This window comes from Leucoraja erinacea, chromosome 32, assembly GCF_028641065.1.
Source record: "Leucoraja erinacea ecotype New England chromosome 32, Leri_hhj_1, whole genome shotgun sequence".
Taxonomy (NCBI): Eukaryota; Metazoa; Chordata; class Chondrichthyes; order Rajiformes; family Rajidae; genus Leucoraja; species Leucoraja erinaceus.
In genome coordinates this window covers 19,687,373-19,831,551 of record NC_073408.1, presented here as the reverse complement: position 1 = coordinate 19,831,551, position 144,179 = coordinate 19,687,373, and the positions used below count along the sequence as shown (strand labels likewise).

The 144,179-nt window shown below is 45.1% G+C and overlaps 1 protein-coding gene across 2 annotated transcripts; it reads right to left on the bottom strand.

The window, feature by feature from the left end:
* Positions 1-77,717: 77,717 nt before the first annotated feature.
* On the bottom strand, positions 77,718-132,804 carry fez1 (fasciculation and elongation protein zeta 1 (zygin I)). 2 transcript variants are annotated; one of them, XM_055660847.1, is made up of 9 exons: positions 132,382-132,803; positions 113,820-113,919; positions 99,428-99,529; positions 98,092-98,242; positions 95,476-95,747; positions 87,089-87,169; positions 84,799-84,874; positions 84,105-84,170; positions 77,718-79,429 (listed from the first exon to the last, which is right to left on the bottom strand). In XM_055660847.1, the coding sequence occupies exons 1-9, from the start codon at positions 132,723-132,725 to the stop codon at positions 79,413-79,415; spliced, it is 1,209 nt and encodes a 402-aa protein (XP_055516822.1). In that variant the 5' UTR covers positions 132,726-132,803; the 3' UTR covers positions 77,718-79,412. The 2 variants fall into 2 exon arrangements, with proteins under 2 accessions (XP_055516822.1, XP_055516823.1); XM_055660848.1 differs by lacking the exon at positions 87,089-87,169 and having other exon boundaries at positions 132,382-132,804.
* Positions 132,805-144,179: the final 11,375 nt, after the last annotated feature.

Here is a 144,179-nt window from a genome sequence, read left to right as displayed (position 1 = left end):
CAGTACGCCAATCCTCGGGGACTATTCCCATTTCTAATGACATTTGAAATATTTCTGTCATAGCCCCGGCTATTTCTACACTAACTTCCCTCAATGTCCTAGGGAATATCCTGTCAGGACCTGGAGACTTATCCACTTTTATATTTTTCAAAAGTGTCAGTACTTCTTTTACTTTGAACCTCATAGTATCCATAGCTACTCTACTAGTTTCCCTTACCTCACATAATTCAATATCCTTCTCCTTGGTGAATACCGAAGAAAATAAATTGTTCAATATCTTCCCCATCTCTTTTGGCTCTGCAGATAGCTGTCCACTCTGTCTCTCCAATGGACCAATTTTATCCCTCGTTATCCTTTTGCTATTAATATAGCTGTAGAAACCCTTTGGATTTACAAAACCCTTTGGATTTACTTTCACCTTACTTGCCAAAGCAACCTCATATCTTCTTTTAGCTTTTCTAATTTCTTTCTTAAGATTCTTTTTACATTCCTTATACTCCTCAAGCACCTCATTTACTTCATGCTGCCTATAATTATTGTAGATCTCCCTCTTTTTCTGAACAAGATGTCCAATTTCCCTTGAAAACCAGGGCTCTTTCCAATTTTTACTGTTTCCTTTCAACCGAACAGGAACATAAAGATTCTGTACTCTTAAAATTTCCCCTTTAAATGTCCTCCATTTCTCTTCTACATCTTTCCCATAAAACAAAATGTCCCAGTTCACTCCTTTTAAATCATCTCGCATCTCATCAAAGTTAGCCTTTCTCCAATCAAAAATCTCAACCCTAGGTCCAGTTCTGACCCTCTCCATAATTATATTGAAACTAATGGTATTGTGATCACTGGACCCGAAGTGCTCCCCAACGCATACCTCCGCCACCTGTCCCATCTCATTTCCTAACAGGAGGTCCAGCACCGCCCCTCCTCTAGTAGGCACCTCTATGTATTGCTGCAAAAAACTATCCTGCACACATTTTACAAACTCCAACCCATCCAGCCCATTTACAGAATGTGTTTCCCAGTCTATGTGTGGAAAGTTGAAATCTCCCACAATCACTACCTTGTGCTTACTACTAATATCTGCTATCTCCTTACATATTTGCTCTTCCAATTCTCGTTCCCCGTTTGGCGGTCTATAATACACCCCTATAAGTGTTGCTACACCTTTCCCACTTCTCAATTCCACCCAAATAGCCTCCCTAGATGAGCCCTCCAATCTATCCTGCCAAAGCACTGCTGTAATATCTTCCCTGACTAGCAATGTAACACCTCCACCTCTTGCCCCTCCAATTCTATCACACCTGAAGCAACGAAATTCTGGAATATTTAGTTTCCAATCACAGCCCTCCTGCAACCACATTTCATTGATCGCCACAACATCATACTTCCAGGTGTCTATCCAGACTATAAGCTCATCCACTTTTCTTACAATGCTCCTAGCATTAAAATATGCACATTTAAGAAACCCCCCGTCTCTTATTCTCTGTTTATTTCCTTTTTTTTCTTTCTCCTCTTGTGTCCGAGTGCTTCCCTTTTCTGCTTCCTGCCTCCCATTCTGTCTACTAGCTTTCGCTATTTGAGTCCCTCGCCCCAACCATTCTAGTTTAAAGTCTCCCCAGCAGCCTTTGCAAATTTCCCCGCTAGGATATTGGTCCCCCTCGGGTTCAAGTGCAACCCATCCTTTCTGTACAGGTCCCACCTTCCCCAAAAGAAGTCCCAATGATCCAGGAACTTGAATCCCTGCCCTCTGCACCAGTCTTTCAGCCACGCATTTATCCTCCACCTCGCTCCATTCCTACTCTCACTGTCGCGTGGCACAGGCAGTAATCCTGAGATTGTTACCTTTTTGGTCCTTTTTCTTAACTCTCCTCCCAACTCCCTAAATCCTCCCTTCAGGACCTCTTCCCTTTTTTTTACCTATGTCATTGGTACCTATATGTACCACGACCTCAGGCTCCTCTCCCTCTGATTTAAGGATATCTTGGATGCGTTAAGACACGTCCGAGACCTTGGCACCAGGGAGGCAGACCACCATCCTGGTCTCCCGACTGCGTCCACAGAATCGCCTATCCGACCCCCTAACAATAGAGTCCCCAATTACTATTGCCCTCTTTTTTTCCCTACCTTTTGGAGCAACAGGGCCGGTCTCTGTGCTGGAGGCCCGTCCACTGTCACTACCCCCGGGTAGGCTGTCACCCCCATCCGTACTCAAACAGGAGTACTTATTTGCGAGGTGTACCGACATTGGAGTACTCACTCGTTCCTGCCTCTGCCCCTTGCCCTTCCTTAACGTGACCCACATGTCTCTCTCCCGTGGTTTTGGAGTGACCACCTCCCTATAACTCCCCTCTATGACCTCCTCACTCTCCCTGATCAGAGGTCATCGAGCTGCTGCTCCAGGATCCTAATACGGTCCCTTAGGAGCCCCATCTCACTGCACCTGGTGCAGATGTGGATGTCTGGAGGGCCATCCGACACCATGGCCTCCCACATCTGACATCCAGAACAGTACACTGCTCTGGCTGTCATTCTCCCACCTTACCCTGGATCTGATACCAGTATAATACAATAGAAACTGCTGGGAGAAATCAGCAGGTATCTGACTCACAACAGCTGCTCCCTCGTGACCTTTAAACTGCACCTTTATTATATAAACAAAAAGCACTGTACCTTTAGCCCACTGTACCCTTAGCTCACTGTACCTTTACTAAAGCATTGTACCTTTAACCAGAAAGCACAAATGCTAACCTGAGGTTGCACCCATTCAGCTGCTTCCTTTAGCTGCTTCCACCAATCAGCGGCTTCCACCAGAACCCTCCCTATGGAGTGTGGAACGTTACGGATTTTGGTAAAAGCCCTGACCCTCCTCCACACTCTCCAACGGTCCCGGGCCTCTGTGAAAACAAGCCCCGCGCCCGATTTAAGTACTCACCGCCCTGACCCTCCTCCACTGCTCTCCAACGGTCCCGGCTGCGACTTTTTCGGTGACGTGATACATCAGTCAATGATGCCGGCAGTCGCCAAAAAAATCGTCGTGGGACAGGCCCTTATGTCCACCATTTTCTGATTTTATTATCATTTATTATTGAATATATTTTATTATATATTATGGTATATGGACACACTGATCTGTTTTGTAATAAATGCCTGCTATGTTCTGTGTGCTGAAGCAAAGCAAGAATTTCATTGTCCTATCAGGGACACATGACAATAAACTCACTTGAACTTGAAGTCCAAGGTATGGTGCTGACATGGATAGAAAATTGGTTGGCAGACAGGAAACAAAGAGTAGGCAAACAAAATGGGTCCCTTTCAGAATGGCAGGCAGTGACTAGTGGGGTACCGCAAGGCTCGGTGCTGAGACCGCAGCTAGTTACAATATACAGGTATACGACCAACCACTTCCCCCACAATGCCGCCGCTTCATCTATGCTGATGACCTCTGCATCACCACCCAACAGGAGAACTTCCAGAAGATCGAGTCTGTCCTGGAAAGCGCCCGCCCTCCAAGAGATGACAACCTACTACAATAACAACCACCTGAAACCCAACCCAACTATGCAGCTTCCATCTTAAAAATCCAGATGCAGGAAAATAACTGAGCGTCTCATGGGATGGCCACAAACTCTCCAACCACCTCCATCCCGTGTACCTCGGAGTCACACTCGACAGGACACTCCCTTTCAAAACCCACCTTCAGAACACCAAAGCCAAGGTCAACACTCGCAACAACATCCTGCGCAAACTGGTAAACTCAAAGTGGGGCGCTGATCCACCAACCATCCGTGCAACTGCCCTAGCCCTGTGCTTCTCCACAGCTGAATACGCGTGCTCAAGCTGGAGCCGCTCCCACCACACCAAACTGGTTGACACAGCTCTCAACGACACCTGCCGCATTATCACGGGATGCATAGAGACAACGCCAGTCTCGTGCCGCTACGCCCTAGCTGGTATTGCCCCCCCCCATATCAGACGATCCATCGTCGCCCAAGACGAGCGGAGAGCACAGGAGACTGATACCAGGCACCCCCTGCACGGACACACAGCACCTCCACCCCGACTGAAATCTAGAGCCAGTTTCTTGCAGACAGTCCCACCTCTCCAGACAACCAAAGAAACAGCAAGGACCAACATCTGGAAAGATGAATGGAACCAGCTCAACACACGAGCCCACGACTGGATGGAGAGAGGAATCACTCCGACTAAATGCCTCGCCAGCGGGCACGACCTCCCATGGCCAACCTGGAAGACCCTCAACAGATTACGAGTGGAGCAGGGGAGGTGCAAAGCACTTATGAAAGCATGGAACTACCAGGCAGAAGACACATGCAGCTGTGGAGCAGTACAGACAATGTTCCACCTACTGGAGTGTGACGACGTCCCCCAGTGCAGCCCCCAGGACCTGGCTGAACCGACCCGACCCGACCAGCTGTGACCTGCGCCAGATACTGGCAGAACGACATCTGAGATTGCAACGGACTCAAAGAAGAAGAAGACTTACAATTCATAATGATGGTCATTGTTATATTATTTGACACATTATGAGCATAAAACACCCATGTAATGGATATCTCAGTGTGATGAGAAAATGTCTATCACCCACATTACCCACCAAGGGGAATTGAGTTTCACTGTACCTTGACAGTAAACGACCCTTGAAACCTTTCAAACTATTAAACCAATTCCCCGTGACTTTTTTATAACAAGAAATATGTTTCAGTTCCCTTTTATCCTCCATAATTCAAGCTTCTGGTCTTTTATTACAACTTGTAAAGAATAACCACATCCTGTTGTTGTTGAGTTGATCTGTGTCTGTGCATTTTCCTGCAACATATTGCGAGCAATTTTGGGCACCATCTCTGGGAAAGGATGTGCTGGCTCTGGAGAGGGTCCAGAGGAAGTCTACAAGAATGATCCCAGGAATGAGTGGGTTAACATATGATGAGTATTTGGCGGCACTGGACCTGCACACGCTTGAGTTTGGAAGAACGAGGGGGGACCTCATTGAAATGTACAGAATAGTGAAAGGCTTGGATAGAGTGCATGTGGGGAGGAGAGACCAGTGGGAGAGTCTAGGACTAGAGGTCATAGCCTCAGAATTAAAGGAATGTTCTATTAGGAATTAATTTTGTCAGAGGGTGGAGAATCTGTCGAATTATTTGCCACAGAAGGCTGTGGAGGCCAAGTCAGTGGATATTTTTAAGGCAGAGATAGACAGATTCTTGATTAGTATGGATGTCAGAGGTTATGGGAGAAGACAGGCGAATGGGGTTAGGAGGGAGAGATAGATCAGTCAAGATTGAATGGCAGAGTAGACTTGATGGACTGAATGGCCTAATTCTACTCCTATCACTTATGACCTTATGACCTTTTGGCTTGCTTACCAAAGGAAAATATCAACTTGTCATCATAGTTTTATTATCTCCACATTCAAAATATCCTAAATTGGAGCAGCACTAAGCCACTTAGCCCATTGAGCTTTCTCCTGCTACTCAGAACAATCATGGTTGATTCTCCATATCAATACCATATTCCTGTGTTCACCCATTTCCCTTGATGCCTCTTGTGTCACAAAATTAACCAGACTCCTTCTTGCATGTTACTGTCATGGCCTCCAGTGGCTTCTGTGTGGAGGGTCCCACAGGTTCACCATCCTTGGAGTGAAGATTCATTCTACATCTCCCACCAGGAGAAAGACTCTCCTTGCCTCGAGCCTGTCTATCCTTGTGCTTTCAGTAAGATCCCCTCTCATTCTCCTAAACGCAAATGATTCCAGGCCTAGTTGACCCAATGGCCTCTCACACCACATTCCTGTCATCCCAGAAATTAATCTCGGGAACCTCCGTTACATTCCCGCCGTGCCAAAAATATCTTCCTCATGTAAACATCTCAAGGCTGCACACAAGAGACAAGAGAGACAAGAGACATTTATTTGTCACATGTACCAATTGGCACAGTGAAATGTGTGGTCGCCATACAGCCATACGAATAGAAAAGAGACAGAACACGATAGTCTTTAACATAGACATCCCCACGCAGCGGAATCAAAGTTTCCCACTGTGAAGGAAGGCACCAAAGTTCAGTCATCCTCCTCTGTTGTTCAGCCGTGGTTGGGGGGTCAGGGGGGGGCTCCCGAACCCCTCGCTATCTACACTACGTGCGGCTCGATGTTCAGGCCCGCTCGCCGGGTGATGGAACTCCGACGTAGGAACGAGAGAACATTCTCAGCGGCTTGGAGTTCTGAATCGGCCACTTCCTACCGGAGACCGCGGCTCCCGAAGTCCACAGGCCGAGCTGGGCGGAGATTCACACTGGCGGCCCACGGCAAAGGGATCCCAGGACTCCGCAATGTTGAAGTCAGTGCCGCCTGCGCTGGAAGCTCTGCAAACCACAGCTTCGCGATGTTGAAGCAGAAGGCCCAACACTCCGGAGCTTCAAACGGTGATACAGGTTGCCCGCTCCGTGGTGAATCCAGTGCTGCACTGGAAGGAAAGGCTGCACCAATCCAGTTGGTAGGCCGCAAGATGCGACTTGGAGAATAGTCGCATCCTCGCCAGGAAGTGACTGAGAAACGGTTTCCCCCTTACAATTGGGGCAGCACAGTGTTGCAGTTGGTAAAGCTGCTGCCTCACAGTGCCAGAGACCTACGTTCGATCCTCACCTCAGCTACTGTCTGTGTGGAGTTTCCATGTTCTCCATGGGTTTCCTCTGGGTGCTCTGGTTTCCTCCCACATGAGCAGGTTTGTAGGCTAATTGGCTTTGGTAAAGTTGTAAATTGTCCCTAGTGTGTAGGACAGTGCTAGTGCATGGGGTGATCGCTGGTCAGCGTGGACTCGGTGGACTGAAAGGCCTGTTTCTGCGCTGTATCTCTTAGTCTAAATAATCTTTATAGACTTTAGTCTAAATAATCCCATATCCATCGGTTTCCCTAATATCCAGTTGTGGCAACTATACATTCTAATGTGCAGGATGCAAAAACGGAATAACCTAGAACTAATGTATACATTATCGATGGTGGGCATGGACTCAATGGTTTGAAGGGCCAGTTTTCATGCTGCAACTCTGAACTCTATAAACAACACCGAGGTCATCAGGTCATTTGGTGGACGAATATTACACAACTGATCACCATTGATATCATATACCGCTTTCCTGTTTTTCCTACTGAAGTGCATAACTTCACATTTATCCATGCTATACTGCTTCTGACCTATTTGCTGCTCACTTAACTTATCCTTAAGCCATTGACACCTCTGTATCCTCTCATGCATAAAGAGGTTTTATGTTACTAACAAGCGTATAATTGTTAAATGTGGTCTCCTCATCCGGTAAATATAACTAGCGGAGGCTCAACCACAGACTCCTATGGTACTGCACCTGCCACTGATCTCAGCATATCACACCCACCACCACACACCAAGAACATCCTATTTATAGACACACATCGAGTCATCCAGCATGGTAAAAGGTCCTTTGGCCCAACTTGCCCATGCCGACCATGATTCCCCATGATGCCCACACTAGCCCCAACTGCCCATTTTGGATCAAATATCTCTAAATCTTTCCTATCCATTTACTTGTCCTAATATCATTTAAGTGTTGTTTCAAGTACCTCCTCTGGCAAATGGTTCCATATTTCCTCCACCCTCTGTGTGAAAAAAATGTCCCCTCAGGTTGCAATTACATCTCTCCCCTCTTACTTTAAACTTATGTCCTCTGGTTCTTGATGTCCCCAGTCCGGGTAAAAGACTGTACATTCACACCATATCTTCCTGAGGATTGGAGGGTAGCTAATGTAACCCCACTTTTTTAAAAAGGGAGAGAGAGAGAAAACGGGCTATTACAGACCAGTTAGTCTAACATCGGTAGTGGGGAAAATGCTGCTAGTCAGTTATTAAAGATGGGATAGCAGCACATTTGGAAAGTGGTGAATTCATTGGACAAAGTCAGCATGGATTTATGAAAGGTAAATCATGTCTGACGAACCTTATAGAATTTTTCGAGGATGTAACTAGTAGAGTGGATAAAGGAGAACCAGTGGATGTGTTATATCTGGACTTCCAGAAGGCTTTCGACAAGGTCCCACATAAGAGATTAGTATGCAAACTTAAAGCACACGGTATTGGGGGTTCAGTATTGATGTGGATAGAGAACTGGCTGGCAGACAGGAAGCAAAGAGTAGGAGTAAACGGGTCCTTTTCAGAATGGCAGGCAGTGACTAGTGGGGTACCGCAAGGCTCAGTGCTGGGACCCCAGCTATTTATAATATATTAGAATTAGAATTAGAATTAGATCCTTTATTTGTCATTCAGACCTTACGGTCTGAACAAAATGTCGTTACCTGCAGCCATACATACAATAATAAACAACAGAACAGACAGTAAACACAAATTAACATCCACTACAGTGAGTCCACCAAGTACCTCCTCACTGTGGTGGAGGCAAAAATCTTAGGGCTGCTGTCTCTTCCCTCCTCTTCTCCCTCTGCGCTGAGGCGATACCCCACCGGGCGATGGTAAGTCAGTCCCGCGACTCACCGAGCTCTGCGAACGGGTCGGTTCGAACTTTGCGGCCCAGGGGTGGTCGAAGCAGCCGCCCTCCAGTCCAGCGGACGCAGCTGTTGACGATGTCGTCCACTGGCCCGCGGCCAAACCCCGGACTCAAGCCGCCGCTGCCAGAACGCCGTCAGCCACCGGAGCACCGTTCCAGCCCCGAGCCGGGTTGCCCTCACGTGAGCGCCATTACCCTCAAGCCAGGCTGCCCTCACGGGAGCGCCGTTACCCTTGAGCTGGGCCACCCTCACGGGAGCGTCTCAGCCCCTCACGGGTGCGCCGTTCCAGCCCCGAGCTGGACCGCCCTCACAGGAGCGAGCCCAGGGCGAGTCCTGACAGGCTCTGCCTCCGGAGCCTCGAGGTCGCCAACTCCGCCATTAGGCCTCAGCGCAGACAGAGGCAGAGAAGGGGGATACGACAAGAAAGTCGCATTCCCCCGAAGAGAGAGCCAGAAAGCCCTGTTTCAAACCCCCCACACCCCCCACCCACACGTAATACAAACCTAAAAACCAAAAACTTAATTAAACAAAACGAAAAAAACAACACAAAAAAGTAAAAACAAACGGACTGCAGGCGAGCCGCAGCCGTTCACCAGCGCCGCCACTTCCATATATATTAATGATCTGGATGAGGGAATTGAATGCAACATCTCCAGGTTTGCGGATGACACAAAGCTGGGGGGCAGTGTAGCTGTGAGGAGGATGTTAGGAGGCTGCAAGGTGACTTGGATAGGCTGGGTGAGTGGGCAAATGCATGGCAGATGCAGTATAATGTGGATACATATGAGGTTATCCACTTTTGTGGCAAAAACAGGAAAGTAGACTATTATCTGAACGGTGGCCAATTAGGAAAAGGGTGATGCAACGAGACATGGGTGTCATGGTACACCAGTCATTGAAAGTAGGCATGCAGGTGCAGCAGGCAATGAAGAAAGCAAATGGTTTGTTAGCATTCATAGCAAAAGGATTTGAGAATGGAAACATAGAAACATAGAAAATAGGTGCAGGAGTAGGCCATTCGGCCCTTTGAGCCTGCACCGCCATTTGATATGATCATGGCGGATCATCCAACTCAGTATCCCATCCCTGCCTTCTCTCCATACTCCCTGATTCCTTTAGCCACAAGGGCCACATCTAACTCCCTCTTAAATATAGCCAATGAACTGGCCTCAACTACCTTCTGTGGCAGAGAATTCCACAGATACCTTCTGTGGCAGAGAATTCCAGAGATTCACCACTCTCTGTGTGAAAAATGTTTTTTTTTCATCTCGGTCCTAAAAGATTTCCCCCTTATCCTTAAACTGTGACCCCTTGTTCTGGACTTCCCCAACATTGGGAATAATCGAGAGTATAAGAGCAGGGAGGTTCTACTGCAGTTGAGACCACACCTGGAGTATTGCGTACAGTTTTGGTCTCCTAATCTGAGGAAAGACATTCTTGCCATAGAGAGAGTACAGAGAAGGTTCACCAGACTGATTCCTGGGATGGCAGGACTTTCATATGAAGAAAGACTGGATAGACTCGGCTTGTACTCGCTAGAATTTAGAAGATTGAGGGGGTATCTTATAGAAACTTACAAAATTCTTAAGGAGTTGGACAGGCTAGATGCAGGAAGATTATTCCCAATGTTGGGGAAGTCCAAAACAAGGGGTCACAGTTTAAGGATAAGGGGGAAGTCTTTTCGGACCGAGATGAGAAAATCATTTTTTACACGGAGAGTGGTGAATCTGTGGAATTCTCTGCCACAGAAGGTAGTTGATGCCAGTTCATTGGCTATATTTAAGAGTGAGTTAGATGTGGCCCTGTGGGTAAAGGGATCGGGGGTATGGAGAGAAGGCAGGCACGGGATACTGAGTTGGATGATCAGCCACGATCACATTGAATGGTGGTGCAGGCTCGGAGAGCCGAATGGCCTACACCTGCACCTATTTTCTATGTTTCTATGTTCCCCTCACGATCTTATACACCTTTATAAGATCACCCCTTAGCCTCCTGTGCTCCAAGGAATAACGTCCTAGCCTGACCAACCACTCGCAATAGCTCAGGCCCTCAGGTTCTGGCAACATCTTCATAAATCCTTGAGAGGCAACACAGTGGCGCCGTGGTAGAGTTGCTGACTTATAGCGCGAGTGATCCAGGTTCGATCCTGACAATGGTATGAAGTTTGTATGTTCTCCTGTGACCACATGGATTTTCTCCAGGTGCTCCGGTTTCCTCCCACACTCCAAGGACATACAATTGACTTTGGTGAAAAATATGTAAAAATGTCCCTCTTGTGTAGGATAGTATTAGTGCACGGGGTGGTCGGCGCAGACTCGGTGGGCCAAAGCACTTTTTTTCTGTGCTGTTTTACCGATTCAATTGCACAATCAGTTCTGCTGTAACGTATGCCTTCATTATGCAAATTGGATATAATATTATTGTTGAACTAGGGATCTCTCTTTGTAATACATGGGCGGAATCGATTGTATCAAGATTTTGAACTAATGAACCACTTAAAAGTTACTTTGAATGTCGACAAGCAGAGCTAAAGCTGTTTTGGAAAGGAAACAATCTTAGGTATTTTGCTGCAACCTCATTGTATTAAAGGGACACTATTGTTGTTTAAAACCAGTCTGCCAAGTTTACTGCTGTTACCCGTTGGAATTGACAAGAATTACTTCTATAGACACTTACTGTAAACCATGTAACATAAGAGCTTGTAGACAAAAATGCTGGATAAACTCAACTGAAACAGTCAAAACAGGGTGGTCCACGTGAAGGTTGCTAACTCCCACCCCGCCAACTGCCTATACTCGCGACATTTACAGCAGCTTGTCAGGTGACCATCCGGATATGGGGTGAAACTGGAGCATTTTGGAGAAACCCATGCACTGCGAACCTACTCCAATCAACTTGAATAAGTTCCTGACTAATACCATCAAAGTTGGCCTTAACCCAATTCAGAATATTAACTTGTGGTCACACACTGTCCTTATCCATAACTATTTTAAAGCTAATTGAACTGTTGCTGGTCCCAGAAGACTCACCCATGAACACTTCAGTCACTTGCCCCACTTAATTTCCTGAGACTAGATCAAGGTTTGCCCTTCCCATTGTAGGGCCCTCAACATATATTGCCTGAGGACCACATTTGACAAATTCCACCTGGCCTAAATCCTCGACACTATGGCAGTCCCAGTCTATATTGGGAATGATAAATTTCCCTAACCTTCTCCCTTTCTCCATAGAACCGGGAATCATTCCCCCGTGATTGTTCTTCCAATCCACTTCTCCTATTACTGACTCCTGAATATCCATTCTTCAGTTCACAATGCTAGCGGTGTTTCTGGTTTCGTTTAGTGTAGAGGTACAGCATGGAAACAGGCCCTCGGACCCACCCACACCACAACGACCATCGATCATCTTGTTTCAAGGTTCAAGATCGGTTTAGTGTTGTTCACGCTAGTTCTATGTTAATTCTCTTTCTCAGTCACTCCCTACACATTAGGGGCAACTTTCCAGAAGCCAATTAACTTACAAACTCGCACGTCTTTGGGGATATGGGAGGAAACTGGAGCATCCGGATGAAACACGCACGGTCTCAGGGAGAACATGCAAACTCTTCACTGACTGCACAAGGTAAGGATCGAGCCTGGGTCTCTGGCACTGTTAGGCAGCATCTCCACCAGCTGCACCACCGTGCCACATCTTCCTTTCTATACTTGACTGCACAGCTTGATAGACACAAAATGCTGGACTAACTCAGCGGGGCAGGAAGACTGTTCCCGATTGTTCCCGATGTTGGGGAAGTCCAGAACAAGGGGTCACAGGATAAGGGGGAAATCTTTTAGGACCGAGATGAGAAAAACATTTTTCACACAGAAAGTGGTGCATCTCTGGAATTCTCTTCTCTGCCACAGAAGGTAGTTGAGGCCAGTTCATTGGCTATATTTAAGAGGGAGTTAGATGTGGCCCTTGTGGCTAAAGGGACCAGGGGATATGGAGAGAAGGCAGGGATGGGATACTGAGTTGGATGATCAGCCATGATCATATTGAATGGCGGTGCAGGCTCGAAGGGCCGAATGGCCTACTCCTGCACCTATTTTCTATGTTTCTATGACAGGCAGCATCTGGAGAGAAGGAATGGGTGACTTTTCGGGTCGCGACCCTTCTTCAGACTGATTTGTTCTTTTTCTATTCCTCTTTACACAGCAATTCTAATTCCTCCCATTTCTGTCTTTGCCTCGTGCTCTTTCTTCCTCCAGTAATCCTCTGATGCAAGATCTGCTTGGTCTACCGCCAAAACAAAAGTGACTCATACGAAAGTCTTTTCCTGCAACATCTCAATCCTCCTCAATCAATGATCCTCTGCCACCATGACTTACACCTTCGTCTGTTCCAAATGTGCTCTGATTTAACCCCTTCATGGCCTTGCCCTGAGTGAGCACCCTAGCTGTTTTAATTCTCCAGCCTAACACCTCCAGTCTTCCTCACCTTCTTCCTCTTTTTCTTACATGAGGTGTTGGGCTGGAGAATAAAAACAGCAAGGGTGCTCACTCAGGGCAAGGCCATGAAGGGGTTAAAAAGCATATTTGGAACAGAATACGGTGTAAGTCATGGTGGCAGAGGAACATTGAGTATTGGATTGAGATGTTGCAGGAAGAGTTTCGTATGAGTCACTTTTGTTTTGACGGAAGACCAGGCAGATCTTGCGTCAGAGAGTTAGTTACCTTGGGAATTCAAGGAACGCACCAGGGTTTCCAATTACATCAAAAAGAACTGTCGATGCTGGAGTATACCAGTTAGGCACAAAATGCTGAAGTACCTCAGCGGGTCAGGCAGCAGTTCAGATAAAACATGGTTTCAAATTACTTCCCCAGTCAATTGTTTCAAGATGACTGGCCATATATTTGGCTAGATTAGGCCAAACCTGGGTTTTTTCACGACATATAAGTAGAGTCCTCACTTTACTGAGATGGCGGTGGAGACTAAATAATCGGGTATTTTTTAAATGGAGGTTGATTAGTAAGGGTGTGAAAAGTTACGGGAGAAGGCAGGAGCATGGGACTGAGAGAAAAAAAAGAGATCAGCCATGATTGAACAGACTTGATGGGCCAAATGGCCTACTTCTGCTCCTATGTCTTCTGGTCTTATGGGTTTCTCCTGGGAACTCCCGTTTGCTTAACAATAGTGCTGGAACAATTCAGCAGGTCAGGCAGCATCCGTGGATCCTTCTTCAGATTGGCCCATCCCGAAAGATCGTCCCATTCCCTCCACAGATGCTGCCTGACCTGCTCAGTCTCTCATGCCTCTTGATTAGTAGTTAATTGGCCATTATAACTTGCCCCTAGTGTGTGGGTGATGGTTACACTTGAATAATTTTACATTTCTTTTAAATGCTGTTTAAATGCTCTATTAAATGAGTACCTTCCTCAACTACGTCTGGCAGTGCTCCCTATACCCACCACCACAAATGAGTGAAGAAAGTGCTCCTCAGTCCTGTTAAATCTTTCCCCTCTCACCTTAAAACGATGTCCTTAGGTTCTTGATTCCCCTACTCTGGGTAAAGGTCTCTGTCCATCTACACTATCTATTCCCCTCATGATCTTTTGCACCTCTATAACATCACCCTTCATCATCCTGCACTCCGAGGAACAATGTCCTAGCCTGCTCAACCTCTCCATATAGCGCAGGCCCTGAAATCCAGGCAACATCTTTGTAAATATATTTTCTATTTTATTCTGCATGTTCTCTGTAGCTGTAACATTATGCCCTGCACTCTGTTTCCTTTTGCATTTTGTATTCATATGTGTTTTGATTGTTCTCATGTACAGTGTGATTAGCCTGGATAACACTGAAGACAAAGTTTCACACTGTATACACATGATGATACTACACATGATGATACCATACCAATACCAATGAGATCACAAGCCTCAGCATTGCACCCTTGTGTTATACTGCAGTCCCTTCAAAACAAATTCCAGCACTGTGTTTGCCCTCCTTACCACCCACTCAACTGCAAATGAACCTTTTGGGGATTTCGGAATCCTCTCACCATTTGGAAAGTAATCCATGCCCAAACTTGCAAACCACGAGGGGAAGGATAGTAATCTAGACTAAAGTTGAATATTTCAATGTCAGACACCCGTGAATAGAACAAATACGTAGCATCTAAAACGTGCGGATAAGGTATGGCACGGGATAAATACTGAGAGAGGTCCAGGGTCAGTGAGAAAGAAATCAAAGGTGTTGACATATTCAAAGGATAATGCTACTGAAGTTGTAGACATTTGTAGCAGAAAGCACAGCAACTATAGAGGGTTCATTTCAAGGAGTAACTCAGTCTGGGGAAAAAGCAGACAAAGGTGATGAGGAATAGCTCTATCTCTCAAAGTATCATTGAAACCATAAGGAGTTGGTTTAAAGTTGGTGCAGGGAGCAAGGATTTCGTTTTCTGGACCATTGGGATCTTTTCTGGAGCAGGGGTGACCTGTACTAAAGGGACGGGTTGCACCTTAACTGGAGGGGGACCAACGTTCTGGCAGGCAGGTTTGCTGGTGCTACACAGGTGGGTTTAAATGATATACAGGTGCACAACCTTTTATCCTAAAACCTTGGGACCAGACTTGTAATTCCGAATTTTTCGGCTTTCGGAATGGAAGATTTTTAGCGTAGATTTTAACGGCTGGCTCAGTGGTAGAGTGCTCGGCTCATATCCGCAAGGTCGCGAGTTTGCGCCTCGATCCCAGCAGTTACTCGATCGCGAGTTTGAGTCTTCAATGTAGTTTTTTCTTGCAGAATAGGAGAGAATAGGGAGGGTTAGACTGGGATCATTCTCTGCGAGATGATCTTAGTGCGGGAGACAAGTGTAGGAGAGGTGTACTGACTGTGTGGGCAGAACTTTGGAAGTCCTTGCAGGTGAGCAGGAGAGTGGGGTTGTTTGCAGTTGCAGAGGGAGGGGGCAAGGGCGGTACAGTTCCCAGTCTCAGCTCCTGTTCAGGGGGGTGGCCGGAGATGTCAGGACCAACAGGAACCCGCTCCCCGATGGGCCGCTACAGCGACAAGTCGCACACAGCCCGAGATGCGCCCCCTCATCCGCAACCCGGGTTCCTCTGGAGTTGGAACGGGGCTGGACTACAGTTGCTGCTGGCTGTGAGTCTCTGGGGTCTCCGTGCTTGCAGTCGGTGTCCCGTTGGTCCTGACGTCTCCGGTGACTGGCACTGACCTGCTGGCATCGCCAACGAGAAGACAGTGCAAAGCCCCCGCGCCGGTGCAATGGGCGGGGAGCTGGAGAGGGGAGGGAAGGGGTCACACACATGTCCGGGAAGCAGAGGGGTGTAGGTGGGGTAAACTTGAAGGGAGCGACAATCTGCTGCTGCCTGCACGCTGAGTTAAAACGTTCTCATGCAAGACTCACGATACACTGTGTATCGTGAGCCTACGTGGGAACTTTTTAACTCAGCGGGCAGGCAGCAGCAGATTGTCAATTATTAACCCTCCCGCGCAATATACCCTCACCTTCTCTTTTATGAATGGGGATTTAGTTCCTCTTTCTTCGAGGGCCGACCGGAGGTTCCGCTGTCACCTCTGCGGGCCGCCCTCGGTGAACGTCTTCAAGGACCTTTCTTCAAGGACCGAAAAAATGTCCGCTATTCGGAGCTTTTTGTTATTTGGAATTTCGGATAAAAGGTTGTGCACCGTGGGGGAGTGGAGTCCACATGGAAGCGTATGCATGGTGTTAACGGGAAAGAGAGTGCAGGAAAGGTCACGGACGTCTCCAGAAATAACAGGACAGAAAGTTTATAAAGGGAGGAGGTCGGGTAAAATCGGGATGGTTGTGAGAGGAGGGGTGGTCAACACTGAATTGAAGGTATTATATTGGAATGCACATATAGTAACATAAGGAACAAAGTGGATGGGCTTGTAGCAAAGTTGGAAATTGGCAGGTATGATGTAGGCATTACGGAGACGTGGCTGGAAGAGGATCGGAGCTGGGAGCTGAATATTCTGAGTTATACGTCCTATTGGAAAGACAGAAAGGTGGGCAGAGGGGGTGGGTAGCTCTGTTGGTTAGGATATACATTCCGTCCTCAGTAAGGGGTGGCAGAATCACAACCTGTAGAGTCATTGTGGATAGAGCTGAGATATTACCTATGAAGGTAAAAATACTCTAATGGGAGTTATTTACAGGCCCCCAAGCAGTAGCCAGGTTATAGGGTACAAGTTACATCAGGAGATAACATTGGCATGCTACACAAAAAAGGCACTGCTACGGTGGTTATGGGAGATTTCAATATTCAGGTAGACTGGGAAAATCAGGTTGGTACTGGACCCCAAGAAAGGGAACTTGTAGAGTGCCTCCGAGATGGATTCTTAGAGCAGCTTGTACTGGAGCCTACCAGGGAAAAGGCAATTTTGGATTTAGTGTTAAGTAATGAACCGGATTTGATAAGGGAACTCAAGGTAATGGAACCATTAGGAGGTAGCGTCCATAACATGATAAGTTTTAATCAGCAAATTGAGTGGGAGAAGGTGAAATCGGATGTGTCGGTATTGCAACTGAGCAAAGGGGACTATGATGGAGGAGATGGTCAAAGTTGACTGGAAAGGGACCCTTAGCAGGGGTGACGGTGGAACAGCAATGACAGGACTTACTGTGAATGATCCAGAAGATGCAGGAATATTTCATCCCAAAGAGGAAGAAAGATTCTAGAGGAAGAAAGAGGCGACCATGGTTGACAAGGGAAGTCAAGTATAAAGCTAAAGGACAACGTGTATAGATTGCATAGATTGACGGGAAGCCAGAGGATTGAGAAGCTTTTAAAGACCAAACAGAATGTACCTAAAAAGGCAATACGGGGAGAAAAGATGAACTACGAAGGTAAGCTAGCCAATGTGCCCACACACATATATACACATGCATGGACACACACACAGGCACACACACGCAGACACACACGCGGACACACACAAGCGCAGACACACACACGCAGACACACACACGCGGACACACACGCGGACACACAAGCGCAGACACACACATGAACAAACACGCGGACACACACGTGGACACACACATGAACAAACACACGCGCAGACACGCACACACACACACACGTGAACACACATGTGGATACACAAGCGGATACACACACGCACACACACAAACACACACGTGGACATACGCGCGGACACGCACATGTGGACACACACACACACACACACTCAGGTGCAGACACACATGATACACGCACGGACACACACATGCAGACACTCATACACACGCGTGGCCACAGTCCACCCATGCACGCGTCCTCCAGCACTACAGGACACTGTAGCAGCACTACAGGACACTGCTCCCAAACCTGGGTGTGATGCATCCTGATAAAGTTCTTTCTGTGGGACATGTGTAGAAGTTGGTGAGGGTTGTTGGGGACATGCCGTCTAAAGAAGCAGCGTGTTCAGTTAAAGTTCCACCATCGGCTTGAGAAATGGGACACAATAACCCCGGTGCATGAAGGTGGAGGGGCGGCTGCTGGAGGTGACGGACGGTGCATTTGTGGTGGGTGGTGGTGGATGGTGGTGGGTGGTGGTGGGTGGTGGTGGATGGTGGTAGGTGGTGGTGGGTGGTGTTGGTAGAGGTGGCCGCGGGAGGCCCCATGGCAGCCGGGCGGGCAAATGCAGTCTGCGGCAGCTGCACAGAGTGGTGGTGGAAGGAGCCGACGGCATCACACTGGCCAGGCCTGCCCCAACTTCACCGATCCAATGCCGCCAGGTCACCGGGCCTTAGCTTGGGACATACTGTACAAGAAGTTGCACATCTCTTTAGGCCAAGATCAGAGCTTTCAGAGAATTTGCAAGATGGTGCCCGAAGATGGCGACTCTCTGCATGCTGTTCCGGAAGAGGATCTATTGAATTCACATATAGCACGATTTGACTGGAATGGCATGCCGATCAAACATTTCACTATATCTTTGTACACATAACAATAAACAGCCATTGAACCATTGCATTAAAATTACGCTCCTGGTTTATGCCAATCTTGCTAAGTGAAACACCTTCTTCATATTTACTCTGTCTAACCCCCAGTTCATTCTATTATATGTAGTTTTGCTATGTGTGCGGTTGCAGCTCTCGTCTGCCGTCTGTCAGCCTCTTTCCCTTCTTTGTCTATTCGCTAATGTTAGATTATGTAATAGTGTATTTTTAGTTGTTACTATGTGTAGGCGGGGAAACTTTTTTAATTTTAACTTTCAACGGAAATGCCACTTTCTTTCCGTGCCGTATCTCATAAAAACATAGAAACATAGAAATTAGGTGCAGGAGTAGGCCATTCGGCCCTTCGAGCCTGCACCGCCATTCAATATGATCATGGCTGATCATCCCACTCAGTATCCCGTACCTGCCTTCTCTCCATACCCTCTGATCCCCTTAGCCACAAGGGCCACATCTAACTCCCTCTTAAATATAGCCAATGAACTGGCCTCAACTACCCTCTGTGGCAGAGAGTTCCAGAGATTCACTACTCTCTGTGTGAAAAAAGTTCTTCTCATCTCGGTTTTAAAGGATTTCCCCCTTATCCTTAAGCTGTGACCCCTTGTCCTGGACTTCCCCAACATCGGGAACAATCTTCTTGCATCTAGCCTGTCCAACCCCTTAAGAATTTTGTAAGTTTCTATAAGATCCCCTCTCAATCTCCTAAATTCTAGAGAGTATAAACCAAGTCTTTCCAGTCTTTCTTCATAAGACAGTCCTGACATCCCAGGAATCAGTCTGGTGAACCTTCTCTGCACTCCCTCTATGGCAATAATGTCCTTCCTCAGATTTGGAGACCAAAACTGTACGCAATACTCCAGGTGTGGTCTCACCAAGACCCTGTACAACTGCAGTAGAACTTCCCTGCTCCTATACTCAAATCCTTTTGCTATGAAAGCCAACATACCATTCGCTTTCTTTACTGCCTGCTGCACCTGCATGCCTACCTTCAATGACTGGTGTACCATGACACCCAGGTCTCGCTGCATCTCCCCCTCTCCCAATCGGCCACCATTTAGATAATAGTCTGCTTTCCCGTTTTTGCCACCAAAATGGATAACCTCACATTTATCCACATTATACTGCATCTGCCAAACATTTGCCCACTCACCCAGCCTATCCAAGTCACCTTGCAGTCTCCTAGCATCCTCCTCACAGCTAACACTTCCCCCCAGCTTAGTGTCATCCGCAAACTTGGAGATATTGCCTTCAATTCCCTCATCCAGATCATTAATATATATTGTAAATAGCTGGGGTCCCAGCACTGAGCCTTACGGTACCCCACTAGTCACTGCCTGCCATTGTGAAAAGGACCCATTTACTCCTACTCTTTGCTTCCTGTTTGCCAGCCAGTTCTCTATCCACAACAATACTGAACCCCCAATGCCGTGAGCTTTAAGTTTGTATACTAATCTCTTATGTGGGACCTTGTCGAAAGCCTTCTGGAAGTCCAGATACACCACATCCACTGGTTCTACCCTATCCACGCTACTAGTTACATCCTCGAAAAATTCTATAAGATTCGTCAGACATGATTTACCTTTCGTAAATCCATGCTGACTTTGTCCAATGATTTCACCACTTTCCAAATGTGCTGCTATCCCATTTTTAATAACTGACTCTAGCAGTTTCCCACTACCGATGTTAGACTAACTGGTCTGTAATTCCCCGTTTTCTCTCTCCCTCCCTTCTTAAAAAGTGGGGTTACGTTTGCTACCCGCCAATCCTCTGGAACTTCTCCAGAATCTAAAGAGTTTTGAAAGATTATTACTAATGCATCCACTATTTCTGGAGCTACTTCCTTAAGTACTCTGGGATGCAGCCTATCTGGCCCTGGGGATTTATTGGCCTTTAATCCATTCAATTTACCCAACACCACTTCCCGACTAACCTGAATTTCACTCAATTCCTCCAACTCCTTTGACCCGCGGTCCCCTGCTATTTCCGGCAGATTATTTATGTCTTCCTTTGTGAAGACGGAACCAAAGTAGTTATTCAATTGGTCCGCCATATCCTTGTTCCCCATGATCAACTCACCCGTTTCTGACTGCAAGGGACCTACATTTGTTTTAACTAATCTCTTTTTTTCACATATCTATAAAAACGTTTGCAGTCAGTTTTTATGTTCCCTGCCAGTTTTCTTTCATAATCCATTTTTCCTTTCCTAATTAAGCCCTTCGTCCTCCTCTGCTGGTCTCTGAATTTCTCCCAGTCCTCCGGTATGCTGCTTTTTCTGGTTAAAAAAATATACGCACCATTCTTCGCTTTGATACTATCCCTGATTAACATGTTATCCACGGATGCACTACCTTCCCTGATTTATTCTTTTGCCAGACTGGGATGAACAATTTTTGTAGTTCATCCATGCAGTCTTTAAATGCCTCCATTCACACTGTGGCCTAACATCGAGGAGCTGTGTGGCCTCTGGCTGGGGTCGACCTTGAGGGCTCCGGTCGCAGAGTCCACAGGCTCCACCGCGGAGATTGCGGCTGCGACTCTACTTTCGGCGGCTTCGGGCGCGGGCCCTGTGGTCTGCAACATCGGGAGCTCGCAGGTCCATGGTTGGCGGCCAACTTTTCAGGAGCTCCAGCCTCATCAGCTTCGTCCTCCCCGAATCGCAATGCTTGAATCGGCCCGTTCACAGGACCTTTCATCGCCTGGCGAGGCTCGGCCCGGCCGCGGGATCTTCCATCACCCGGCGGGGGCTTCAATATCGGGAGCCACGATCGCCTTGACGCTACAGTTTTGACTGCCTGGCCGCGGGAGAAGTAGCAAGGAAGAGATAAGACATTATACCTTCCATCACAGTGAGGAGGCATCTGGAGGAGAGTCACTGTAATGAATGTTTCTGTTAAATTTATGTAATTCTGTGTTTTGTTTGCTTTTCATTGTTATGACTGTATGGTAACAACATTTTGTTCAAATTTTCTTTATTAAAAGACAAATGAATAAAATTCAATATTATGTTTCTGCTCAGCATTCACTTTATTTCAAAGGAACCGTAAATTATCCAATATTTCCAGAGTGTTGTCATCTACCTGACCCTCGGTATCATCGCAAATTGTCCTCCTCCCTCTCTCCCAATCCAGTCACTTCTTTCCTGCAACGCGTTTGCTCCAACTGTAAACAGAAAACTGCTTTAACCAGCGTTAGAAACTAGAAAATCAAGAACCGCAGATATTGGTTTACACAAAAGGAATCAGAGAGCAGGATTATCTCAGCAAGTTATAGCCATAGAATCACAGTCATACAGTGTGGAAATACAGTGTGGAAATAGGCCCAACTTGCACACACTGACCAACATGTCTCATTGTAGGTACACAAAAAAGCTGGAGAAACTCAGCGGGTGCAGCAGCATCTATGGAGCGAAGGAAATAGGCAACGTTTCGGGCCAAAACCCTTCTTCAGACTGATCATTGTAGGGCTAAAGATGGCCTGCTAGGGTTGCTCCTGGGCCTGGCCAAGCTGGCCATCCTTGAGTCACGGCGCCAGGCTGAAGGGGGCTCTGCCCGAGCCGGCTGCCTGCCCCTTTTCCGGGGGTGCGTCCGCTCCCGGGTGGGGTTAGAAAGGGACTACGTACTGTCCACGGGCATCCTGGGGGATTTCCGGGACCGCAGGGGGTTGAATGCATCCACAATAAGGATTGTAACTTAGTTATATAGTAGTTTATTTAGGATATTTGTTCGTATTCTATTATGGTGGTGGGTTCAGGTTTGTTTTATTGTAGTGTAACTTATTTTTTAATAATTGAATACATTTTTTGATAAATTAAAAAAAAAACATGTTTCATCTACACTAGCTCCACTTGCCCGAGTTAGGCCCATATCTCTCTAAACCTGTCCTATCCATGTACCTGTCTAATTGTTTCTTATACATTAGGATGGTCCCTGCCTCAACTACCCCCTCCAGCAGCTTGTTCCATACGCCCACCACCTTTTGCGTGGAACATTCCCCTCAGATTCCCATAAAACCTTTCCCCCTTCACCTTAAACCTCTGCCTTCTGGTTCTCGATTCCCCCATTCAGGGCAAGAGACTCTGTGCATCCACCCAATCTATTCCTCTCATGATTTTATACACACGGGTCAGGCAGCATTTTTTGAGAAAGTGGACCCTACTTCTGACCTGTGTTAGATGCGTTCTATAAACGTCACCTGGTCTGACATTTCAATCCTCAGCTAATAAAGAGACAAGTGTAGGAAGGAACTGCAGATGCTGGTTTACACCGAAGATAGCCACAAAATGCTGGAGTAACTCAGCGGGTCAGGCAGCATCTCTGGAGAAAAGGAATAGGTGATGTTTCGGTTCGAAACCCTTCTTCAGACAATAAAGAAACATGTCCCATATACCTTTTTCAGCCACAGTGAAGCTACCTTTAAGGGTCTATGGAAAGAAGAGTGGAAAGGTCGGTTTGTTCCTTCACATTACTCAATAATCTGTTAGTTGCTGTGTATTTGCTTGCTTTGCAGAACCACATAGTCTATATGAGTGTATTGAGAGTAATGATCTGATGGTGATTATGTCACTTGAGGTGTATCATGCCATGAACAAGCTGTCCAATAACAAAGCAAGTGGCTTGGATCATATTTCTGCTGAACATTTTGAGTATGCAAGTATGAGGATAGCTCCTATCCTTGCTATTTGTTTTACTGGCTTTATGAATCATGGCTTGTTACCAGACTCAATGTTGTCTGTTCTGTTAGTGCCAGTCATTAAGGACAAAGTTGGTAAAGTAGGCAGCCTAAATAATTACAGGCCCATAGCTTTAGCCAGCATATTGACTAACGTTTTAGAAAGAGTTCTGCTGGATAGATTAAATGAGTTTGTTAACTCCACAGATAACCAGTTTGGCTTTAAAGCTAAACATGGCACTGACTTAAGCATATATGCCCTAAAGGAGATTGTAAACGAATATAGAGGCAAAAACTCTTCAATCCTTATGTGCTTTATTGATGCTTCCAAAGCCTTTGACCGTGTTAATCACAGAAAGCTGTTGGGTAAAATGAGTCAAAGAGGGGTGCCTAAATACGTTGTGAGAATTCTGGCCTACTGGTATGCCCACCAGACGATGCAAATAAAATGGGGCAATAGGGTCTCAGTCCCATTTGGGGTTAGCAATGGTGTTAGACAAGGGGGAGTTTTGTCCCCAGTCCTTTTTAATCTATATATTGATGATCTGTCCAAGCAATTGAAAGCCTGTAATACTGGGTGCGTGATTGGTAATATTTTAGTGAACCATATTATGTATGCAGTGATCTTGTGGTCTTTAGTCCATACAGTGCTGGTCTACAACAGCTCCTTACTATATGTTCCGTGTATGGTGTGGAACATGATATTAAATATAATGCTAGTAAGAGTGCTGTTATGGTCTGTAGAACCAAAGAGGATAAATGTCTAAAATTTCCTGATTTTAAATTGTCCGACAATAATCTTAGTGTCTGTAATAAGGTAAAATATCTAGGGCATATTATTACAGAACAAATGACAGATGATGAGGATATTTATAGGCAACGACGCATGCTGTATGTACAGGCGAATATTCTCTTGCGTAAATTTGGTGCGTGTGCAGATGTGGTGAAGATGTTGCTATTTAAAGCATACTGCACACCACCCTACACTGCGCACCTGTGGTCGAACTATGGAAAGACAAGTTTGCAGAGACTAAAGGTGGCATATAACGATGCCATGAGAACACTGCTAAGGAAACCTAGATGGTGTAGTGCTAGTAATATGTTTGTGGCTGCAGGAGTCAGTACTTTAGAAGTTATCCTAAGAAATCACATGTATAAATTCATTTGCAGGATAAATGACTCTAAAAATGTAATTATTGTGGCCTTGTCAAACATAAGGGTTAGCACTACACGCTACGAATCCCAGCTGTGGATAAAATATAATTTATGATGCTTTTATAAGTGATATACTAAGATTTTAAGAAGGAACTGCAGATGCTGGAAAATCGAAGGTACACAAACAAAAGCTGGAGAAACTCAGCGGGTGCAGCAGCATCTATTGAGCGAAGGAAATAGGCAACGTTTCGGGCCGAAACCCTTCTTCAAACTGAAGAAACCCGCTGTTTTTTGTGTACTAAGATTTTATATGTACTTTATGATATTTTTTAATATGCAATGCATTTTTATGTAACGTTGCCCCTTGTCTGGACCTTGAATCCATAATAAAGTTTATTATTTTTATTATTATTATGCACAACCAACTAGATTAAATTCCATTTGACACCAGTCATTTGGCAGTCTAAAGATTCCTGTGTTAACCACTTCTGTTTCCTGCACCCTGGTTCTCATAAACTCATGAAAAAAACTGAGAGACACGAAAGGCACGAAATTTCACACAGACTGAAAGGTCTGAGACAATAAAGGATACTTTGACTTTGAAACATTGCCAGTCACACAGAAATCCAGCAACTCTTCAGTTTCTACTGCTGAACTTATTTTAGATGTATTTGGTCAATCTCCTTAAAGAAACTTGTGGCATTATTGACTACAATTCTGGATGAATGACCTGAGATTGCTGCCTCTACTTCCTTAGAAGGCTTAGGGAGTTTGCCATGTCCCCTACAACTCTCACCAGCTTCTACAGATGCGTTATGGAAAACATTTTATCAGCATGCGTCACAGCTTGGTTTGAGAACAGCTCCGTCCAAGACCACAAGAAATTGCAGTGAATTGCAAAGGAAGCAGCCCAGACCATCACACAAACCGATCTCCCTTCCATTGACACCTCACGCTGCCTCGGCAAGGCCAGCAGTCATAATCAAGGACAAGTCGCACCCTGACCACTCCCTCTTCCCCCCTTCTCCCATCAGGCAAAAAGTATTGAAGAAGTGGGACAACGCACACCTCCAGATTCAGGGACAGTTTCTTTGCGGCTGTTATCAACAAATGAATCATCTTACCACAACGAGAGAGCAGTCCTGAACTTCTACCGACTTCATTGGTGACACTCGAACTATCTTTGATAGGACTTTACTGACTTTGCACTAAACGTTATTCCCCTATCATGTATCTATACACTGTGTTGATCCTATAACCTCGATATGGAGTCAACTGACTTGTTGAACAAAAGACTCTAAACCGAGGTTTAGTTTAGTTTATTATATTTAGTTTAGTTTAGTTTAGTACGACTTAAGGGCCTGTCCCACTTTCACAATCTAATTCACGACCTTTTTTACTCGTGGACATTTTTCATCAGGCTAGAAAAACGCCCCGACCTACTTGATGCCACAAGTACCTACGACTAGCATTATGACCTACCTATGACCTACCTACAACCTCCTACAACCTCGTGACGACCATACTGTGAGTATAAGTCAAGGGCAAACTCGGCAGAGGTCATGAATTAGATCGTGAAAGTGGGACAGGCCCTTTAATCTTGATTAATACTCGAGTAACTTTAAACATGCATGTAAACAATTGTCTTCTAATAAACCTCTCATTTACTTTACTATTTCAACATCATTTCTTAAACTAAATCACAAAACTCATGACTTGGAGTGATATATTACCCGTATGAATGAATTGGACAAGTTCACTCTGTTGGTAGGGGGTTTGTCTTCTCCGAGCTTCGAACTCAGGTCCCTCATTCTTGCGGTGGTTGTTCCCTCGTTGTCGCTGCTGATGACTTCTTTTATACTAATTTTCCTTCCATCTTTGAAAGGAAGCCTTTGTTCTAACCCAAGGCTCTCATGGCTTTAAAGTCAATCATTTCAAGCTGTCACTCCTCCAAGGGCAGAATAAACAAAACACATCTTCATTCCTTATCAGGTGAGAGAGTTCTTAATTACGTTGCCTGTTCATATCTCCTTCTCATTATAGAGTTATTTTTGCAACATGTCCATTCCAGGCCCCTTATCTTCTCAAGGCCGTACTGCCTTAGCCGTGAAGTTACCTTCAGCTCTGCTCCCACCAGATGTCAATGACGTGACCATTTTCACTGCACTCCTTGGTTCTCCTGCCTCCAGCATTTCACTCTGTCTCTAACTAGCAGCAGCCTCCCAAAGCCCGTCGTATACTTGACATCCAGTCCCAGGCTATAACTCTAAATGGCTCGATTGTAATCATGTCTTGTCGTCTTTCCACTGACTGGCTAGCACGCAACAAAAGCTTTCCACTGTACCCCGGTAAAACTGACAATAAACTAAACTGAGGGCTGAAATATTGTAAATATTACACTATCAAAAATGGGTGCAAGCATAAAACAGAAAGTCCAAACTTCAGTGTCATAGAACAACAGAGTGATACAGTGTGGAAACAGGCCCTTCGGCCCCACTTTCCCACACCGGCCAACATGCCCCAGCAACACTAGTCCCACCTGCCCTTGTTTGGTCCATATCCCTCCAAATCTGTCCTATCCATGTACCTGTCTAACTGTTTAAATGTTGGGATAGTTCCTGCCTCAACTACCTCCTCTGGCAGCTTGTTCCATTCACCCACCATTCTCTGTGTGAAAAAGTTACCCTTCCGATTCATATTAAATCTTTTTCCCTTCACCTTAAACCCATGTCCTCTGATCCTCGATTCACCTAGAGAATCTGTGCATCTACCCGATCTATTCCTCTCATGGTTTTATACACTGGTGGGAATACTTTTCGAAACAATGAGCAGGAGCTGAATTAGTAAGGAACGGATGACTGGTCGATTTGCAAATACATTCTGTTTTACCTGAAGGCAAATAAACTTGGGGGATTTTTTGATGAGGAAACAGGCAATGGCCAACATGGAAGAAAGCTACAGTTGAGTCATTGTGTACACAGCTGTAAGAAAATGCAAAGGCTTATATTTTAGTTTGAAGAAGAGGCACTATAAATGACATAAATAGTTTGAAGTGGCAGGGCAGATTAAGAAAGCAGTTGAAAAAGTATATAGGATTCTCAGCTTTAGATTTAGAAGAGATTTGAACAAGAAAGTTATGATAAACTTTTATTAAACTTGACTCAACCACAAACTTGAATTTTGTGACCAGCTCTGGGCACCAGTGTGTATGAAAGATGGGAGGGCTTTAGAGTGATGCGTTTTATGTTATTTTAGTTTAGACTTTAGAGAGACAGTGTGGAAACAGGACCTTCGGCCCATCAAGTATGACCATCAGTACACTAGTTCTATGCTATCCCACTTTCTCATCCACTCCTTACATACTACGGGCAATTTAGAGGGGCCAAATAACCAACAAATCTGCAGGTCTTTGGGATGTGGGAAAACCTCAACACGTGGAGAAATCTCACGTGGTTACAGGGGGGGAAGGTACAAACGCCACATACATATAACCCAAGGTCAGGATCGAACCTGGGTCTCTGGCACTATGAGGCAACAGCTCTATGCTGCCCCCCCCCCTGTGCCGCCCACCTGGAATTATTCAGAAGATGGGGGACTTCTGTATATGGAACTGAAGAAACCCAGATGCAGAGGAGATTGAGATGGGAGTCGGATAGAGGAGTATAAGTGATCAAGGGTTGAGATGAACATACAGAAACATGTTGCAATTGGTGAACAAGAGGAAAATGAAAGCAATAGGTAACAATGGCCATACGTGGCAAGAGAATAATCTGTTTAATATGGCAAGTGGTTGGGATCTGGCACCTAGAGTGGATAATGGAAACATATTGAATCATGGTGTTCAAAGGCATCTGGATTAATTAAGTATGCGAAAGTACTTGCAGGGCAATGGGATGAGGAAACTGACTCATCCCACATGGTAGACAAAAATGAGAAACTCAGCGGGTGAGGCAGCATCTATGGAGCGAAGGGAATAGGCAATGTTTCGGGTCAAGATCGCACATGGTGTGGAGTTTGCATGTTCTCCCTACGATTGCATGGGTTTTCTCCGGGTGCTCCGGTTTCCACCCACATCCCGAAGACATGCGGGTTTGGTAGGTTAATTGGCTTGTGTAAATTGCCCCTCATGCAGGTGAGTGGTGGAATCTGGGGAGGGGGAGTAGATAAGAAAGTGGGGAGAATTTAAAACAGGATTAATGCAGGGTTAGTGTAAATGGTCAGCACAGATTGGGTGGGCTGAATGGCCTGTTCCTGTGCTGTCTCTCTCTATGACTCTGAAGATTCAGCCTCACATTTCCCTGTCACAGGCACAACAAAATTCTTTAAAATATTGGGTACCAACAAATATAGGAGGCTACAAAGATCAGGATATGATACATGTTTACACTTACTCCAAACTGAGTTATTTTATTCAATAGCTGATAGGCAACCTCCCACACGGGGCCTGTAAGCCCTTCCTCAAGAGTTTATCTATAATAAATAAATTGATGCAAAGGATCCATCAAACTGCAGCCCTTTTTTGTGGTGTTTTATTCAAGAGAGAAACGATGTTGATTGTATTTTCTGCCCTAGTAATATGTTCACTGTGATCTTCAAGTGCAGGTTCTCAAATTCTGTTAGGTAAAGACAAGAGAGATTTATTTTAGGATTGCTCTAGCCCAGCGACTTGTCTCCTAAGTCACTAAGCAGAGAGTTTAAGTTCCATCGCAATGGGACCATTTTGAAGGGGAGCAAGGCAGTTGCCCCCATGGTGTGGGAGTGAGGCAACTCTCTGTGAGCTGAGCCAGAAGGGGATCTACTATTGAGCTGGCACAACTGGTAGAGTTGCTGCTCAGAGACCCAGGTTCAATCCAGGCCTGGGGTGCTGTCTGTGTGGAGTTTGCGTGGGTGTCCTCCGGGTGCTCCGGTCTCGTCCCACATCCCAATGATCTGCGGGGTTGTAGATTAAGCGGCCTCTCTTAAGTGTGTAGGGAGTGGATGCAAAAGTGGGATAACATAGACCTAGTGTGAACGGGCGATCAATGGTTGGCATGGACTCAATGGGCTGACAGGCCTGTTTCCATGCTGCATCTTTAAACTAAACTATTGTCTATTGCAAGTATTCCACAGTTTTACCAGTGTTCTCGTGTATAATATGGTTTGACTGAAGAGCACACAAAACAAAGCTTCTCAATGCATCTCGGTACATACGGCAGCAATAAACATACTATTAATCTTTCAGCTACTATCACTGAAAATACTAATATGGCCATTTATCGTTGAGAGATGGAGTTCCACTCTATGGCAAGAGTGGAACTCATTATCGAAACACGGAGGGGACGGGGGACACAATTTTTTGGCAGCCGCGCGCGCATGCGCACACTCGCACGCACGCAAGGCTTCGGAGGCTCAATCCAGCGCTAAATGCAGCTCAACTGCCCGTCTCACCGGGTTAACTAGAGCCCTGTCTGGACTGACGGGATACCAGCGCTGCTTCTCCACGCTGGCCATATTTCCCCGCAAGCCCAGGCAGGTTAACCTGGCGGGGATGTCGCCCACCTCTCAAAACATGTGGGGTCGTGTCCCCTCTGGCCCCCCCGGGTTTTCCGCCCCTGGTTTACGGAAGTGCTCTGATATTTACACTATGGTCTCACCATACAGTTTTGTTAAAGTACAGGGCTAATTGAAGGAGTTAAGTCAATGGTTTGAGGTCAGCCACAAGTATTTGTTGGTGTTTCAAAACAGAAAGAAGTGGTCTGCTCATCAAAGGCTCTGTGCTGTGAGAAGCAGGTGTGTGTGTGTGTGAAGCTGAAGGGACCACCAGTATGCAGGCACAGGGCAACTGACTGACAATGTTATAATATAAAATAATTGTGAAATAAAAATAAGTGAACCATGACTCCCTGAATTCCAGAGAACACCATGACAAATCCTCCATCCAATATAATCGCAAACACATCAAGAAACAAGGAACTGCAGATGCTAGTTTGCAAAAAAAGACACAAAGTGCCAGAGTAACTCAGCGGGTCAGACAACATGGATAGGTGACGTTTCGGGTCGGGACCTTTCTTCAGACTGATGACAGTTTGGGTCGAGACACTTCTTCAGGCTGATCAATCTGAAGAAGAGACCCAACCCAAAATGTCACTCATACACCTTCTCCACAAATGCCACCAGACCCGCTGAGTTACTCCAGCACTTTGCATTTTTTTTTTCACAAGCACATGAACCTCAATTTTTCTCACCACATTTCCTGGGACTATGACATAAAGTATATTTAGTTGTTTTATGGAAAGGGTAAAGGTACAGGATTAAGAAATCATTAAAGATTGTATATTATGAGTGGCTGTGTAAAATAGCCGAGTTGTATTTGATCGAACCAGGGTCTCCGGCAATGCAAACGCAGTAAGGCAGAAACTCTACTGTTGCGCCACTGTGGCCGAGCTACGTTTATGTAATTCCACCAGCGGACACATGGTGGCAGTGTTCTGACTTGCTTTTGACTATTTTTCTGTTGTGACATATAGAGTCCAGTAAAAAGCTTCCTTTTTGGATTAATTCTCTGGATGTAGGTACAGCTTGAGAGACTGTCATTTATTCCTGAGTTTCAGGCTTGCTGAGGTATTGGAGACGGACCTTTTACTGCAGATAATAGCATCCAGTCAAAAATGAGGTGCTTTCTCATACAACTATGTGGTTAACATAGAACACACAACAGTACCGCACAGGCCCACAATGTTTGTGCTGAACATGATGCCAAGTTGAACTGATCTCATCTGCCTGTAACGTGATCCATATCCCTCTATTCACTACATTTCCATGTGCCTAAGATGGACACAAAATGCTGGAGTAACTCAGCGGGACAGGCAGCATCTTTGGAGAGAAAGAATGGGTGACGTTTCAGGTCGTGAACCTTCTTCAGTCCCACTGAATTAATTTCCACATACCTTAAGAGCCTGTCCCACTGTACGAGGTAATTCAAGAGCTCTCCCGAGTTTAAAAAAATAATCAAACTCGTGGTAAGCTCGTAGAATGTACGTAGCGGGTACGTCGGAGCTCGGGACGTCTCTTAGCGGCTTGTAACGATAAGGGCAGGTACTCGAGAAACGCGGAAAGCTCACGAAGACTCGTGAAGATTTTTCAACATGTAGAAAATTGTCCACGAAAGCCCCGAGTACCTACGAGTGGCTATTATCGTAATTCTCCGAGTACAAATCAGGGGAAACTCGGGAGAGTTGAATTGGCTCGTACAGTGGGACAGGCCCTTTAACTCCATCCTATCCCCTCTGGTCTAATCCCTTCCTACCTATGTCCAAGACACCTTACATGCCCTTTGTCTGTTCAATTACTTTTCCAAACCCCCACTCCCTCACCTTTACTATCTTTCTCTCCGGAGATGCTGCCTGTCCCGCTGAGTTACTCCAGCATTTTGTATCTATCTTCGGTTTAAACCAGCATCTGCATTTCCTTCCTACACATTTCCATGTGCCTATACACTTAAAAGCCACTATCGTATATCTGCCTCTACCACCACCCCTGGCAAAGCGTTCCAGCCCCCCCCACCGCTTCTCTGTAAAAAACTTGCTCCATTAAACTTTCCCCCTCTCACCTTGTAGCCATGCCCTCTCGTGTTGGACATTTCCACCCTGGGTTAAAGGTTCTGACTGTCTCCCCTATCTTTGCCTCTCATTATTTTACATACGTCTATCAAGTCTCCCCTCCGCTCAAACTCCGACACTCCAAAAAAAATAATCTATCCAACCTCTTCCTGTGGCTGAAACCCTCTAATCCAGGCAGCATTCTGGTAACCTCCTCTACATATTCTCCAAAGCCACATCCTTCCTGCAATGGGGTGACTAGAACCGCACGCAACACTCCAAATGCGGCCTCATCAAAGTCCTATATCAAATCAAAGTTGCAACATAACTTCCTGACTCTTATATTAAATGCCTCGAGCAATGAAGGCAAGCATACCACATGGCTTCTTCACCACCCTATCTACTTGTGCTGCCACCTTCACCCTGTGAATCAAGGAGTTTGCTGTTGGGTTTGGGCCCTGTGTTGCAAGACAAATGGGGACAATAGGATCCTTCCCCTGAAGCACAGTAATGAACCCAGCGTTGTCCCAGTAAATCAACAACTTCATTGTCACGAAAGCAGAAGGCAGGATTTTACACCTCCATTTGAAAGGAGAAATATATAAGGGGAAAATATGCAATTAATGGCATGGGCCTTAACGAGTATTGATGTACATAGAAGGATCTTTTGGTCCAAGTCCTCAACTCCCTGGAAGTAGATAGAATAGTTAAGAAGGCATACAATATGCTTGCCTTGGTTACACAAAAATGCTGGAGAAACTCAGCGGGTGCAGCAGCATCTATTGAGCGAAGGAAATTTCCTTCGCTCCATAGATGCTGCTGCACCCGCTGAGTTTCTCCAGCATTTTTGTGTAACCTTCAATTTTCCAGCATCTGCAGTTCCTTCTTAAACAACATGGGCCAGGGCATTGAGTATAAGAGTCAGGGAATCATGATGCAGTTTTATAGGACATTTTATTAGGTCACATTTGGAGTCTTGTGTGGAGTTGTTTTATCCATTATTGAAAAAGTCTGGAGGCTTTGGAAAAGGTGCAGAGGAGGTTCGCCAGAATGATTCCTGGATTAGGCGATATTAGCTGCAGGGAGAGATTGAACAAGACTTGGATTGTTTTGTCTAGGACGCCGGTGGTGACGGGTAGACCTGATAGTAATATATAAAATTATGAGGCATTATGAGGCATAGAATGGATGGGTACAGATTATGTGCAGGCAAGGTCTTAGCATCATGTTCGGCACAGCATGTGGGGGCTGAAGGGCCTGTTCCCGTGATGTACTTTTCTATGTTTAGGTTAAAGCAGGGAGCACTTCAAGATCAATCCAAAGCCTATTTGAATGAAGTCTACCCCATTGCGAACATTGGACTTTGCTGATAGAGCTAATACGTTACAATGCTGAGAACTCTGTGGACTCTGTATCTTCCCCTTTGCTCTATCTATTATACCCAACTTTAACTTGATTGCATTTTTGCATGGTATCTTTGATCAGTTTGGATAGCATGCAAAACAAAGCTTTTCACTGTACCTTAGTACACATGACAATAATAAACGTTAATTTAATTAATGGTGCCAATCCAAAAATGCTATTGTGTTTTCCTTCTAACTAGTTGGGATTTACCCACATTTTCAAGCACCAATTATCTTTTATAAGGAATTATTGGTGTAGCAAACTATTCCAAACAAAATGATGTTTGTCAAGAGAGGGTTAGATAGAGCTCTTAGGGCTAACGGAATCAAGGACTAAAGGGAAAAAGCAGGAACTGGGTACTGATTTTGGATGATCAGCCATGATCATATTGAATGGCCGTGCTGGTTCGAAGGGCCGAATGGCCTACTCCTGCATCTATTTTCTTTGTTTCTGAAATCCAATGTGTTGAATTGGAGTTGTAGACTGGAAGGTGGATAGAGAGAAAGTGTACCGGGCTGTCAAAGCTTAGAGCCTGGCGTTCTCAGCTGTTATTGAGAGGATGATGAGATTCAGGGAGAGTTGAAAGGGCAGAACTGAGAAAGTACACGGACCTGACATGGAATTATTAGAGAGAGGAAAGGGTGAGACGAAGGAGGGCTTTAAAAACAATAAGGATTCATTTTAAACTTCTAGGAGTAGGAAAGAACTGCAGATGCTGGTTTAAATCGAAGGTAGGCACAAAATGCTGGAGTAACTTAGCGGGACAGGCGGCATCTCTGGAGAGAAGGAATAGGTGACGTTTTGGGTCGAGACCATTCTTCAGAATGATGTCAGGGAAGTGTAGCAAAATACGCCCCCTGACATCAGTCTGATGAAGGGTCTCGACCCGAAACGTCACCCATTCCTTCTCTCCAGAGATGCTGCTTGTCCTGCTGAGTAACTCCAGCATTTTGTGTCTAGCTTAATTTTAAACTTCTGTTGCCTGTTCAAGTTTTGTTTACAACACTTTGGTGTTGACACATGGTCAGGTTGATGCTGTAATAACTTCAGGCCTACCTTTGCTTTTCTTGCCCTCACCCTCTGTGTTGAGAGATGGCTTCTCCATTCCAATGCTCTTATTTGTCATTTGGGCATTTCTTTCTGAAACCTTTAGATCCACAGTCCCTGCCTGGAAAGCAACAAAATACAACTGATGAAATGTAGATCCATTATGTGGAAGCTGTCGTCTCACAGCACTAGCCAGCCCAGATCATGTGTTGGAAGAAACTGCAGGTGCTGGTTTACACAGAAGATGAACACAAAATGCTGGAGCAACTCAGAATCTCGGGACAGGCAGAATCGCGGGCTAGAAGGAAAGGATTTTTATTCGGGTCGTGACCCATCTTCAGACCCATCTTGAAGTCTTCCAGTCTGAAGAAGGATCTCGATCCAAAACGCTGCCCATTCCTTCTGTCCAGGAATGCTGCCTGTCCCGTTGAGTTACTCCAGAATTTTGTGTCTAGCCTAGATCATGCATTTAATAAAACATTTCCAACTGAGAAATGATCTCTAATATTACAGCAATAAGCATCTTAAATATTACAAACAGCTTTGTTATGGGAATACCCTGTATTAGGAAACTACAAAACCAAAAAATAAATCCTATGGATTTAGCAGATAACTGCTCTATGAATCAATAATGTTTGTCACTTCCATTCATTTTTCTATTTACATTTTATCTACTATTTTGAAATAGAATAAAATATCCCTTTGTTGGCAATTTAAACATTTAATTACATAATAAATATTTTGCTTACCTATCTTTCAACGTGGCACCATTCATTTTATCAACGTCACCAAATATGGCCGGCAACATTGTCATCTATTATTACCTTTAACTCCTAGAAATGCATTGACTGCCATAGCTGTGCAGAGGAAGCAATCTCTGCAGAAGATCTCCAGGGCATCTTCAATGCCTTTGCCAAGGCATACAGAGCCATGGGGCTAGCCTTAAATATCAAGAAGCCCCAGGTCCTATATCAACCTCCACCCAACCAGCTGTACAGGGTCTTGGTGAGACCACACCTGGAGTATTGCGTACAGTTTTGGTCTCCAAATCTGAGGGGACATTATTGCCATAGAGGGAGTGCAGAGAAGGTTCACCAGACTGATTCCTGGGATGTCAGGACTGTCTTATGAAGAAAGACTGGATAGACTTGGTTTATACTCTCTAGAATTTAGGAGATTGAGAGGGGATCTTATAGAAACTTACAAAATTCTTAAGGGGTTGGACAGGCTAGATGCAGGAAGATTGCTCCCGATGTTGGGGAAGTCCAGGACAAGGTGTCACAGCTTAAGGATAAGGGGGGAAATCCTTTAAAACCAAGATGAGAAGAACTTTTTTCACACAGAGAGTGGTGAATCTCTGGAACTCTCTGCCACAGAGGGTAGTCGAGGCCAGTTCATTGGCTATATTTAAGAGGGAGTTAGATGTGGCCCTTGTGGCTAAGGGGATCAGAGGGTATGGAGAGAAGGCAGGTACGGGATACTGAGTTGGATGATCAGCCATGATCATATTGAATGGCGGTGCAGGTTCGAAGGGCCGAATGGCCTACTCCTGCACCTATATTCTATGTTTCCATGTCTACCCAGCCCACTATAAAAGTGAACGACACCACTTTTGTAAACATTGACCACTTCCCCTACCTTGGCTGCATTCTTCCCTCAAAAGCTGACATTGACTCTGAGGTCAACCATCGCCCGAGTTGTGCCAGCGGAGCCTACGCCAGACTCAGAAAAAAAGAGTCTTTGAAGACCGAGACCTAAAGGCACAAACAAAACTGCTGGTCTACAGAACCGTTGTCCTCTCCACCCTGCTGTATGGAGCCGAGTCATGGACCACCTACAGCAGGCACCTGAGAGCCCTGGAACAATACCATCAAAGATCCTTACAAAAGATTCCGACTAGGCCATTCGTCCCTTCGAGCCAGCACCGCCATTCAATGTGATCATGGCTGATCATCCACAATCAGTACCCCATTCCTGCCTTCTTTCCATATCCCTTACCTCTGCTATCTCTAAGGGCTCTATCTAACTCTCTCTTGTAAGCATTCAGAGAACCAGCCTCCACTGCCCTCTGAGGCAGAGAATTCCACACACTCACAACTCTCTGTGTGAAAAAATGTTTCCTCATCTCTGTTCTAAATGGCTTACCACTTATTCTTAAACTATGGCCCCTGATTATGGACTCCCCCAATATTGGGAACATGTTTCCTGCCTCTAGCGTGTCCAAACCCTTAATGATCTTATATGTTTCAATAAGAAACCCTCTCATCCTTCTAAATTCCAGATGATAAAAGCCCAGCCGTTCCAATCTATCAGCATATGACTGTCCCGCCATCCCGGGAATTAACCTTGTGAACCTCCGCTGCACTCCCTCAATAGCAAGAATGTCCTTCCTCAAGTTTGGAGGCCAAAACTGCACACAATACTCCAGGTGTAGTCTCACTTGGGCCCTGTACAACTTCAGGAGGACCTCTTCGCTCCTATACTCAACTCCTCTTGTTACGAAGGCCAGCATGCCATTTGCTTTCTTCACTGCCTGCTGCACCTGCCTGCTTACTCTGTAAGCAAGGGCTTGTCTTGCTTGGCCATAGCAGCATTTCTGGAGACCCATCGCGGTGACAGCATCTCTGCCCTCAACCATAGAATTCCTGAATTCTTCCAGAGAACCTACAAATGATCTCCATCATCCTCCCACAAGTGGATCAGGAAAGTAGCAGGAGCTCTGTTTTCTAAAGATATTCCCTATTGGTGACAGCACAGGCCACAGGAGCAGTGCGGCTTAATATCTTGGTCTAGTTCTGTGTACTGCAGAGTATCACTGTACACTCAGTCAACTGTCGACTTTGAGATACAGCGCGAAAACAGGCCCTTCGGCCCGCTGATTCTGCACCAGCCGGCGACCACCCTGTACACTGGCACTATCGAGCCGCTCGTACGAGTAAAAAGTAACAATTTTTTTCATCACAAGTATTTTTTTACTCGTGGACATTTTTCACAGTGTTGAAAAAACGTCACAAGTTTACCGGATTTTCCCAGTACCTACCGTTAGCATTACAAGTCACTACAAGACATCCACAAACTCCTACGGACCCGCTACGGGCAGCCTCCAAGTTCAAATCAGGGGAAAACTCGGGGGAATTCATGAATTACCTCATACAGTGGGACAGACTCTTAATAACCCGAGCCAGATCCAGGAACTCCCCACTTTAATTGCTCACCAGTTTCTAGAATCTCTCTGCATTTTGTAACACAAGAACTTAAAAACAAGCCTGAAAAAGACACAAAGTGCTGGAGTAACTCAGCGGGTCAGGCAGGGTCTCTGGAGAACACAGATAAGTGCTATTTCGGGTTGGGACCCTTCTTCAAACATTACCCATCCATGTTCTCCAGAGAAGCTGTCTCACCTGCTGAGTTACTCCTGCATTTTGTGTCTTCTTTGGCAAACCAGCATCTGCAGTTCCCAAAATCTGAGCGAAACATTCATGGAGAGCAATCCATCCAAACGGACCATTCTCTCCACCATCAGAACCCATTCCAATAACAGTCCGGACACAGACACAAAAAGCTGGAGTAACTCAGCGGATCATACAGCATATCAGGAGAAAAGGAATAGGTGACGATTCGGGTCGAGACCCTTCTTCTGACTGAGTCTTCCAAGAAAAGTCCTCCAAGCTTCACTCCCACTAATTCTCAATCCATCTAAAACCATTGGCAGAACGAAGAGGAACATACATGAAGCTTAAAGCATAGATCAGCTGAGGATGTCAAAAGTGAGAAGATTTTAACATGCACAAGAAGATACATTGTTTTTTATCCCTGAAAGGCCCACCTGATAATTCCTTTCCCCAGAGGATGGCATGCTTGGTTTTGACATTGGGACAATGCTATGGACTGTTGAGGCATCAAGGTGGTGGGGAGCAGGAGGGTGGAGATATGCTGATATCATCATATGCTGCACTCACTCCAACTGTTAGAATTGGGGTGCAGATGTGGGGGGGGGGGGAAACGGGTAGTGAGGAGGGGTGTGTGGCGAGCTTGTAGTACTGTAGGTGCGTGAGGGACCTCTTCCCCTGTGCTAACCATCTAGCTCTATGTGCTCCTGTACCCCTGTGTTGTGGGACTCACCGTTCTCTGTGTCAGATATATCAGGGATATGTCTGCACGATATGTCAGTGTCTGGAATGCAGCAAGTCCGCGGCGATCGGTCCGTGCAAGAAATGGGGTCTTTTGACTTTGACGGGGGTGCGCGCTGTTGGTCCTCAGGTGGGCTGCATCGCTTTGACCTTGAAGAACATGGAGAGCTGGAAGATACGTCATCACGGCGCCTGTTCTTCCTCCGCTCAGAAGTGCAAGGAGCATTTGCTGGTTGGTCCTCAGGAGGGACGGGAACGTTTGCATCTGAAACACAAGCTGTATGCGATGGCTTCTCATTCTTCGTATCTAAAGCACAGTCAGTTTGCGGTGGCTGCTCATCCACAGGGCAGGGCTGCTTTGTCTCTGAAGCACAGCTAGTTTGTAACGGCTGCCCAATTGCAGGGTCGGCATCCTTTGACTCTGAAACTGACGGCATAGGACATGGTTGGGCAACCCACTCTGTCCTTGACTTGCACGGAGCCTGAACTTGGTTGCCAGGAGGTGCCTCGTTCAATGCCTCTGAGGTGACACAGCGTTGCCATCTTTGGCCCTGAGGAGGAATGGAATCCTTATAAAATGATGCACATGGGAGCTCTGATCCCTGGCTTTGAGGGGTGGAGTCCGTACAAAATGACCTGGCTGATCCTTGGTTTTGAGGGGTGGAGTCCGTACAAAATGATGCACATTGGGGTTCTGATCCTTGGTTTTGAGGGGTGGAATCCTTACAAAACGAAGCACATGGAGGCTCTGATCCTTGGTTTTGAGGGGTGGAGTCTGAACAAAATGATGCACAAGGGGGCTCTGATCCTTGGTTTTGAGGGGTGGAGTCCGTACAAAATGATGCACATTGGGGCTTTTGAGGGGTGGAATCCTTACAAACTGATGCACACTGGTCTTGACGATTGGTGTCCTCATGGTATGAAGCACATGGAGGTTGTGATCTCTGGTCTTGAGGATTGGGGTCTCTCTCAAATGAAGCCCACCGAGGCTGGTTTTGGGGATGATTGGGGTCGTTATGGTGTAAAGCACAAGGAGGTTGTGATCTCTGGTCCTGGAGAGAAGTGCAATCAGTTGATTGCTGAGAGCATGTTTGGTTTGCCTGAGCGTGGGGGCACTTTGAGATGCTTGAAGCATCTAGAGGTTGGTCCTCAGGAACAATGAAGCATTTCGACCGTGGAGTGTATGGTCGTGTCTTACCAGGGACGGGGCTTCTTGGCTCTAAAATGTCAGGATCCAATGGCTGATCTTCACGAGCCCCATGGACCATTGAGTCTGATGCCCATGTAGGCAGTAGGGTATGGACCTGAGGACAGATAGAAGCTTGCAAACAATCTTTGTTCTCTAGAGGATGGGGCTGGTTGTCATCTGATGCGGGTTCTGGAGGAAAGAAGAAGTGATGTTGACTTAGTAATCATATAACTAGCACGTGAAGCATTGACCATAGGGGCGGTGCTGACTGAAGATGCACAATGAGGTTGGGATGGGGTGTCAATGCTTAACTCAGTCACTTTGACAATTCAGTAACCTGGCTATCAGCTATCCTGAGAATGTCACTGTTATCCCACCACATTATGTTACTAGTCACCTAAATAATACCTATTTAACCCTCTCCCCATAAAATAACTTGGACAGCTTCACGCGTGGTTTCAGGCCCCCTTGTGTTGTTTCTGGATATAATGTATTAGGTGAGAGGTGGAACGCGACTATGTCCCTGGCATCTATCATGTGCCTACAACATCGCTAAAGTGAATTTCAAAAAGACAATTGAAGGGAGCTGCGGGTGAAAGATAGAATTTAAGGATGGTATTAACAGGAGAAGTGAGAGGTAGACTTGAGAGTTGACAGAATTGAGAGGTGCAAGCTGCAGGGAGTAAGAGCGAGAGGTGGTACAATTTGCCAGAATCAACTGCAGATGCTGGTTCATACTGAAGAAAGGCACGAGATGCTGGAGAAACTCAGCCCTTGAGGCAGCCTTTCTGGCGAAAAGGAATAGGCAACGTTTCAGATCTGAAAAAGGGTTTCGGCCCGAAACGTCACCGATTCCTTATCTCCAGAGATGCTGACTGACCCGCTGAGTTACTGCGGCATTTTGTGTCTATCTTCGGTACAATGTGCCATATTGATTGTTAGCGAGGAATATGTTGTAGCAATAAGATTTGATGCAATTGGGCTGGGGGATAAAAGGGAGTGGAAAGGTCCATTGCAGGTGATGAATAAAGAATGACTTCCACTGAATTCTGGCCTGGCCAGGTATATATTACAATTCTTGCATTGTATCCACATGCTCAATGTCACCCTCTTGCTGTAAAAAGTTTTTGCCATCGCATTCCTGGTGTCCTTGGTGTTGCCAGTTTTCTTTTATCTCTTCCTGGAAACTACATCTATCCTGGCCCTCTCTCCAGGGAAGCACACTGGTGCAGTGGTAGAGTTGCTGCCTTACAGCTGTAGAGACTTGAGTTTGATCCTGACTATGGGTGCTGTCTGTACAGAATTTGTATATTCTCCCTGTGACCACTTGGGTTTTCTCCGGGTGTTCCCGTTTCCTCCCACATTCCAAAGTCGTGCAGGTTTGTAGGTTAATTGGCTTCTGTAAATTGTCAGGATAGAACAAGGGTACAGGGTGATCGCTGGTTGGTGCAGATCCGGTGGGCCAAAGGGCCTGTTTCCATGTTGTATCTCTAATCTCTGAAAGAATAGGATGGTGATGGAGCGAGGGAAGTCACTTTTTGGTAGACACCTTCACAAGTTGCACCAGTGCTTTTCAATCATTGGAATTTTGAACATTGGATGAGGAGCAAGTGGAGCTCTAACAGGAAACCTCCATCATGTCGGAAGAAGGGGAAGACCGATAGTCACTCAAAATGGCCAAGCAAACAGGAACCATAGTGAAACTTAAACTGACCATTAAAGTCAGCAAAACCTACATGCCTGGCAAAGATGTCTGGGTCACGAGTCAAGTGAAGAGTGTTTAATTGTCATATTTACCGACAGCGGAACAATGAAATCCTTACTTACACCAGCACAAGGTCCCTAAACTCAATGGTAATATATAACGAAAAACCAATAAATTAATAAGCACAATACATGTGCAAAAACCCCCCACAAAGTTCTTAGTGCAACCAAAGACAGACCACAGAAGCTCATAAGAGAACCAAGTAACTGCAGATGCTGGTTTACTAAATAAGACATAAAGTGCTGAAGTAACTCAGTGGGTCATGCAGCATCTCTGGCGAAGCTGGGTAGTGACGTTTCGGGTCAAGGCCCGTTTGCAGACTAATTGTCGGGATTGGGGGTGAGGAGGGGAAGAACGCTGAAAGAAGATGGGCAGGTCAAAGCCTGGCTAGTGATGGGTGGATGCAGGTAAGTGTGGGGTGGGGTGGGGGGAAGGGAGGGGGTGTGTGAGGGTTGTAAGTTTGGCCGATGGCTGGAAAAAGGCCAGAGATGAAAAGACAACGTGTGAGGGAGGGATAGAAGTTGCAAATTATGAAGCCAGAGGATGGAATAAAGGTGGGAGGAGAGAAACGGGTGCAAGTCCAGGAAGGGCACAGGGAAGAAAGGCGGGGGGGGTTTAAGAAGGAGGGTTTTGTAATTTAGTTACCTAAAATTGGAGAATTCAATGGTCACACCATTGGGTTGTCCCTAACTTCATACCTGTCCCTATACGTCCCTCCCTCACATCCATTCAGGGGCCCCCAGCAGTCATTCCAGATGAGACCGAGGTTCACGTGCACCTCCTCTAATCTCATCGACTTCACCCAGTCTTCCCGATATGGTCACCGTCACGCCAGCGAGACCAAGCGTAGACTTGGCCACCGCTTCGCTGAACACTTGCACTCAAGTCCACCGAGGGTTACCGGATCTGCTGGCTGTTTAAGAAGGAGCTGCAGATGCTGGAAAATTAGAAGGTGGACAAAAATGCTGGAGAAACTCAGCGGGTGCAGCAGCATCTATGGAGCAAAGGAAATAGGCAACGTTTCGGGACGAAACGTTGCCTATTTCCTTCGCTCCATAGATGCTGCTGCACCCGCTGAGTTTCTCCAGCATTTTCTCTACCTTGGATCTACTGGTTGCTAACCACTTTAACTCCTCTTCCCAACCCTACACTGACTTTTCTGTCCTTGGCCTTTTCCTTGGCCCCATCCTGTCCTTTCCTATCCTCTTCTCCTCCATTGCCAGAGTACGACCACACACAAACTGGAGGAATACCACTTCACATCCCGCATAGGTACCTTACCAGCCAGCAATTTGAACATTGAATTCTCCAATGTTAGGTGACTGACTTACACACACACACGCCTTCTACTCCCCCGCCCTCCCACCCTTATTCCTCCCTCTCTACCCTGTGCTCCCCTCCCCCTTCCCCCTCCATTCTTTACTCCGACTTCACACTTCCCAACACTTTCTATACTTATCTCACACTTTTTTCCTTTTCAACCCTGGCCTTTGTCCAGCCATTTAGCTATCAATGACCTCTCGTCACCTGTATCCACCCATCACTTGTGTGGGAAAAGAACTGCAGATGCTGGTTTAAATCGAAGGTAGACACATAATGCTGGAGTAACTCAGCGGGTCAGGCAGCATTGCTGGAGAGAAGGAATTCCTTCACCCCAGAGATGCTGCCTGACCCGCTGAGTTACTCCAGCATTTTGTGTCTACCTTCCACCTTCCATCACTTGGCAGGCATAATTCTGACCCTCCTCTCTACCTCTCCCACCACTAACAATCTGAAGAAGTAATCTACCCGAAACGTCACCTATCCATGTTCTCTAGAGATGCCACCTGAGTTATTCCAGCACTTTGTGTCTTTTTATCACAGAAGTTCATAGTTGTCTTGTACAGTGTTCATAGTTTGAAGATGGTAGGGGAAGAAGCTAATCTTCCACCTGGTGGTCAGATATCTGGCTTCTGTACCTTCTTCCCAATGGTAGAGGTGAAATGAGAGTGTGGCCATGGTGATGTAGGTACTTGATGATATTTTCTGCCTTTCTGAGGCATGCCTCCTATAGATCCCTTGAATGGTGGGAGGTCATCTCCTGCGATGGACCAGGCAGTGCCTTTAACACTCTCTGAAATCCCAAAGGATTCAGAGGACTTCTATTGTCACATGTACCAATTAAGGTGCAGTGATATGCAAATTACCGTACAGCAACAAGACACGCAATTACGTAAAAGTTAACATAAACATCCACCACAGCAGATTCCCCACATTCCTCACTGTGGTGGAAGGCAAAAAAGTCCAATCTTCTTCCTCTATTCTCCCGCGGTCGGGGCAGTCAAACCATCCGTCCAGGCGATCGTAGCTCCCATAGCTGGCGGTCGAAATTCCCGCGTCAGAGTGATCGTAGCTCCCGCGTCGGGGCCTTCGAAACTTCCGCGTCAGGATGGTCAAACCTCGCGCGGCTTGGAGCCCCCGAAGTCAGTCTCTGACCAGAGACCGCGGGTTCCGTGATGTTAAAGTCCACAAGCACCCACGGTTGGAGCTCTGTGGTCGATCCCTGGTGAAGGGATCTCGAGCTCCGCGATGGTAAGTCTACCCGCGATGGAGCTCTCGTCGGTCTCCAGGAAAGGCCGGCAAATCCTCGATGGTAGGCCGCAGTGTGGGCGGACATACGATACGGAACAAAATCGCATCTCCGTCGAGGTAAGAGATTAGAAAAAGCTTCCCCCAGCCACCCCCACATAAAACAAGCTAAAGAACACTAAAAACATACATTTAACACATACTGCTAAACACAAGGGAAAGAAAGGACAGACAGACTGTCGGCGAGGCAGCCATTGATAGCGCCACCCAGTGGTATATCTACTTTGTTCCTCAGCATTAGTGTTGCCAAGCCTGGCTATGATGCAGACAGTAAGCATGTTATTTGTTGTGCATCTGTTGCGGTTCTATAGTATGTTCGTCAACATTCCAAATCTCCTCAATCATCTAAGGAAGTAGCATTGATGGGCTTTCTGTGTGATTACGTGTTTCAGAGATATGCACGTCCAGGAATTTGAAGTGTTGACTCTCTCCAAGGCCAACCCGTTGAAGAAGACAATCGTCGATGCTCAGCTTTCCCATTTAAAGCCAATGATCACCTCCTTAGCCTTGCTGCCAGCGAGATCCAGGATGTGGCTCCAGCACCATTTAATCAGATGTTCAATCTCCCTCCTATACTTTAACGCATCTTTACCCATTATTTGTCCAACAACGGTGGTGGTATTCTCGACGAATTTAAAGATGGCGTTGGAACTGTGTCCAGCTACAGTCATGGGTGTAGAGTGGGTGGCGCACGGGACTGAGCACACAGCCTTGTTGTGTTCTTGGGAGTCACTTGAAGCCCTTATTCTCATCATTATTTTACAATCAGAGCCTTGAATGTAATTTCTATTGAAAACCCTTGGCGGAAAAGTGTGGAGACACAAGGAACTGCAGATGCTGGAACCTTGAGCAAAACACCAAGTGCTGGAGGAACAATGAGTCAGGCAGCATCCGTGGAACGGATGGACTTGTGACGTTTGGGTCTGAATCCTTCTTCAGACTGATTGCAGTAGTGGGGAGAAAGCTGGAAAGAAGAGGTGAGGGCGGGACAAAGCCTGGCAAATGTGAAGTAAGTAACACAAGCTAGCGGTGGGAAGGAGGCAAAAGTGTATCAGGTAAGGAGAGAAGAGAGTGAAATACAAGGACAGAGGAAAAGATTTAGCTGGTAGGGATGGTGGGAAAAAATGCTGGATTTGGGGATGGAGCAGGGTAACTGGGGTGGGATGGTGGGAAACTGGGTGTGCACTGGTGGGTTACAGGTAAAAGAGAGGGTGGAGGGAGAAGTAATGACTTAAAACTGGAGAATTCAATGATTAACCACGTTTGGAAATTTAAACCGTGGAACAGGAAGTGAATCATTGAGAATTTGGAGAGCGAAGTATAATTTAAAAAAGCAAATGCAAAATGAATCAGTATTAGTTTCAAAACCACAAGTATAATGAATATAATGTCATGAAATTGAGATTTGTTGCTTTTGTATTTGCCCAACACTTAACATAGTGTTACAATGTTCCTTTGTCAGCTATTGCAACATTTCCAAATGATATCTGCAGCAAATGTTTGTAAGAATAAAACTTCATTGCACAAACTAATTGTCCCTCGAGGGCTGTTCACATCAACCTCATCCCAACATCACTTTTTTTGCATTTCATTTCAACTTAAATTGTTTCTTTATATATGCTTGACATTCTCATCAAATTACTTGGACATTGCCATTCTAAAACCAGTTTTACATGGTTCCATCTATCTTGACAAGATCTTCGCTCAATAAGTGTCTGAGGGCTCTTTGCTTGGAGTGGGAAAGGGCTTGTGTTTTCTCATCAGAATTAGCTTTGGATGAGACTGGGACAGTGTATTCCGAATCCGGCAGTTTCAACAGGCTCCCTTAGAGTTAGTTGGATTGAATTAATTGATTGAAAGATACAGCGTGGAAACAGGCCCTTTGGCCCACTGAGTCCGCGCCGACTCGCAATCACCCCGTACACTAGCATTACCCTGCATACTAGGGACAATTTACAATTTTTTTTTTACAGAAGCCAATTAACCTATACGTCTTTTGGAGAGTGGGAGGAAACCGGAGCACCCGGAGAAAACCCACTCAGTCACAGGGAGAATGTACAGCATCCGTAAAGACAGCAGCCGTAGTCAGGATGGTACCTGGGTCTCTGGCGCTGTAAGGCAGCTTACTCTACCGCTGTGCCATCCCTCTACCATTTAAAAGAGCTATTTTTAAATGGGCAGTTTTTTATGACACTCAAAGAGAATGAACAGTTTTATAGTTCCATTAAAGCCAGTTTTAAAGTTATCTACCCAAGTATTCTAAGTGCTCGGTTTACATTAGACAAAAAAAGAGCTATGTTTATGCATGGATTTTCAGATAAGTTATGCTTACAAGGAACTAATGTGCTGTAAGGCAACAACAATAATTTTAGTCATGGGAACCCATTGTAGATTCCCGCTGAATCTGGAACAAAGTGCTTTGAAAATGTACTAAGATGGATGGCGTGGAAGAGCAAGGTGATGGGATGCTGGTGATCCAGGACTAATGTATTGTCATGGTGAGGGAGTGGATCAGTGGAATCTGGGCAGGTGAAGGCATATGGTTGTGGTCCAGAAGGAATGGGGGGTGGTGGGTGGGGAAAGGAGTCTGGATTGATCAAGTGCTTGGTCAAGATGGAGGCGTTGGATGGTATAGTGCGGGGATTGGGGGGGTGATCAGGAGAATTAGAGGGGTCTCTTGAATTAGTCGGAGGATTTAGGATAACTAGGGCCTGGGTCCTCATGGGTTCAAAGGTAATTTATTGTCACACGTACCAATTAGGCTACAGCGATATTGGATTTACCGTACAGCCAAACTAAAAAAAGTAACAAGACACACAACTACATAAAAGTTCACATAAACATCCACCACAGTGGATTCTCCACATTCCTCACTGTGATTTAGTTTAGTTTAGTTTAGAGATACAGCGTGGAAAACAGGCCTTGCGGCCCACTGGGTCCACGCCGACCAGCAATCCCCGCACATTAACATTGTCCAACAAAAGCTAAAGAACACTAGAACATACATTGAACACAAACTATAAAACAACAAAGAAGGAATGGATGTGACAGACTGTCGCCATTGCTGGCGCCATCTAGTGGTCGAGACTAAAGAGCTGGTGGGAATTGGGGGATAGAAAGCTTTCAGATCATAAACAAATAAGGGAGTTATATTAACTAAGCTCCAGTCCATAGAACATAGAATAGTACAGCCACAAGAGCAAGCCATTTGGCTCACAATATCTGTGGCAAACATGAAGTCAAGACCATCTCTTATCTACCTGCACATAACCCATATCCCTCCATTCCCTGCACATCCACAGGCCTGTCCAAACATGCCTTAAATGCCACTAAGGTATCTGCCTCAACCATCAACTCTGGCAGCATGTCCCAGGCACTCACCAGACACTGTAAAAAAAAGTTGACCCACACATCTCCTTCAAAAGCTTTGCCCCGCTTACCTTAAACCTATGCCCTCTAGTATTTGATGTTTCTAACCTGGCAAAAAGATTCGAACTGTCTACCGTGTCGATGCCACATAATTGTATTTCTAGTAGGTCTACCTACAACCTCCGGCATTCCAGAGAGAACATTCCAAGTCCATCCAACCTCTCCCTGTAGCTAATACCCCATAATCCAGTCAGCATTCTGGTAAACCCCCTCTGCACCATTTCCAAAGCCTCCATGTCTTTCCTGCAATCAGAACTGCACGCAATGCTCTAGCCAAAGTCATATAGAGCTGTATTATGACTTCTTCACTCTTATATTCAATGCCCTGACCTATGAACGCGAGCATACCATATGCTTTCTTTCTACTTGTGACCCCACTTTCAGGGAATTATGGACTAGGACCATAAGATTCCTCTGTACATCAATGTTGTTAAGGGCCAAGTCCCGTTAACTGGATATTTTCCCATTACATTTGACCTTCCAAAGTGCAACACCTCGCGCTTGCTCAAATTAAATTCCATCTGCTATCTCTCGACCGATTTCTGTAGCTGATCTATATCCTTCTGTGTACTTTGACAGCCTTCCTCATGATCCACAATCCCCCAAATCTTGGTGTTACCCGCAAACTTACTGATCAACCCATCTAAAGGTAGACAAAAATTACTGGAGAAACTCAGCAGGTGAGGCAGCATTTATGGAGAGAAGGAATAGGTGACATTTTGGGTCGAGACCCTTTATCTGAATCTCTCCAAACAAACCATATATGTTCACGTCCAAGTCATTTATATATATATATATATATATATCACAAACTGCAGAAGTCCCTGCACAGATCTCTGCAGAACTCCACTGGTCCCAGGCCTCCAGCCTGAATATTGTCCTAACACCATAGCCCTCTGTCTTCTGTCAGTAAGCCAGTTCTGTATCCATACGAGCAAGTCACTGTTACATTCAATGGTTATAAAAGCCAGCTTTCCTGGGAATGGAGATCAATGGAAGGACAAATGATCCAGATTGCAATATCCAGAAGAAACAACTATTATTGCATTTTGCTTTCTATTCATTTCTCAGCGGCTAATGCTGAAAGGAATTGAGTTGTGCAATTAATTGTCACAATTGCAAAAACATTCCAGCTGAACCATGACCTTCAAATGAACAGGCCGTTTGTCAGAACATATCACACAATTGCAATCAGCCAAGAGTTTTGCACTAAAGGGAGTTTATGAGCTTCCATGATCAATTGCTTCACAAAAGCTGAAGATTGCACGGAAGCATCAACCTCCCCTGTTCCAGTCTTGTTCCAGTTAACTGCTGGTCTATATTAGTTTAGTTTAGTCTAGAGATACAGTGCGGAAACAGGCTCTTCGGCCCATCGGGTCCGTGTTAACCAGTGAGCCCCACACATTAATGCTATCCTACACCCAACATTCTCCTACTATCCTTTTCAAAACTGGGAACAATTTTTACATTTACCAAGCCAATCAACCTACAAGCCTGTGTGTCTTTGGAGTGTGGGAGGAAACGGAAGATCTCGGGGAAAACCCACGTAGGTCACGGGAAGAGCGTACAAACTCCGCACAGACTCCACTCCGTAGTCAGGATCGAACCCGGGTCTCCAGCGCTGCATTCGCTGCAAGTCAGCAACTCTACCGCTGCGCCACCCTGCCGCACAGACGTAACCTCACACTTACCGAATAGGGAAAGGTCTGACTAGAGTGGATGTGGAGAGGATGTTTCCACTAGAGGGAGAATGTCGGACAGGAGGCCACAGCCTCAGAATAAAAGGACGTACCATTAGGAAGGAGATGAGGAGGAATTTCTTTAGTCAAATTCATTGCCACAGAAGACTATGGTGGCTGTCAATAGATATTTTTAAGGCAGAGATTGATAGATTCTTGATTAGTATGGGTTATGGGGAGAAGGCAGGAGAATGGGGTTGAGAGGGAAAGATAGATTGAATGGCGGAGTAACCTCAATAGACCAAATGGGCTAATCCTGCTCCTATCAACTTGTGAACATAAACATCTCACAAGGCTTCCCAATTTCCATCTGCCTGCCAGATATTGCACTGAGCATTTCAGATCAGAACAAAACACTGCTAATTGAAGGCAGCAAAACAGCATGAAGGGATGGTCAGGATTAAGAACTGTCAACCAGAAATGGAAGCGGGAATTGGAGAATGAGTATTGCTACATTGGCTATCATATGCAATGAGGAAAACTTATGTTCATTCAAACGCCCTCACGTGGACGGTGATAGCTATGTACCTGTAAATCTACACGTTTCACACTATTATGCCAAATGATTACCTTGTGGTTTGCAGGTGGGATCTGTAATTAAACACGAAAGGATTAATCATGTTGCCGATATGAATTAACTCATAACTGCCCTCAATCCGGCCTTTAAAATACTTGCAAACCAATTAAAGGTTAAGCAAAACACAAAGTGTTGGGGGGAATCCATGGGGTCAGGAAGCATCTGTGGTGCAATGGACAGATGATGCTTCTTGTCAAGACTCTTCTTTAGACTGATAATTGGGGAGAAAAGCTGGAGGCGTGCAGTAGTGGTGGGACAAAGCAGGGCAAGTGATGATAGGTGGATACAGGTGAAGTGTGACAGGTAAATGAGTGTCAGATACGGACATCTAAAGTGGGAGGGAGGGATAGGGGTGGAAGGGGACTGATGAGAGGGCAGAGGAAAGCATGGGATTCGGGGGTGGGAGATGAGTGGTCAAACGGAGGGGAACAAAAGTAGGGCGATTACAGTGGTGGGAGATAGGGGGCGTCGATGGGAACAGGCGTGTACATGGGGAAGGAGGCAGGGAAAAAGTAGGGGGAGCGGTTATTACATGAAATTTGGGGAATTCAATCTTCATACCGTTGGGTTGTAAGCGACCAAAGCAGAATATGTGGCGCTGTTGTTCCAGCCTGCGTGCATCCAGCCTCACTCGGGCAATGGAGGAGGCCAAGGACAGAAAGGTCAGTGTGGGAATGGGAAGGGGAGTTAAAATGGTTTGCAATCGGGAGGTCCAGTAGGTTCTTGGTATCACAGTAAGTGTTCAGCAAAACAGTGGCCTAGTCTACACAGCGCCGATGCGAAGTGTTATTATGTAAAAAATATGTGTGTTATGATTGTGTTTATAATTTGTTTGGTTGTTTTGTTGTTCCGCGAGCATTGCCACTTTCATTTCACTGCACATCTCGTATGTGTATGTGACAAATAAACTTGACTTGACTTGACTTGACTTGACAGTTTCATGAACCAGAATCTCACATCTATCAGAAAATGTACTGTTAACACTGTTGATGCTGTGATGGTCTGGTGGAGTAGATTTTGGAGATGATTACTTCATTGAACATACATTTAGGAAGGAGATGAGGAGGAATTTCTTTAGTCAGAGGGTGGTGAATCTGTGGAATTCATTGCCACAGAAGATTGTGGAGGCCAAGTCAATGGATATTTTTAAAGCAGAGATTCTTGATTGGTAAGGGTGTCAGGGGTTATGGGGAGAAGACAGAAGTGTGGGGTTGAGACGGAGAGGAAGATCGGCCATGATTGAATGGCGGTCTGGACTTGATGGGCCAAATGGCCTAATACTGCTCCTGTCACATATGAACATGAAGTCATTATGGGCATGAAGTTCTTGGCTTATTTTGTTATATCATTAGTTACCTAGCCAACGCACAACACCCACTGAACACTTACCACTGGATGTGGCACCTTTTGAGCCACAGTGGGGATCTATAAACATAAAGGAAATCATAGAATGATGTACTTGTAGTGAACAAGTATACTAAGAGCATTCAATTCCACTGTCAGATGGGAAGGAAGTAATCTGCTGTTTGATTTTCGGTCAAAGTTAACGCCATGTCCTAAAATTTTCTTTAACGTTTCCATGGAGGGACAAACTCACATCCGTCAAGTACCCTCGACCCGAAATGTCACCTATTCCTTTTCTCCGGAGATGCTGCCTGATCCTCTGAGTTACTTCAGCATTTTGCGTCTATCTTCAGTGTAACCAGCATCTGCAGTTCCTTCTTAAAGATCATTGTTACAACTGTTGTACAAGTCAGTCTTCGAGGATCACATGACCCTCAAAGAACTAACTTACACAACATGTGTAGGAAGGAAATGCAGATGCTGGTTTAAACTGAAGATTGGCTCGAAAACCTGGAGCAACTCAGTGGGTCAGGCAGCATCATGAAGAAAATGAATAGGTGATGCTGTCCGACTCATTGAGTTACTCCAGGTTTGTGTGTCTATCTAAACTTAAACAACAGTTGTAGCCTCAGTTCGTACCTATCCTACAACTATAAAACCGCATAGACTTCACATCACACCATACCTTGAGTGCGAGGGCCTCTTGTGTCTGGCTGCTTCCAGGTAATTAACCATTGACACGGTGTCAAGAGCCTCAATATTAATCCCTCATGTGAGAAGTAACCCAAATGTTGGCCTTATGAACATCAAACATTGTGTTACTGTGCCACAAAACTGTCAAATACAAATCTGTTTCAACGACACACCACCACCCGACTATAACAAACTTTCTACGGCCTTTACCTTAAAGGGCCTGTCCCACTGTACGAAGTAATTCAAGAGCTCTCCCGAGTTCAAAAAAAAAAATCAAACTCGTGGTAAGTACGTAGAATGTATGGAGCGGGTTCGTCGGAGCTCGGAACGTCTCTTAGCGGCTCATAACGCTAACGGCAGGTACTTGGGAAACGCGGTAAGCTCGTGAAGATTTTTTAACATGGGGAAAAATGTCCACGAGAGCCCCGAGTACCTATGAGCAGATATTACCGTAATTCTCCGAGTTCGAATCAGGGGAAACTTGGGAGAACTCTTGAATTACCTCGTACAGTGGGACAGGCCCTTAAGTAAATGTCTACCACCATACTAACACTAATGCAAGAAATAGGAATTTTTGTATTATAAAGTCATAGACAGGTACAGCACTCACTTCAGTCGACTAAGTCCATGCTGATCATCAATCACACATTTACACCATTCCTACATTAATCCCATTTGTTATTCTTAACATAGTCTCATCAACTCCCAGATTCCTTCGGAGGCTTAAGAAGTTTGCCAGGTTCCCAACAACTCTCACCAGCTTCTACAGATGCGCCGTGGAAAGCATTTTCTCTGGATGCATCACAGCACGGTTGGGTAACAGGTCCGTCACAGACCGCAAGAAATTGCCGAGAGTTGGGGACATAGCACAGAACATCACACAAACCAATCTCCCTTCCATTGACTACATGAACACATCAAGCCCAGCAAGGCCACCAGCATAATTATGGACGAATCTCACCCCAATTGCTCCATCTTCTCCCATCTCCATCAGGCAAGAGGTACAGAAATGTGAAAACACACACCATCAGATTCAGTGTTTAAGAAGGAACTGCAGATGCTGGAAAAATCGAAGGTAGACAAAAATGATATCTGATGAAGGGTCTCGACACAAAACATCACCTATTCCTTTGCTCCATAGATGCTGCCTCACCCGCTGAGTTTTTGTCTACCATCAGATTCAGGGACAGTTTTGTCACAGCTGTTATCAGGCAACTGAACCATCCTATCACCACTAGAGTAGTGTGATCCTGGCTACTTTACTGGATCCCATCTACCTTATTGGAAGTCCATCTTTAATTGGACTTTACTGGACTATATCTTGCACTAATCGTTTTATTCTCTATCTGTACACTGTGAATGGCCTGGTTGTAATCATGTATAGTTTTTCCACTGACTGGATAGCACGTAACAAAAAACGCTTTTCACTGAACCTTGGTACATGTGGCAATAATATATTAAGCTAAAACTAAAATCTAAACAAATTCTACCACTCACCGCGCATATTAAAGCACCAAACCGGACATCTTTGGGCTGAGGGTGGAAAGTGGAACACCTAGGGGAAAACCATACAGGCCATATTGTCATCCCAGCTCTGCTATTTAGTTACGACTGATTCTGCAGCTCATCTACTTTCCTACCCGAGACTGGAAAATTCCCAAGCAATAAAAATCAGGACACTTGGACCCATCACCTAAAGCTCAAGTTCAGGGAAGGTGCAGATGATGCTTGCAAGAATTATCCTAGTAATTATTGGGTTAACATATGATGAGAGTTTGACGGCACTGGGCCCCTACTCGCTGGAGTTCACGAGGATGAGGGGGTACCTCATTGAAACTGCCAAATAGTGTAAGGCCTGGATGGAGTGAATGTGGAGAGGATGTTTGCACTAGTGGGAGAGTCTAGGACCAAAGGCCATACCTCAGAATAAAAAGATTTACTTTTAGGAAAGAGATGAGGAAGAACTTCTTTAGTCAGAGGGTGATGAATCTGTAGAACTCATTGCCACAGACGGCAGTGAAGGCCAAGTCTTGTTTGTAAGCGAGTCCGGGATTATAGGGAGAAGCAGGAGAATGAGGTTGAGAGGGAAAGTTGTATCAGCCATGTTTGAATGGCGGAGTGGACTTGATGGGCTGAATGTCCAGATTCTGCTCCTAGTATTTATAAACTTCTGAAGTTTCAATTTCAAAGTGTTGGCTGGCAAGACTAGGTACCTCCAGGTAATTGAGACATCTCTATATTAACCCCCAGCTACCCGAGGTGCAGGAGCAGATGTAACCAGACAGGGAGATGCTGATTGACCCAGTCATTCTCCGTGCTAATAAGAGCAGTAATAGCATCTATGGAGCGAAGGAAATAGGCAACGTTTCTGGCCGAAACCCTTCTTCAGACTGATGTAGGGTGGGGGGGGGGGGGGGGGGGGGGGCGCGGAAGAAGAAAGGAAGAGGAAGAGAGCCAGAGGGCGAGGGGAGAGCTGAGAAGGGGAGGAGCCAATAGGGGGCTACCGGAAATTGGAGAAGTCAATGTTCATGCCACTCGTGTATAAACTACCCAAGCGAAATATGAGGTGCTGCTCCTCCAATTTCCAGAGGTGCTCACTCTGGCCATGGAGGAGGCCCAGGACAGAAAGGTCGGATTTGGAATGGGAGTGGGAGTTGAAGTGCTGGGCCACCGGGAGATCAGGTTGGTTATTGCGGACCTAGCGGAGGTGTTCGGCAAAACGATCGCCAAGCCTACGCTTGGTCTCGCCGATGTAGTTCAGCTGACACCTAGAGCAGCGGATGCAATAGATGAGGTTGGAGGTGGTGCAGGTGAACCTCTGTCACACCTGGAACGACTGCTTGGGTCCTTGAATGGAGTCGAGGGGGGAGGTAAAGCGACGAGTGTAGCATTTCTTGCGGCTGCAAGGGAAAGTGCCCGGGTAGTTATGGAGATGGGAAGATGTGGCGAGTATTGGGGTCACATTGGAGGTGGCGAAAATGACAGAGGACTATTGTTGTATGTGACGGCTAGTATAGTGGAAGGCGAGGACTCGGGGGACTCTGCGTGGGGGGAGGGGGTGGGGAGAGAGAGAGCAGTGTTACGGGGTATGGTAGAGACCCTGGTGAGAGCCTCATCTATAGTAGGGGAGGGGAACCCCTGTTCCCTGAAGAATGAGGACATTTCCGATGCCCTGTTGTGTCCTGAATGAGGACATTTCTGATGTCCTGGTTCAAAAATTGGAGGAGCAGCACCTCATATTTCGCTTGGGCAGTTTATACCCCAGCGGCATGAACATTGACTTCTCCAATTTCCGGAAGTCTTTATTGTCTCCTCCACTTCTCAGCTCTCCTTGAGCCCTCCGGTTCCTCCTCTTCCTTTCTTCTTCCCGCCCCCCACCCCCCACCCTACATCAGTCTGAAGAAGGGCTTTGGCCCGAATCATTGTCTATTTCCTTCACTCCATAGATGCTGCCGCACCTGCTGAGTTTCTCCAGCACTTTTGTCTATCTTCGATTTTTTAGCATCTGCAGTTCCTTCTTAAACAGAGCAGTCAGTAATACACTAGCTGAACAGTATTCAATAATTAAATACAATGCAGATTCTAACCACAAATCTATTTGGAGGGCACAGTGGCATGACAGTAGAGTTGCTGCCTTTCAGCGCCAGAGACCAGGAATAGATCCTGGCTGTGGGTGCTGTCTGTATAGAGTTTGTACATTCTTCCTGTGACCATGTGAATTTCCTCCGGGTGCTCCGGTTTCCTCCCCATTCCGAAGATGTGCAGGATTAGAGGTTGATTGGATTCTGTAAAATTGTCCCTTGTGTGTAGGATAGTGTTAGTGTACGGAAGATCGCAGGTCAGTGCGGACTCGATGGGCCGAATGGCCAGTTTCCGCGGTGTATCCCTAAACTAAACTAAACTCAAGTTGGGACGTGAAATCTTCAATCCAATCTCCACTGGAACCATCAAGTTTCAATGGATCTTGGAGTCTAAATGGAACTGGGGTTCATGAAGCCGAACAGACTGATCAAGGTGCTTAAAATAAACGTATCATTTGCTTGGATTTTTTAACAGAACTAAGAATGCAGTGGTGCAGCTGGTAGAGCCACTGCCTCACAGCGCCAGAGACCTAGGTTCGATCCTGACCTCAGCTATCGATCCTGACCTCAGCTATCGTCCCATCTATCGTGGGACGATAGATGGCGCAATGGGCTAAGTGTTCGGCTGGCGACCGGAAGGTAGCCGGTTCGAATCCCGCTTGGAGTGCATACTGTCGTTGTGTCCTTGGGGCAAGACACTTCCTTGGGGCAAGACACCTTTGCCTGTGTGTAAATGTAATGTAATTATGTGAAGCACTTTGGGGTCAATGCAACTTGACTAAAAATGTGCTATATAAATAAGATTATTATTATTATTTATGTTTAATCCTGTCTACAGTCTGTACAGAATTTGTACGTTCACCATGTGACCATTTGAGTTTCCTCCGGTTTCCTTCCACTTCCCAAATATGTGCGTATTTAGAGGTTAATTGACCTCTGTAAATTGTGGCCTAGTTTGTTGGGAGTGGATAGCATCAAGACTGGTCCGAACAGTTGGTCGATTATGGACTCGGTGTTGGGCCAAACGCCTATTTCCATAAAAATCATAATCATAATCAGACTTTATTAGCCAAGTATATTTTGCAACATTCGAGGAATTTGATTTGCCATACAGTCACACCAATAAAAAGCAACAGAACACACAAAATACATTTCAACACGAACATCCACCACAGTGACTCCTCCACATTCCGCACTGTGATGGAAGGCAATCCGAAAAACAATCGCATCTCCGGCAAGGTAAGAGATTGAAAAAGAGTTTCCCCCGACCCGACACCCCACACATAAAACAAACCAGAGAACATTAAATAATACTTTTTTAACACAGCAAAAATAACAACAAAAAAGATGAAAAGGACAGGCGAGGTTGCCATCGAACCGCCACCCGGTGGAATGCTTTATCTTACAATTGTAAACATATCACACAAGACCACTGAAGTAATGTGGACAATTCGGAGTATTGTACTTCAGGGTTGACTTCAACAGCACAGGTAGACAAAAATGCTGGAGAAACTCAGCGGGTGAGGCAGCATCTATGGAACGAAGGAATAGGTGACATTTCGGGTCGAGACCCTACTTCTTTCCGTCGCTCCATAGATGCTGCCTCACCCGCTGAGTTTCTCCAGCATTTTTGGCTACCTTCGTTTTTTTCCAGCATCTGCAGTTCTTTCTTCAACACCACAGGGCTGAGGGGGTTGTGAAAATTTGGGCTGTACAAGGACCAGCAAATGTTGGTGGCATTTATCAAACGTACGAGACATTGAGATGAAATCGATGGAGATGGCGATTCCTCAGCCGAATAAATGAACGTCCATTAAGGTGTCGGGATACAGAGAGAAGGCAGGAGAATGGGGTTGAGAGGGGAAGATAGATCAGCCACGATTGAATGGCGAAGCAGATTTGATGGACCAAATGGCCTAATTCTGCTCCTATAACATAAACATGAATATCCAGATCTTAAATTTATACGGCCACCAAATGGCAGCAGTAGGGAGGATTTATTTTCCCCCACTATGCAAACCCAACTTGAAAAACTTATAAGTAAAAGGTTATCTAATGCTGCTTTCATCAGCGCACATGATCAGAGGCCTTCATTTTCCAATGGGTCTTACACTTGAGGCAACTGGGAATTTCCACAATATATTTTAGTCACATTAGATGGTTTTTCAGGGAAACACAGATCTGAGGTTTGGAGACCAAATACTTCGATGCTATTTTCCAAATGGAACTCAGTATACATGCAGACACCGGTACCTTCTTAAGGACCGGCAAAATTATCTCTTAGCTATCATTATGGTAAAAATCATTACCTTTGTTGGAGCCATTATCTGAGGTACTGGCAATATCTGCAAAGAGGAGGAAATGGTTAAAATGGGCATTAATTCTGTAAATAAAATTAGTTAATTTAGAGATACAGCCCTTCGGAAACACGCCCTTCGACCCACCGAGTCCACACCGACCATTGATTACCCGTTCACACTAGTTCTATGATATTCATTTTCTTTTTTTTTTTTTTTCTCTTTTTTGTATGGCTTTGTAAATATTTGATTAGTGTATAAATGTAAATAATTTAGTGTACATATAGCTGCTGGTGTACATATGGTGTACATATAGCTGCTAAATTTGTATAAGATAATTACAAGCAGTTGAATAAGGGGTGGGAATTAATAAGCTTTGGCTTCTTCCTGCTCCTTTTCGGACACATACGATTTCATTTATTTATAGATATTGTTTATGACACTTTATAAATATTCTTGTTTTGGTTTTTGTATGCTGTTTCACACTTGCTTTTTATTCTTTTATTCTGTTCGATATAAAGAATTAAATAAAATTTAAAAGAATTAAAGATATAAATTCCACTTTCGCATCCCCACCCTACACACAAGGGGCAATTTACAGAGGTGGATTAACTTACAAACCTGCACGCCTTTCGAATGTGGGAGGAACCCGGAGCACTCAGAGGTAACCCATGTGGTCACAGAGAGACGGTGCATACTCCGTACAGACAGAATCCGAAGCCAAGATTGAGCCAGGGCCTCTGACACGGAGACATCTGTTGTACTAGATGCCAGTGCCGTCCTTAAATAAGTCACAAGGTAAGATTCCAAATTTATTTTGCTAAAGATCATGAATATCACAGAGAACGTGTTTTTCGTTTATCCGTCAAAATGAAGCTAAGGCTATCTTCATCTTTAATCTCAATTCTTACTGAGCCCTCAAAATGTTATTTTGCCTTAAAATACCTAAATATCCCTTAACTAACCAATTTGTCATTACTTAATGGTCAAACATATTTGCTGTGCAGCTTCCGTCCAGATGACACTTTGAGTAAGGCCAGCTCACTATAGTTGCCAGTTGTTAAGGAACATGTAAGTGCCAGAGAAGAAACATTAGAGTCATCAAGCACAGAAGCACAAGGAGATCCAGCATGAAAACAGGCTCTTTGGCCCATTCCAACCAAGATGCCATATCTTAGCTATGACCATTTGCCTGCATTTGGCGGGAGGTGAATCTGTGGAATTCATTGCCACAGACGGCTGTGGAGGCCAAGTCATTGGGTATACTTAACGCAGAGATTGACAGATTCTTGATTAGCATGGGTGTCAGGGGTTATGGGTTAAAGCAGGAGGATGGGTTTGAGAGGGAAAGATAGATCACCCATGGTTGAATGGTGAAATAGGCTTGATGGGCCGAATGGCCTAATTCTACTCATAACATAAACTTGTGAACTTATCCCTCTAAACGTTGATATCCATGTATCTGTTGAAATGCCTTTTACAAGCTGTTATTGTGCTGCTACAACTACCTCCTCTGGCAACTCATTCCTTATATGCACCACCCTGAATGTGGAAAAAGTCAACTCTTTCTCCTCTCACCTTAAACCCATGGCCTCTGGTTCTTGATTCCCATTCCCTGGGTAAAAGACTGTGGATTTGCGCTCTCCATACAGCTCATGATTTTATAAAAGGATCATCCTTCAGTTTCTTGCGCTCCAAGTCATAAAATTCCTAGCCTCCCCAACCTTTCCCAATAGCTCATCAGGATCTTGACTCCTGACAACATCCTCGTAAATCCTCTCTGCACTCTTTCCAACTAAATGACATCCTTCCTACAATCTCCAATGTAAAGATAGGAAATTGTGGATTTTATATTAAGAGGTGAAATGGGATGTAATTGAGGAGAGAGAATGTGTAATGTGGGATAGATATGTAATGGATATTCCGATCAGTGTACACCCAGCGATCCCCGCACATTAACACTACCCTACACACACTAGGGACAATTTACATTTACACCAAGCCAATTAACCTACAAACCTGTACGTCTTTGGAGTGTGGGAGGAAACTGAAAATCGTGGCGAAAATCCACGGGGTCATAGGTAGAACGTACAAACTCCATAGAGACAGCACCCGTAGTCGGGATCAAACCTGGGTCTCTGGCGCTGCAAGGCAGCAACGCTACTGTTATGCCACCATGGCCACCGTGTTCATGGTTTTAAATGGGAAACAAAGCATCCATTATATGGAACGAGCTGCCAGAAGAGGTAGATGCGGCTGGTACAATAATATTTAAAATACACTTGGACAAATTACATGGATAGGAAAGGTTTAGAGGGATATGGACCAAATGTGGGCAAATGGGACATGCTTAAATGGGGCACCTTGGTCAGCATGGACAAGTGGGTCAAAGGGCATGTTTCTATGCTGTATGACTCTATTTGCACAGAGAAGACATCGATAAGAGAGCTATGGAACATTGACCAGATCATCAATTTTAGTAGGTTTTAGAGGGTTGAGTAGTATAAACACTGAGCAGGACATGGGGGTAATGACTGCTGGTTCTTCTTTGAATAGGAGATTTAATTCCAACCTAAGGAAGCATTCTATACAGAACAAAACATTTCCTACAATGTAATACTTTCTCACCACTACATCCCAATGTAAGATCCATATTTTGTGTGCTTGTCTCTAGAATAGGACAAGGCCCCACAGCCTTCTGATTCAGGAACATATTCTACCAACTAAATTGTACACACCTCACATGTACACAGTAGAAAGTAGACAAAAATGCTGCAGAAACTCAGCGGGTGAGGCAGCATCTATGGAGCGAAGGAATAGGTGACATTTCAGGTCGAGACCCTTCTTCAGACTGTCTGATGTGGAGGTGGGGGGAGGGGGGGGCAGGAAGAAGAGACAAAGAGGCGGAGACTGTAGGCTGTGGGAGGGGCTGGGAATGGGAGGGGAAGGAGGGAGAAAGCAAGGACATCAGCTGAAGAAGGGTCTCGACCCGAAACGTCACCTATTCCTTCGCTCCACAGATGCTGTCTCATCCGCTAAGTTTCTCTAACATTTTTGTCTACCTTCGATTTTTCCAGCATCTGCAGTTCTTTCTTGTACACAGTAGAAATCTCGCCTTGTATTAAATGTCTAAATGAAGTAACATTCTTTGATTCCAGACACAAATTGTTGGAGTAACTCTGCGGGTCAGGCAGCATTTCCGTAAACATGGATAGGTGACGTTTCGGGACGGGACCCTCCATCAGTCTGAAGAAGGGTCCCGACCCTAAACGTCACCTATCCGTATTCTCCAGAAATGCTGCATGACCCAGAATTACTCCAGCACATTGTGTCTTTTTTTTTTTGTAAACCAGCATCTGCAGTTCCTTGTGCCTCTTATTCTTCGATCCCAGATACAAAGAGATTTTGGAAGCCGAGTCAGTATCTGACTGGATTTAGTACAATTGACCACACAATTTCTATCACATAGTCTGGTAGTTAACTGATACACATGCAGGTACCTCTTTAGCATACATAGCTATATTGGTTCTCTAATACTAGCCCAAGACTTACTGCCTTTGCTGAATGCAATTTTAAAACCTGCCCTGCTGGGCTAGAAGCAGATTTCTGAACAGCTTCTGCATGCCATACAACCTTGCGCTGCCCTTTAAATACTCACTGAAATTAATATCTCACTTGTAAATGCATTGGATTAACACTACTTAGTCCCAATTCTGTCAGCGTGCTGGTTTCCTTTCCGTTTCATTGCCAGCTTCAGAGTGAGGAAAGATTTCGCACTGGCTTGCTTTATTTGCAATTGTCCATGTAACAGTTTACTGCTAAACGCTTACAAAGCTATCAAGATACGGTTACAAACCTGAAAAAGTACATAATCGAAAGATTGCATACTCAGGCTAATAGTACAACATCGTTCTTGCCTTTGTGGAAGGCTTGAAATCCACCCGATCTGTGCTTTCCCACGAATGATAGAGTCCAATCAAACAGTGCTTGCCCGAAAAGATAGATTAGCCATGTTGTGACGATCATGGTTTTCCCGCTTGGTCTTGGTGAACTGACAGCATATTTCCTCGCACTCACTTGAAGTGGCTTTGAGGTCATTGTGATGCTTGCTGACACTATGAAGTTTCACGAGAAGTGTAACAATGGCGTGGCATCATCAGATGTAACCTCTCCCACACATTTTGGGTATTGTATCAATCTCTGCTTTAATGTTCATACCATCCTGGAAATTAGAAATGTCTTGCTTTTTAAAGAAACCATGGAATATAAAATCTACCAGTTCAGTGGATAAACTCAGATTTTGCTTCTGAAACAATGAGAAAATGAAAGCTGTACATTTGTTTTGTAGAACTCCAATAGTCCGCTATGCTGTGGAGTTTGGTGATGCTGGTCAATTTGCTGGATTATTGGATGTTATAATACTCCAACACACTTTCAATTCTCCTTTTGCAATTCTCCTTACAATAAATTTCCCAGTGAAACCGGTAAGCTTAAAGGAAGTGCAATGTACAGAGTTTGCATGATCTCCCTGAGGCTGCGTGGGTTTTCTCCGGATGCTCCGGTTTCCCTCGAGTTCCAAAGACGTGCAGGTTTGGAGGTTAATTGGCTTCTGTAAATTGTCCCAAGTGTGTAGGATGCAACACTGGGATAACAGAGAATGAGTACACTGGTGATCATTGGTTGGCACGGACTTTGTGGGTTGAAGGGCCTCTTTCCACACTGCAGCTTTAAACTAAACTAAACTAAACTGAGTGCTGATTAATTTAAAGAGAATGTGGGAATGGGGTCCAGGTGAGTTGGAAGTGTGGAACTTGTGCTTCCGTGTGCCAGAGGGGAACATGGGAACCCTGGTGAACTGAAAGGAGCACGGCAAACCTCACAAGATGCCAAAACATTGGGATTTCCAAACATTTGGACTATCAGAATTTTACTGTATATACCAATTTCATTACCATGGCTCTCGAATGTGCATCCTCAGCCCATTATAGGAGGCTCCAGGCAATAATCCCATTGGTGTGAGTAAGTATAGTATTTCATAGTTTTCAGGCCACAAAATGAATTTTCCTTAAATGTATGGAGGTCTGATGTCTTCAGGCTGATGCCTGGAAGGTGAGACCATGAATGGATCTCAGATCCAGACTGAATGATCTCAGGCTCAGGAGAAATGGTCACTTTGCCAGATCACTGCTCCAGATTCATAAATACAGTCATTATTTAGATGCATCATTTTTCTGATCTGATGATGCTACCTGGGATCACTTGGCAGGAGTTCACATTCTTTTCTATACAAACAGAAATCTCAGTAATTTTTGACCTATTATGATATAGTAGGCAAAAGATAGTTTTGAAATATCACATTCTTTACGCACAATTATTTTTAGCATCCCTCATAAAGCCTCGCCAACTTTTAAAATTTGTCCCCCCTGGACTTAAAATCCTTGTTTATTGTTTCTCTCTATCTACCCTGTCTGTTCTCCTAAATATTTTAATAACCAATAAAATTGTGTAATATTCCAGGTTCTTATGGCTTGGTTTGGCAATTTGAGTGCCCTGGAGAGGAAAAGACTACAAAAAGTAGTAAACACTGCCCAGTCAATCATCGGCTTTGACCTTCCTTCTATCGAGGGGATTTATCGCAGTCACTGCCTCAAAAAGGCTGGCAGTATCATCAAAGACTCACACCATCCTGGCCACACACTCATCTCCCTGCTACCTTCAGGTAGAAGGTACAGGAGCCTGAAGACTGCAACAACCAGGTTCAGGAATACCTACTTCCCCACAGCCATCATGCTATTAAATCTGGCTCGGACAAAACTCTGATTATTAATAACCACTTTCTGTTATTTGCACTTTACCAGTTTATTTATTCATGTGTGTATATATTTATATCATGGTATATGGACACATTTATCTGTTTGTAGTAAATGCCTACTATTTTCTGTGTGCTTAAGCAAAGCAAGAATTTCATTGTCCTATACAGGGACACATGACAATAAACTCACTTGAACTTGAACTTATGAATATGATGCTCTGCATCATATTTACCCATGTGCTTCAGCTTGCATTGTTATGGGAGTGGTCACCTTGTATTCGGCATGATTTACTGTTTTATTATTTATTGTACATTTAAGGGAGGGCCAGGAGTCTAATGTACCAAAACAGAAAAATAAACCCCTGACGCAGCAGCACAGAAGGTTTGCAAACATAGCATTCAATAGATACTGAACAAAAAAGTAAAAGAAATTCAATTAAAAAAAATATATATATAGTGCAAAAACAAAACAAAGTCTCTAGTTGCGACCAAGTCAGTTTGTAGTTAAGAGTTTGGAGTACCTAGTGTCCAGCGTTGTTACGTTGTTTAATTGGTGTGATGATGTATTTATGTGCCAGTGAAGGGCCTGTCCCACTGTATGAGGTAATCCACGGGTTCTCCCGATTTTCCCTTGATTCGAACCCGGAGAATTACGGTAATAGCCGTTCGTAGGTACTCGGGGCTCTCGTGGACATTTTTCACAGTGATGAAAAAACTTCACGAGTTACCAAGTTTCCCGAGTACCTGCCGTTAGCATTACGAGCCGCTACGAGACATCCACGAGCTCCGATGTAGCCGCTACGAACATTCTACGTACTTACCACAAGTTCGATTTTTTTAAAAAAACTCAGCAGAGCTCTTGAATTACTTCGTACAGTGGGGACAGGCCCTTAGAGCTGCAGCTAAGAATAATTTCTTTGCTCTGGTCCTAGTTCATGAAGCAAATAAACCCTCTTGATTCTTGATGTCAATCTGCAGAAGAGCGCTAGAAACACGATTCCATTTCACAACCTGCACCAATAAATTATTCTATGTACAAATCAAAGATCCAGTCAATTGGCAAATCTTTTCATCAACAATTGTGTGTGTGCATTGGAAGGTTGTTTTCAATTTCCCCTTTAGAGTTTACCTCAGAGATACAAAATAGAAACAGGCCCATCGGCCCACTGAGTCCACGCCAACCAGAACTCTGAAGCTGGTGAGCTCTATGTAGTGAGGCTCTGTTGGCATGGTACTGAGGACTAGGCTTTGATATGGTGTAGGCCTTTTGACATCTGATTGTCCTTTAACCATTGTAATCGTACCAACCTTTATCACTGCCTACAGCAGCCCCTACCATATACTCATCACCACCCTCCCTGAATAAATGTTCCTCCGGCCTCATTAAAATCTTTCACCTTAAACCTATGTCCTCTAGCTTTAGACTCACTTACTCTTGGAGAACGACTGTGACCTCCACCATATCTCTGCTCCTCATTCATTTATTTAACCAAAACAGGTTACACCCAAGCCTGGTGGTGACCTATTTGTAGCTCCTGACTCATCGGTGTAGTTGGCTTCTAATTGCCTACTACTGTTTCAAGCAAATTAGCAATGAAGAACAACTAACAACTTGGAAAACAATGCAAATTAAGGCTAATTGAGGTTTAATATTACTCTCTGCTTTATACTTCAGCTATTATCTCAAGGGTTGAGTTAGAGGTGGAACTTGAGGGACAGTAGTTGTTGCATGGAGGTTGTTTTGGGCAAGGATTGAATACTATTATCATGTAGGAAGGAACTGCAGATTCTGGTTTACACTGAAGATAAACACAAAAAGCTGGAGTAACTCAATGGGTCAGACAGCATCTCTGGAGAAAAGAAATAGGTGATGTTTCAGGTCTAGACCCTTCTTCAGACACTATTAAGACTATTAATACTATTAAGATTTATTTTAGAATTTATAGAAATTTTCTTTTGGTTTGAAGTTAGGTTTAATTTGGATGGATTTGTTTGGGATTGATTTATTAAAATCCAGGTGTTTCTTTTTTGGAGAAGATTAACTGTTAGCAACAAGGAGTTATTTTACTTTAGTTCTGAAGAAGTCTTGACTCAAAACGTCACCCGTTCCTTCTCTCTAGAGATGCTGCCTGTCCCGCTGAGTTACTCCAGCATTTTGTGTCTATCTTTGGTGTGAACCAGCATCTGCAGTTCCTTCCTACATGTTAATAATATTCAATCCTTACACAAAATAACCCCATTCTAAAATTACTGCCCCTCAAGCGAACCCTTAACTCAATCCTAGACAGTAATCAAAACCAGCATCTGCAGTTCCTTCCTGCACAGTATTTTTGGTTAGTGTTTGTTTTCGTGCTGAGGTTAGATTGAGGATAATTTGAATCTGTGCCATCGGGGCAAGCCTGGACTTGTCACAAGTTCACACGTCTTGAGTTTCTTCATTTCATTGGCAACTGTCCCTTATGTGTGCTTATTTTTTCTTATTTTTACCTACTCTCTCCTCAGCTTATTTCAATGTCGAGGTTCCAAAGGTGGTTCCACACCAGATGAAAGTACATGGTTGCCAACTGAGTGATACTTGAGGGATTTGAATGAGTTGTTTTGGAGTTAGGAATTGCTCTATAGGGCTTGTTTAAGGCCAGGGTCTGAGAGAGAGAGAGATGCTGGGCTGGTTAGAACTTTATTCCGTGGAGTGTAGGAGGCTGAAAGGTATCATATAGAGGTGTATATAATCATGAAGGATAAACATAGGGTAAATGCACCCTGGGAATAGGGAATGAAGAACTAGAGGGCATAGGTTTAAGGTGAGAGGGTAAGGATTTAATAGGACCCTCAGGGGCACCATTCTCACACAGGAGGTGGTGAGTCTATGGAATGAGCTGACAGAGGAAGGGGTTGAGGGGTGTACAATAACAGGTGCATGGGTGGGAATGTTTCAAAGTGCTATGGGTCAAAAGCAGGCAAATGGGATTCGCATAGATGGTCATGTTGGTCGGCATGGACAAGTTGGGCCGAAGGGACTGTTTCCGTACTGTACCACACCATGCATTTCTAATTAAATCTGGTTTTGAGGCTAGGATGTTACCGAATATGGATTAGGATTGACTTTACGGCTAGAAGTTAGGAGGCTCCAGGATGTTTGTTTATGGGTAAAGGTGGGATTGTTTTGAATGTTTTGGTTGGAATTTTCTTAAGAGATAGGATGGGATCTTTATGAGATTGAGTTTGGTGCTATTATTGACTTGCAATTGACAGTTTAGGATTGCTTAAGAGTTTGTGTGGGGTTAGGAATAGGCTAATAGGTTAATGGAATAAGTTTAGGATCAGGGCTATGGTGATACAGGGTTGTCACTTGCAATGTGCACTATTGTTTTGCCACCACAGTTGCTGCCTGATGCACTGGGTCACTCCAACAGTTTGATTTTTGCCCTGTAAACAATAGGATTGTTCTCATTAGTGTAGGGTGACTCATGAGAGGTTTTGATTGATGAATGGTATGTTTTGCGAATGGTATGTTAGCTTTCATAGCAAAAGGATTTGAGTATAGGAGCAGGGAGTTCCACTGCAGTTGTACAGGGTCTTGGTGAGACCACACCTGGAGTATTGCGTACAGTTTTGGTCTCCAAATCTGAGGAAGGACATTATTGCCATAGAGGGAGTGCAGAGAAGGTTCACCAGACTGATTCCTGGGATGTCAGGACTGTCTTATGAAGAAAGACTGGATAGACTTGGTTTATACTCTCTAGAATTTAGGAGATTGAGAGGGGATCTTATAGAAACTTACAAAATTCTTAAGGGGTTGGACAGGCTAGATGCAGGAAGATTGCTCCCGATGTTGGGGAAGTCCAGGACAAGGGGTCACAGCTTAAGGATAAGGGGAAATCCTTTAAAACCGAGATGAGAAGAACTTTTTTCACACAGAGAGTGGTGAATCTCTGGAACTCTCTGCCACAGACGGTAGTCGAGGCCAGTTCATTGGCTATATTTAAGAGGGAGTTAGATGTGGCCCTTGTGGCTAAGGGGATCAGAGGGTATGGAGAGAAGGCAGGTACGGGATACAGAGTTGGATGATCAGCCATGATCATATTGAATGGCGGTGCAGGCTCGAAGGGCCGAATGGCCTACTCCTGCACCTAATTTCTATGTTTCTATGTTTCTATGAAGTTTTGATTGAAGGAGATTGCTAATTTATCTATGCATCCAAAGAGAGGCAGGAACGGTGCAATATTGTCTTTTGATTTTGATTTGTTCTACAGCCACATCCCCTTAAGAGGCCCTGACATCAGGGATTATATGTTCCCAATACATTTTATGATGAATGGACATATAAATATGCTGCACCCGCTGAGGTACTCCAGCACTTTGTGACTATCTTCTTTCACGCATACTCAGATTATTTATATGTATATTTATGTACAGTATATTTATGTACAGTTTATGTATAAATATGTATATATTATAAGCATGTGTGAAAGAAGATAGACACAAAATGCTGGAGAAACTCAGCGGGACAGGCAGCATCTCTGGAGAGAAGGAAAAGGTGATATTTTGGGTCGAGACCTTCAGCAGGCACAATAATTTAACATCTAACCAAGAGCATGCAACGCCCAAACTAGCGTTAATACTGATGTCAGCATTTACTTCAAAGAATTGAGAGAATGGCTGATGGGTAACATTTAATGACATTTTCTAACAAAAAAATGTATCAATTGTTTATGTACAATATATGCTGTGAAGATTTCAATGGAAATTAATAATTAGCCAAGTGGGATGTCACTAAATCCATCTTCCTCTGTGTGGCCTTCCTGTAAGCGGTCATCGTCTTCACCCTTAATTGGGTCAGGCGATTGTGTTTTAGGTTTCACCTTCTGCGTCAACTGATGGATTTGGCTTTTGAACTTCTTCTTCACACCTGTGCTCCAGGTCTCCAATCTGTTGATCAGCTTCAACTGAGAGTTCTCCCTATCGTTGGACGAGTGCTGCAAAGATTCCGGGTGGGCGTGGAGTTGTGCGAGGGTCTCCGGGTCGGGTGGAGGGTCCCAAAGGGTGGACCAGAGAGACAGGTCCTGGTCAATGGAGAAGATGGGGCTGTCACTGGCGGCCGACAGGGAATCATTGTCACTCCCCGAACTGAGCGAGCCACTAAAGTCGTCTGCCTTCTGGCAGATCAGAATGATTGGATCGGAGATTCCCGCTGTGCTTGCTTCGTTTATGCAGATCTGTGTCGGTGTGCTGCCAGCCCTGTTCGCAATTGTGAAATCTTCAGCACCATTTAACTCCATCGCCACCTCCTCCTGACAAGTGCACGTCTCCGAGCCTTTCCTAGGTTCGTTCACCTTTATGCCCTCACCACTTGTGATCCTCTCCTTCTCTTGCCCTGTCTGCAGTCCGTATACCTGCAACCCATTTGTAGTAGGCGGATGCTCCTTGCCATTTGCTGATGCATCAGAACCCTTCGCGACGTTTAGCGATCCACTGGAGGTTAGGTTGATCTGGGGCACCGATATGTCTTCCTCAGGGGCACCGCTAAGTCCTTGGTCTGAATTCGGTTGTACCTGTGTCTTCAAAGGTTCAACCATCTTATCTCTGGATGCCTTCAGAAAATGTACTGGACTCCTCATTACAAATGATCTCTTCTTATCAATTCCCAGCTGTTCAAACAATGCCAAATCACATTAAACTGTTTGAATAAATCATAAATTTAATAGACAATCTGCCAGTTGCTTCAAATATTTGCACAGATTAACTGACCTTTGGGCTTTGTGATGTGAGGTATAAATGCTGGGTTGCGAGTTGATGTAACAGAGTAACCCAACATTACTCAGCCCATCCAGTCTGATCAGGATTTATCATTTACTTACCGGCAGTTTACACCAGTATCGGGGTCAAGGAAAGAGCGTTCACGTCGCGGCCCTGTTTCCACCAACTTGTCCACCACCACGCGCAAGAAGCACCAGCAGCACAAGACAGACACCATTGTGTGCAGATGCCCAGAAGTGTGTTCAACTCTGGCTGAACAACTTCTAATCTTGTGGGTGGACTCGATAAGAAGAAGACACCAGTATCTAAAAGAGAAACGTTTCACTTTCCTTCTCTTCACAGTTGACATCAATAGGATCTTGGCCCAGACGTCACTATTCCTTTTCTTCAGAGATGTTGCCTGACCCGCTGAGTTACTACAGCAATTTGTGTCTATCTTCAACAATAGGTGGATCCAGGTGAGGACAGGTGGATGGACTTGGGTGAGGGGGGGAGGGGTGAAGATGATCTCTCACCTGCAACCCCTTGACCCCATTATAGTTTAGTTAGTTTAGTTCAGTTTTGTTTATTGTTACGTGTACCGAGGTATAGTGAAAAGCTTTTGTTGCATGCTTTCCAGTCAGCAGAAAGACAATACATGATTGCAATTGAGCCATTTACAGTGTATAGATACATGATAAGGGAATAATGTTTAGTGCAAGGTAAAGCCAGCAAAGTCCCATCAAGGATAGTCTGAGTGTCACCAAAGAGGTAGATATTAGTTCAGTACTGTTCTAATGTTATTTTAGCTACTGGCTATCTTCACTCTTTCCACCCTGAGGAGACATCAACTGTCCATTCCCTCCGCAGATGCTGCCTGACCCGCTGAGTGCCTCCAGCAATTTGATTTATTTTGCTTCAGATTCCAGCAACTGCATTCTTTTGTATCTCCGTCAAATTGGTGTCAGGTGGTATCAAATTGTTGAAATGAATCCTGAGGGGAGACATAAAGAGGGATGAATTCATTGCTCAAGGATCAATGGGCATGGATTTGTAAAGTGCATGGTTGTGGCTGATTAACAATTGCATTTCTGGAGGAGATTCATGTTGATGGAACATGTTATATTGTACGTAACTGTTAGCAACAAATCCACACATGGCAAATCGATCATGAAAGGGAAAGCACAAGGGGAACATTGGATTCAGATGTGGCTGCAGCAGAAAACACAATAGGTTGTGGATTTTAGTGACAGGAGAGCTGTATGCAATGGGGTTCTTCAGCCTTGGTATTAGGTCCCTTGTGTACATGTCATACAGCATGGAAACAGGCCCTTATGCCCAACTTACCCACGCTGAATGGATGAGTGATGTGTATGACTTTGGCAATAATGTAGGGCACTCGATGAAGAGGTTTGCTGATGATACCAAAACTGGCAAAGTGATTGCTATTGAGAGATAAAGGTCTAAGCAGCAGTGAGATCGTAATGGGTCAGTTGTGGGCTCAAAATTGGCAAGTAGAATTTATAGCGGAGAACAATACAAAGTGCTGGAGTAACTTAGTTGGTCAGGCAGCATCTGTGGAGGGAATGGACAGACAACATTTTGGGTCAAGATCGTTCCTCAGACATGAGGGCAAACTTGCGATACTACTATGGAGAAATGTGCGGAAGTGCATTTAGGAAGGAAAAAAAAGACAAGGTAGATGCTGGGAATAGCCGACACTGGAAGTTGTAGAGGAACAATGCTGTCTTGGAATTAATATACATAACTTGGCAAGAGAGATGCAAGCTAGTTTACAGTAGGAAGAAAAGCAGGGGAGGAATGTATCTGATAGGAATTGAAATGGCTTAATAAGGGCAGTTATCAGTTAGGTCGCTAGGACTGTATGATGACTTATTATTGATAAGGTTATGGGTCTTTCCTGGCAGGTTAGTATTGCTGGTTGTGGAATAAAAAAGCAGGTTATGCCAAGCACTGGAAATAATCAGCAGGTCAGTCATGGAGAAATAGCTGCCATTTCAGATGTGGAACCTTTCATGATGATCTTTCATCAAAGATAGATATGGGGTAGTAGGAAAATATGGGCCATGTTCAATATGCCAGAACCATATCAGCAACTAATTTACACCACCATTTCCCATCTGCCACATGTGTTCAGTCAATTGGAGGAATAGGCAACGTTTCAGACTGAAGCTCCATAGATGCTGCCTCACCAGCTGAGTTTCCCCAGCATTTTTGTCTACCGTCGATTTTCCAGCATCTGCAGTTCCTTCTTAAACATTAATTATAGATGATCTGTTTGGAGGAGATGGAAATAGAGAACAATGAATAAAAGCATCATTCACATTTTGAATTCACCCGTGGTATGTCTTTCACTGTCCAAGCTAAGATGGTTCTCTTTGGAACAATGGAGACTGAGGGGAGATTGGAAAAATGTGATTGATTTTCCAGTGCAAGGAGGTCAGTCATTCCCAGTCATTGTTTTCAACTAATTGAATAGAAGGGAACTAAAATAAAATATTTTATCTACTGAAGATGTCAACCGTTGTCACTTTAATCACACATCTTAATGGTCAATTGAAGAGCCCAAACCAGCAGTTCTATGGAGCATGAGCTGGAAGATCAATCGAAACAAGACATAATAAGTTTATCAATGACTATGTTGTATTAAGTCGGAGGCCAGATTGTTCGCTGAGGATTCAACTCGGTGATCAATTCCAATCACAACTCTCCAGGAAACGACACATTTCATACCTGCAGATAGCAAGGCCTAGACAACATTCTGATAGTGTGTACATTTATTAAAGGGCTGGAGTAACTCAGCGGGTCAGGCAGCATCTCTACAGAACATGGATGGGTGACGTTTCAGGTTGGGACACTTTTTCAGGCTGATGTGTTGGTGTATTCTTATTGTTTAAACCCCAGTGTTTCCATAATATTTATATTATTCGATATTATGAACATTTGCAAGCAATTCTATTGAGTAAACGTGACATACAACAATTGATGGCTTGAACCACGTTGCTTGCGTAGAGTTTCCATCCACTGGGTCATACTGATCGATATTAATATAGCTATTGAATGGCAGGTCTGTATGGGGGTCACAGACCCATGTTAGAATGACCTCAGGAAACATGTCAATGGACTGAACAAGGAGCAAGCTGAGATCTCTGCATCTCTTTCTATTTTGTGAATGTCTTGTTGACTGGTGCAAAGGGATGCTTTTAACACAAAACCTGATCCCTGATGGAGACAAACTTGGTGCCAGCCTACAGCATTAGCTGGCATGGACTAGGTGGGCCGAAGGGCCTGTTTCCACGCTGTATCTATAAACTAAACTAAGAAAGCCCTGTTTTGAGGATGAAACTATAATCCTGATATGAGATCAAACGCATATTGCAAGATTTGATCTTGTGTTGAGTTGATTTTTTGAATAACTAATATTCCATGTATATAAAACATTGCAAACCTTTATTGTCAATTATTTTAGCATTTTCAGTTACAACTTCATACTCTGCAATAAATTGACACATTAATTACAGAACAGTATTTTAAAGAGACAATATCGTGTTTTTCCTCATTGAACTGCAAGATTGGGTTAAAATATAGGGGAGGGATTCTTGGTGTTTCAACTGGAAGCAGAAGGTGGGTTAATGACTGCTATAATTAGGCAAATAATTCAACATCCATGGGATTCTGCCACAGTCACCAATGCAGCAGGATTCTCGTGTCAAGCTGACAATAACTCCAGAAAGGTGCTTGGACATTACAGCATTCTACCTTGTGAAGTTATGCCCCTGTGCCACTTTGGAAAGCTGAACGGAAACCTCTGGAGACTCTGCGCCCCACCCAAGGTTTCCGTGCGGTTCCTGGAGGTTGCAGGTGGTTGCCAGAGGTTGCAGGTGGTGGAAGCAGGTGGGGAGACTGACGAAAACCTCCGGGAACCGCACAGAAACTTGGGTGGGGCGCAAAGTCACCAGAGGTTTCTGTTCAGGTTTCCTCAGTGGGACAGGGGCATAAATTCAACAATATGAATATGAGTGTGAGAGAGTGAGGAAGTGAGAGAAAGGGTAAGAGAGTGTGAGTGAGAGAGAGAGAGAGAGCGGGAGAGAGAGAGGGAGAGAGAGAGGGAGAGAGAGAGGGAGCAAGAGTAAGAGTTTGAGAGAGTGAGAGAGAGAGATTGGGAGAGAGAGGGGGAGAGAGAGAGAGTGAGTGAGAGAGAGAGAGACAGAGTGAGAGTGAGAGAGAGAGAGATTGGGAGAGAGAGAGAGAGTGAGAGAGAGAGAGAGAGAGAGAGAGAGTGAGAGCGAAAGAGATTGGGAGAGAGTGAGAGAGAAAATCCTGATTGTTCAACGAACAAGAACAAATTATAAACAGCTATTGCCTCTTTAAAGGAAGAACACTGGAAGTTGCTGACGTTTCATTACAAGAACTCAGTTAGACATACATTTGTTCCGTTCTCTCGCCTATTTATAAAATTAACATTGATCAATATTAGTGTTTGTCCTTTATTATACAAGCAATTAACGGCCAATTTGACACATTTCCTGTCTTCTGATTCGCACAAGATTCAATTGCGAAACCTCTCTTCACTGATAACAGCCGCTGCCTAACTTTGAGAAATTAAATTTAAAAATCAAATTACTACTGAAGAGACATAACATGGTGTCTAGCAATTGTAAAGATAAGATAATTTGAAGTGCTCTTTTAACTTGGAGTTCATACCATGGAGAGCTGGTATCCACGGTGAATGCAATGTCTTTTGCCACAACTTGCTGCATTCTAGAACATTTCTTGCATGGTCTGTGTATTTATACAATGAGCAGTTTAAGTTGCAGATTCCAACATTGGGGATCAGATTAGTTTAGTTTAGAGATACAGCGCGGAAATAGGCCCTTTGGCCCACTGGGTCCGCGCCAAACAGCGACCCCCGCACATTAACATTCTCCTACTATCCTTTTCAAACCCACTAGGGACACTTTTTACATTTACCAAGCCAATTACCCTACACACCTGTACGTCTTTAGAGTGTGGGAGGAAACCGAAGATCTCGGACAAAACCCACGCAGGTCATGTGGAGAATGTACAAACTCCGTACAGACAGCACCCATCGTCGGGATCGAACCTGGGTCTCCGGCGCTGCAAGCGCTGCAAAGCAGCAACTCTACCGCTGCGCCACCGTGCCGTCGATGATTTTTGCTCTCATTCTACAGATAAACATCTTTTTCCAATGATATGCTTTTTGCTACAAATCACAACGAGTCATTTAAAACAGTACAAATCACAAGGTTAGTATAATTTACAGATACATTGTGGAATGTGGCCCTTCGGCCCAACGAGTCCGTGCCGACCAGTGATCCCTGTACACTAGCACTATCCTACACGCTAGGGACTTTTTACATTTTTTACCAAAGCCAATTAACCTACAAACCTGTATTTTTGTTTTGGAGTGTGGGAGGAAACCGGAGCACCCGAAGAAAACCTACGCTCTATACAAACAGCAACCGTGGTCAGGATCAAACCTGGGCCTCTGGCGCTGTAAGTCAGCATCTCTACCTTTGCGCCACTCTGCCACTACTAAGTTACAAATATTTTTAATGGTGGGATTGAGGATTGCCTCAAAGATGGTGTCACTATTCATTTCTGTCCTTGTTTGAATTTTGTCTTGTCACATAGTTGAAAGTTGAAGGAGTGCTTCTAAATAAACTTTAGTACCATGGCCAGGATGGCCAGATTTGGATCTGGATCCACTTTAAGTTACAATCACTGCAAAGCTTCTTTTACACCTCCAGAACAATATTGCATAACGTACCTGCTTCTCTCAACAAAAACGTATCACTCTCAGCAAACCCTTGCTCACCTCTCTCACTCCTCATTACATTACAAATTGCTAAAATCAATCCCGCAGTTTCTTCCACAGAGGCTGGATCAGCGCAGTAAGTAGGTCGCCGTTGTCTTCTGGTTCGTGTCGACAAAATGGCAGGTTGATACGTACACCTTAAGTGTACCCTCCTACTTGGGTTATCATAGTGAGGAGAGACACTGTAATTTGGTCCTGGGTGCATATTCCCCACAGGCAGGCATAAGAAACTATTAAAGCAGGGTGTAGAGAATCACAATTACGCTCAATAAGCCATCCATTTCCTCATGGTTGCAAGATCGGTATTATAACCTGCTTTGCTTTGAGTACACTGTTTAACATTTTTAATTTACCTTTGCAGAGATGCTCCTTGAGCCTTTTTAAATGTCATCTCTTGAATAAGGACAAGGACAAGAATTGAAACCGATAGTGCCTCCATGAAAACACAAGACATAGCAGCAGAATTAGGCCATTCGGCCCATCGTGTCTGCTCCTTATCACAGGAGTGGCTTTCTCAAGCACAGTCTGAGTATAGCTACTGTACACTTGCTTCTGTGGGCCAGAGCAATGCTTGCATCATTATATTTGGTACTTGACATTCAGCTGGGGCAGGGGTGCAGCAGGCAGTTGAATCATTTTAGATCATGACTAACCTGTACCTTAACCTTATCGTTCTGCCTTCACCTCATAAACCCTTAACATAACATAACCTAATACTGCATGTAGGAAGGAACTGCAGATGCTGGTTTACACTGAAGATAGACACAAAATGCTGGAGTAACTCAGCGGGTCAGGCAGCATCTCTGGAGAAAACGAATAGGTGACGTTTTGGGTCGAGACAAGAAAGGTCTTGACCCGAAACGCCACCTATTCCTTTTCTCCAGGGATCCTGTAAAACCAAATACAGTATTTATGTTAGTTTTTAAACCCAACGTCAATACTTTGTGAGGCGAATTAACTCCAGATTTCCAAGATGCGTCTCCCGCCAGATTTATTCAGTGGCGCACTGCAACACTGTAAAGGGCCTGTCCCATGATGCGAGTTCACCCAAGAGCTCTACCGAGTTAAAAAAAAATCAAACTCGTAAGTACGTAGAATGTACGTAGAATGGGTACGTCAGGGCTCGTGGATATCTCGTAGCGGCACGTAATGCTAACGGCAGGTACTCCGGAAACGTGGAAAACCGAGAAGTTTTTCCAACAGGGTGAAAAATTTCCAAGAGTAAAAAAATACTTGTGATGGAGGTACCACGAGTTTGATTTTTTTTTTTAAACTCGGGAGAGCTCTTGGGTGAACTCGCATCGTGGGACAGGCCCTTTAGTCTTTTTTAAGGTTATTTAGTTACGTGGTTTGCAGACATATCACTCCATAGCATTGAACTGGCCAGGAATGAATAATGCATAGTGTAAGATTGGAATTTTCAAAGGCTTGTGTGCTGTCAATTTACCATCTGTATGCCGTGGTTTCTTCTTAATATTCATTGTATACAATACAATCATCATTTGCATCCATCGTGGAAATAAATATATAAATAATCATAGCACCAATTAGGTAATACTTAACAATGAGCATGTTCAGGGTACAATGCTGTCTTCTGAAGTTTTAAACAAGTAATATTAACCTGTAAAGTGTTAAGTAATCTACTTTTTATGGACAATACAATAAGACAAGGACATGTCTTATAAAATAATTTTGGTTTCTTAGGCAGGAAGGTGACGGATAGGAGTTAGGATGTAAAGTAGTGAGGAGCAGAGACAGACGGGCGGATGGTAACACTTCCTTCTGATAGAATTCGTTTGAAAGGAAATTAAAGTGAATTCAGAAGAAATGTAGAAACAAGGAACAGCCGATGCTGGTTTATTACCAGAGATAGACAGACACAACGTGTTGGAGTAACTCAGCGGGTCGGGCAGCATCTCTGGAGAAAAAGAATGGGTGACATGTCGGGTCGGGCCCCTTCTTCAGACTGAAAAGCCCTCAGACTACTTCAAACTGAGTTTGGTCCTTCTTCACACTGAAGGACCTGAAACGTCACCCATCCTTTTTCTACGGAGATGCTGCCTGACCCGCTGAGATACTCCAGCACTTTGAGTCTATCGTAAAGTGAATTTATTTGGGTTTATTGATAACCTTGCCCTCCCACTCCCCAACTTGCACCACTCCCAGCGTCCCCAACAGTGCGACTGCACCCAGGAGCAGAAGGCATCAGTATTGCTGCATCAACTCACTCCTGTCTAATATAATGCCATGGGACATAGGGTGTTATGAAGCTGGAAACTTAGCTTTCAGACTCCCCGGTGACCACCAGTCCTGCAGCTTTGATGCGGTGGCAATACTGACCTGGTTATGCACATTGTTCTTGCACCTTCAGCCTGTACCATGAAAGGAATATCTCCATTCAAAGCTGTGCATTGAGACCACTTGAAATGAGACAGAACTGTGATCTAGGAGTATGGGGACATTGTGGTGAGTTGCTTCATGTATTTCACCATTATTACCCATGGTTTTAGAGGGATATGGGCCAACGCCGGCAGGTGGGCCAAGTGTAGAAGGGGCATGTTGGGCTTGTTTACACACTCTATGACTCGCTATACCCTGATTGAAAGGCCACTTCCCCTGAAGTTTCCACTTTCCAAATTTTGGATGGGCTCGTGCTGATAAACTGGAATTAAGGGATTTAATGCTTATGTGGTTGCAGGACCGAGAGTGTTCAGCTGATTCCCCTTTACTAGGTGTCGCTCTCATTCCACATCAACTAGATTAACTGACTGGCGACTTGAGAAAAGCAGAGAAGCTGGCGTTTGGGGAGAGTGACTTTCAAAGGGACATCTTCCCACCAGGTGGTGGAGGGCTATCTCAGAGAGGCTGCAGACAGTGGAGGAGTACGTTACAGAGGAGGCAGGAGGCAAGGTGTTCTACCCACACAGATGGCACCAGACATGCCAGAGTGCGCTCTGTCTACACGTGGAAGGTCAATTTGTGAAGGGGACATTTTACTGCAGAGCACATAATAGAGAGAAGCTATTTATTCTTTAACAGTGAAGTGAAATAGACATGCTTAGAAACCAGGCATAACCATAAAGCAGTGGCCGCAGACTGTAGTGGAATAACAGGCCGATTGGTGAGACAGTCTCAACCAGGGAGATAGCTGGACTAGATACTGTATCAAATAATGCTGCTGTTGTATTTCTTCTCATGGTTGTCAGCAGTATTAATCGGCTGATTATTCCATTCACGCCCGCCTTTGGGCAGGGTCTTGGTTTAATGTACATTGTGCTTGAGGAGCAACCACGAAGATTGCATAAATACTGGATGATGTACACTCGTGACTCAGCGTTGCCCGCCATTTTAACGAGGCCCTTCAGCCCGCCGCGGGAGACTACTATCCTGAGGCTGTAAACACTTTTATGAATCATTGCAATGCATGATGGATCAGGTACGAAATGTAGTCAGTCACCACCACACCAGCAAACAGCTGGCTCCAGGAGGGATTATGCAGCAATAAAGACAGCACTTCAAATAAATGATTCCATCTATCTCAGCGATATGTGTTTTTTCCCAGCAGTGATAGGATATAATGTCAGGACATGGCACTTACCAAAAGTTATCATGTAGACCCCTTATAATACTTATAATTTTAGTGGCTAGTTGATCCTTCCTCAGATCCCTGATACACAATCAGTGATAAAGACCTGATTAAGACCACATTTCTCATTATTTCATCGAAGATTTCTACTTACTATTTTAGGACTGCAACACATTGCAAAAGCTATAAATTGTGCCCAGTGACTGCGGTAAGATTGCCAAATCATTTCTCCTTTCAATCTGTCTCAATGTGGGTGGATCTAGAGCAATTCTGACTCCCAAAACAAGAGCAGGTTAAGGGTGACTGCAATATACACAGGCCTGAATTTCCAAGTGTACCCGATGACGAAGCAGTGACAGATTAAGTATATTTAAATTGTTCCTGTTAGTTTCCATTTTCTTTGTTGACGATTTCTGATAATTTCTGATTATTGGTGCCAACTCCACTGTCAGTTAACTCTTAAAAATAAAATATTTACAAAACCTTTGCCAAAGCTTAAGAAACCACATTTCTTTCAATTGGCTGTTTTCTCTCTTCTGAAAGATGGAGGCTGGTTCATGTGGTTAGCTTATCTGGACATTATTTTGGCCTTGGGATGCAGCCTGCAAGCGGGAATCTGGCAGCCTAGCCAACCTTGGCATCCGTGGGAACAATGCGTAGGCTTATGTCGGGCACAAAACTGGAAAGACAAAGACACATCAAAACATAACAGGGCTGTGAAGGGCAGGCATCACATGAATTATGAATAAGAATCTAACACATAGTCCCGAGAATAGCCTATAAAGCTCCGTATACCATCTGAGCAGCATCCTGGAAGAATACAAGCCTCCAACTGAACATTAAAGATTCAGGTTAACTTCCAGTTACTGCTGTCCAAGAGGAGTCTGTAACCTGTCTGTGTTTTTGTTCTCAACCCTGGCAGAATCGCTGCTACATGTACATGTGGACCTTCACTCGCAGATAGAATGCGGTTCAATGTTGTTATCAGTCTTTGACTTGTTGTTAATACTTACACGTCTCGTCCAGAAGGAGGTTGTTGGTTCAAGGCTTACGTCAAACACTTGGGGATACAGTGCAGTTCAAAAACATTAACTTACAAACTGTACCTCACCTCATTTTGGTGCTGTTTAATGTTAATCTGTGTGACGCTTAGAAAGGGTAGTCAGTTAGGGGCCTGTCCCACTTGGCCCTCATTTGCGCCTCATTTACGTGTCATATGTAAAATAGGTCGACGCATTGTGATGCACGGGTAGCGTGTGGGTAGCGCGGGACGGGCGCATGGAGAGGCGTGGAGTTGCACGCGGTATCGCGCGGCGCTCCAGGATTTCGTACTGTACCAAATCTTTGAGCGCCACCTGCGTGGTGTATCACATACGCACACTGACGCAATGGCGTCGCACGCTGCGTCCCGACGTCTCACGTGTATCGCGTGGTGACACACGATTACGTCACCATGCATAACCATGCATCGCCGCGCGCCGCAGGGTATTCTAACGATGTCACCTGCACCAGACGGCACGATGACGCGTGAGTTGCGTGCGACGTCGTGCGTAACGACGCGTCAACCTATTTTACATATCATGCATAAATGAGCCGCAAATGACAGCCAAGTGGGACAGGCCCTTTAGAACCTTTATCCCAAGGTTGAAATGTCAAATACTAGAGACCATAGCTATAAGATAAGAGGGGGAAAGTTTCATGGAGATGTACAGGGCAAGTTTTTATTTACACAGGGTGTAGTGGGGACTGGAACCCATTGCCAGGAGTGGAGGTAGATACATTAGTGGTATTTAAGAGGCTTTTAGATAGGAACATGGAAGAGCAGGGAATAGAGGGATATGGATTGTGTACAGATAGATGAGATCATGTTCAGCACAAACATTGTTCATATGCTGTACTTGTTCGTGTCTGTTTCAATGTCTAGTGTCTAATGCTCCAATGCCAAAGAAGAGGTCACTAAGTCATTAATTTGGGGGCATTCCCATTTTAAGAAATCATTGGTGTAAGCAATCTTTTCACCTCCCCGTTTACAAGCAGTTTAGAGCCTAACGTGTGTTGACAGAAGCAGCTGAGCTGAATGCTGCCTGATCATTTGCACAGAGCGGTTGGGAAGAGTGGGGCAGCTGTGTTACTGTGCTTTCTCAATATCAGACGCACATGTGAAGGGGGAATTGGGAAAGGTGAAGTTTGAAAGGAGGTGTGTGATGAGTATCCCAGTCCTATCTAACAGCCTGGATCAAAGCCTGCATTGTGACCATGTTATGATCAAGCACCTTGATATGACCAGAACCCTTGGTGTAACAGAAACCCACTCTGCCAAAGGCCTCCTTGCTGCTTTAGGGCCCCATGACTGAGCTGGGCAATGGCCTTAGTGAACATCAGGAAAAAGGGCAGCACTTGTACATCAATGTAGGGGACTCAGTGCTTACAAAAAGCGGTGATCCACTAAACCACAATGTGAGACTTGTTCCTCATTTAGCTGTCATTACACAACTGAGGTTGTGCATTACAACCTTTTGATCCAGTTCCTGCGGTTGAGTTAAAGCTCTGTGCTGCCCACCTAGACGATGTCATCAAGTGACAAATACAAATGACAACATTTACTGGAGATTAAAGCGAGGCAGGAAATTCCCACCAACTTCCCCTAAAATAGGCGCAGAAACGTCTAAATTTGCACAAAAGCACTTTTAAGTTATGAATTATGTACACACACAGGAGCAAGTGGTATATTTGCAATCCACTTTTCAGGAGATCTTCAGAACTAGGTTTAAGGTGATTGGGGAAAGATTTAATAGGAACCTGAGGGGAAAGATTTAATACAAAGGGTGGTGGGTATATGGAACGAGATGCCAGAGGAGATAATTGAGGCAGGTACTATCACAATGTTTAAAAAAACATTTGGATAGATACATGAATAGGATCGGTTTGGAGGGATATGGGCTAAACACAAACAGGTGGGACTAGTGTGAATGGGCAAGTTGATTGGCATGGGCAAGTTGATTGGCATAGGCAAGTTGATTGGCATGGGGCAAGTTGAATGGCATGGGGCAAGTTGATTGGCATGGGCTGGAGAACATGGATAAGTGACGTTACTGGTTGGGATCCCTCTTCAGCCGCAAGTAATCTTGTTCTCTTTGCGTAAAAAGCAAACTGCTGCAGTAACTCAGTTGGTCAGGCAACATCCGTGCAGGGAAATGGATAATGTTTCGGATTGGGATCCTTCCTCAGTCTAAAGATGGGTCCTAACCCAAAACGTCTTCTGCCCATTTCCCACCACAGATGCTGCCTGACCCATTGAGTTTCTCTAGCAGTTTGCTATCCCTTATATTTCCAGGTGCAGAGTGGGGTGTTACAGCTACACGTCGGTAGAGTTGCAGTACTTTTCGATCAGTGAAGGCAGATTAATTAAATTAGACTATACTCTCGAGACTTTTTGCAGAATGAGTCGCAATCTCACCGGAATATATGAAATTTGTTATTCTTATGGGTTTTGATATGGGTCGATACAGGGATGAAGCTTCCCCTGCCTGATGTGCCCAGAAACAGGAGTCACGGTCACAAAATAAAGGGTTGGCCATTCAAGACTGTGCATGGAGTACATTTCATTACCCAGAGAATAGAATCTTAGGAATTCTCTATTCAAGAGAGCTATGAAGGCGAAGTCACCATGTTCAAGGCAGAGAGAGAAGGATTTTTGAATATTAAGGGAATAAAGGGATGTGGAATTAGTGCAAGAAAGAGGTTTTGAGGTAAAAGAACACCCACGATATGACTGAATGATAGAACAGGCACGGAGGGGCTGAATGGCCTGGTCATGCTTCTATTTCTTGTGTTAAGCTCCACTGCCAGGCTTTGGACAAGTTAATCAATATTTTGTGTATGTATTGCTGGCAAGGCCATCATTTATTGAACCATCACAGATGTCTACATCTTATTTCCAGCTTATATCAGACTCCCTGTTTCCATTCGAGATGCACTAAACTGAGGTCAGAGTTACCCTCGAAACAACCTCGAGTAAATCATCGGGATTATGGTCAATAATACTTGAAACTTTATCCTTGCTATATTTCTGTCTGAATGAAATATTGTTCTGACATTCCAGGCTTTAGTTCAGGTCGTACAAGGGAGCAGTTGTCAATAAATTGTGGGGGAAATCAATTTTTAATTACCATCCATCACATTCAAGAGAGGCTCCTTCACCTCTCCTCACCTTATAAGGTCACTGCGGTGAACAGATGTCATGGCAATAAGAGGGAATGGAGATTCAAAGGGTCCAGCCAGCATAGCGGCATCTTTAACGTGTGTTTAACCACATGTTTGTTGGCGATGTCTTGGTAACCATGTCCTGTGCAGCAAACTGGTCTGGTTTTCGTCAACACAAACACAGGGGTGATGGGGAGAAGGCAGGAGAATGGGGTTAGGAGGGAGAAATAGATCACCTATGGTTGAATGGTGGAGTAGACTTGATGGGCCGAATGGCCTAATTCTAGTCCCATTACTTGTGACCTTATGACCTAATGACAACTGGTCCTTCTGACATCAAGCTGTCAAGATGACAAAGATCAAGTAATCCCATGTTCGACTCGTTCGCATTGTAGCATTCATGCTCAAGGCATTATTGACGCAGGGGATGATTGGGTTCTCAAAAGGGCAAGCAGTCGGAGAGAGCAGGAGAAATATCAGATGCAGGAGAAGGTTTCTTGGCCCGATGTTCCCACTATGCCGTTCCCAAGAACCCAGCTGATCTTCTACCTCAATGTCACCATCCGGTACTGTCCCATTATCCACCATCCCATTCATATCTAAGAATCTATTATCATTAATAAAATGGGAATGTAGAACACACATTGGTCAATCCACGTGCGTGTGTGATATATGTGTGTGTGAGTATGTGTGTGTGTGTGTGTATATGTATATATATATATACGTGTGTGTGTGTGTGTCTATGTGTGTGTGTATGTATGTGTATATATGTGTGTGTAAGCGTGTATATCTATATATACGTGTGTGTGTGTGTATATATATATATGTGTGTTTGTGTGTGAGTGTATATATATATATACGCGTGTGTGTGTGTCTATGTGTGTGTGTATGTGTAAGCGTGTATATATATATACGTGTGTGTATGTGTGTGTATATATATATATATATATATATGTGTGTGTGTGTAAGTGTGTATATATATACGTGTGTGTGTGTGTCTATGTGTGTGTGTATGTGTATGTGTGTGTGTAAGCGTGTATATATATATATATATATATACGTGTGTGTATGTGTGTGCATATATATATATATATTATATATATATATGCCAATATGCATGTGTGTGTATATTATTTGTTCAAAATAATTACCTTTTAAAATGTAGTCAGTCAGTAAAACTGGAACCTTCTCACTGTCCTCCTTCATAGCCAGAAGAACTACAGAGGAATAAAGTTGGTTAGCGACTTCAAAAACTGAACCTTCCAAAGTACATTCATCATATTCTCTCTCCAGCCTGGTGTTCTATTGTTAAATTTGCTTATGTCCACCACTTCTGGGTACAAGTCCAGTGCCACTATTAACGTTGCTCTGATGGAGTTCTGCTCTGTCAGAGGTGCCATCTTCCAGATTAATTTTGTTTTCTCTCTGTGCCAAGACGCCGTTTGGGAAAGGGGCCTTAAACGTCAGTGGTGCTCGTTTTTGTGTGTGAATTTAAAAACTGAATGAAAGATGGAAAACTTTAATTTGTACCCTAATCTGTAGTGATATCCAATGTGCAAGACCTTTCAACACTGCCCCAGGACCTCAAGATGCCAATTTCATCAGGTCATAAGTGATAGGAGCAGAATTAGGCCACTTAGCCTATCAAGTCTACTCCGCAATTCAATCATGGCTCTCCCTCCCAACCCCATTCTCCTGCCTTCTCCCCATAACATCTGACACCAGAACTAATCAAGAATCTATCTCTGCCTTAAAAATATGCATGAAATAATCTAATTATTTCATCTCACAAAATCAATCTATCATCAAAGATTGAAACTAGCAACTTATTTCCATGTTACTCACTTGTGGTTAGTATTTGAAGGTCTTCAACAGTTGGAGGAGTGCCCTTTTTTTCATAAGGAATCACCGTAGTTAGATACTAGATACAGGACACAAACGCAATTAGTTAAGCAAAATAAATGTCATTGCTTTTCCTCTACATCCAAGCTAGCCTCAGATGTTCTTTATCATAAACTCCTTATTTCTGGATCAGTGATACACAACAGCAAAGGGAAGTGCAGATCCAATGAGAGGGACCCTCATTCTCCCAGTTAGTTGAAAAGACTCAGACCAGTAACAGCTATTGTATGTCCAAAATAATGTTCAAACATACACACACACACACGAGATTCCTTTCAAAGAGACTGAAAAATATATAGTGTATACAATGAGGGGGGGAGGGGGGGGCAGAGTCTTTAACCCAGAGTAAAACCATCAAGAACCAGAGGGCAGAGGTTTAAGGTGAATGGAGGAAGATTTAATAGGAACCTGAGGGGCAATTCATTCACACAGAGGTTGGTGGGTATATGGAACGAGAGGAAATAGTTGGGGGGGGTATACCATAACAACTTTTAAAAGACATCTGGACAGGCGCATGAATAGGAAAGGTTCAGATGGATACGGGCTAGATGCAGGCAGGTTGGACTAACGTAGATGGGGCATCTTGGTCGGCATGGGTGAGTTGGGTCGAAGGGCTTGTTTCTGTGCTGTGTGACTATGACTCTAAGTTAAAACGCTCACTTACCATAATGGTGAAAAAAGTTTGTATTTAGATATATATGTGCCATATGTTTTGTATAAAGCAAGTATCTTGCAGTGCCTCGACTAAATTGTGGAGAGTGAAAGAACAATGATTAAGAATGATCACTTCTTCTAGGTACTGCTGTTGGAAGAGTGGCTTTAAACTTGCTAATTCTCAGTTTGAGTATTTCCCGAGTATTGATTACTTAAGCAAATCTAATTATTTTCCCTTATCAGTATCAGTATCAGTATCAGTATCAGTATATCTTTATTGTCATTTCCTGAGTACTCACATACCCAGAGGAAACAAAAAAACGTTGCTCAACCTGTATCCATTCAGTGTGCAGTACAAATAACAACAAGTAAATAGAAATAAAAATACATATATCATGAACAAATTAAATTAAACACTCTACTCTCTACTAAACATCAACAGGCATTCCGATCGACAGCTGCTGCAGTGTGTCCAGGTTGGTGGTTGGTGCGCGATACTTTGGCAGGGGGCAAAGTCCGTTTATCAGTCTTATAGCCTGCGGGAAGAAGCTAAGGAGCATCCTGCTGGTTTTGCAGGTAATGCTTCTGTACCTCTTCCCGGATGGCAGGATGGAGAATATGTGATGCGATGGGTGGTAGGGGTCTTTGATGATGGAGATGGCTCTGTTGATACATCTCTTCCTGTATATGTCCAGCAAGAAAGGGAGTGGAGCACCAATAATCCTGCTGGCGGTCTTCACAATCTTGTCAAGTTGGTGCCGTTCGTACGCCTTGCAGCTCCCGAACCAGGAAGTGATGCCGTTGGTTAATGTGCTCTCGACTGTCCCCCTATAAAAAGTTCGTAGATGTGTAGTGGGAAGACCTGCTTTATGTAGTCTTCGGAGAGGGTGTAGTCGCTGCTGGGCTCTCTTGACCAGTGCTGTGGTGTTGGTTGTGGACATCAGGTCATCTGACAGGTGTAGACCTAGGAACTTCACGCTGCTGACCCTTTCCACATCATCAAATGTTGGCTTAATGTAGGATTGCCGAACCATGTTAGACCTGGATATTTCATCGTATGGCTGCCCACCTCCAGCTATCGTGCCCACTCAAACACCCATTTTCTCATCCTTAATATTTTAATAAACAATTAGCAAAAGATCTCAAGGAAAGTTAGAATGATAATGTACACAGAAGAGGGTTGGTATATAGAATGAGCAGGCAGAGGGGTTGTTGAGGCAGGTAGGATCACAACTTTTAGAAGGCATTTGGACAGGTACAGAGATAGTTATGGTTTAGAGGGATATGGGCCAAACGCAGGTAGGTGGGTCTAGTATGGATAGCGTATCTTGGTCAGCATGGGTAAGTTGGGCCAAAGGGCCTGCTTCCTTGTGGTATGGCTCTATGATGATACACTATGATTTTAATAGTTCTATGCTATTTATTCTGGTTTGTTGAGGACATTAATCTCTAATTCATGGAGACTCCAGCACTGTCCGATGGGATTGACAACTTATGAACTACAAACTCAGCTCATTCAGCTAATGAATGTCAAACAATAGAAATGAGGAAAGGCAGAAAAGGCAGAAAAGGCAGCTACCTGTTTTTCATTGCCCGAGTTTCCAAAGGTCTGTCGAATGCCACTCTGGATGACACTTGAGATCCCTTCCATGCTGAACCGCTGGGGGCCATGTTTGATAGAGGAAGAGAGGATATCAGAAGACAGTATAGGTACAGCAAGACAAACAAAAATAACAACAGTAGATTCCTCGTGACTTTATCACAGCAAAAAAACCCACCTCCATGATTTTGATACTGAGCCACACGAAAAGATTTTAATGTAGATTCCCAAAAGATTGATCAAAGGGGCAGGTTTAAAAGCATTAAAGAAAAATGTATAGCAGAGAGGTTCAGGGAAGGGCTTCCAGGATTCTGACAGGAGGCAGCGTAAAGACAAACTATGAATGGTGGATCAATAAATATAAATGACATTGGAACAGAAGCCATGACTAATTTCCCAAACCATATCTAATTGAAATTCAATGCTATTAATTTGTATGACCGATAATTAATATGCCTAAGTAAACATACCCTGATCAGTTGTTATCTCGTCACGATGTGGAGATTGTTACACAATGTCACAACCACCATATTAATGGGGAAATTGTATGATTTTTTACATGATTTCTAACTAAACTCAGTAACTCAAATAGAATTTTCATAATGGGGAAACATTATTCTGCTCAGATGGACTGACTATGTTTTTAGTACAATTTAGGTTATCGTTTTAAAGATCCCCACTGACCAGCGATCCCTGCACATTTACACGATCCAACACACTAGAGATAATTTATAATTGTTTATCAAAGCCAATTGACCTACAAACCTGTACACCTTTGGAGTGTGGGAGGAAACCGGAGCATCTGGAAAAAAGCTACGTAATCACAGGGAGAACGTACAAACTCCACGCGAACAGCACCCATGGTCAGGATCGAACCCGGGTCTCTGGAGCTATAAAGCAGCAACTCTACCACTGCGCCAACATGCCGCACTTATGCATTGTGGAATCTTCCATATTATTTCATACATCCACTCACTAGAGACTAAGTTTAGGATGTGAACACAAGGTCTGAACTAGTGTGGAAGTGCTGTCTTTCAAAAATATTAGTGCTGTCTAAATATTATTTCTTGTGGTCATGAAAGGTCGTGTGGCAATGATCTTGAGTGTCATTATTCCATAAACACACAAAAATAATCCAGTCATTTATTTCATTGTTATTTGTCACAGCATGCTTTATGGAAATTAAAACTGACTGGTGACTGTAATTACAAATACTGACTACATCTCAAAGACACATCATAATCTATGAAATGCTTAGAACATCCTAAGATTATCAAAGATATCTTTACCTTAAATATTATTCTGTTATTTTTACTTAAACCACCATAATTTAACAGTGGTGGCCTATTAATTGCAGTGGTACAGTTCCTTGCAAACCCTGTGTATATGTTGAGTTCATTAAATGCTTCTATGTTTTGTTTGTTTTTGTTTTAATCAACAATTATTTATTCAATTATTAATAATATGGACAGTACGAAATAAATCAAAACAAAACCCACCACCATAATACAACAAACAAATATTCTTCAATACTAAATAAAATATTATACAACTATATCACCATCCTTATCAAGGAATCATTCCACCCCCCGCAGTGCCCAGCGGTCCAGGAAATCCCCCGGGGCGCCCGTGGACAGTGCGTAGTCCCTTCGCAAAGCCACGTGGCTGGACAGCGTGAGACCAGCGGGCCGCGGTCTGTCGAAGGAAGCTGCTGCTGAACTCGACCATGCTCAGCCCCGGAGACCAGAGGAGCCACCGCCGACAACGGACATAGGGCCGTGCGGCGGAAGCTCTCTGAGGGCCTTGCGGACGGTTGCCAAACCACGACAGGCAGCAGCCGTGGGGCCGGGGTGTCCCACCTGCAGTGGGTCCGAGGCTCCTCTCCCACCCTCCCCTGAGAACCAGGAACCGGAAGGAGGAGAGGGTTGGCAACACCGGTGGATGCTGGACAAAGGGTCGGGAGGAGAACCGGATGTCACTTGCACCTCCTCCAACCTCATCTACCATATCGCTTGTTCAAGATGTGGACTCATACATCGGCGAGACCAAACGTAGACTGGGTGAATGTTTCCCTGACCACCTTCGCTCAGTCCGCCTGGACCTACTTGATCTCCCGGTTGCCAAACGCTTTAATTCCCCTTCCCATTCCCACGCTGACCATTCTGTCCTGGGCCTCCTCCATTGTCAGACTGGGGCCAAATACAAATTGGAGGAACAGCACCTCATATTTTGCTTGTACAGCTTACAACCCGGCGACATGAATATTGATTTCTCTAACCCTTGTAGCCCCTCTCTCTCCGCCCCACCCCCACCCATGTCATTGTACCGGCTTCAAAGTCGTCTTGTTGAGTCTCATTGTCTGTAACTCGTTTTCACCTCGACCACAGCTAACAATGTCCTGTCTCTTTTATCATCGTTACTTTTTTGCATATCTTTCATTCATTTGTTCTATATCTCTGAATATCACCGTCTAAATCTCTCGTTTCCCTTTCCCACGACACTCAGCCTGAAGAAGGGCCTCGACCCGAAATGTCACCTATTCCTTTCCTCCAGAGATGCTGTCCGACCCGCCGACTTACTCCAGCATTTTGTGTCAGCATCTCTGGGGGTCCAACCTTCCGTGCCGTCAAGGTCGGTTGCGGGAGGCGCCCCCCTCCAGGGCACGAAGACCGAAGGCCCGGAGAGGAGAAGGACGGCTCACTGGCAAAATGAATGAGGTGATGACTGCAATGGGGCCTTTATGGCCAAATGCAGCATGGACTGTGTCAAATCTGGAGACTGGTGCATATGGACTCAGTGGGCTGTTTCCATGCATGTGGTACATTGGGGATTGTCTTTATGTACGCAATAATCCTTCTGATCTATGTGCAAAAAAAGTATTTAATTGTAACTATGTTACACGAGACAATAAAAGAACCATTGAACCATTATTAAATCAATATTGCTCAGCAATGTACAACACCCACTGTTGAACTGAATTACTCTGCAAAGGAGATTCTTCTGACTAGTACAAATAAATATAGAAAGTCGTTGTTTTATTGAGATTTAAGTCTTGGAGCCGGGCATTTTGTTACGATAATTGTTGATAATCTGATGATTGCAGTTATCTATTTCCAAGATCTGGATTCACTGATATAGGAGAGGTAGGTTTAAAATAACAATGGGCTTGTTTCCCTGTGGCTGAAGACTGCAGTAAATTCAGCATCGTCTATTGGGCTGCAGTGAGACAGGAATATATAAAAGGCTTTGGAAGGAACTGCAGATGCTGGTTTAACACCAGGTGGCGCTGTCAGCAATGGCAGCCTTGCCTGCAGTCTGAGTGCCCTTTCGTCTTTTTTGTTATTTTTAGCGTGTTTTAAAAAGTATGTGTTAAATGTTCTTTGGTTTGTTTCATGTGGGGGGTGGGATGGGAGGGGGAGTCGGGGGAAACTTTTTTTCAATCTCTAACCTTGCTGGAGATGCGATTGTTTTCCGGATCGTATCGCCGGTCGCTCTGCAGCCTAACATCGTGGAGCTGGCGGCCTTGTTCGGGACTGACTTTGAGCCCCACCAAGCAGCCGTGGACTTACCATCGGAGCCTGTGATCCCTTGCCTGGGATCGACGCTCCAACTGCGGCTTGCGGATTTCAACATCGAGGAGCACGCAGTCTCGGGTAGAGACTGATGTTGGGAAGCTCCAAGCCGCAGGAGGTTAGACCCGGGATCCCGAATCGGAATTCCGATCGCCCGGCACGGGGAGCTGAGAACCCCCACCCATGCGGGAGCTTGATCGCCCCGATGCGGAGGGCTCGACCGCCGGCTGCGGGAGCCAAGATCACCCCGACAATGGAAGGTATGAATGCCTCGACTGCGGGAAAACAAAGAAGGGAAGTGATTGAACTGTTTGTTGCCTTCAATCACAGTGAGGAATGTAGGGGAGTCGCTGTGTGCATGTAAAAAAAACATTTGTGTGTCTTGTTGCTCTTTGTGGTACGACTGTATGGCAAACTGAATTGTCACTGTACCTTAATTGGTACGTGGGAGAATAAACTCACCTTGAAGCCTTGAAAAGGCTGGAATAGCTCAGCGGGACAGGTAGCATCTCTGGAGAAAAGAAATAGGTGACGTTTCAGGTCAAGAACAGAAATTCAGTCTGAAGAAGGGTCTTGACCCGTAACTTCATCTATTCCTTTTCTCCAGAAATACTGTCAGACCTGTTGAGTTATTCCAGCATTTTTGTGTCTATTTTTCAATCTATAAAAGGCTTGGTTTGGCCTCTGAGATTGACCACAATAAATGATTCAGTGCTGAACTCATCCAGCAGATTTTTAATATCACCGTGGACAACTTTTAAGAACTGTGACAAACATAGAAGCATAGAAAATAGGTGCAGGAGTAGGCCATTCGGCCCTTCGAGCCTGCACCGCCATTCAATATGATCATGGCTGATCATCCAACTGTATCCTGTACCTGCTTTCTCTCCATACCCCCTGATCTCTTTAGCCACAAGGGCCACATCTAACTCCCTCTTAAATATAGCCAATGAACTGGCCTCAACTACATTCTGTGGCAGAGAATTCCAGAGATTCACCACTCTCTGTGTAAAAAACGTTTTTCTCATCTCAGTCCTAAAAGATTTCCCCTTAATTCTTAAACTGTGACCCCTTGTTCTGGACTTCCCCAACATCGGGAACAATCTTCCTGCATCTAGCCTGTCCAACCCCTTAAGAATTGTGTACGTTTCTATAAGATCCTCCCTCAATCTTCTAAATTCTAGCGAGTACAAGCCGAGTCTAGCCAGTCTTTCTTCATATGAAAGTCCTGACACCCCAGGAATCAGTCTGGTGAACCTTCTCTGTACCCCCTCTATGGCAAGAATGTCCTTCCTCAGATTAGGAGCCCAAAACTGTACGCAATACTCCAGGTGTGGTCTCACCAAGACCCTGTACAACTGCACTAGAACCTCCCTGCTCCTAACTTCTTTGTGTTGTGGATACATTGCTTTTGTGTTGTATTTGCCAGAAAATCTACTTTAGTAGAGAAAATTCACAGTACGAAATGCGGGTTACATAATGTGGGATCCTTTATAAATAGTTGCCAAGATGTTTTGCTGGTAATTCATGTCACTCCTCGCTGTAACATCAGTGTTGCTGACATAGAAATCTCATCCACATCCCAAAATAATGTTTTGCTTCATAGGTGTTTTGAGAGATATGGTACAATGCCAATGTATTTTGAAAATGTTTCCTTCCATAAGAAATACAAGATAGAACTTTAGACTTTACTTTAGAGATACAGCAAGGAACCAGGCCCTTTGGCACATCGAGTCTGTGCCGACCAATGATCACTAGCACTATTCTCCACACTAGGGACAATTTACAATTTTCACAGAACCCAATGAACCTACAAACCTGCATGTCTTAGGAATGTGGGAGGGAACCGGAGCACGCGGGGGAAATCCACACAGTCACAGATAGAACATACAAATGCCGTACAGACAACACCCATAGTCAGGATTGAGCCTGGGTCTTTGGGCCTGTCCCACTTCGGCGATTTTTCAGGCGCCTGAAAAACTGACAACTGGAAAGGCGACTGTCAGAGTGGAACACACACGCACACCAACACATCGCAAAGGCAGGGGACAGGGCAATCGGGGTGAGCACTGTCTGAAATTCACACGGTACAAAGCCAAGGTGATATAGACACACACCGCGATGACCAGGAAGGTTGGCGCTGTAATTAAGACGGCTAAAGCACAGTGTACGGTAAGTCCTTTAAAAGAGGGGAGGGGGCGAGGGGGGGAGAAGGTGGGAGAAGGAGTGGAGACAACTTTTAAGAAGCCAGACAACAGTTACGAAGTCAGGGATACACGGCTGTGAAGCTCGGATGGACATCAATTTTACCAGTCAGTTAGTTCTGGTTCTGAAAACTACTGGTTATGTTTTTTTTCCCAATGAGCCAATGAAATTCACCGTTCAGCACCGGCCACAACCTGCAAGAACCTACGAGAACCTTCGACCTCCTGGCGACCCATCTACAGCACGAGGATTCTCGCTACTCTCCACGGCGGCTTCATTCTACTCTCGCCGCTGATTATTCAACATGTTGGGAATGTGGGAACTCCTCACGACCATGAAGGCGACTACCCGGCAACCACCCGCGAACATGTGGCGACTGCATAGTCTCCTGCAGTCCCCTAAGTGGGACGGGTCCATAAAGCAGCTGCAACTAATGCTGCACCACTGTGCCACCATAAAAGACATAAAAGTCCTGGGATAGTAGCAAATAAGGGCTCCACACCATCAAGGCCAACCCTACAGCTGGGTTTGGATGGCCCTTGAGGTATGCAGGGTGGGAAGAAGTGAAGTGGAGACAGTGGTGGGAGTCAGTGGGTTTATAATAAACATCAGTTGTTAGTCTATCTCCTGTGATGGAGACGGTGAGATCAAGAAAGGGGAGGGAAGTGTTGGAGATGGGCAAAGTGAATTTGAGTGCAGGATGGAAATTGGTGGCGAAGTTGATGAAGTCCATGAGTTCTGCATGGGTGCAAGAGGTAGCAGTCGTTAATGTAACGGAGATAGAGATCAGGGATAGGGCCAGTGAACACCTGGAAGGGTTTGGGATCGATTTATAATTATCCAGGTGTTTCTTTTTGGAAAAGATTAACTGTTAGCAACCTTAACGGCCTGTCCCACTTTCACGACCTAATTCACGACCTCTGCCGAGTTTGCCCTTGACTCATACTCTCCCAGCATGTTCAAGAGTCAAGAGTCAAGAGTCAATTTAATTGTCATTTGGACCCCTAGAGGTCCAAACAAAATGCCGTTTCTGCAGCCATACATTACACACAAATAGACCCAGACACAACATAATTACAATTTTTACATAAACATCCATCACATAGCTGTGATGGAAGGCCAAAAAAAAAAACTTATCTCTCCATAAAAGACCTACTACCCGGCAACCACCCCGCGAACATGTGGCGACGGCATAGTCTCCTGCAGTCCCCTAAGTGGGACGGGCCCCCCCCCCCCGATGTCAGTCCTGGGAGTCAAAGTCAAAGCCCCCGGCTGGCGATGGCGATTGTCCCGCGGCCATTGAAGCCACGCCGGTGTGGAGATGCGAGTGAATTTGAGTGCAGGATGGAAATTGGTGTTGGAGCCCCCGAGTGTGCGCTCGCAAGTACCCGAGGCCATTCGTTAATGCCGGAGATAGAGGCGGTGTAGTGATGAGGCCCCGCTCCAGGAGCTCTTCGATCCCCGCATAATTACCAGGGCGGGGAAAATTCTCCGTTAGGAGCCCCGAAAAGCGGTCCCACTCTCCAGGGATCACGCCTCTCCGAGTTTGCCGCTGTCCGCATACCCGCAGCATGCAGTCCCCGCAGAAGGCCGTAGCAGCGTATCGGGTCGTGATGCAGCAGCAGGTAGCAGTGGCATCAAGTTCCTCCATTTTTCCGGTCTCGATGAAAAATGCCCCGCGACGGCAACGTCGTGAATAGCACCAAAGTGGGACAGGCTTCTTCCTGTTTTAGGCCGGTCTGAAGTTGCGGCCTCAACGACAACGGAGCCCGACGAGAAAAAGGTCGGGTCTCCAGTGCAGGGAGAGATTTAAAAATTTTGTGCCTATCTTTCTTATATATTTTGTGGGAAGGAACTGCAGATTCTGGTTTGAAAGGTTCTGACCTGAAACGTCACCTATTCTTTTTCTGAAGAAATGCTGCCTGACCCACTGTGTTACTGCAGCATTTGGTGTCTATCTTTATATACTGTGATAGTCAATGTGTAGCCATCTACATGGATGTTTGTATGTCTGTGTGTTAAACTGAGATGGTTCCTATGAGTGTCGGCATAGATGTGTGTGCGTGTATGTTTATGTGTGTGTGTGTGTGTGTGTGTATTATACATGTGTGTGTGTGTAAGTGTATACATGTGTGTGTGTGTGTGTGTATGTGTGTGTGTGCGTGTGTGTGTGTGTATGTGTGTGTGCGTGTGTGTGTGTGTGTGTGTGTGTGTGTGTGTATATGTATGTGTGTGCGTGAGTGCGTGTATGTACGTGTGTGTGTGTGCATGTGCATGTGCATGTGTGTGTAATGCATTCTAGTAGTATGTGAAATGATGTTTATGTAATGGAGTGCTGCGTGTCAGATAACAGCCTGTTAATTTTGCGTTTTTAAGCTATGCCCTCTGCCTGACATTTTTCTGTCCCACTTACTGAGCAGCAACAAGTGCCCCGTGTCTATCTTGGGATTAGATGGTGGCAGCCTCTCTCTCTTCTGCAGTTTAATCACCCGACAACAGAACATGCGGGGACATGGATGCAATAATGTTTAGCTGGTGAGGACCAGCCTCATGGTTGGCACCACCACAGAGTGACCAGAAACGTCTCACCTTCACGGGCATGCGGGTCACTCTCTCCTGACGGACGCTGGGCTGAACTCCACCTTTATCCTTCTTTTTCTTCTTCATCGACTCCCGGTGTTCCTTCTGCTTGTTCTGCACCTCGATGAGTATGGAGATGAAGCTGTTCTTCACTTCCTTCTCAAACTCGAGTTCATCGCGCAGCGCCAGCTGTTGTATCAGCTCCTCCGAGTAATCTTTAATGGCCAGCTCAATCCGCACCAGCAGCTCGCCCACTTCTGCCTCTGTCATCAGCTTAACATCTGCACCAGCAAAACACAACAGCACGCTTCAAGGTTTGTGATCCAAAGCCACTCAATTCTTCCTTATAAGTTTATTTTCTTTGAATTGAATTGAATACTTCATGATCACATGCGACAAGCCTCAGTGAAATTCTTTTCTTGCATTCCCAAGGTATGCAAATAGTCGCCCATAAAGGACACTTACAAATTCCCCTACCCCGCACCAGTTTCCCCTTTGTTCTTCCCCCCTCCCCTCCCTCTTCTGGCACCCCCCCCCCATGCCGGGTCCTCCGTTGTCCATTGTTCTTCCCCCTCCCTCACGGCAACCCCTGATCGCATCTGCCACCGCGGCACCTGTAGTGTGTATGTGTGTATCGCAAACCCTCAGTTTAGTATCAGTCAAATGGAGACAAAAGGAACTGCAGATGCTGGAATCTTGAGCATAAACCCAAAGTGCTGGAGTAACTCAACGGATCAGGCAGCATCTGTGGAGGGATTGCACAGGTGACGTTTTGGGTCAGGGCCCTTAATTCAGTCTGATTGTAATAAGAGGGAGAAAACTGGAAGAGAGGTGGGGTGGGGGATGGGACAGAGGCTGGCAAGTGAAAAGTGGATAGGCACAAAATGCTGGAGTAACTCAGCGGGTCAGGCAGCATCTCTGGAGAAAAAGTATAGGTGACATTTCGAGTTGGAAACCTTCGTAGGAAGGAACTGCAAATGCCGGATTATACCGAAGGGTTCCGGTCCGAAACGTCACCATTCCTTATCTCCAGAAATGCTGCCTGACCCGCTGAGTTATTCCAGCATTTTGTGTCTACCTTCGGTATAAACCAGCATCTGCAGCTTTTTCCTACATGAGTGATAGGTGGATAGTGGTGGGGACTGGGGAGGAAGGGGGAGGGGATTCACGGAGGAGGTGACAAAGGCTAGAGATGAAAAGGAGACAAAATGGCGTCTGATAAGTCGAGAAGTGGAGTGAAATGTGAAGGAAGAGGGAAGGATATGGTTGGAGGGGAACAAGGGCGGAGGCAAAGGAAGGGTGGGTTATTGGGAGAAATGGCTTCACACTGGGGTGGGGCTAGGCTCACGAAGGGGAGAGGAAATACAGACAGTGCCTGACCCGCTCCAGAACTTTATGTTTTGATATCAGTCAGGACCATTCCTTTTTGTTTCTGAAGGATGAATCAACTCCTGCCTATCGTCTATTGTCTATTGTCTAGGAAGGACATTCAGCTCATCGAGTCAACTCTGCCATTCAATGATGGCTGATCCATCTTTCCCTCTCAACCCCATTCTCCTGCCTTCTCCCCATAATCTTTGACACCTTTTACTAATCAAGAAACTGTCAGTCTCTGTTTTCAAATACCCATTGACTTGGCCTTCACAGCCGTCTGTTGCAATGAATTCCACAGATTCATCATCCACTGCCTACGAAATTCCTCCTCATCTACTTTCTAAAGGCATGTCCCTTTATTTTGAGGCCCTGCCCTCTGGTTCTAGACTCTCCCACTCGTGGAAACATCTTCTCCACATCCACTTTAGCCAGGCCTTTCACTATTCGGTAAGTTTCAATGAGGACTCTGCTCATCCTTCTGAACTCCAACGAGTCCAATGTCATCAAACACTCATCATAGGTTAACCCAATCAGTCCTGCACAGGAACGGCCCCTTCGGTCAACAATGTTTGTGTCAAAAACTATGTCCCGTTAAAGTGATCTCATCTGCCTGGAAATGAACCATAGCTCTCTATTCACTGCCCTTCCATGTGCCTATCTAAAAGTATCTTAAAAGCCACCTTCATAACAGCCTCTACCACCACCCCAGTGAATGTTTTCCAGGCCATTCCCACTCTCTGTGTAAAAAAACCTGTCCCGCACATCTCCACTAAACTTTCCCCCTCTCATCTTAAACCTATGCCTTCCACTGTTGGCAGTTCCACCCTGGGAAAAAAAGGTTTGGACTGTCTACCATGTCTGTGCCTCTCATCATTTTATATTCTTCTATCAAGTTTCCCCTCAACCTCTGACATTCCAGCGAAAACATTCCAAGTTTATCCAATGTCTCCTTGTAGCTGAAACATTCTAATCCGGGCAGCATTCTGGTAAACCTCCTCAGCACCCTCTCCAAAGCCTCCACATCCTCCCTGTAATGGGATAATTAGAACTGCAAATCTACAAATCTCTTTATATCATCCACCAATGCAAACTAATTCCCTTCTTTCATGAAACATCGATGATAGACACAAAAAGCTGGAGTAACTCAGCGGGACAGGCAGCACCTTTGAATAGGAATGGGTGATGTTTTGGGTCGAGAATCTTCTTCAGACTCACGCAAGGTCATGTAACATCAGTCTGTTGATTCCTTACCCTCTGTCAGGATGTTATTGTTGCTGCAGATGGAAGGTTTCAACACTTGTACCTCCAGCGAGACAACCGAGAGCTTGTCGGACTGTGATGGAGTCTCCTCAACATCAGGGTCAGGGGAATTCTGCATCATTTCTTCAATCTCCTCAATGACCTGTGGAAAGATTAGAAGATGCTAATCTCTGATACTCTGCTACAGTCCATTCTGTTCAATTGTCATTCTTATCTCCTCAAAGTACCCAGATTCAGGGACAGTTTCTTCCCAGCTGTTATCAGGCAACTGAACCATCCTACTAGTTTAATCAATCTCTGTAAAGCACTTTGGTTCAAAGTAATTTTGTTTAAAAGTGCTATATAAATAAATATTATTATTATTATTATTATTATTATTATTATTATTACTAACAACTGGAGAACAGGCCTGAGATATTGGAGACCATCAGACTACCTTTGATTGGACTACACTGGACTTTGTCTTGCACCAAACATTATTCACGTTATTCCCTTTATCGTGTATCTGTACACTGCAAACGGCTCGCTTGTAATCATGTATTGTCCTTCTGCTGACAGGTTAGCATGCACAAAGGCTTTTTACTGTACCTCGCTACATGTGACAATAAACTGAATTAAACTATTGACGAGTGTATTATGGACCCAGCGTACTATATGCACCACGGTGGTGCAGCTGGTAGAGTTGCTGCCTCACAGTGCCAGAGACCTGGGTTCGATCATGACCTCGGGTGCTGTCTGTGTGGAGTTTGCATACTCTATGTGACCGGGTACTCTTGTTTGTAAGTTGATTGGCCTCTGCAAATTGCCTTTCATGTGTTGGGCATGGATGAAAAAGAAGGAACTGAGGGACAGATTTGAATGAGTGATAGAGTTGATGGATAGCCTTGTGTCAAGATACCTGGTTGTGTTAATCAACCTTTGGTGTTGATGGTCTCTCCTGAAAGTAATGGACATGTTAGATTGCGTCATTTTGATTTGCAGGCGTGATGCATTCTCTACTGCATTAAATTCAGACTTTAGAGATACAATGTGGAAACAGGCCCACCGAGTCCGCCCCGATCAACAATAGCTCATTAGCACTATCCTACACACTTACAGGGACAATTTACAATTTTACAGAAACCAATTAACCTGCAAACCTGCACATGTTTGGAGTGTGGGAGGAGAGTGGAGCACCCAGCACAATGCACACGGTCGTAGGGAGAACGTACAAACTCCATATGGCCAACACCCGTTGTCAGGATCGAACTTGTGTCTCTGGCACTGTAAGGCAGCAACTGTCCCGCCGTCCCACCGTGCCGCCCCTGAATTGGCTTTAATGATCTACCTGCTCAGCTGTGAAGAGGGGTTCCTCGCTGGTGGACGATGCAATGACATCCAACTTCTCGATCAACTCTCCATCCTCGGTGATGCTGTCTTTGTCGCTCGCCTGAACGATGCAAGAGGAAGGAAAAGTTAAAAGTAGAATCGTTCACTTCCGTCACTCAACCCTGAGTTAGTTTATCCCATGAATCACAAGTCCTTTGATCCTGTCCCTCTCTCAAAACATTTGGCTTCCCGCACTGTAGTAGCTGTATAATCACCCGCCTCATTCCATGCATTCGTAAAGCATTACAAGGCCAAATGGGGAGTTGTTGTTTAGGGCTGGAAACTTGCCCATTTCCAACTATTAGTAAAATGATTAATGCCATTAGAACCAGTAAAGGAAACATCAAGCTGGCATCTGATGTAGAACAAGGTCAAAATTGGTATTCAATGTAATTGTTGCTTTAATGTACCATTGTTCTTCAAACTCTCTCTGTCCTTTGATGTAGCATGCCACGTCATCCAACCCCTTATCTCCGCAGTGCAGCTCAATGAGACTACCCAGTGCTTTGTATACATTGCACAGGTTCACCAACTTCAAACCAATTCGGTTTGGGGCAGAATTGCTGCCTTGCAGCGCCAAAGACCCGGGTTTGATCCTGACTATGGGTGCTGTCTGTATGGTGTTTGTATCTTCTCCCTGTGACCTCGTGGGTTTTCTCTGGGTGGTCTGGTTTCCTCCCACACTCCAAAGACGTACAGGTTTGTAGATTATTTGGCTTCCGTAAGTTGTAAAAATTGTCCCTAGGGTGTTACTGCACGAGGTGATCGCTGGTCGGCACGGTCTCAGTGGGCCGAAGGGCCTGTTTCCACACTGTATCTCTCTAACAAAGGCTTCACTTTGCATCATCTCACCCCTTCCCTAAATTAATTCAGACAGGGATGCTGTAATGCAATCAATGGAGAGTGTGTAGAACTGCAGGAGGTTCCACCATCTCCAGGTCCAGCAGATTTGCTAGCTAATGGTTGATCAAAGTCAATATTTTGATCAGTATCGTGAACTGGTAACATCATAGACCCTGCATCGTTTTGTGTCACGAGGCCCATCTGGGAGGAAACCAGAGCATCTGGAGGAAACCCACCAGTCACAGGGAGAACGTGCAAACTCCACACAGGGAGCACTGTGTCAGAACTCAAGTGGGTCACTGGAACATTAAGACAGCTGCACCACCTGCCGCACCACTGTGATCACACCAGCAAGGGATCAGATCAATAACTGGGAGTCCGATTCCACCTGGTTGTGAATGGTGGTGAGAGATGCAAGAGGAAGAGGCTCCGTGAACGGCTTCATTGATGGGACACGAGCTTCTCAGCACTGAACACATGATCGGTGAAGTGCTGAGTAGAATCAGCTTGACTGAAGACTTAATTCTTTATTGATTGGGATCTCGTGAGGAAGCCAATCTGGATCACCCATTTTGGCCTCCTCTTGAGATCCCAATCATAGTCATAGAGTTATACAGTGTGGAAACAGGTCCTTCGGCCAAACTTGCCCACACCAGCGAACTTGCCCCATACACACTAGTCCCACCTGCCTGCATTTGGCTCTTAATCCTTTAAACCTGCCCTATCCACGTACCTGTCTAAATGTTTTTTAAATGTTGGGACAGACAACATCCATCTGTAGTACCATGGACTTGTGCCCCAGAACTGGTTATACCAAGATGTTCCAGTACAGATACTACACTGCCATCTACAGTAAGGCTAAAATATTCCACAATCTGACTATTTTGAAATCCCGAAGGTTTAGCATCTGGCATCCCTCGATAATGTTTGCTGTGCTCATGTCCAACTCACCAGAGCCCCAAATCCCACAACTCCCTCTCAGTTCCTGAGTTCCCTTCGATTAAGCGAGCCCCAGTTTAGTTTAGTTCAGAGATACAGCACAGAAACAGGCCCATCGGCCCATCAGCCCACCGAGTCCATGCCAACCAGCCATCCCCACATACTATCCTACACACACTAACGCCAATTGACAATTTTACCAAGCCAATTCACCTACAGACCTGTACGTCTTTGGTGTGTGGGAGGAAACCAGAGCACCCGGAGAAAACCCACAAAGGTCATGGTGAGAACATACAAACTCTGTACAGACAGCACCCGTGGTCAGGATCAAACCTGGGTCTCTGGCGCTGAGGCAGCAACTCTATTTTTAAGGCAGCGATAGATTCTTGATTAGTATGGGTGTCAGGGGTTAGAGGGAATAGGCGGGAGAATGGGGTGAGGAGGGAGAAGTAGGTCAGCCATGATTGAATGGTGAAGTAGACTCGATGGGCCAAATGGCCTCATTCTGCTCCTATCACTTATGAGAATGGTTAACTCCATTCATAATTCCTCAACAATTGAACTGATTGACCTCAGCAATGCAGCTTGGTTTTCCAGTCATACCTGCCATGTGCCGTTTACATATGCAATGGAAAGATTTGTCAGAAAAGCAGATGAGTTCTCCCTGGTGACATGTCTACCTAATCAAAGCACTTAAACAAAAAAGACATGGTCAATATCACATCACTGCTGGTGCAATCTTTCTTTGTACAAATTGTCTTTAGCCTTGACTACAATATAACATCAACCGTAAATGTACTACAGGGCAGACAGGGATATTGCAAAGTTGTGGGAAATGTTATATAAGTACAAGCTTTAATTCATCAACGGTGGTTTATTAAAGTGTTTTCACAATATTGTGATGATTGGATCAGCAAAGCTTGATCCATATGTAAAATCACAAGATGTATTGAGTCTAAAATTAGAGGAGGACATTTAAAATGAGAGAGAGAGAGAGAGAGAGAGAGAGAGAGAGAGAGAGAGAGAGAGAGAGAGAGAGAGAGAGAGAGAGAGAGAGAGAGAGAGAGAGAGACAGAGAGAGAGAGAGAGAGAGAGAGAGAGAGAGGACTAAGAGAGAGAGAGACAGAGACAGTCAGATGGTGGTGGGTGGATGGAACAAAATACCAAAGGAAGCTGCAGAGGAGAATACAATTCATGTTTATAAAAAGATTTGAACAAGTCCATGGATAGAAATGGTTTCGAAGGATATGGGCCAAATGCAGGTAATAGTGTTGCATCAGTAGAGTTGCTGCCTCACAGCGCCAGAGGCCCTGGGTTCGATCCTGACTGATCCTGGTGTGCTGTCTGCATGAAATTTGTACCTTCTCCCTGTCACAAGTGCTCTGGTTTCCTCCCACATTCCAAAAGCGTGCAGGTTTTTTGTAGGCTAATTGGCTTCTTTAAATTGCCCCTGGTGCGTTGGGTCGAACTAGTGTAGGGGTGATCGCTGGTCGTTGCGGGCTCAGTGGGTCAAAGGGCTTGTTTCCTTGTTGTATCTCTAAACTAAAGTAGAATGGGGCTAGATTTGATAGCCGTTTTGCTTGACGTGCCCGGGTTTGGCTGGAGAGCCCGTTTCCATAACTATTATTGATATTTTTAAATTTTCAATCTGGCGTACATTAAAATAAACACAATGAAAATTAAAGAGGCTATCTAGTCAGCGGCAGTCACGGCAAGAACGAAATGAACACTCTTGCGTGCCCCATTTATTTTAACCGGTGAGGATGAATGGAATACTGATTTTGAGCCAGAGAAGGAATGGGTGACATTTTGTGTCGAGCCTGAAGAAGGGTCTCGACACAAAACGTCACCCATTCCTTCTCTCCAGAGATGCTGCCTGTCCCGCTGAGTTACTCCAGCATTTTGTCTTTATATTTTATGACTTGTTTTGAATCTATCCACGTGAGGGAGTTATGACACTGAAGGTCTTTCCGACACCCTGGCCTCAGCGGGAGAGGCTGAGCTGGCTTTGGAAAAGTGAACGACAGTAATTGTAAATTTTGTCGCAAATAAAGGTTATTTTCTAAAATTCTACCAGCCATGCGGTTTAAAGCAATACCTTAATACTTTAATACAATACTCTTCACCCTGCTCAGGGATTTGTATGTGTGTGTGTGTGCCAGAGATGCGTCTGCTCTGTAGCCGTGAAAGATGAGATAAGTGAAGACTGTGCGATAGATAGATAATGTAAAATGTAACGAAACGCACTACCCTGCTGAGTGCCAGGTGATTTAAGACACGCAAGTCGCACATTCTGCACAGCTACAGATTGTTAGCTTCAGAGGCGCTAAAATCAACAGTCTAAATGTGGTGGTACAGCATCGGATCGGCAGGTTGTGTTACACCTGTCACCGAGGCTGAGGCAGAACTTTAAGGAGCATCCTCCCAGATGAACAGAAATAATGGCCCTGCTCCAAGTTCAGTTTTTAGATTTTGTATTAGAGATACAGTGCAGAAACAGTAATTGCCCTTCGACCCACCGAGTCCGCGCCGACCAGCGTTCCCCGCACACTGACGCAATCCTACACACACACACACACGAGGGACAATTTACAATTTTAACAAGCCAATTAACCTACAAACCGCTACATCTTTGAAGTGTGGGAGGAAACCGAAGATCTCGGAGAAAACCCAATGCAGGTCAGATAGAGAACGTGGACTAACGAAACCCACCCGCAGGTCACGGGCTGATTCTGCACAGCTAACGGTACAGAGGCCACTAAAATCAACAGCCCTATACACACAGCTACAGCATCGGATCGGCAGGCTGTGTTACACCTGTCACCGAGGCTGAGGCAGAACTTTAAGGAGCATCCTCCCAGATGAACAGAAATAATGGCCCTGCTCCAAGTTCAGTTTTTAGATTTGTATTAGAGATACAGCGCAGAAACAGGCCCTTCGACCCACCGAGACCGCGCCGACCAGCGTTCCCCGCACACTCACGCAATCCTACACACACGAGGGACAATTTACAATTTTACCAAGCCAATTAACCTACAAACCGCTACATCTTTGAAGTGTGGGAGGAAACCGGAGATCCTGGAGAAAACCCATGCAGGTCACGGGGAGAACGTACAGACTCTGCACAGACAGCACCCGTAGTCAGGGTTGAACCCGGGTCTCTGGCGCTGTGAGGCAGCAACGGTACCACTGCGCCACCGTGCTGCCCTATACTCGACACATCGCTTACAATGTAAAATAAAATCTGCAATTTTCAGACTTGCCTTAACGCTGGGATCTCAAAATCCAGCTCCTCTGTCACTCCTTTCTTGCCCAGAATGTCTCTGCGTTTTCTGAGTTGCAGTCTGGTGGAATCTTGTGATGGGGATTGTCTGGCAAGCCTTGTGCTAACTCAATGCTAATTATATCCAATGCTAATTGGCCTTGCTCTCGTACCAAGTGCAGGGGCCACACAGCCGTGCCTTTTGCCCCATGATTTGCATTTCCTTGCAGAACAATGGGTCCTTTCAAATACCATCCTGCTGCCGTCATTCGGGAAGCGATGATCTGATCTAATTTGCAGCAATTCAAAATAAATCTAAAAATAAATGATTCTGCCTTTCCAATATTGAATCTTCCCGTGGGTCTCCAGTGGTAGACACAATTTGGGATTCGATATCATAGAAATGGGTCATCTTACCAATAGGTTTGTACGAGTGTTGATATACCAGTTAAATGTTTTCTGACTCCACATTATCGGTTTGCTTTTATACCAGACATGAATACATCATCTTGTGCAAAGGAAACCAAACAGAATGCAGAATCTAACACTGCAGCTACGGAGAAAGTGCAGATTGAAAGAAAAGTGCAAGAGCTCCAACGAGATAGATTGGAAGATCAGGAATTCATACACAACATATTGGAGGTCCGTTCGAGAGTCTGAGAACAACAGTGAAAAAAGCAGCTTTCCAATCTGGTGGCAAGCTTTTATATCTTCTGACTAATGGGAGAGGGGGGAAGAGAGAATGATTGAGGAGTGAGTGGGTCCTTAAATATATTGGTTGCTTTCCCAAAGTAACGTACAGTATAGGTGGTGTCAACATGGAGGGGGTGGGGGAGAAATTGTTTTGTGTGATGGACTGGGCTGCATTCACAATTCCCTCCAATTTGTGTACAGATCCCATTAAAAGCTGTTAAGCAACCGGTTACGATGCTCTCTACTGTACATCTTACAGAGCTGGTAGGGTTCACTGGAGCTGGTTCACTGGTAAGGTTCACTGGAGCCAAGCTGGATTTCCTAAGCCTTCTGAGGAAGTAGAGGCATTGATGTGCTTTTTAGATGTGGCTCGTGATGGTGGTGAGCAGATCTTAAAGGGAAGTCGCACAGTAGAGGCGTGTTCTTCCAGATACAGGGGGAGGTAGTGATGAGTTATTGGATCCTTGTGAATGGGTTGGGAGAATGCGCCCAGTAGGACAAAGGCACTTGGAAGAGGTGTCAAAGAACAGTGCTCACAGTTTGCATGTTCAAACATAAGCCAAGGAGACTCGTCTGTATTCCTGGCAGTACGCAATGATGTAAGTCCGGTCTCCAAATGCTGGCATAATGGAGAGATCGGCACGGCAGGCAAATAATGCCTGTTCTCACAAAAGGACACAAAGTGCTGGAGTAACTCCGCGGGTCAGGCAGCATCTCTGGAGGACATGTATAGGTGATGTCTTGGGTCGGGACCCTTCCCAAATTAAGTGTGGGAGGAAACCGAAGATGTCGGAGGAAAACCCACGCAGGTCACGGGGGAGAACGTACAAACTCCATACAGACAGCGCCTGTAGTCTGGATCAAACCTGGGGCCTGAGTTTCTGATGCTGTAAGGCAGCAACTCTAAAGCTGCGGCCATTGACTGCTGCAACTGGCCTGCAACTGGTCCAAAACGCCGCAGCGAGACTCCTGACGGGCACCCGAAAAAGGGACCTCATCACCCCCGATCCTGGCCTCTCTCCTCTGGCTCCCAGTGCGGTTCCGAAAAAATTTCAAGATCCTTCTTTATGTTTACAAAGCCCTTCACGGGCTTGCCCCCACCTACATCAAAAGTCTGCTTACCCACCACACCATCTCCAGGTCCCTCAGATCGGCCAACTTGGGGTTACTGAACATCCCGTGGTCTAGGCATAAGCTCAGGGGCGACCGAGCCTTTGCGGTTGCAGCTCCTAGACTGTGGAACAGCATCCCCCTTCCCATCAGAACTGACCCCTCCATCGACTCTTTTAAGTCGAGACTTAAAACTCACCTTTCTTGACGTCCTCTGAGGGAGGGCTATATGTATGTATTTATGTACGTACTTAATCAATGAACCACTGTTGTATAACGTTAGTACCTCCACCAATGTAAAGCACTTCGGTCAACGAGAGTTGTTTTTTAAATGTGCTATAAAAATAAAAGTGACTTTGACTGGTTGCAGCAAGTGAACAAGCTGGAAAAGGTCCAGTTTCAATTCCATTTGGAATATATTGGAGGACCAGGAAACCAAGCAGGGAAGATTTGGGAGGATGTGGCCAGGACTCCTGGGCCTGAGCTATAGGAGGAGGTTGAGCAGGCCAGGACTTTATTCCTTGGTGAACAGGAGTCTGTGGTGATCTTGTGGAGGTGTATAAAATCATGAGAGGAGCAGGTCGGGTAAATGTACAGAGTCTCTTGTGCAGAGAAGGGGAATCAAGAACCAGAGGGCATGGGTTTAAGGTGAGGGGGGAAATGATTTAATAGGAACCTGAGGGGTAACAAATGATGGTGGGTGTATGCAAGGAAGTAGATGAGACAGGTACTATCATAGCATTTAAGAGACAATTAGACAGGTGGGCAGATGGGACATGTTGGTTGGTACAAGCAAGTAGGGCCGAAGGGCTTATTTACACGCTGAATGACCATGACTATTTAGAGGCCACACACAAACTGGAGGAATAGTACCTTATATTATTCAAGTGATATTTGTATTGAATTATCCAATTTTAGGTGACACTCTCCTTACACCCCCCCTCCTTCCATGTATCCCACCCATTTATCCCACTATGCTGCCCCTCATTCCCTCCCCCCCACCCCGATCTCTTCCACCTATATCCCATCTTCCAGCTTCTCATTTCACGTGTCTTCTCTCCTTATCTTACACCCATTTGTCTCCTGTTCATCTGTGCCCTCTGTCCACCCATCTACCGATTAATCCCCTGCTGATTCACTCACATGGAGGTTGCAGACTGTCCTTGCCCTGTCTGGCTTACCACTGACTCTTCCTGCGAGACCAGGGCAACCCCAGTTCAGGGAAAAGCCTGTTAAGCCAACATCCTGAGAGTTAATTCAAAAGCAAAAAAGTCCCTAAGGAGAGAAAATCAATCCTTAAAGTGGCAACGACCAACAAAAAGAATGACCGATACAAAGTCTAAAGGTAGACAAAAATGCTGGAGAAACTCAGCGGGTGAGGCAGCATCTATGGAGCGAAGGAATAGGTGACGTTTCGGGTCGACCCGAAACGTCACCTATTCCTTCGCTCCATAGATGCTGCCTCACCCGCTGAGTTTCTCCAGCATTTTTGTCCACCTTCGATTTTTCCAGCATCTGCAGTTCCTTCTTAAGCAATACAAAGTCTAAAGAAGGGTCTCGACCCGAAACGTCGCCCATTGCTTCTCTCCAGAGTTACTGCCCATCCTGCTGAGTTACTCCAGCATTTTGTGTCTATCTTCGAATTAAACCAGCATCTGCAGTTCCTTCCTACACATAGAATGAGCTATCCATTCACTGATAAATTCACAATGATGATGCATTTTTACTGGTGTTTCGTTTCCGTAGCTTGAAGGGCCTGTCTCAGTTAGGCGTCATTTGCGCGTCACGCAGATGGCGTGCGAAGATTTTGAACATCCCAAAATCCTGCGGCACCGGGCGCGTTCGTGCGTCACTGACTATGTCACCACGGACCATGCACGTGTAAAGCGCGCCATGCGCGCTTACGTGCGCGACACGACGCGCGCGTCGTCCATTGTGACGCGTAAATTATGTCGGGTACATTACGCGCAAATGACGCCCAAGTGGAACAGGCCCTTGAGATATTGCTGAATCGTTTTCCTAACTGTGGGAGGCATCATTCCTCCTCCAATTCAGTTGAATTGTATCGCAGAACAGATTGGTAAAAAGCAACACTGTAAAATTACGCCCCGAGTCATTCATACACGCCTGAAAATTTCCAGTGACATTTTTCTGGCAGCAATGGTTTGTTAAATTGAGAATTTCAGATTAAAGGATATTTTGAGAAGCTATTTCAAAGCTTATGGAATGATGATAATGAGGTAATTGGCTAAAACCTCAACGTATGTCAGCTATTACTCAACATCCTCCAGGTATATAATGTAAAAAGGGAAAAAAAGACACAATGTGCTGGGGTAGCTCAGCAGGTCATCTGAATCCATTCCCGTCTTAAAATGTAACAATTATATTTCATGTTGGGTACAGATGCCAACTCAAGAGCTGAAAACTCAGGATGTGGTAACACACAGAAGACACATTGCAGTGGAGAGGCAGATGAGGAGGAAGCAATTTCACACAATAAGTGCTGCTGATTGCCAGAATATAAAGCCGCCTGTTCAGTGAGACACTCACTTCCTTCCTTCTGGGGTAGGTTATTGAGACCCCTTGAAGGAGAATGGATTTGCAACATATTAGGTGTATAACTCACTCACACGTTACATGGAAATTACAGCACAGGAACCCGCCATTTGGCCCATCGCTCTGTGCTGGCTCCACGTTTAAACCGCATAAGGAACTTTCAGCTACTGGTGGGCATGAGCTAACTGCAGGGTAAATGCCAGTTTTAACAAAACCTTTCACTGTCATCCTCTGTCCTTATTTCTATTTCCTTCGGCAGCAACAGGCACATCAGCAAGGCCATGAGACAATCTCAACTCCAGATGAACCAGAAGCCTTCGAGCTGACAATATAGGGAAAAAATACGTCAACTGGTCTTATCAATGCCTATTGGGAATGGGAGTGCTAGCAGTGAGATGTCCATCTCCTATTGATTAGAGGCTGAAGCCAATGGGTGAGGCAAAGGGAGCAAGGACTGAGGTGGCCAAGTGAGGCCGGCTCCTTGGTGCCTTCTGGAGGGCTGCTGAGAAGCCGAGGCCGGAGGCTTGCGGTCCGGAACCTCGCGGGTCGACGAAGCTCTGCGGAGCCCGCATCTGGGGCCTGGCTTGGCGCCATGGAGGCGTCTGGCGAGGACTCGGCAGCGATAGTGGGGTGGTCGATGCAGCGGTCGATGATGGCACCACGACTGACGGATGGGGACGGACCACGTGGAAGTGACGACGCCGCTGCCAAGGGAAGGAACAAAGGAGGACCCTGTGTGGGAGACCACTGTGAGGGAGGGGGGAGAACAATGGACAATAGGGGACCCGGCGTGGGGGTACTTTGTAACTGTGTAAACGGCCTTTATGGGTGACTACTTGCATACCTTGGATAGGCAAGCAAAGAATTTCACTGTGGCATATGACATGTGACAATAAAATATTCATTCATTCAAGGATATTTTAAGCATCTGTATGAATACTTGAATCACCAAGGCACAGAAGACTATGGACCCAGTGCTGGGCACTGGGAATTACTCTAAAAATACCCTCCATCACCCCCCCCCCCCCACCCCCGGATTTAGTTTAGTCTATTGTCACATGTACGGATTTACAGTGCAGCATGCTATCCAATCTGCTGAAGGACAAACATGATTACAATCGTGAACTAATCGGTTGTGGGGGGGGATCATAGTCATTGAACACTTCAACCCGCCATGTCAATGCCGACCATTAAGTGGCCGTCTGTACTATTCCCATTTACTGTGCATGGTGTATAGATGCATGATAAGGAGAATAACGTTTAGAGCAAGATAAAGTCCAGTGATGTCTGTTTACAGATAACCCAAAGGTCCCAATTGGGTAGATAGTAGTTCTGAACCACTCTCTAGTTGTTGGTAGAATGGTTCAGTTGCCTGATAACAGCTGGGAAGAAACTGTCTTTGAATCTGATGGTGTGCATTTTCACACTTCTGTACCTCTTGCCTGAAGGGAGAGGTGAGAAGAGGGGTTGAACTCATCCTTGATCATGTTGGTGGACTTGCTGTGGCAGCCTGAAGTGTAATTGAGTTGAATTGGGAAGGGAGGTTGGTTTGTGTGATGGTCTGGGCTGCGTCCACAATTCTCTGCAATTTCTTGTGGTCTTGGATGGAGCTGTTCCCAAACCATGCTGTGATGCATCCCGACCAAATGCTTTCTACGGCGTATCTGTAGAAGTTGGTGAGAGCTGTAGGGGACATGCCAAACTTCCTAAGCCTTCTAAGGAAGTATTGCATTAAACGGCATTGATGGCAGAGTTGCAGAAAATAAGCTCTATTTGCAAAATTTAATTGATAATTTCTAGCATTGGCTTTCCATAGCCAGTTCTGCCTCCCTCAGGCTGCTGGACGGACCTTCCGTGTCATAAATTCTTCACGTGGGTAGATTCAAACCAAGCCATAAATTATAAAGTTGGCTAAGTCTGAGCTGTAATCTGTGTCCCGCTGCCCAAATCGAACCTTGCAGACAGAGCAGTCTTCTCCACAATCCCCAAGGGCTCCAATGCTGCCAAGAGCAGTGACAGGTCGAGAATAAATCTCCACCTCCTGCAGGGCGCCAGAGTCACATCGCAGAGAAACACTGGGAAACGGAGTAGTGCGTGTGTAGAGTATACACGGGTTTCTGCTCTGTGTTAGATGGCCTCTCGTTAAGATTTGAGCCATATTTAGATGTGGAGTCGAGGCTCGGACCTTTCATATAGAGGACTTGCATAAACAGGTAAATGTTAGTCTCATTAACACCTGGTAGAGCTGCTGCCTCACAGCGCCATCGACCTGGGTTCGACCCTGACCTCGAGTGCTGTCCATGTGGTGATTGCATGTTCTCCCTGTGACGACATGAGTTTCCTCTGGGTGCTCCTGTTTCCTCCCACATCCCAAAGATGTGCAGGTTTGTAGGTTAATTGGCCCACTGTAAAATTGCCTGTGGTGTGTTGGAAGTGGTGAGGATAACTTAGAACTAGTGTGTGTGCGTGATTGCTGGTTGGGTGGACTCGTTGGGCAAAAGGACCAGCTTCCATGCTGAATCTCTAAACTGAACACAATTAGCTTATAATTCTGGTGGTAGAAATATCTGCCAATCCCAGGTTATGTCAATGTTGCATTTTATAATTTATCTTCCAGATGTGGCAAACTAGTGCATATGTTGGACTAAATATACTGAGCAACGTCAGCAAAGATGATTTGAAAGTGTTTCATTAAGATATTTAATGAAATGTAAAATGCTTTACATATGAAAGAAACTTCATTGGTAGATCAAATAGTGAATTTGGTGTGACATTCAGGTTTGGTTTAGTTTAGAGATACAGCGTGGAATCAGAACCTTCGACCCACCGAATCCACGCCGACCTGCGAAGCACGCACACTAACACTGTCCTACACACACACTAGGGACAATTTACAATTTTACCAAAGCCAATTAGCCTCCAAACCTGTACATTTTTGGAGTGTGAGAGGAAACTGGAGCACCTGGAGAAAACCCACGCTGGTCAAGGGCAGAACATACAAATTCCGTACAGACAGCACCCGTAATCAGGATCGAACCTGGGTCTCTAGTGTTAGAAGGCAGCAACGCTACCGCTACGGCACCATGCAGCCCCGTGCAAGACCTGCTGTGTTGTCTGAAATATCTTTAGTCTGAAACACAATGAAAATCTCCCCCATGCTTTAGAATTGGAATCTGTCTGTGCTTTTTGAATCAATTACTGTGTGACAGTAGGAAAGTGCATTAACTTCCGATTGACATCACTGCACTGTGCTGCCATATCTCCAGTGACATGGGGATATTTTGGATTAAATGTCCAGTGCTTTATCCTCAATCCCGAGCTGAATTTCAATTCGTACTAAAGGAACTCGCTAGTTTGTGGGCAGTCGGAAGGACTCACTGTACTGAGCATCTTCCCTCAACCTCAGGTAGTTGAGGCAGGTACTATCACAACGTTTAAAAAACATTTGTACAGGTACATGGATAGGAAAGGGTAGGCGGGTTATGGGCCAAATGCAGTCAGGTGGGGCTAGTATAGATGGGGTATGTTGGTCAGTGTGGGCAAGTTGGGCCTAGGCAGTGGCGGACTGGCCAGGGTGTCAGCTTGGGCCCCTGATGAAGTGGGCCCCTGATGAAGTGGGCCCCTATATCAAGTGGGCCCCTGATAAAGTGGGCCCCCTTTGTCTCCTGGCAACCAATATTTTTTGACCCAGTCCGCTACTGGGCCTCGGTATCTATGCTTCAAAGGAGACATCTGCTCAGGCGGCGCACTGTTGTGTTATGAACCTGACACTGCTGGTGCTTCTGAAGCGAGGATATTGGCATCTCAACACTGCACAGCTGGCAGTGAAGCGCAGAGGCCACATGCAGAGCTGCACCTGAGGCCTGGTGTGGGATGGGCTGAAGTGAATGGTACAGCCGCTGAGAGCCGGGATGTGGGGCTCAGGTCTGGACCCTGGCTGGCACGGTGAGCGCAGCTATCACCTGCTGGAGATGGTGGGAACTGTGGCCTCTCCTCACCTGGGGACTAGTCTCTGGTAACAAGCACAACACTGGTCAGTGGACACTTGAGAGGACTTTGGTTTCACTCACCACATAAAACAGGCATTTCTGAAATTCCTTCAGTACTGTACAGCTCAGGTTTGGGATAAGCTTGGACCCACATCCTTCTGACTCGGAAGTAGGATCTAATACTGATGCGAGATGATGTTACTTCAAATTTTATAAACCTGATCACTCAACTAATAAGGTAGTTCTGGGGTTTTTCACTATTTTAAATCAATTGATTGATTACAAAATAACATGGCCCACGAGTCCTTGCGGACCATCGATCATTTCACACGAACCCAGCGAGCAGCTTCGAACAGGCCCGACTCGCCCGCACACTTGGATGAGAGACAAGGTCTCGGCCCACTAGCTCCACGGCCTGCAGCCTGTGGCCAGCGCGGAACGAAGGGTCAACTTGTGGTGGTCGGAGCGGAGCTCCGAGGTTGGGCCGGGTCAGGCCGGACCGAGGCCGAGGATGGGTAGGAGCCTCAAGGTCAAGCCGACGTCAGTTCCAGGCTGAGGTCATGTTGGGCCTAAGGACAAGGTGTCTCGAGGCCGGGCCAGAGTGAATGGGCCACATCACCGAGAACTAAGGGGGACCAAGAACGGATGAGCACTTTTTGTACCTTTGTCAGGGCCACTCTCTGTGGTGACTCTTGTGTACTTTACATGCAAAAACAAAGTATTTCATTGCACCTAGCTGGGTACAAGTGGCAATAAAGTATCATCATCATGATCATCAACCTACAAACCAAGGAACGTTGTGGTATTGGGGCATCTAGGAGGGATGTGGTGCATAAATAAACCCAGAGAGATTCTGCAGCACAGTACAAATTTAGCTTCAATTAGTTTAGGAACAATGCCTTGCGCTGTGAGATTGCTGATAGTGTAAATGCTGCCTCATCCGAGGCTTCAGCGTTTACCTCCATGTTGGAGAGGTTCATGTTGAGCTCCTGGAGTCGTGCTGTCCGCCAGTCCTCAGCTGTGCTTGTTATGTAGTTGTCAGTCAGAGCATCCCAGATCCTGCAACAAACAAGGTCATTGTTATTGGTCAGCTGCCCACAGCCTAGCCCCACGCCGGGCGGGATCACAAGTACCCATTGTCACTGCACAGAGGAGCTGCATCCACGGCCACAGGCAACAATCAGCACCTTTAATCCGACTGCCAGCAACGTTTCTTTCCCTCATCCAAAGTGTGGCGCCGCACCTAGACCTCAGGTACAATAATCAGGAGAAAAGATCGCATCCAAGAGCTTATCGCTAACTAAAAAGGACACAAAGTGCTGGAGTAACTAAACTGGTCAGGCAGCATCTCTGAGACAAATGACGTTTCGGATCTTCTTCAGCATCTGAAGATCTGAAAATCATTCGTGAGCGGAAACAGGGTCTCAACCCGAAACCCCACTATCCGTATTCTCTGGAGATGCTGCCTTTCCCCCTGAGTTACCCAGCACTCTGGGTCCTTTACTGTACCATAACCAGCTCCAGCTCCTTTTCTACATAACTATCCAAGACTATCTTTAAATGATACCAATGAACCTTTGCCTCCACCACCTCTCTCACTTCTCATTCCTACTCCAACTACCACTCTCTGAGTAAAGAAGTGCCCCCTCATATTACCCCTAAACTTCTGTCCCTTAATTCTGAAGTCATGCCACAGATGCAGGATTGTACGTCGACTTCCTCCGTCTTAGTTTGGTGTTTGGGTTAGAGATACAGCACGGAAACAGGACCTTCGACCCACTAAGCTCGCACCGATCAGCGATCCCCGTCTATCCTACACACACTAGGGACAATTTACATGTACAGCGAACCAATTAACCTGCACACCTGTACATCTTTGGAGTGTGGGAACTCTGGCGCACCCGGGGAAAACCCACGCAGGTCACGGGGAGAGCGTACAAACTCTGTACACACGGCACCCGGGTCTCTGGTGCTGTACAGCAGCAACTCTACCACTGCCCCACCGTGCCGCTCTGCAGTCCATGCTGCTAAGGCAAAGATATCACTTTGTTCGTGGGCTGCTGGTTTCAAACTGATAGATAGCTCGAGGATGGGAAGGATTATTTCCCCCCTCCCCCCACGACAGTGCAAGATGCTACCTCCACCGCTCCTTGTTCCCACATTGCCCATTCTGATTTGCTTCATGTAGGTATGTTACAAAACCTACCTGAATCGCCATTGGGAATCTGCCCACAGCCAGGTCCGCGATTTTGGCTCTGTTTGGAGGGGGCGGGTTTAAAACGCGATTTTTACTAGGCTGTACTAATCGCAGATGTTCAGGATTAGTAAATCATTAACGAAAAATCGCTCAAGACCCGGTCGCTTGTATTATTAGTTTTAGAGATACGATAATATAGTTATAATAGTTTAAAATTACTGTCTCATTCCGCAACCTTTCGCAGCCCCAGGGTTTTATAAAGCAAACAATTAAAGGTATGTACCTTATTTTTACATTAAATGGGGCATACATATAACCCTGTATATCAAGTTATCTATAGCGAGTAGTTCATTTTGGGCTTTTTATATCCCGCAGTATTTTTCTCGGCATTTGAGGGCACTAATCCAGCGCGATATCAACGTTCTAAACCACCGCGCGTTCACATGAAACCACTAGAAAGCCGATTTAAATGGGCATTTATTTACAGCAATTGAACACTAAATTCCTTCCATTTGGCCTATAAATTAATGTAAATTAGATATAAAAATCATGTTATATTGTGAATTATTTGTGAATAATCTTTGGACACTTAGGCTATTTAAAAATGTTAATCTTTCCTTAAGAAATGGGCTTTTGATTATCCAAGATCACAGCTTTTTTGTAATGTCGATTGAAAATCAATAGGGAACAAGATGCTAATTTCCGAGAATGAAATGGTCATAACTTTATTAATACTTGAGATATGAAAGTGAATTTGGTGTCAAATTAAACTTATTGTTATGCTTTATCTGATGGGATAAATTGCAGACTTGATTTTTAAAATCTCAAAATTTTGTAACATTGCTACTTCATGCTATTTCCCCACCTAATATTTTTAAGGTTCAGTAGTTGGTGATTTATTTTTTTTGCTGGCAACTTCTTTTAAACACAACTATGTTCTTGGTATTTTGATCTTCAGAGTAACAGGCCGATATCCCTGGGTTCCCTTCACAAAGCACAAAAAAAAATTAAATATGCTCAGAGGATCGATTCAGCATAAGCACCAGGCGCTATTTGTGTCTTCAGCAAAACAAAAATCTCTTGGTAGTGTTATCTTTTAAAACAAGCTCCGAGCAAAGTGCTCTCTTAATCCATACACATGCCTGAACTTGGATCCTCACACAAGCAGTTAGTTGGTGTACCTCACAAAATATCCTGGGGCATTTCAACTCCACAATATTAAAAATCATTGCGCTTCTCAGCATGAAATTATGAATTTCTATAGACTGTGCCTTTGGTTGTGTATGAGCCTCTGTTTGTGCACTATTATGGCCACCTGGTATACTGTTATTATACCTAGGATACGGCACAGTGGTGCAGCGGTAGAGTTGCTGCCTCACAGCACCAGAGACCCGGGTTCGATCCTGACTGAGGATGCTGTCTGTATGGATTTTATATGTTCTCCGGGTGACTGCGTGGGTTTTCTCCGGGTACTCCGGTTTCCTCCCACGCTCCAAAGACATACAGGTTTGTAGGTTAATTGGCTTCTGTGTGTAGGATAGAAATAGTGTCATCTCGGACTGTGGATTAAAGGGCCTGTTTTCATGCTGTATCTCTGAACTAAATTAAGCTGAACTAATGTACGGATGATTGTGTGCCAGCATGGACTTGATGGGCTGAAGGGCCTGCTTCCACGCTATATATCTAAACTAAAGTAATTAGTGTATTTTTTTTTTTGTTAATGATTACGTTTTATCTGGGTGTATTGCATTTACAGTCCTGTTCTGCTTTCAGGTAAGAATTTCACTGTTCCGTTGTTGGTACATATGATAATGAAGCTCTCTTGATATAATTCGGCAAGTTTCCCTTAGTAAACGGATGCCGTTTCAGAAGGCAAGATCATATGGCTGTCATTTCGAAAACATGCGATTAATTTAATGCGAGGTGAAGCACAACGATTAACTAACATTTAGAACATAGTTCGTGCAGCTCTTTGAACAAACCACTGTCAGAATGTTCTATCAATATTATTAACAATGGTTTCAGATTCCACTCTGCGTTTTTCTTTTACTTCTAGATTCTGAACTGAATCACACGGCAGCTGCAGACTTCAACTCACTGACCTGGTTTCTACATTAATTATCTTCTCAGAAGTACCATAATAGGTCCCTGTGGGCTGATACGAATCTTGTCCAATAAACATGTGGATTCAGTCTCCTGGGTGTCTAGTATAAGCTCCGTAAATCCCACCAGTAACCACCATCTTTGTCAGCAGGGTTCAGGCACTTGTTCGTACGAACATAAACAACTGGTTTCCCACCGGTGTTGGTGGTGAGTCGTTTCAGGGGTGAATTCCCAGTCATCAGATCCAAGGCAACCACCAAAGTCTGCTTTGAAACAAACACAGCAAACGTTCAGTCTGAAGAAGAGCCACAACCAGAAATGTCACTGATCCATGTTCTCCAGCGATGCTGCCTGACCTGCTGAGATACTCCAGCACGTTTTGTCCCCCTGTGTAAAACAGTATCTGCAGTTCCTTGTTCCCACATAAAGGGTGCAAATATTCAACACGTATGGGGAATAAGTTGCATATTGACCAGAACGACATTCTGTAGTTGGGTGGTGAGAGCTAAACTCTGAAGTTAGGATACTTTTAAAAAAAGGATTAACTGCGATGAAGTCAGTCTGTTTAAGCCTGTGGATGGTGGAGTTCCTGTGACACAAGGCAGTTATCTGGGGACAGGTAGGATAGTGAGGGCCAGGATCAGATGCAGGGCTGCCAACTCTCACGGTTTGAGCATGACACTCGCGCATTTCAGCCAATTCTCACGCGCTCACGCTGAAGACAGAATTCTCACGCTGACTTCAGTCCCTGCACAGCAAAGATCCTATAGTGGAGCCATAGGATCTTTGCTGCACAATTTGTCTCTTTGCGCCACATGACAGCGATCTGCACGGATTGGGGAAGCGTGTCGGTCCCGGGCAGCGGGTGTCAGCGCTTTTGTGCGCCGTCTGCGAGCGCTGCGCTTCCGGCTGCCACGGCAACCTCGCTCCCTCCCTCCCTCCTGACCTTCAACTCACACGGCAGCGCCAGCGCCGCCAATCCACGCTGCACCGTGCCCGCCAGACTCCCCATTGGGCGGCCGGGGAAAGAGAGGGAGGGGAGAAAGAGAGAGAGAGAAAGAGAGAAAGACAAAAAGGGAAGGATGGAGGCAAAGAGAGACAGGGGGAGGGAATGTAGTAAAGGATGAAGGAAGGGAAGGAGAAAGGGGAGAAAGAGGAAGCGTGAGGAAAAAGAGGGAGGGGAGGAAAGAGGGAGGGAGGAAGGAAAGGTGTGTGTCTGTTTCCATGTGTGTGTCTCCTTGTGTGTGTGTGTGTGTGTCCTTGTGTGTGTGTGTGTGTGTGTGTGTGTGTGTGTGTGTGTGTGTGTGTGTGTGTGTGTGTCTGTGTCCCTGTGTGTGTGTGTGTGTCTGTGTGTGTGTCTGTGTGTGTGTGTGTGTCTGTGTCTGTGTGTGTGTGTGTGTGTGTGTGTGTGTGTGTGTGTGTGTGTGTGTGTGTGTGTGTGTGTGTCTCTGTGTGTGTGTGTGTGTGTGTGTGTGCCCCTGTGTGTGTGTGTGGCTGTGTGTGTGTGTGTGTGTGTCTGTGTCCCTGTGTGTGTGTGTGTGTGTGTGTGTGTGTGTGTGTGTGTGTGTGTGTGTGTGTGTGTGTCTGTCTGTGTGTGTGTGTGTGTGTGTGTGTGTGTCTTCCTTTATGTATGTATCTCCCTGTGCGTCTGTTGTCACATCCTGGCCTTAGACAGGGCTGCCAACTCTCACGCTTTGAGCGTGAGAGTCACGCATTTCAGCCAATTCTCACACTGATGACAGAATTCTCACGCTGTCATCAGTCCCTGCACAGTTTGTCTTTTTGCGCCATATCACAACGATCTGTGCGGTCTGGGGAAGCGCGTCAGTTGGCGGCTGTGAGTGACGTCGCATCTCTTCTCTTCTCTTCTTTCTTGGTTGGATGTGCAGCCACCGACAACATGAAGCAGCCGGAGATAAAACTAAGCAGGTGAATCGGTTGTAAAACATGGGGAGGACCACAATGAGGCCAAAACATCTAGGGCAGGGTTCGGCAACCTATGGCACACGGGCTAAATCTGACCCGTAACCCGAAAAACCACTTTTTTTTCAATTTGTTTTCGCAGGGTCAGGGCAGGCGAGCCGACCTGAGAACTGCAGCCAGTCCCAGGGACGCGAGCTGATCTGGGAACGGCAGCCAGTCCCTGGGCACGCAGAATGCCAACTTGATCATTATGGACAAATTGGGCCAGCCACGTACATGTTGTATAACTCTGACTCTATGAAGATCTGAATGGGCTTCGAATGACCATTTAAGCAAAATTGCCCCCACTTTCCCCATTTTGATTCTTGAGATAAATATCCCTTTGCTTTGTTAACAGCGTTAAAGTACTTATGAGGTCGAGTCAGGCAAGGGAACATGTTATTTCTTTTTAGTTTGCTTTAATTTGTTAGTTGATTGTTTGTTGATTGCCATCATTTCTGAAATGGGTTTAAAGTAACTTAACTGTTATAAAGCAGTAATAAGTGATTTTTGCCCAAACAATTGGAACTTGCATAAAATGTTTGCATTATTAACAGGACTGCCAACTCTCACGCATTGAGCGTGAGACTCACGCATTTCACAAAATTCTCACGCTCTCACGCTGATCACAAAATTTCTCACGCTCAAATATCTGCGGGTGCTGAAAGTTCAAAATAAAGCAAAAATTGTTTTAGAGGTGAGTAAAAACCATGAGGAGAATATCAGGTGAATGCATAGTCTTTTTCCCAGGATATGTGATTAAAGCACTAGAGGGGATTGGTTTAAAACAGGGCTGACAAACTACCGACCTGCGGGATGATTTTGGGGGGAAAAAAAGTTTAATTTCTCCCATGCAGATGGTGTGATGGGTGAGACACGGCGGTGGTGGTCCCAGCACCAATCCCCCTCCCCCTTCCCCCCTGAGGCACGGCACACACCTCACGCCCTCACCTCCGGCAGCTCTATGTCCGTCGACCACTCTGTCCACACCCGATGGAGTTTTAACCCCGGCCTGGAGCCAGAAGTGGACCGGGCGTTGGTGCCGCCTCTGGAGCCTACTATGGGAGGGGGAACACACCCTCCCCCCACGCCCTCCCCCTCTCGGTTGCTATGCTCCCTTGCAATTTCTCACTCTCAACTCTCACCCAATGTTGGCAGCCCTGCAGATGGGGGCTGTTGAAGGGCATTTGGAGGCAAGGTAACGCTGTGATCAATGTGGCGATCCCATGGTTAAAGGTCGCAGGTGGTTGGGAAGAGAACAGAGGGCGGTGCAGATTGGTGGAAGAGATCCAGATTTGGGAAAAATATTGGACACCAAAACTAAGCAGATGATGGATAGTAGGTTGGTGCGAGGCACCAGGAGTCACAGGCGGGAATTAAAAAATTGAAAGTGAGATTAAATTGGATTAATGGGTGATCGATGGTTGTCACAGACTTGATGGGCTGAAGGGTCTGCGCCGTGCTGTATCTCCAAGGCCAAGACACAGAAGGCTGTGGAGGCCTAGTCAATGCTGATATAAGACCGAGATTGAGATATTCTTGATTATTACGGGTGTCAGGGGTTGTGAGGAGAATGGGATTGAGAGGGAAAGATAGATCAGCCACGATTGAATGGCAGAGTAGACTCGATGGGCCGAATGGCCTAATTCTGCTCCTATCACTGATGAAAATATCTTCCTGATTGCCTTCCTAAATGACCTGGCTCAAGTGTTAAGATTGCATTGTCCGTTTGTGAACTTCCCCATCAGAGAATTAGTTGCATTTACAGTACCCTATCAAAACCTTTTAATTGCTTCGCCCGTCACCATGTTTATGCAAATATTTATTGCTCAGGTTTACTTAGGGATGATTATATATTTGGAAAAGTTATCTGAAGGCCACAGAAATAGTGAGTCAGCAGAAGCGGACTGATGGGAAATTATGCTTTTGAAGGTCGGCACTTATTGCATTCATTTACTGTCCCTCTGCCCACAGTTCTAATGGAGATGCTAACTCTCATCAACCTATCCATTAACATAATGGCCAGTGATTCTTCATGCTTTAAGCATTTGCCACTAATCATTGCTCAGTACAATCTCAAGGCTTGAGGTCCATCAAACCCATTAAAACACTATTATATTCTCGGTTGTGACAAAGTGCTCTTTACCAACTTGGATTACAACATCCACAGGAGAAGTCGGAAGACAGAAGGAAGATGAAGATGAGATTTATTTTTCTTGAAAACGACAGATAAAAGAGAACTGGATGAGTTCCATTACAAAATACGATAAAATGGTCATATTTTACTCTGGGCAAAGCTCCCATCCATAACAACAGGGTTATCTGTCTCATAATATCCTGCTGGCAATTGATAATATCCCAGAACACCATGTGTCCAGCCTTCATGTTGACGTTATTAAGAGACAAAAGTTTATTGTTTACTCTCCCTGGACATTGAATGTCGATTCTGATCCAAGCTTGAGGCTTGCGTTGAATTGTTTGAGGAATACATAGAAACATAGAAACATAGAAATTAGGTGCAGGAGTAGGCCATTCGGCCCTTCGAGCCTGCACCGCCATTCAATATGATCATGGCTGATCATCCAACTCAGTATCCCGTACCTGCCTTCTCTCCATAATACCCCCTGATCCCCTTAGCCACAAGGGCCACATCTAACTCCCTCTTAAATATAGCCAATGAACTGGCCTCAACTACCCTCTCTGTGGCAGAGAGTTCCAGAGATTCACCACTCTCTGTGTGAAAAAAAGTTCTTCTCATCTCGGTTTTAAAGGATTTCCCCCCTTATCCTTAAGTTGTGACCCCTTGTCCTGGACTTCCCCAACATCGGGAACAATCTTCCTGCATCTAGCCTGTCCAACCCCTTAAGAATTTTGTAAGTTTCTATAAGATCCCCTCTCAATCTCTTAAATTCTAGAGAGTATAAACCAAGTCTATCCAGTCTTTCTTCATAAGACAGTCCTGACATCCTAGGAATCAGTCTGGTGAACCTATACATTGGGACATGATCAGGATTTGCTATTAATGTTTGACCACTCTCTGCAAGGCAGTCCGTCAGGATCGAGGATGAATTGAGTAGAGACATGGAGTGATACAGTGTGGAAACAGGCCCTTCGGCCCAACCTACCCACACCGGCCAACATGTCCCAGCTACACTAGTCCCACCTGCCTGCGCTTGGTCCATATCCCTCCAAACTTGTCCTATTCCAACTGTTTCTTAAACGTTGGGATATTCCCAGCCTCAACTACCTCCACTGGCAGCTTGATCCATACCTCCACCACCCTTTGTGTGATGGATGTATAGAAGAGGATTAGTAGCAGAGGAATATCATGATGCAGATTTACAGGACTTTGGCTACAGGAAGATGAGTAATGGGTGACCAGAACTGCATGCAATACTCCAAAGCGAGGATGAATGGATCCATGTGAAGAGTGGAAGATGCCCCTATTTGTAAAGAACACAGAGCATAGAAAGGTACACCATGGAATCAGGCCCTTCGGCCTGTGCCGAACATGCTGCCTAGACCAACCCTTATCTGCCTACACATAATCCACATTCCCTGCACATCCATGTGCTTATCCACAAATCTCTTAAATGCCAGTAACCTATCTGTCTCCACCTCTAGCCCATCAGAGAATTCCAGTCACTCACTATCCTCTGTGCAAAAAAACATGCCCCGCAATTCTCCTCCATACTTTGCCCCTCTCAACATAAACTTATGCCCTGATATTTGATATTTCCATCCTTAGAAATAGGTTCTGACTGTCTAACTTATCTATTCCACTCATAATTTTAAAAACTTCTATCAAGTCTCCCAGCAAACTCTGCCATTTCAGAGCAAACAATCGATGTCTGTCCAATCTCTCCCTGTAGCTAATGTCCTCTAATCCGGATATCATTCTGGTAAACCTCCTCTGTATCCTTTCCAAAGGCTTCCTGTAATGGGTGACCAGAACTGCAAGCAATTCTCCAAATACAGCCTCACCAACGTCCTATAAAGCTGCATCATGATATTCCTCTTCCACTCAATGCCTGACTAATGATGGCAAGCATTATTCACCGCTCTATCTACTTGTATTGCCACTTTCAGGGAGTTATCGACTTGGATCCCAAGATCCCTCTATACATCAATGCTTTTATGTTCTCCACCTGACCTGTGTGGATTTTCCCCGGGATCTCCTGTTTCCTCCCACACTCCAAAGACGTAAAGGTTTGTAGGTTAATTGGCTTGGTAAAATTGTAAATTCTCCCTAGTATGTGTAGGATGGCGTTAGTGTGCGGGGATTGCTGGTGGGCGCAGACTCAGGTGGTCGAAGGGCATGTTTCCATGTTGTATCTCCAACCTAACCTCTGCTCTAAATGCACGTTTTTCTTTAAGTATGACCCAAATTCTAAGTATGACCCCGTAAATGGAAATATAATTTCCACATCTCAATAATCTTCTTCTTCTTCTTGCGTATGGCGTGCACAGCCTAAAGCTGTAGGACAACTTGTTCTATTTGATCTTGTTTGATTGTGCATGCCAGGTTGATTGATCGAAACAGGGCGGACCACGTGAAGGTTGCAATCCCCCACCCCATCGCAACCATGACACATCAGGATCTCATATATTTCAATCGTTTCCCTCGCCATCTTCTAACCAGAGGATGCACGTGCCCTGTCCAGCTCATCCTCCTGAGGCAACCCAGGCACTCCAGCGCTCCGTTTAGTAAACCCCTGAACTGCTGGTACCTGGTTTAGCAAAGGAAATATGAACAGCGGCTTTCACAAATAGTTTGCCCAGGTTTGGAGATTCACAGCCCTATGATGCTAATAAAAATATGTGCCATCAGACAGTATTATTCGCCATTCACGAGCGTGACTACAGGTACAGGATCAGTAAGGGCTGGGGAATAGAACTGACTTTGAACGGCAATCCTAAATAAGTGTTATCAAATCAACTGATCAAGAATCTCTCCTGATTTGGGGAAACTGATGGAGAATTACAACAGTTGACTGATTGAAAATGACACGCATTACACGATACGTTATGGTCCCAATTCACTCAAATGTGTTGCAGGGACTACTGAATAAAATATTCCCTAGACCATAACTACTGTATCATGGCTAAAAGCCAAGGTGCTGTTGGAACTTAGCTAGTCAGGCAGCATCTGTGGAGGGAAATGGACAGTCGGTATTTTGGTTTGAGACCCTTGGTCTGGAATGAAGGAGTAGAAAAGAGATTGCTTGATTGAATTGGCTGAAAGATTCAGCATGGAAACAGGCTCTTCACACCCACCCAAGTCCACACTGGCCTGTTCACACTAGTACTATGTTATCCCAGTAGCTAGTATAAAGAGGTGATGGAGAAGGCTGAGGCAAGGGCTGGTAGGTTGTCGGTGGACCCAAGTGAGGAAGGGTTGATGGCGCATAGTCAGGTGGGAGAGGGAAGGTTCGAGATAGCAACAGTGGGGAGGTGACAAATGGACACACCAAAGTGCTGCAATTTGTGGAATCTGACAAGAAAGGGATGAGGGATGATGATGGAAGGATGCGATCAGTGTTCCACTCCCTGGCTTTAGTCTGAAGAAGGGTCTCCACCTGAAACGTCACCTTTTCCTTTTCTCCAGAGATGCTGCCTGATCCGCTGAATTACTCCAGCACTTTGTGTCTATCTTCGGTGTAAACCAGCATCTGCACTTCATCCCTACATAGGGATGTTGGACAGTTAGGACCCAGCGATATAGTCACATGGGGAAAGCTAATACTAATACTTCCTACTAATACTACTGCACAGTCTGATGTTACAATTCTTGCTGCTTATGAAGCAAAGAGAATTTTCTGATCTGTGACCTGATCTGATTTTGAAAGCAATCAAGGTTCAGTACCATAGTTGGATAAAATATCTATTTCACATCGAGGAACATTGAATGAACAGAGCTCTCCACTTCTCCCTTGATGACTGGATCTCACCAGGCTGCTGGAAACAAGTGGGAAATGAATTGGCTGCCCAAACTAACTAAATAGTTAAACTAACAAACCAAACTAACTAAGGGTGGGAGGGTGGACACAAAATACTGGAGTAACTTAGCGGGTCAGGCAGCATCTCCGGAGGAAAAGAATAAGGTGATGTTTCAGTCGAGGCTCTTCATAAAACTAAAATTAGGTGGGAGTAGGAGCCTGCACCGCCATTCAATATGATCACTGATCAAAGTATCCCGTACCTGCCTTCTCTCCATACCCTCTGATCCCCTTAGCCACAAGGGCCACATCTAACTCCCTCTTAAATATAGCCAATGAACTGGCCTCGACTACCCTCTGAGGCAGAGAGTTCCAGAGATTCACCACTCTCTGTGTGAAAAAAGTTCTTCTCATCTCGGTTTTAAAGGATTTCCCCTTTATCCTTAAGCTGTGACCCCTTGTCCTGGACTTCCCCAACATCGGGAACAATCTTCCTGCATCTAGCCTGTCCAAACCCTTAAGAGTTTTTGTAAGTTTCTATAAGATCCCCTCTCAATCTCCTAAATTCTAGAGAGTATAAACCAAGTCTATCCAGTCTTTTCTTCATAAGACAGACTTTTATGACTAGCTTGCGTCCTTCCTCCAGCCTCCTCAGAAAGACTTTAGTTTATTATTGGTCACAGACCGTACCAAGGTACCAGTGAGAAGCTTTTATGTTGCGTGTTCTCCAGCTAGCGGAAAGACTTTACATGTTGGAGATCCACTTCTGGGACCAGCACGCAGAGGGTCACCTGTCCTGGGCACCATCTTGCGAACAACCTGGCCGAGCTTTTGAAAATTGGTTCTCCTTCCTTTACGTGAAGATGTCAAATTTCATCTGATGTTGTTTTGCTATTTTAACGGCACAATACAAATCTTAGCTGTGAAGATGAAAGCCCGAAAATCTGGCAGCAGAGGTACGAATGACTGGATAAAGATTCCACTCATGAATAATGAACAGAGTCTCTTTCACCTTTGGCAACATTTTTGCTTCAGGAGGTTCACATTGATTTCGAAGAGCAGGGTTGACGATGCTGCATTTGCAGTTAATAAATGGATCGCAAGCGGAAGAGAAGAAGCCCTCTTCAATTAATTCACCAATTTTTATTCCCATTGAGTGAAGGTTTGGCCTCTTATATACCTGCTGTAGAGAATTGAATGCACACTACATTGTTGAATTCAAAAGTAAAGGCACAGATGGAATGTGGGCAAAGCGAATTGAAATAATATAAAAGGGACAAAGCTTATTTGTTCAGGCAACATCACTCTAATATCAAGGTGCATGGTCACTGAAATAATCTATATCTTATGTTATTCCAAATAATCGAGGCAGGCGCCCCGTATAGGGACAATTTCATCTGTCTTGTTGGAGGAGCAAACAGGTTTCAAAGAATTATTTAGGAAATGAAGTAGGTTTGATGTGGAGCTTGGCTGAGATATGTGGGAGTCAATCAGCATGTGTAGATATGTGTATTTCTGCAACATTGGTTTTTTTAGATTCTGACTGAGAGGGAAGCAGCTTACTCCCCTATTTCTTTCAAAAGTTGTTCTTGGGACCTTCAGTTTTGTTTAGTTTACTTTGACGATACAGAGTGGAAACAGGCCCATCGGCCCACCAAGTCCATTCCGACTAACATACACTAGTTCTATCCTACACATCTAGCGACAATTTACAGAAATCAATTAACCTACAAAGCCACAGGCCTTTGAAATGTGGGAGGAAACCGGAGCACCCGGAGAAAACCCGCGCGGTTATAGGGAGAATGTACAAACTCCATACAGACAGTTAGGGTTGAACCCGGGTCTCTGTAAGGCAGCAACTCTACTTCTACGCCACCGTGCTGCCATTTGCAAGGGCAGAAGGTGCCTCAGTTTAACCAGGTGATATTTGTCAGCACCTTCTGGGAACTAGTAATGTCCTCGCGGTTTCATTCAAAGATGAACCGACTGCACAAATTGTAAATGAAACTCGGGACATTGCTGCACAACACTCCAGTTATTCACCGGGTTTATTGATGGAGTCATTTTAACCCGGCTTGGCATGGAGATAACCTCAGCAACAGACAGAACACTCACTTTAAATCCCCTTAATCTTACTCGACACTAACTTAAATGGAGAGTAAATGTAAATATAATGCAAAACCAACTCTACACATGACCTTCACCAGTTAGTTACAATTTCCCCCACGAACACTTAAATGATGAAGGATGTGCATCAATTTATTTCACACGTGGTTTAAAGAGGAAAACATAGACTAGCAAACAAAAAACAAACTTTACTTTTGGCACTGAGAGATCTACTTTTTACATCATAGGTTGATTTTGAAGTATAGGGGCTATTAAAAACATGGACAAATTGTGCATGTTTAAGAAAGAACTGCATATGCTGGGTTTCGTCCCGAAACGTTGCCTATTTCCTTCGCTCCATAGATGCTGCCTCACCCGCTGAGTTTCTCCAGCATTTTTATCTACCCCAGATTGTGCATGCTGCCTGTATTGGGAATTGTTGGTCAGGAGACCTAATGAGAACTGTTTAGTTTGCTTTAGTTTGGAGGTACAGCATGGAAACAGGCCCTTCAGCCCGCCGAGTCCAGCATGATGTCCATCAATCGCCCGTTTATACTTAGTTCTATGTTATCCCACGTTTTCATCCAATCCTTACTCCTTGGGGCAATTTACAGAGGCCATTTAACGTACCAACCCGTATGACTTTGGGATGTGGGAGGAAAGCGGAGCTCCCAGAGGAAACTCACGCGGTCACAGGGAGAACGTGCAAACTCCATACGGATAACACCCGGCATCGGGATTGAACCCAGGCCTCCAGCAATGTGAGCTATCAGACGCACCACCCTAAACTGGAGTTCTTGAAATAGTTTGGGGTTTTATACAGAGCCCCTGGCAGAGGCAGGTGTGCCTGTTTTTGTGCCTCCTTTGAAAGATGTCTTCTATGACCACACAGCTTGGCCTTAACAACTATCAACAACTAGACAGTGAGCCTGTGCTACAATCTACCTCACTGGAGACTCTTGGACTTTACTGGACTCTATCGGGCACTAAATGTTATTCCCTTTATCATGTGCCTGTACATTATGGATTGCTCAATTGTAATCATTTTTATGCCAACTTGTTTGCACACAACAAAAGCTTTTCACTGTACCTCAGTACACATGACATTAAACTAAACTAAACTAAACAGTATACCCAATAGCAAAATCTGGCATTGGATTCAAATCTCTGAGTTAAGGAAATGAAAGCTGCCAACCAAGCCAAGCCAGTTCATGATAGATGATATGTAGATAATTGCAGATTTTTGTTTGAAGTGATGTTAATGCTTGCTTAATTCAGGAAGCACCAGACCAATTATTGCATTGCCAGGAACCTTCACATAATCAGAGTATTGATCATTTTGAATTTGATTGCAGGAGTTGAATTTGCAAATCACTTTCCAAAATATGCTAAAGTAATGATGTTGCTGACTCCAACACTGTTCCATGCCCCATCTCCCCTGCACAAGAGTCGTTTAGGTTAGTTTAGTTTAGAGAGACAGCGTGGAAACAGGCCCTTCGGCCCACTGAGTCCGTGCCGACCAGCGATCACCCCATACACTAACACTATCCTTCACACGCTCGGAACAATTTACAATTTTACCAAAGTCAATTAACCTACAAACCTATGCGTCTTTGCAGTGTGGGAGGAAACCTGAGCACCCGGAGAAAACCCACGCAGGTCACGGGGAGAATGTACAAACCCCGTACAGACAGCGCCCATAGTCAGGATCTAACTCGGGTCTCTGGCGCTGTAAGGCAGCAGCTCTACTGCTGCCCCACCATGTATCACTACTATTATTATGGCGTATTATTACACCATAGTATACACCAAACTATTTTCCCTGTGGATCACATTCCTCAAGATGTTCCACAGACTACCTGGAGTACTCCCATGTTTCACAAGCGGAAGAACTGATTAACAAAGAACATTAGATCCCGGGCTTCATAGACAAGCATTGAGTATAAAAGCAAGCCGATTATGTCAAATCTTTTAAAACATTAATTGAAGGTCACAATTCAGGTATTGTGTCCAATTGTGGCCATTGCTCTTTAGGAAGGATGTTAAGGAGCTGGAGAGAGTGCAGAGACCTCTTACCATTTATTCTACCTAGGATCCCCAGAGTTTTCTATATATACCATAGTAAGTTTCCCTCAGTACCATCTTCTCCAGCCGCACCTTTACTCAATGCTACATTTTTCAAGTCCCAGCAACAGTCTCTACCCACAAATGTGATAAAGGCATACACAATGACAACAGATTTATTGAGATAGAGAATGCGAGAGGGAAGAGCAGAGGAGAAGCTCTTCCCTCTACCAAAGAAGTCAAGACCGTAGATTTAAAAGATTGGTCAAAGAAGCAAGGGCGAGATGTGAGAATGTGTTTGTTTTTAACTCAGCAAATAATTCGAATGTACAGACAATGTGACATAGAAACATAGAAAATAGGTGCAGGAGTAGGCCATTCGGCCCTTCGAGCCTGCACCACCATTCAATTTGATCATGGCTAATCATCCAACTCAGCATCCTGTACCTGCCTTCTCTCCATATCCCCTGATCCCTTTAGCCACAAGGGCCTCATCTAACTCCCTCTTAAATAAAGCCAATGAACTGGCCTCAACTACTTTCTGTGGCAGAGAATTCCACAGATTCACCACTCTTTGTGTGAAAACAAAATGTTCTCATCTCGGTCCTAAAAGATTTCCCCCTTATCCTTAAACTGTGACCCCTAGTTCTGGACTTCCCCAACATCGGGAACAATCTTCCTGCATCTAGCCTGTCCAACCCCTTAAAAATTTTGTAAGTTTCTATAAGATCCCCCCTCAATCATCTAAATTCTAGCGAGTACAAGCCGAGTCTATCCAGTCTTTCTTCATATGAAAGTCCTGCCATCCCAGGAATTAGTCTGGTGAACCTTCTCTGTACTCCCTCTATGGCAAGAATGTTTTTCCTCAGATTAGGAGATGAATGCAGATTCCATTGTGGGTTTCAATGGACCATTTTTTGAAGATAAAATAAATTGCACGGCTATGGAGAAAGAGTGGGTAAATAAGGCTGGGCTATATTACATTAGCAACACTATACTGCACTGATTTGATGGACTGAATGGCTTCCCTCTTACGTGTAACAAATCTGCAATTGGACCCAGGGCAATACAAATTAAATTGACTGTGGGTGGCATCATCGTAGGGAGCTGCCTTTGTCTTGTACTGACACAGAGCAGACATAATGATGTGCCCACACGCGCTCAATGACATGACCGCACATACACCTGCAGGCACACAACATGACACGTTTCTGCATTACCAGAAGGTCACTTTATGTTCCTAAGTTATAGGAGCAGAATAAGGCCATTCGGCCCATGAGGTCTATTCCTCCAATCAATCATGGCTTATCTTTCTTTCCCTCTCAACTGCATTCTCCTGCCTTCTCCCCACAACCCAATATGTGTACTAATCAATAATCTATCAGTCTCCGCCTTATAAAGATCCATTGACTTGGCCTCCACAGCCTTCTGTGGCAAAGAATTCCACAGATTCACCACCCCTTGACTGAAGAAATTCCTCATCACCTTTCTAAAGGAACACCCTTCAGAAGCTACGGCCTCTGGTCCTAGACTATCCCACTTGTGGAAATATCTTCACCACATCCACTCTATCCGGGCATTTGAGTTGTCTTTGTGCAAAGGGACTCAGAGCAACCATGACAGCCTTACTCCAGCATCAGGTATTCCACAGGGGTATGCACGCGTGGAATGATGGGACTCAGTGCTACACTCAGTGATGTATTTACCCACTGAACAAGGCAACGACAGTTCCTCTCCATTCCCACTAATTAGAGGCATCTGAATATGAATACATCAAAGGGGCAGACTGCGACATGCCTGAGACTGAAGGTACGGATCTCCCACTGAATGTGAATGTAGGGCACAACCTGTCACGTGGATTAACTGCGTCCCGGCATCTTGTGATCGCAGTGCACTTTCTCACAAGAATGCCAGCCTTTTTGCCGAGTCCACACTTGCAGAACCTGCCCTCTATGTCCTTATGACAAACTGCTGCCCCTCTCCCTGCCACTCAGTCTGAAGAAGGGTTTCGACCCGAAACACCACCCATTCCTTCTCTCCAGAGATGCTGCTTGTCCCGCTGAGTTACTCTATCTTTTTGTGTCTTCAGTGTAAACCATCATCTGGAGTTCCTTCCTACGCAAAATCCAAAGTGGTGGCCAACATGATCTCATGGCAACCAAGTCACCTCAAGTGGATAGTAAAGACATTAGTCTTTCATCGGTCCCAAAAAGCCACCCATTCATTCTCTCCTGAGATGTTGTCTAACCCGCTGACTTCCTCCAGCTCTTTGTGTCTATCTTCGGTGTAAACCAGCATCTGTAGTCCCTTCCTACACAGTCCCTTCCTAGTCTTTCAGAGTCATTGCTGGGTTTAGCAGTTAAATAAGCTGAGGTCTGGGCTTAGCCTTTATAACAGCCTGGTGCAGTAATTATCTGTGAAACGTCTCGCTCGATCTCTCTCTCTCTCCCTCTCCCTCTCCCTCCTCCCCCCCCCCCCCCCCCCCCCCCCCCCCCCCCCCCCCTTCTCCCACTCTCTCTCTCTCTCTGTCACCTCTCTACTTCAATGCATTATCACTACCCGCATGGTTTCCAACCAGAACTGTTCAATCAATCTATTTTTTCCAATAAATTACTAAAAATACATTCTGGAAACCGGGAGTTTATTGATATTGCCCACAACCAAATATTTCAACTGAAATAAACTTAAATCTCATCGCAATGATGTTCAGGATCAGGATAAATAATAATAATAATAATAATAATAATATATATTTTTTAATGCATTCTGGTGTTCGGTTTTTAAATCCTTTTGCTTTCTCTCGGTGGCGTGTAGGTGATGTGCCGACTGTTGGGTCACAGTGAAAACACATCTAACAAAAGATATCCATGCAGACCCGCGGTTGCAACGCGCACAAGCCCCATTCTTACATAAAGCAGAAAACCGCTTCATTGAACCCAACTCCCGGGATGAATCGACAATGAATAAGATTAATTCATTCTCAGGGAGATTGAACAATAAAAAAAAACCCAAAGCGGCGTGAATATCGATTCAGTATCATGCCTTGTGGCGATGAATGGAAACACAGACTTCACAATTTCAGTCTCACTGTTCATTGTAAAATGTGTTTGTCGCTGAGATGTGTGTGTGTTTTTTTTACAAATCACTTACTCGTCATCCCTGATGAATTCTTCCTCTTCTATCGCCGCCTGCTTTATCACCGGGGCCAAATTCTCCGTCTTCTCGTTGTAATTTCGGAAGCAAACGTTGAGCTTCTCATCGAAGTCGTTGACCAGGTCTTCCATGGACTTGAAACTCATCATCTCCGTGGTGAAATTGTCCAGCTCGCTCAGCTCCTCCAGGTGCGAGATCCCTGCCGTTCTCACCGACCCCAGCTCGTTCAGGTTCTCCTCTTCCATCGGCTGCTTCTGCCGTCCCCGTCCCCCGGCTCGCTCGGGCTTCAGCTCGTAGAAATCCTGCCATTCCTCGTCTAGGGTGACCAGCGGAGCTGCCATCGCGCCCGGGATGCGAGAGGCGAGCGCTCGGAGACTGCGGAGAGACTGCGCATTGAGCAAGGTGAGATCATCACCGCTCCACCGGGAGGAGAGGAGAGCAGCGGAATCACAGCACAATCCCACCCTCTCCCCGCCCCCCTCCCAAAACAAAACCTTCCTCCTCCCTTGTCATCACGACAAAGAGGAGGCCTTTCGGTCCGTCGGCTCCATTCTAGCTCACAGCGAAACAAATACCATTGGTTCCAATGTGTAGGAAGGAACTGCAGATGGACTCAAAACGCTGAAGGGTCTCCACGCGAAACATAGAAACATAGAAATTAGGTGCAGGAGTAGGCCATTCGGCCCTTCGAGCCTGCACCGCCATTCAATATGATCATGGCTGTTCATGGCTGAAACATCACCCACCCCTTCTCTTCTGTCCCACTGAGTTACTCCAGCATTTAGTTCCAATCTCCTAATTTAATCAATGGTCATTTATTGTGACACGTTGCCAGAATAATGTGCAGGAAGGAACTGCAGGTGCTGGTCCACCCCGAAAATAGAAGATAGACACAAAATGATGGAGTAACTCATGAGGGTCAGGGAGCATCTATGGAGAAAAAGAGTTGGTGACATTTTGGGTTGGATCCCTTCTTCAGACTGAAAGTAGAGGTTGGTGAGAATAAATTGGAGGCAAGAAATGGCGATAGTGGCGCTTAAGAGTCTTTTAAGAGTCTTTTAGAAAGGCACCTGGATATTCAGGGAATGGAGGGATATGGATTTTGTGCAGGCGTTGGTATCATGTTCGGCACATATATTGTGGGCTGAAGGGCCTGTTCCTGTGCTGTACGGCACTTCACTCCGCCCTCGACCACCTCGACAACAGAGACACTTACGTAAGAATGCTGTTCATCGATTACAGCTCAGCATTCAACACCATTATTCCATCAAAACTGATCACCAAACTCGGTAACCTGGGCATCGTCCCCTCCCTCTGCAACTGGATACTGGACTTTCTAACCAACAGACCCCAGTCTGTTAGGTTAGACAAGCACACCTCTTCAACCCTCACCCTGAACACCGGCGTTCCACAGGGCTGTGTGCTGAGCCCCCTCCTCTACTCCCTCTTCACCTATGACTGCACACCTGGACATGGTACTAACACCATCATCAAGTATGCAGATGATACAACGGTGATTGGCCTCATCAGCAACAACGATGAGTTGGCCTACAGGGAGGAGGTCCAGCACTTAGCAGCATGGTGCGCTGACAACAACCTGGCCCTTAACTCCAAGAAGACCAAGGAGCTCATTGTAGACTTCAGGAAGTCCAGAGGCGGCACGCACATCCCCATCCACATTAACGGGACGGAGGTGGAATGTGTTTCTAGCTTCAGGTTCCTGGGAGTCAACATCTCCGATGACCTCTCTTGGACCCACAATACCTCTACTCTGATCAAGAAGGCTCATCAGCGTCTCTTCTTCCTGAGGAGACTGAAGAAGGTCCATCTGTCTCCTCAGATCCTGGTGAACTTCTACCGCTGCACCATCGAGAGCATCCTTACCACTGCATCACAGTATGGTATGGCAACTGCTCTGTCTCCGACCGGAAGGCATTGCAGAGGGTGGTGAAAATTGCCCAACGCATCACCGGTTCCTCGCTCCCCTCCATTGAGTCTGTCCAAAGCAAGCGTTGTCTGCGGAGGGCACTCAGCATCGCCAAGGACTGCTCTCACACCAACCATGGACTGTTTACCCTCCTACCATCCGGGAGGCGCTACAGGTCTCTCCGTTGCCGAACCAGCAGGTCGAGGAACAGCTTCTTTCCCGCGGCTGTCACGCTACTCAACAACATACCTCGGTGACTCACAATCACCACCCTCCCCCCGGACACAACAACTCACCAACTCATTAGTGGGAACATTTGTTCGTTCCGCCGAAATCTAATCTATTTCGCCTGTCTTCAAGGGAAATGACGATAAATTGAATCGTGCGTTGAATCCGAATGTGCTCTCCATACACTGAACAAAGACTCTGGAAAGAAGGGAAGGCAAATTCCACAACCTTCCTCATTGAAATCTGAATCAGTGGGGAATCTGAACGCATGCAAGGTGGCTGGGGGGGGGGTCGTCATGTTCAGGTCATTGTAATCTGTTGCAAAATTATCTCCACCTGGATGCCATTGCAGGGTTAAACAAAAAAGGGGGCCATTGGGGAGATTTACATTTTTTTTACACCAATGAAGGATGTGCCCTTCCGCCTGAATCACAGCGGTCTGAATGTTGCGAGTTTATCAAACATTTTGCCAAGGCTCCTGGCGTGGGATACGTCAATAGAATTCCAGCCTTGGTATTTGAAGAAATGAATGAAGCATGCATTGAATCAATTTGAATATTACGTGAAAAGTGTCAATGAATGAATGAGCAAAAGATTAAACATATACCATACAAGAACTTGATGGCTCTTCCCAGCCCGTGCAAGTGACCAATAAACATATACAGTGACAGTTAAGAATGACATACATAACAACATTAACAGGATTATAAAAAAAGCATATTGGAGTAAACATGTTGATTCAAAAGAAAAATACCAGAGCAATGGGAGGAACAGATTTTTGATCGCGTTGAGTCAGAGCTGACTCTCACTCATGGAAAAAAGAGCGTGGATTTATGTCTGGGGCTGTGGCAGCTTTGCCGTACAATCCGGGGTCGGCCCAAAAAAGTGGTCTGACACTACGTCAACAAGAGATCAGGCAAGAGTGTGGGGGGGAGAGGTTAAAAATAATCTTTGACCATCATCTCATGACACAGACAAAGATCACTGCACAGTGGATATGTGGAGCAATACTGAACATCTACTCTCCCAAACCCAGAAGTTCAGAATGTGTTTATAATTGACGTGGGTGCAAGGTGACACAAAACAACTTGCATTTAAGTTTGACCTTTAATTTTTTTTAAAAGCGAGAGAGACCAAGGAAGAAACAGGGAGAGTGTTATCAAAAAAAAGTTGACAAAAATACCCAACCCATAAATAATCGGTGTTGATACCCATATCCATTCCCCCCTACCACAGTTGGCAAACGTCGCTTCCTCAACAATGTACTCCAAAGCAGTTCAATCATATTCTATGTCGCTCTTCCAGGAACTGCTTCAGTTGTCCTGTCCAAATCCAAGGGCACAATCTGTTGAATCTGCTGCTGCTCATTGTGTAGACCATTCCTGTCAATCAGTTCATTCCACCCTTGCCATTGCAGGTGCGCTGGTCCATTGGTGAGTACTTTGGTTTCAGACCCATCAGTCCCAAAGGTGTTGCAAACTGGGGGTTGGTTAATGACCACTGAATTGACAGTTTAAGTGAGTAGTAGGATTCTAAGGGGAGTTTGAGGACATATGGGGAATGAGTGTATAAATTAGGGGCCAAGTATGGGGGGACTTCCAATTTGAGTGTATAATGAATTTGACTTGTGGCATGGTTTTACTCGTCCCTCCCGCTAAGTCAACAAGAAACATAACAGTGGACAGAGTAGCATGCTGGAACAGATACATCTCTGGAGTAAACAATGGACCGACCTGGAGGTAGCTAAAATATAAATCTAGAGGTACAATTTGAGGGAATAGAGTAGGATAGATACGAGCAGAGTCCTTTTCCCAGGGTCGGGCAAGTCAAATACTAGAGTCCATAGATTGAAGGTGAATAGGGAAACATTTAAGTAGATTTGCGGGGCAAATCTTATAGACGAGAGTTTTCAAGAAGGAACTGGGCAGATGCTGAAAATCGATGGTATACACAACATAGCTGGAGAAACTTCAGCGGGTGAGGCAGCATCTATGGAGCGAAGGAACATAGGCAATGCTGAAGGATACCTGAAGAAGTTTTTTAGACCCTGAAAACATTGGAGAGTGTCCTTCAGCCATAAGTTGACCTTCCACTCCATAGGGGCTGCCATGCTGCCCACCCGCTGGAAGTCCATTCTCCAGCATTTTGGTATACTATCGCTGCCTCACAACGGTCCGGCAGAGGCATTGGTTGCCTGGAACGCACTGCTTGGGTGTGGTGTAAGTAGGCACAATAGCAATGTTTAAGAGATATTTAGACGGACAGATTTAAGAGGTATTTAGATACACGGACTAGCAGGGAATAGAGGAATACGGACCTCATGCAGAGAGATAGGATTAGTTAAAACAATATACACCGGGGGATTTGGGTGTAGAATATTGACTCCTATGCTGTATTCTATGTTCGCTGATTTTAAGTCAAATGTAGTATGTTCAAACCCCAATGCATCCAGAAGAGACACACACAGAGTCCGTTCATCCGGGATCCCCCAGCAAATACTAGAGTACATAGATTAAGGTGAATGGGTATTTTAAGTAGATTTGCGGGGCAAATCTTATAGACAGAGAGTTTAAGAAGGAACTGCAGATGCTGGAAAATCGATGGTAGACAATAATGCTGGAGAAACTCAGCGGGTGAGGCAGCATCTATGGAGCGAAGGAAATAGGCAATGCTTCGGATCTGAAGAAGGGTTTCGACCTGAAACATTGCCTATTTCCTTCGCTCCATAGATGCTGCCTCACCCGCTGAGTTTCTCCAGCATTTTGGTCTACTTTATACACAGAGAGTATTGGTTGCCTGGAACGCACTGCTTGGGTGTGGTATAAGTAGGCACAATAGCAATGTTTAAGAGATATTTAGACGGACAGATTTAAGAGGTATTTTGATACACGGACTAGCAGGGAATAGAGGAATACGGACCTCATGCAGAGAGATAGGATTAGTTTAATATACCACCGGGGTTGATGTAGAAATTGAATCCTATGCTGTATTCTATGTTCGCTGATTTTAATATCAAAGTAGTATTTTCAAACCCCAATGCATCTCAGAATACCACACAAGGGGAGGTAGTCATTGGGATCCGCATAAACTGGTCAAAACCAACAGAGTGAGTACTTACTAGTTGTGATGCTAAGAATAAGGATAAAAAATGTTAGAACACAGGGGAGAAGGCAAGAGAATGGGGTTGAGAGAGAAAGATAGATGAGCCTGGATTGACTGGAGAAGTTGACGCAATGGGCCAAATTAATAATTCTGCTCCTATGACGTGGACTTATTGAGAATGCCAAGAGCACCTTGGAATAAGAATCTCCAGAGCACAGATAATCAGAATCATCGCTCACCTCGACCTAACGACCTTACGACTTTGTGACGACCATGCTGCGAGTATGAGTCAAGGGCAAACTCGGCAGAGGTCGTGAATTAGGTCGGGATAGTGGGACATGCCCTTTAAAACCCCCTGTCCCACTTAGGAGACATAAACAGCAACCTCTGGTGACCTTGCCCACCACCCAAGGTTTCCATGAGGTCACCGGAGGTTTTGGTCACTCTCCCTAATGGTCGAAAGTGGTTTCCACGTGGTCGAGGCTTCATCTAGGTTGCTGCTATTTTTTCATCATGTTTAAAACCAGCCTCGACTAAAAATAGGTTGCCGTTTTAAAAATCGATAATTTTTTAGTCGCAGGTCTAGTCGAAGCCGGTTGCGACGCTAGTCAAAGGTAGTCAAAGGAGGTCGAAGGAGGTTTTCTTTATAGTCGACGAAGGTTTTCAACATATGCGTGGGAGGTGGTAGGAGGTTGCAGGTCACCTCGATCTTGATTTTTGTTTGGGTGGCAGGCAAGGTCACGAGAGGTTGCTGTATGGGTCTCCTAAGTGGGACAGGGGCTTAACTGTGCTGCCCTAGATTGCTCTCTTGTGCCTCACGGATTGTAATTGCTCCACAATTGGTGACACCAGTTCAGCAGCAATAACATTGAGCATTTGTCGACCTTTCATACACTTCACTGCTCTGCTACACCCATCTCTTCATTAAACCCATCACTTTGACCAATCTTCTGGTCATCCGTCCTAATACCCCAGTGTCAGATTAATTTGATAATCCTTTAGGAACTGTCTTTATACTTCGATAAGAGCCTTTAAAAATGGAAGTTATTGTGGCTTTGGATTTTCAGGCCCACTTTATCATTGATTGTCATATGTACTCGGTTTAAGTTTATTATTGGGTCATGTACCGATGTACAGTGAAAAGTGTTTGGTAATACCATACATGGATACAGTCAAGACAAACACAAGTACAAAAGGTAGAGCAAAGTGAAAGATCCAGAAAGCAAGTCATAGTTCGCAACGTTGTAGCGTAACAGTTCCCGAGAAAAAACTCTGGGAGGTTGGTTGGAGGATCGGGACCGCACCCCCAGCATTGGGAATGAACTGTTCCAAATTACATTACCCGCCTACATTACCCAGTCTGAAGAGGGGACCCAACCTGAAACATTCAGTCTGGAGAACAACCCCGACCCGAACCGTCACCTTCCATGTTCTCCAGAGATGCTGCCTGACCCGTTGAGTTTCTCCAGCATTTTGTGTCTAGCTTAGAATTAATCTTTGCCAATATTGCAGGTAGGTAATGTAATTCCGAATAGCTCTGCCAAAAGCCAGGGGTGTACTCCAGCACTTTGTGTCTTTCTTTAGTAAATCAGCATCTGCAGTTCCTTGTTATTTCAATACTAAGCTGTTGTGCTTCCAAACGTACAACCTACACTGTCACAGGAGGCACATTATGAAAATGGTATATTTGAGAGAGTAAGAGTGTGAGCCCAGTGTGAATGAAGGAATGAATGAATGAATGATTGAATGATTGAATGAATGGATGAATGATTGAATGATTGAATGAATGAATGAATGAATGAATGAATGATTGAATGATGGATATGAATGAAGGTATGAATGAAAGAATACTTTATTGCCACATGTGACAAATCACAGTGAAATTCTTTGCTTACAGACGCAAGGTATGCAAATAGTCGCACATAAAGGGCACTTACAAAGTTACAAAGTACCCTCACGCTAGGTCCCCCTTTGTTCTCCCTCCTCCTCTCCCCCTCTATCACGGAGGTCCCCCAATGCTGAGCCCTTCATTGTTCGTCCCCCTTGGTCACGGCGATCCCCCCCATGCCGGGTCCTCCTTTGTTCCTTCTCCCGGCAGCGGCGTCCTCACTTCCACATGGTCCGTCCTCATCTGTCGGTCGGCGCCATCATCGACCGCCGCACAGACCTCTCCACTATCGCCGCTGGTCCCCTTCCGGACGCCTCGGTGGCGCCGATCCAGGCCCCAGCCGCGGGCTCCATAGACCCAGGGGCCATTGGCCGTGGCCTTCGTAGACTCGCGAGGCTCCAGCTCCAACTTTCCGGGTTCCGAATTGCGAGGTTTCGGCCTCGACATCTGCCGCAGCAGGTTGGAAATGAGACATTGCAAAGAAGACACACCTTTCTGCTTACTAGGGTCAATGACTTGCATTCAGAAGAATCTGTTGCTCTCAAACATGACGAGAAAAATGGTGAAAACACTCTCCAGGTTTGGCAACATCTGTGGAAAGAGAAACAGAGTTGACAAAGTCTGATGAAAGGCGTATGCCCTGAACTGTTAAAGAAGCGTCTCGTCCCGAAACGTCGCCTATTCCTTCTCTCGATAGATGCTGCCTCACCCGCTGAGTTCCTCCAGCATTTTTGTCTACCTGAACAGTGTAGCTCTGATTCTCTTTCCACAGATGCTGCCTGACTTGTTCAGTGTTCCCAGCATTTCTTTCATGTCTTTCTTTCAGCATCTGTAGTTTTTTGGGGGTTATTTATCATCTCTGATGTTTCAGCAGATAGAGGGGAGAAAAAGTTCTACATTACTTTATGGTTGTAATTTGTCCCTATATCCTTGTAGATCAAATCCTTGCAGCGTAGAAAATCTTCAATACCGCCCCACGCCAGACCTCTCAGTTACCCAAAAAATAAAAAGAAGAACATACTGTTGACTATGTGTGAGAGATAGATGTATTATGTATTAATACATGTATTAATGTATTATGTTTAAATCCAGGCACTCCACTTGCAGAAGGATAATAGCTTCATAGATAAAATACAGAGAAGATTAATTGGGATGATGTTCAGAATAGGATGTGATTTCTTCTTCTTAAAGAAGGATCAGGAATCCTTCAGGTTTTCAAAATCACAGTGAATTGAGTAATTGTTCAGCAAATGCCCTCATACTGAATTAACATTGAAATAACACTGAATGCACATTACTGAAGTGCTGGTAAAATTTTCTTCATAGCAAGGGTTATTGTAAAAGTGAATGATTTACCTAAGACAGAGATTATAAGATCATAAAAAACAGTTTGCACGGAAATAGCACTTTTATCACTGTAAAAGGGAACCCTGACACATTGACTTGAACATAAACAGATTTTTTAAAAACAGCTTTTTTATTGAAGGCCTTGGCCTTAGCTAGTCACAGAATGCAATATTGGTCAAAATTATGGTCAGAGAAACATCTAGAAAAGGAGGAGATGGATGAGGAGGCAGAGACATTTTAGGTTGTAAGCTCTGTCGACCTTAACTTTTAAAACCCCTGTCCCACGATGCTAGTTCACCCAAGAGCTCTCACGAGTTAAAAAAATAAATCAAACTTGTGGTACTTCATCACAAGTATTTTTTACCCTTGGAAATTTTTCACACTATTGAAAAAAACGTCACGAGTTTCCGCGTTTCACGAGTACCTACCGTTAGCATTACGAGCCGCTACGAGACATCCACGAGCTCTGACGTACCCGCTATGTGCATTCTACGTACTTACCACGAGTTTGATTTTTTTAAAACTCGGGAAAGCTCTTGTGTGAACTCGCAACGTGGGACAGGGGCTTAACTCTGGGTGGCACAGTGGCGTAGTGGTAGAGTTGCTGCCTTACAGTGCCAGAGACGCAGGTTCGATCCTGACCACGGGTGCTGTCGGAATGGAGTTTGTACGTTCACCCTGTGACCATGTGGGTTTTCTTCGCATGCTTCAGTTTCCTCACACACTACAAAGACGTACAGGTTTGTCAGTGAATTGGCTCTGATGAAAAATTGTAAATTGTCCTGAGTGTGTAGGATAGGGCTAGTACGGAGATTGCTGGTCGGTGCGGACTCGATGGGCTGAATGGCCTGTTTCTACACCATATCTCGAAAATCTAAAGTTTAACGTTGACAATAGTGGGGTGACGCCGATTGGAGAATTATGTTGGAGGAAGAATAAAGTGTTCACAGAGAATTTCAAAGCTAGGTCGGTAGTTAAAAGAGAACAGGAAAATTGATTGAAAAAAATATAAAGGCCAGTAACATGGGATTAAAACAGTAAACCGCGTATGGCATACTAGCACAGACCTTCTGGAAAATCTAATTTTGTAAAATGCAACTTGGCAGATGGCAAGGTTGCAGAATATAAGAATATCATATATTTAGTCACAAAATGCTGGAGTAACTCAGTGGGTCAGGCAACATCTTCAGAGAACATGGGTAGATGACACTTTTGGTTGTGATCCATCTTCAGACTTTCCAGAAATATTGCCTGACTTGGTGAGTTACTCCAGCACTTTGTGTTTTTCTGTGTACACCAGCATCTGCAGTTCCTAGTTTCTCTATATATTTAGCTACTGTTTGTACTTCAAGCAAAACACTTTTCCTTGGGCTTCAATAATTTCAGACAAGCACCATTTCCTGACTCCCCTTGATTTCTCTCTTCCTCTTTTCTTCTGTGACATTTGATTATAAGGTCATAAGTTATAGGAGCAGAATTAGGCCATTCGGCCCATCAGGTCTACTCTGCCATTCAATCATGGCTGACCTATCTTTCCCTCCTAACCCCATTCTCCTGCCTCCTCCCCATAATCCCTGGCCTGTACTAATCAAGAATATGTCAATCTCTGCTTTAAAAATATCCATTCACTTGGCCTCCACAGCCGTCTGTGGCAATGAATTCCACAGATTCACCACCCTCTGACCAAAGAAATTTCTCCTCATCTCCTTTTGTTCTTTTATTTATTATTTATTATAATAAATTATAATAACATTTATTTATTATTTATTATCAATTGCTAAGCTTGCTTCTATCGATTGATAAGAAACAATAAGTGTCAGTGTCCGTGTTCAGGGAGGGGGTGAAGCATGTTCCAAACTGGTATTCAGCAACCCCTGCAGGACAGTGTATGCAAGTACACGACTATTGATTTCCGCTTTCTCTTTGTTTTCAAGTTAGTTTAGATATACGCCGTGGAAACAGGCCCTTCGGCCCAACGAGTCCGTGCCGACCACCAATCCCCATACATAAGCCCTATTCTGCACACAGGGACAATTTTTACCAAAGCCAATTAACCTACAAACTTGCAGGCCTTTGGAGTGTGGGAGGAAACCAGAGCAACTGAAGAAATCCCACGTGGTCCCCACACACTGGGGGGAGTTTAAAGCAACTAATTAAACTACCAACCTCCACATCGTTGGGATTAGTTTAGTTTAGAGATGCAGCATGGAAACAGGCCATTTGGCTCACTGAGTCCACACCAACCAGCAACCACCCATATCCTTGTCAAGAAGGGCAATTCACAGAAGCCAATTAAGCTACAAACCTGCACGTCTTTGGAGTGTGGGAGGAAACCAGAGCACCCGGAAAAACCCACGCGGTCACAAGGAGAACGTACAAACTCCGTACAGACAGCGCTCATAAACAGGATGGAACCCGGTTCTCTGGTGCTTCTTTTTCATCTTCCGTGTGGCGGGCACAGCCTAAAGTTGTTGGACAACTTGTTCTATTTGATCTTCCGTTTGGTCTCTGGTGCTGTCAAGCAGCAATTCTACTGCTATGCCATCATGCCTGTTATCAAAAAACTATATTGAAAACATTGCTTCTGTGAGCATTCAGATTTAGGAATATTATAGCAAGGTGGGCAAACAATGTTGGGCTTTCATGGAAACTTGTGTTTTTGTGGAGTGACAGAATTATATTGTTTAAGAAGGAACTGCAGATGCTGGAGAATCGAAGGTTACACAAAAAAAGCTGGAGAAACTCAGCGGGTGCAGCAGCATCTATGGAGCGAAGGAAATAGGCAAAGTTTCGGGCCGAAACCCTTCTTCAGACAGAATTATATTGTTGGGTATTTTATAATTACATCTAATTTGATTTAAATTCATGGACAAAGAAATTGCAACAATACCTGTGGCCCCTGAAAGTGGCAACACAAATATATAAGGAGCTGAAGAAAAGTCTGACTTCAGACCCAGTCTGAAGAAGCGTCTCGACCCGAAACGTCACCCATTCCTTCTTTCCAAAACAAATCGGAGTGAAATCTCAGTGAAAGGCACTTTTTCTGGACTTTTCCTGGCCTCGCACAGGCCTTTTGGGCCAAAATGCTCCACCTAGGCTAACACGGGCATTTTGGCCAAAAGGGGCTGGTTTCTGGGCTAATAGGGGCCTTGTTGATCGAAATTAGTGGTTTCAGGTAAGCCAAAGGTGGCTGGTAGTTGACTCATTCATGGCTGGTGGGCTGGCAGTTCACTTCACGGCAAGTCAAGTCAAGTCACGTCAACCACAGTGAGTACAGGGCCAACAATCCATTTCAAGTCAAGT

Excerpts from the sequence above, each read along its gene's own strand:
- fez1 (XM_055660847.1), bottom strand. The coding sequence starts at position 132,725 with ATGGCAGCTCCGCTGGTCACCCTAGACGAGGAATGGCAGGATTTCTAC. Across the intron at positions 113,920-132,381 it reads GAATTCATCAGGGATGACGA|GATCTGGGATGCTCTGACTG; the intron begins GTAAGTGATTTG and ends TGTTTGTTGCAG. Across the intron at positions 84,171-84,798 it reads CCTTCAAATACTAACCACAA|TTCTTCTGGCTATGAAGGAG; the intron begins GTGAGTAACATG and ends ATTCCTCTGTAG.